The sequence below is a fragment of the Cynocephalus volans genome, chromosome 4 (assembly GCF_027409185.1).
Source record: "Cynocephalus volans isolate mCynVol1 chromosome 4, mCynVol1.pri, whole genome shotgun sequence".
Lineage (NCBI taxonomy): Eukaryota > Metazoa > Chordata > Mammalia > Dermoptera > Cynocephalidae > Cynocephalus > Cynocephalus volans.
In genome coordinates this window covers 146,905,550-147,020,233 of record NC_084463.1, presented here as the reverse complement: position 1 = coordinate 147,020,233, position 114,684 = coordinate 146,905,550, and the positions used below count along the sequence as shown (strand labels likewise).

At 36.3% G+C, this 114,684-nt stretch overlaps 4 protein-coding genes and 5 pseudogenes across 4 annotated transcripts; 4 read left to right on the top strand and 5 right to left on the bottom strand.

Moving 5' to 3' along the window:
• Positions 1-3,938: 3,938 nt before the first annotated feature.
• Positions 3,939-7,530, bottom strand: LOC134376456 (olfactory receptor 4A5-like; annotated as a pseudogene).
• Positions 7,531-16,057: 8,527 nt separating this feature from the next.
• On the top strand, positions 16,058-17,540 carry LOC134376455 (E3 ubiquitin-protein ligase ZNRF3-like; annotated as a pseudogene).
• Positions 17,541-18,578: 1,038 nt separating this feature from the next.
• Positions 18,579-19,506, bottom strand: LOC134375051 (olfactory receptor 4A47-like). The gene is given in 2 exon segments (XM_063093188.1): positions 18,579-19,106; positions 19,108-19,506. Coding segments are annotated over 2 exon segments (927 nt in total).
• Positions 19,507-32,704: 13,198 nt separating this feature from the next.
• Positions 32,705-33,634, bottom strand: LOC134376938 (olfactory receptor 4C16-like). Its single transcript, XM_063095520.1, has one exon. It carries the CDS (start codon positions 33,632-33,634, stop codon positions 32,705-32,707), a length of 930 nt encoding a protein of 309 aa, XP_062951590.1.
• An 18,885-nt stretch (positions 33,635-52,519) lies between these two features.
• Positions 52,520-53,449, top strand: LOC134376970 (olfactory receptor 4C6-like). The gene has a single exon (XM_063095578.1). The coding sequence runs from the start codon at positions 52,520-52,522 to the stop codon at positions 53,447-53,449; it is 930 nt and encodes a 309-aa protein (XP_062951648.1).
• A 10,171-nt stretch (positions 53,450-63,620) lies between these two features.
• LOC134376454 (olfactory receptor 4P4-like) lies at positions 63,621-65,668 on the top strand (annotated as a pseudogene).
• An 11,548-nt stretch (positions 65,669-77,216) lies between these two features.
• LOC134375677 (olfactory receptor 4S2-like) lies at positions 77,217-78,149 on the top strand. The gene has a single exon (XM_063094338.1). It carries the CDS (start codon positions 77,232-77,234, stop codon positions 78,147-78,149), a length of 918 nt encoding a protein of 305 aa, XP_062950408.1. The 5' UTR covers positions 77,217-77,231.
• Positions 78,150-92,139: 13,990 nt separating this feature from the next.
• On the bottom strand, positions 92,140-93,051 carry LOC134376453 (olfactory receptor 4P4-like; annotated as a pseudogene).
• Positions 93,052-95,928: 2,877 nt separating this feature from the next.
• LOC134377385 (U4 spliceosomal RNA) lies at positions 95,929-96,081 on the bottom strand (annotated as a pseudogene).
• Between the last annotated feature and the right edge of the window lie 18,603 nt (positions 96,082-114,684).

Sequence of the window (114,684 nt, the reverse complement as noted above, 5' to 3'; positions counted from 1 at the left end):
TCTACTTCTCCTCAGCGAATCTGTGGCCCTACAGGTTAAAGGTTCTATCTATAATTCTTAGCAGATATGCTAAAGTGAGGAGTACTCAAAGGGCCAACAGTAATTCACACAATGAATAACTTCTTACTTAATATGTGTCTTCTTGAAACAGAAGTCAGCAATGACAGAGAAAGGGTTTCCGCTCTCAAAAAATCCTTACTCAGTGGAGGTGATGATAAACTCTAAAAAAATAAATGGCAGAGTCAGTCCTTTGAGTTTATAGTATTGGACTGAGCATCTACAACATGATTTGTGTAGAACTAGAAACAATAGTTCTTCTGAAATTTCTCACTCAATATTATGGCATTCCACTATTAGACATTCAGTTTTTCATGTCTCAAAGGGTGTTCAGTCTTCATGAATCTCTCATTAAATTTCAACAGACTGCACTTTGAACTGTATAAAATAACTACAAAATTATTTAGCACATTTTCCCCTGTAGTAATTACTTGATCTGATTCTCAGATGGTCGGCTTTTTAATGACATTCAATTCTCTCCATTCTATCTTTGCCTATATAACAATTCTTAAACACTTACATACACTGTCCTGATTTTCAGCCAAAACTTTTGAACTGAACTGAAGTAACTCATCACTATCACCTACTATGGCCTTATTTTCTAGTATTTTTTTTCAAAACTCTTTGGGTGACTTAAGTAATAAGGGAGAAAAAAAAATAGACACTGAAAAGAAGAGGCAGAAGATATAGGGACACGGTTTTTATTTATAATGTTGTTCAGGTGACAACAGTGCTCAAAAATAGAACTTCAGTCCCCAGATTCCAAAAAGCAGCATACTCAAGGAAAAATTCCAAGCTCCGTGTAAAAAGGCATGGGTTTGAGTCATTTTATAAACATAATTACAAGTCTGTCTCAGTTTGACCATTGGAAAATAAAGTGATTGAAGATGATCTCAGAATCCTTTCCTGTCAAATTATCTATGATACTATTACTGCAACCCCACCTTATTCTATTGTGCTGACATTTTGTTTCATTTTTCATACTTTTATATTAAATATAGTTTCCAGCCATCACAGTTATTGAAAACTGCTGACCTGTGGCAAATAAAATTTGATCATTACAATGAGCAATAAAGACATTAAGTTTCTCATTCTGTGTATACCTATTGACAATCCAAGACATCCTTGGAGAAAGAGCACAGCACGCTGGCGAACACTGTGGCCTCTGGAGCCACACCGCCTCTGCTGCAATCCCAGCTTCACCACTTGCAATGCAACTTTAGGCTACTTCATAAACCTCCCTGTGCCTCAGTTTCATCATTTTTAGAGTGGGAATACCAGTAGTGCTTACCTCCTAGGGTCGTTCTGATTATTCACTGCAGAGAAAAATTACATAATTACAAAATCTCAAATGTAGAAAAGATGATTTCATGCACTTAGATTTGGCAGCAGGGGAATCTGTGTATGGAAGAGTTGGAGCTTGTTTTAGAGCCAGCTGTGATTAACTTTCTGCATGTCTCATTCACAATACTGCTTCTAGCTGATTGAGGAAGTCTGTCATTATAGAAGCTATAGACTGAAGAACTTGTTGAAGAACATAAGGGTATACAGTAGTTTATATCTAATTTTCTTTTTTTCACACCTTACTTTCTGCAACATTTAGTACTCCCTTTAATCATCAATGATGGATTTCACCAGGATAAATCTTCCATTGAGCAGTTTTAATATATACTTCTAAAAAATAGAGTATGTAAGCTATCTTCTATACCTATGTTATCAAAGTTTTTATATCCATAAAAACTAAAAATAGTATTACTAGGTATTTAAATTAAATCACTAAGTTAACACTTCTCTATGGAAAAAAAATTCTCTTAAGAATGGAGCTGTTATAAAAGGTAAAATCTCATAGTAACAAAAATAACCTCTAGAGTATTTTATAATTACAGTTTTAAAAATCTCTCTAAATGACAGTAGACAAGGTACTTCCCTGCACGTGGATTTTTTTATGCATATATACTATCAGTTTTAGAATATACCAGGCATTTGTTCCTTTACACTATAACATGCTTGGCATGATTTGCAATTTTAAATTTTCTAATCCAAATATATCTAAAAGTAGTTACACATCTTTATTAACATATCATGTAAAACATAATATCCTATAAACTGTGATTATAAATCCATTGGTTTATTTGTTATAGATGTAAAATGTCTCATTTCTCCTCTTATTTGGCAAAATGGAAAATAAACAACTGTCAGGCTGTACACTAAAACTAAACATACTTTGTATATTCTTATTATTTTCTGTGTTCTTCAAGCTTAGTTTTCCCAATACGGATTTCTCCAGTAAAGACAGCTATAATTAAGACAGCTATGTTTCAATATTTTAAAGGAATTTTCAATGAGTACTTCTTGTCAGGTGTCTCAGGAACTCACATCTTGGGTCTTGTGTTGGTCCAGAAAATCAATGCTTCTTTCACTGAGGATAACTGTAGCTACTTCATGTATCTATGTGCAATTCTAGAACACATGATAATGTGTGACTGATCACTGGATCTAGAAATAGTTCCAAGTGGCTACAGTGTCCATATTACCACACAGGCTTCACATCATCTCAGAAGAGGGACAAGTCTCCAAAGCAAATGCCTAAAATATAAAACGCTGAAATATAAAAAAAGGTTATATTAAATATTCTCACCTGATGAGAAAATTTCTTCACAGAAAAACAGAAACGACATGTTAGCAAGATCATGTAAAAAGGGACCTAACTAGTAAAAATTAACCAGGCCAAGCCCATTATTTGGTGGCACATAAACGGAAAATTTAAGAACACTGAAATTATTTCCTTGAATTTTTCTCTTCTCAGTAAATTATGGTGAAGCAACCATAAAGCACTTTACTTTGATGGAGGATGTATAATAACATTCATGCACCTTGCTATTATCTCTGTACCTAACAAGGCAAATGCAAGAATTTAACTTCATAGAAAAGTCAGTGACAGAGCATTCTCAGAGGCAGAAGCAGATCTCCTCAGTCTTTAAGTCATTCAAATAGCATGTCCCTAAGACCACTTCTTTCCTCATTAAAAGCATGTTCCTATTTTATCCCAACCTCAACTCAGTAAATTGAGATCTTCCACAAATTTGTACAAGCAATGACGGACATAACAAGAAAACATAGCACGTAGAGGACTAGATCCCAACTAAAGACATAACACCAGCTTGGACAGAAATTTGAGTTTTCAGAAATCTCTGGGGTCATTCTATCTAGACAGTAATTCTTCCATTTATAGCTGCAGACACAGTCTATGACTTTTTACATCATCACTATTTTAAATGAAAGAGACTATAAGGTCATTATAGATGTTTATTAGAATATTTGGAACAAATTCAAATGAAGTAAACTCTCCTGAACAATTTTCTGCCCTAGGACAATCCCTAGAGGAAAAGACTTAGGTCTTGCCAAGAAAGAGGAAATAAATGCCAAATAATGTGAAAACCCTGTAATGTGAAAAGAACAACTCTAAAGTAAACTGAGTAACAAATTATGTTTCACATTATAATTCTATTTACCTAAAGCAAATAATATTTAAGCTAGAATGAAGGGCAAAGCAGCCCCAGGTTCCATTACTTAATGGCACCCCTGGCAAAGGAGGGTCTTATTGTGGCTGCAAGAGAGTTTCTGCACAAGCAGCCCAAAGGCTCAGAATCAGAGAGCCTTGGAACTGGAGAGATTAGGTAATCATAGTTCTGCGGTTTTAGGTTAGATTGGAGCCTTTCGACCAATGTCTGAATATGGTCAGATGTAAACATCATAATCTTTAGTTTGTTAATTCAATCCCTTAATTTTAGTCAGATAACAATTCAATAACAATTTCTTCAAGAAAGAAATTGTTATTTTCTACCAAGGGAACAGTGTCTAAGGTTTCCAATCTTATTTCCTTAGCTTGGTTTACCATCAGCTCCATTGACCATCATGATCTCGTCGGCATATGTTTTGTCAAACACTGAATCTTCTAGTTCATAAGGGCCTTAGAAAAAGATTCACAAAAATACTTATCTGAACCAGCTAAAGAACTTTATTGTGTAACGAGCTCCACTAAAATTTGGCAGTTTTCATGAGATAGAGATAGAGAGAGAGAGAGAGAGAGAGAGAGAGAGAGAGAGTGTGTGTGTGTGTGTGTGTGTGTGTGTGTGTGTGTGTGCATGGCATGGCTCATACAGGAATCTGAACCCTTGACTTTGCTTGTGGTTATAACACTACATTCTAACTAACTGAGCTACCTGGCCAGCCTAGAAGTTTTCAGTTTATCTAATAACTGGATTAAATCCAGCAACTCCAAAAGCATGTGGAAAATGAGGTGATGCCTACAGAGCTGAGAATATGAATTTATCTGCTCTCATTAGAAAAATACATCGAAAATATTAACTGATGTAGATGTTGCCTCAAAATATGCCATAGTCATGGTAATTTTCTATAACCCATACATATTGCCACACTGGAAAGTTGGATAGAGATATAATATGCATTTATCTTCTAAAAAAGCAAAAACGGCTTCTTTTGCACCAAATCTCCAAATAAGAACAGCAAAAAGAGCTAGAAAATGTAAAATGCATGTGCTTGAAAGCATTAAAATTTTGACAAGAAATGAAGGATTTGTGGGACCAATATTTTGAAGGAAAGCCTGAGAGCTCAAACCTGCATTCAGGGTCTCTTTTCTCTAATGGTATGGAATAATTTTAATAGTCACAAATGAAACTTGAAAGCCTCGGTAAAACTTTCTATTGACACTTCACCCTAGGGGACAACAAATGAAATTGAAGGTCTACCAAAGAGAAGAGTCCTTTGTAAACAACCAGGCTTTTATTTGAAACCACAAAGGGTTTTACATAAACGAAAATAATGCAGTTTTAAGATATAATCATTTAACTGAAGAACAGAGTTTAGAAATACATACATAAATGTCTAAACATTAAGCCTAAAAAACATGATCCTTCAGATTAGGGAAGAAGTTTGGATTTTTTGAAAATGTGTGAAAAATTGTCTTTAGGACAACAGGAAACAATTTTTAAATTAGACTTAATTCATTACACATAGGTACACACAGAAATAAACATATCCACACCAAAACACATTATCTTTTTCTCTAAATCATCCCACACATGTACATTCATAAGATTACAATTCAAAGCTTTAAATATAATAAACGTTAGTTGACTAGAAGAAAAATATTCATCAATTCTTATATAAACTTGAAGTAGGAAAGCCAGAAACTCTGATGGGATAGGAGTGACAAACATCATTAAAATAAAAAGTATAGCCCTTTGACACCACAAAAACAACATCTAGGGAAAAAATTAAGTTTTACAATATAATTTATTAAACTTCTTTTAGGTCATAAAAAGATTTTGAATATGCCAATGAATTTAGGTAAAGTGTACGAAAGATCAATTCATAAAGAAATTGTAAATGGAAAAATTCCTCACCATTTACAAAATGAATGCGAACTGTTGATTTATAGAGAGATATCATTTTACTTATGTAATGCAAAGATTACCAATATTGATAAAAATCTGTGTTCAGTAAGGCTATGGGAAAGAGCAACAAAAATATGTACAAGAAATCTATGGAGAGATATAAAAAATTTTTGGAATTTTTCAAAAATTTAAGACCATTAATGAAGACCTAAATTAATGGAAACATTATATTCATGAATAGGAAGGTTCAAAATCAGTTTTCAGTCAAAGTCTTTAAGTTGAATACAACTTTTATGGAACACAACGATGATGTAAAATTACACATTTCTTTATCCATATGTGTAGCATCATGAAGACAAAATAAGAGGCTTTATCTGTTCTTTGAAAAATGGTGAAAATGGACACAATAACTGTGCAATAGAGAGGAAAATCATAAAAATATGCTTAAAACTTGGATTACTGTTGTTTCCAAAGCCAAATTAAAGTATCTTTCCTGCAGTCAAGAACTAGAATCTGTTTGTATTATCAACCACGTCCCACATAAAAAATTTAACTGATAGTGTCCTTAAATAAACACATTATCATGTGCCCTCCAAATAGCCTGAACTGAAAATGCATAGACATTAACCTAAAAAACGGAAGTGATCTTAAGATGAGTAATGCAGAGGTAGGAAGCTGCTCTGCTGATGAAATAATGAACACTACAATTTAAAAACCACTCTTTTGGTTCCAGTAATTTGTTGTGTTAGCCAAATTGCTTTCCCATGAAGTTGAGTGATAGAAAATTTTCAAAAACAGCTTGGTTTTTTCTCTTTTAAGAAGAATAAACCCTTTTCTTCTAAGTCCCATTTAAATATAAACCAAGAAAAATAAAGTCATAAGGTGAGCTTATTTCTATTTTTATTTGTAATAGGAAAAATATCTGTGCCTCTTATTCATCCTTCAGAATTTCTCCATTAGATTGATTTTAATCTCAAGTGATAACTTATTCTACTTTTTTGATTGTTTTGTATAAATAAAAGAAGCATCCTTAGAGAACCCATTGAATAGACTGAATCATCTATTGTTAGAATTTACTATTTGTTGCTTTAGAACTAGTGACAAACATGTTCAGTGTGGGAAACATTCTTCCTCTATCTCTAGTAAACTTTTCACACCAGCATTTTTCCATAGCGTTTTTCATCTCTGAATTTCTCATGGTGTATATTAAAGGATTCAGCATGGGAGTGATTACTGTATAAACCACAGTCATGGATTTATCGATGGGAATGTTGGAAACGGGTCTGACATACATGAAAATACAAGGAACAAAAAAGAGGACCAGCACTGTGAGGTGAGAGCTGCAGGTGGACAGGGCTTTGTGCCTCCCTTCCTGACTATAAATTTGAAGGGAGCTTAGGGTGACCCCATAGGAGATAAGCAGAAAGATAAAGACGACCACACAGATTGCTCCACCATTGGCCACCACAGTGAGGGCAATAACGGAGGTGTCAGTGCACGCAAGTTCCAATAATGGGTACATGTCACAGGCAAAGTGGTCCATGACATTGGGGCCACAGAAAGGGAGATTGTACACAAAGACAAGTTGAACCATAGGTTGAACAAAACCTCCAGCCCAGGCCACCACCAACAGGAGGATGTACACCTGTCAACTCATGATGGTCAAGTAGTGTAGTGGCTTACAGATGGCCATGTAGTGATCATAGGCCATCACCACCAGAAGGAAGACCTCTGCACCCCCAAATAAGTGCCCTATGAAGAGCTGTCCCATGCAAGCTGGGAAGGAAATAGTCTTTTTATCATGGAGGAAGTCTATAATCAATTTACGTGAAATAACAGTGGAATAAACAGAATCTATGAGTGACAGACAGGCAAGGAAGAAGTATATTGGGGAGCCCAGGGAGGGACTGGCAATAGCAGTCACCACAATGAGCAGGTTTCCCAGCATCATCACAACGTATATGAATAAAAACAGGACAAATAATGCTTTTTGTATCTCAAGGTCCTGAGAGAGGCCCAGGAGGACAAATTCTGTGATATTGTTACTCTGTCCCATTTGTTCTTTTGGATGGCTTGTAACAGAAAATAGAGCTCCAGAGAACAGGACTTGTAATGAAATTGACAATAGACGTACAGATATGTCCATTATATGATGGAGCCCATCTTCACTGTTATGTCATGCACAGTGCTTCACACACAATTAACATTTAGTAAATATTTATTGGGTTCCTCTTCCAAAAAGCCCAGTATACCTTCCCTTGACAACTCTATTTCTCCTCAGATAATTTAGTTGGGCCTGCAGTTAAAAGGTTCTATCTCCAAATCTTAGGGGGTGTTCTAAAGAGAAGAGTAGTCAAAGGCCCCACAGTCGTTCACACATTGAATAACTCCTTATTTAAAATGTGATTTACGGCACAGAAGTCAGCAATGACAAACAAGGAAGGGGCTCCTGTTTTCAAAATACCTTACTCTCTGGAGGTGGTGATAAACTTGAAATAAACAAAAAAAGAAACAAGTAAAGGAAAGACAACAATAAAACGTTGAACTTCCAGAAGGAGAATACAGACCCCATACTAGAGGTGGGAAAGAGGGACAGGGAGGGAAGTTGAGAAGATATTGGGTAAGGGACAGAAAGAGTAATTATGATTTGTAATGAACATTCTAATGATATTGATTTGATCATCACACATTGCACACAGGTGCTGATGGTCAACTGTGAACCCCATATATGGGTTTAATCAATTATGTTCTAATTAAAAAATAAATTTAAAAAAGAGACAAGTCAACAACAAAAAAACCCCAGTTAATAGACAGGCAAAACATGAAAAATAATTGAATACTGCCATTCACAGCAACATGGATGAACTAAGAAAAAGTTATGTTAAGTGAAATAAGCCAGACACTTAAAAGTGGGAGATAAAAATAAATAAATAAATAAATAAACAATCACAATTGTACGTTGAACTTCCAAGAGAAGAGAACTAGGCTGAAATTACCAGAGGTGGAAAAGGGAGAGGGAGGAAAGGGAGAAATCGGTAAAGGGCCACAACAACCAATTACATTGCATAATGAAGAATATGCTAATTATCCTGATTTGAACATCACATATTGCACACGGGTATTGATATTCAATGCTGTAGCCCATAGATATGTACAATCAATTATGTTTCAATAAAAACTAAATTATTTTTTAAAATAAAAATAGAACAGATTGGCAAAGAAAAAAAATACTCAAAATAAATAAATTGGCAGAGAGTTAGTCCTTTGAGCTTGTAATATTTCTACTGAGTAACTACAATATGATCTGTGTAGAACTGGACATAACAACTCTTCTAAATTTTCTCACTCAGTGTCATGGCATATTAGATATTCAGTCCTTCGTGTCTCAAAGGATGTTAAATCTACATGAATCTCATTAAATTTCAAGAGACTGGACTTGGAACTGTATCAAATAACTACGAAATTGTTTAGCACATTTTTCCCTGTATTAATTACTTGGTCTAATTTTCAGATTGTCAGCTTTTGAACAACCTGCAATTCTACCCACTTTATCCTTGTATATAGCACAATTCTTAACACACTTACATACACTGTAATGATTTCCAGCAAATAATTTTGAACTGAACTGAACTTACCCATGACTATCACCAACTGCTCCATTATCATCTAGTCTTTTTTCCAAAACTCTTGGTGTGAGGTAGATAATATGGGATGAGAAAATAGACACTGAAAATGGAGGTAGAGGATAGTGGGACATGTTTGGTTTCTTTATATATATATATATATGTATATATACATATATATATATATAACATATATAATGCTATTTAGATAATGAGAGTATTCAAAAATAAAACTGTGGTGCTCAGATTTCAAAAAGAATCATACTCAAGGAAAACTTCCAAGCTCAGTATAAAAAGGCATGGGTTTGAGTCATTTTCTAAATGTGATTACAAGTCTGTCTCAGTTTTATCATTGGAAAATAAAGAGACTGAAGTAGACGGTCTCAGAATCCTTCTATGTCAAAGTACTTTTGATGCTGTTAGTGCAGCCCTACCTCATTTTATTGTGCCGAAATTTTTTCATTTTTCATAATTTTATAATTAAAAAATAAGTTCCTCCATTAATTGGAAAATGGTAGGCAGTGATAAATGATATTTAATAATCACACCAAACAAATAATGAGTATTAGTTTCTCATTCAGTGTGTACCTATTTAAAATCCAAGACATCCTTGAAGAAAGAGCACAGAACTGTGGTGAATAACGTGGCCCCTGCAATCACAGTGTCTGTGTTGCGATACCAGCTTTACCACTTGACATGTATCTTTTGGCTTGGTAATATACTCACTTTTAAAAATTCTGTAATTCAAATATACCTCAAAGTAGTTACACATCTTTATTAACATATCATATAAAATGTAATATCCCAGAAACTGAGATTATAAATCCATTCTTTTATTTTTATACATGTAACATGCCATATGTTCCCCCTCTTATTTGGCAACATGGAAATAAGCATCCATCACGCTGTACATTAAAACCAAATATACTTTGCATATTCTGATTATTTTCTGTGTCATTTGAGCTTAGTTTTCCCTGTACATATGTTTCCAATAAAAATACATGATATTTAAGACAGCTATATATCAATATATTAAAGGAATTTTTAATAAATATTTCTTGTCAGTTGTTTCAAGAACTCACATCTTGGGTCTTCTCTTTGGTCCAGAAAATCAATACTTCTTTTACCGCGAGTAACTCGAGTAACCGCGAGTAGATACCTCATGTGTCCATATACGATCACAGAACACGTGATAACATATGACCAATCAGTGGATCTAGAAATAGTTCCAAGCGGCTACAGTGTCCGTATTTCCACACAGGCTTCCCATCATCTCAGTCTTTCAGAGGAGTATAGAAGTATCCAAAGGAAATGCCTAAAATATAAAAAATAATTAAAAAATAAAACTTCAATATAATGTAAGGTAGTTGAATATTCTCTCCCACTGAGAAAATTTCTTCACAGAAAAACGAAGATGTTATGTTTGCATGACTACGTAAAAAGTGACCTAACTAGTAAAAATTAACCTGGCCAAACTCATTATTTGGGGGCACAAATAAACAAACTAAAAATTTAATGACCCTAAAATTATTTACTGGAATTTTTCTCTTCTCAGTCATTATGGTGAGAAAAAGAAAGCACATTACTTTGAAGATTTATTATCACATTCATGCACCTATAAGCTCAGTACCTAACAAGGCAAATGCAAGAATTTAACTTCATGGAAAAGTCAATGACAGAGCTTTCTCACAGGTAGAAGCAGATCTCTTCATTTCTAATGAAGATAATTTTTAATGCAAATCATTCAAATAGCATGTCCCTAAGACCGCTTCTTTCTTCATTAAAAGCATGTTCCTTTGATACGACAAGCAAACAGAAGGGACATTGTTGGTGGGGGAGGGGGGAGGGAGAAGGGAGGGAGGTTTTGGTGATGGGGAGCAATAATCAGCCACAATGTATATCTACAAAATAAAATAAAAAATAAAATAAAATAATATAAAATAAAATAAAAATAAAAAAATTCAGACGCAAAAAAAATAAATAATAAAAATAAAAAATAAAAAAAATAAAATTTTGAATCTATAATCTCAAAAAAATAAATAAATAAATAAGATTGGAGCCACATGTATAAAATTGTACTTTTTCTTTTACAGGTGGACTAAAGAAAATGGTAATGGTTAAATATTGTAATATTTAATTTACTTAATAATTAAATACTATAATATTTTTAATAAAAAAAAAAGCATGTTCCTATTTCATACCAATATCAACTCAGTAAATTGAGATCTTCCACAAATTTGTACAAGCATTGATGGGTATAACAAGAGAATATAACACATAGAGGACTAGATCCCAACTAAAGATATACACTGGCTTGGGCAGAAATCTGAGTTTTCAGAAATCTTTTGGGTCATGGTATCTGGACAGTAATACTTCCATTTGTAGTTGCAGACACAGTCTGTGGCTTTTTACATCATCACTATTTTAAATGAAAGAGACTGCAAGATCATTATAGATAAGTATATTAGAATATCTGGAACAAATTCAAATGAAGTAAACTCTCTTGAACAATTTTCTGCCCTAGAATAATCCCTAGAGGAAAAAGACTTAGTTCTTGCCAAGAAAGAGGAAATAAATGCCTAGTAATGTGAAAAGAACATTACTAAAGTAAATTGAGAGGTGAATTATGAGTTTCACATTATAATTATGTTTACTTAAGGCAAATAATATTTAAACTAGAATGAAGAGGCAGCAGCCCCTGGTTTCCTTAACCAACCACATCCCTAGCAAAAAAAGGCCTTACTCGGGCTGCTAGAGAGTCTCTGCCCAAAAAACCCCAAGGTTCAGAAATGTAGAGCCTTGGAACTTGGGAGAATATTGAAGTTACCATTCTAATTCTTGAAAAGATGGGTAATTATAGTTCTGCAGTTTTGGTTGGAGTGGAGGGTTTTTATCAAGGCGTGAATCTGCGTCAGATTAACCATAATGATCTTTAGTCCATTAATTCAATCCCTTAATTTTAGTTCAATAACAACTTGAAAAACAGTTTCTACAAGGAAAATTTGTTATTTTCCAACATGGGAACAGTGTTTAAAGGCTTCCACTGTTATTTCTTTAACTTGGTTTTCCATCAGCTCCATTGAGCATCTTTATCTCGTTGGCATATATTCAGTTAATACTGAATCTTCCATGTCAGAAGGGCTTTAGATGAAGAGTCACATAAATACTTACCTGAACCAGCTGTAGATCTTTAAGGTGTAATGAGCTCCACTAAAATTTGGCACTTTCAATTTAGCTAATAAATGGTTTAAATCCAGGAAACCCAAATGTGATGTATATTACTTCTAAAATGTAAAGAATATGCCTAAGCCTGGTGCCTTTCTTACTGATTAGTGGTAAAAGATGCACAATCATCTTCCGAGTGCGCCACAGGGTCGGCCCGGTGCACAATCATCTTTAATTCAGAAGTACTAGCTGATATGATCAAAGCTACTATGGATTAAGTTATTACTCCAAGATGCAGCACTAAAATATGCATAAGGCATAATTCTCTATGTCCCTTCCTGCTGAGTTCAAAGAACTACTAATGCTTCCTGCTTATCCAAATACAGAAAAAGTATTTGCTAGATCAGATGATACCTACAGCAGCCAAGAATCTAAATTTATTTGCTCCAATAAGAAAAATACATTGAAAATATTAACTGTTGTAGAGGTTGCCTCAAAATATTCCACAGTCTACAGTAATTCCCTATAATCCATATACATTGCCAAACTAGAAATTAAGAGCTATAATATGTATTTATCCTCTAAAAAAGCAAAAATGGCTTGTTTTGCAACAAATCTCCAAATAATAACAACAAAAAGAACTAGAAAATGTAAAATGCACGTGCTTGAATGCTTTAAAAAACTGACAAGGAATGAAGAACCATTTTATGCCACGGCCGCTTTAAGGCTGGAGCTGCTGAGTGCATGGAACAGGAGCTGGCAAAAACTGCAGCTGTGCCCTTCGAGGCAGCAGCAGAGAAGAGAGCTTGGTGGTCCCCAGGCCAGCAAGAACCACTAATATGGCTCCTGTGGACCCACATAGGAGCAAGGAGCCACAACAACTAAAAAAAAGGAGCCATTCAGAAGCTGATGAGTCATCATAAGGGACCAGTGCACATCCCATCCCATGGGAAGTGTTTGCAGCACGGGCAGTGGGGAAGACAGGCCCACTGGGGGAACACTGTGCACAGCAAGTACAGCTGACCAGCATCCCAATCAGTGAAGGACCACTCAGAGGAGACTGGTCAGGAATATAGAACTACATGGGGTGAAGTTTGATGAAAAGACTCAGGCCCAGATCAAAGTTTCTACACAGTACAGATGCATCTGGTCTCTGGAGAGCCAGAAGTACCTACAAGGTCAACCACTAAAACCTGAGCTGCACAAAAAGCCTTCCCTAGGGAATCAGCAGCAAAGCAGCAATTTAGCTCAACCACACAGTTCAAGTACTGGACCCCATAGGAAGTTCCCCCATTTTAGAAGCAAGCAAGCAAAGGACAAAAAATTAGTTCTGATGCAGACACACAGCCAATGCCTTGGGCCCGTCAGTGTGCAGTATTTTGAGCAAAACATCTGCTTTTCCACTTCAGGTGGAAGGAGAAATGGCCTGAGTTATGTATCTATACAGATTCATGGACAGTGGCTGACAGATTTGATAGGCTATTGAGGGAATTAAAAATAAAAAGATGGAAAAATGATGACTAAGCATGCAGAGTAGTATGTAGATGAATCTTTCAGAATGGACACCAAATACAAAAATGTTAGCTGCCCACATAAATGCCTATCAGGCAGAATCTACTGCAGAGGAAGCTTTCAAAAATCTGAACAAGATGCACTGTATTTTGGGTATCAGTCAGCCTCATTCCCCCGTCACCCCTGTAGTCACTAACAGAGATGAAAGCTCTATATGGCCTCAATGAACAACATGATCTACCCTTCGCCAAACCTGATCAGGCTACTGTCACTGCTCACTGTCTGTCCAAAATGCCATTTGCCAAGCGCATTGTTGACTCCCTAATATGGTACAGTTCACTAGAGATACCAGCCCTCTCCCAGTTGCTATAGGTAGCAGTACTTCTAGTGATAGGAGAACCAGATTTAAGAGAAATCCAACACTGTAACAAACGGGACACAGTGAACAAAAAAAAAGGGTCCTTTATAAGATAATTGGTCCATTTTATCAACTACTCCTGAAACTTGTCATAACATTCAAGTTTACACTTATGTTAACCAATCAATAAATATTCTTATATTTCAAATTACTTTGAATTGAGTTTTCTGTCATTTGCACCAAAAACATCCTAACTGAAACACCCTCATTTTAAATATATGAAATTACATTAATTTATAAGTATTTTTCTTCATTTCCATATATGTGCAAGAGGGTATTTCAAATAGTTCATGGACAGATTTGTATTATCTTTCAATTCTATTTTTCCATGAACTTTTTGAAGTAACCCTCGTGTATATATGTGTGTATGTGTGTATGTGTGTGTGCACGTGTGTGTATTTGAACACATAGCACATTATTTTAGTCATTGTGACATTATAATCTATCTTATCCAAAATGGCTCATTATTCTTTTAAATTTTAATTGCAATTTCCATATCTGTATCTTCCAGATTAACAATCAAAGTAATATCAGGAATAGTTTACATTTATGTGGAAAGGAATACAACATATGTTTACCATTTTTCCCAAGAATATATGTTTAGTATACTGCCATAATTTGGTGAAATGAAATGTAGACATGACCACACTCAAAGGAAGTTAACTCATTACATTGATAACATTGTAATAGTTTTTTCCTGAGAAAAAGAAGCTTGAAAGAATATGGGAGCTACAGGAAATATTATTGGTCAAGGATGGCTGATCAATCTAGCCAAAGTACAGAGCCTGGACCAATCAGGCAAGTTTCTGGAAATAACATGGCTCATGACTATTAGAGACTCTCCACAAACTTTACCAAATATACCACTATTTCTTTCACATCCTAGTTACAAGACAGAAATGACACTGGCTATAGGAGACTTATATTAGGAACATACCATGCAATGCTATCAGAACCCAATAAGTCGAGGTGTTTTCAGAAGCAACCGCAATATGAAGATATGCACAATGGAGAATGGCAGAAATCTAATACTGCCACCCTGTGATGAACTCTATGATTTGGGATTCAATAACTCCCTGACTCATTGACCAGATAAAGCACATTTGAAAGAAAACTACTGAGAAATTATTGGACTTTCACAGAGACACTACTTAATGCCATCAGGAGTGCCGTCTTTGTTGTGGGTGATGTCAGAGGGCCATTCACAAAAAAACGGAGCAGCACAAGAAAGTCTTTTAACAAAATGGAAATACTATATACAGAAACATGTTATGGGAGGCAGCCTGGACTTCAAACTGATGTCATAATGAGATAAGATCTTAACTGGCCTGCAAGCTTCTAAATTTTGCCTCCCCACTCTGGGATCCCTGAATTGTCATTTAAAAGTCTGGCAAACTCACTAGAAAGACTTTGTGTGCATACCTCTGTTTCCACATAGAGAGGAAAAGGGATTCAGCAGAGCCCAGCTTTCTATCCATCCCTGCCAAAGCATCATTTATGTGAAATTATCTTGGACCCTCCATAAAAGCCCAGCTATCAGCTGAATACCAGAGAGTGACCTCAGTCCATGCCATTCAGAGCAGAATGGTTCAATTTCTGCCAAAATGTCTAACACAAAAAACTATAAGATGTAATAAAATACTGGTTATTTTAAGGTACTTAGATTTGAGATCATTTGTTATGCACCAATACATAACAGGAACAAGAGAAATGGCAAACTGATTCTAAAATCATTTTAAAATGAAAAGATCCAACAACCCACGTAAGAAATGGCAAAAGATCTTAATAGATGTTTCTCAAAAGATGATATACAAATGTGCAACAGGCATATGGAAAAATCCTCAACATCATTAATCATTAAGAAAATGCAAATATGCCTCATCCTCCTTGTTAAAATCAAGCTGAAGCAACGACGCAGTCAGAATCCCATGAACAGGCTGGCCGTGCAGGCTCTAGGGAAGATGGAAACCAGAAAGTTCAACTCCAAGAACAAGGGGCATCGGGAGGGAAGCTGTGGGGCCCTGGACACACTCAGCAGTAGCTCCACGTCTGACTGTGCCATCTGCCTGGAGAAGTATATGGACGGAGAGGAGCTGCGGGTTATCCCCTGTACTCACCGGTTTCACAGGAAGTGCGTGGACCCATGGCTGCTGCAGCACCATACCTGCCCCCACTGTCGGCACAACATCATAGAACAAAAGGGAAACCCAAGTGCCGTCTGTGTGGAGACGGCCGAACAACCTCTCGCGTGGGCGGCAGCAGAGGGTGACCTTGCCAGTGCATTACCCCGGCCGCGTGCACAGGACCAATGCCATCCCAGCCTACCCTACAAGGACAAGCATGGACGCCCACGGGAACCCCATCACACTTCTGACCATGGACCAGCCCGGGGAGCAGAGCCTCTACTCTCCGCAGACCCCCACCTACATCCGTGGCTACCCACCCCTCCACCTGGACCACGTCCTGGCTGCTCGCAGCTGCGGCCTGGAGCACCGGGCCTACTCACCAGCCCACCCCTTCCGCAGGCCCAAGTTTAGTGGCCGTAGCTTCTCCAAGGCAGCTTGCTTTTCCCAGTACGAGACCATGTACCAACACTACTACTTCCAGGGCCTCAGCTACCCAGAGCAGGAGGGGCAGCCTCCGCCCAGCCTGGCTCCCAGGGGCCCATCCCGTGCCTTTGCGCCAAGTGGCGGTGGCAGCAGCCTGCTCTTCCCCACCGTGGTGCACGTGGCCCCGCCCTCCCACCTGGAGAGTGGCAGCACATCCAGCTTTAGCTGCTACCACGGCCACCGCTCAGTGTGCAGTGGCTACCTGGCCGACTGCCCCGGCAGTGACAGCAGCAGCAGCAGCTCTGGGCAATGCCACTGTTCCTCTAGCGACTCTGTGGTGGACTGCACTGAGGTCAGCAACCAGGGCGTGTATGGGAGCTGCTCCACCTTCCGCAGCTCCCTCAGCAGCGACTATGACCCCTTCATCTACCGTAGCCGGAGCCCCTGTCGCACCAGCGATGTAGGGGGCTCAGGCCGGGGGCCTGCCGGGCACCTCGAGGGCTCCCCACCACCTGAGGAGCTCCCGGCAGCACATAGTCATGGTGCTGGGCGGGGAGAGCCTTGGCCGGGCCCTGCCTCTCCCTCGGGGGACCAGCTGTCCACGTGCAGCCTGGAGATGAACTACAGCAGCAACTCCTCCCTGGAGCACAGGGGGCCCAACAGCTCTACCTCAGAAGTGGGGCTCGAGGCTTCTCCTGGGGGCGCCCCGGACCTCAGGAGGACCTGCAAGGGGGACCCTGAGGGGCCATCGTGTGCCTGCTGCGGAGAGTGGCCCCAGCCCGCGAGAAGCGGCCCGTGAGGCCGGTGGTGTAGGTGCTGTAGTCGCCGCCTGGGCCGCCTCCAACCGCAGGCGCGCCCGCCCCGCCTTCCCGCTCCCCAAGGCTGCGCGGCGGCGGCCGAGCGCTGAGAGGGAGGGGAGAGCGGGTCCCGACGCTGCCGGGGCGGGGATAACCCCTCACGTGGAGCAGATGAAAGGGCCGCGGCGCGACGGCCGGGGGAGCCGAGCGGAGCTTGCGACCCACAAAGCAGCCGCTGCTGCCGCCGCGATGGGGCTGTGAGGCGTCCTCCCGCGCTCGGTCCTCCGCCTGCCCGCGACTATGCCCGGCCGCGCCCGCCCTCCGCGCCCTCCTGCCAAGGGGTGGCGGCAGGCGGCGGCCGCGGCGGCGGCGGCCCGGGGCCCCTGGACGCCCACCCGAGCGCGGCCTCATCTCAATTGGAAAAATAAGTAAGATTTCGTCATTTTTCTGCATATCTCCCTCGATCATTCAGAGTTTTTGTATGCTTAGCCTCCTTTTGATTAGTATTAAAATTCTGAACATTATTCCTCTTCAGCCTTCATATGCTAAGCAATATGAAAAAATTGTGTATCTAAAGTCTCTTACAAATACAAAAATAAAATACTTCAAATATTAGTATGATCTATATTTGCGTAGGGAGAAGTGAACCAAGCTTTTACATCCCATTTCTTATTTTATTCTTCTGAAATCTGTAATGAGCACTATTAATTCTAAAAAAAAGATTTAACATTATTTAGGAGAGAAGCATGAGAAAATCTCCCATTAACCAGAATAAATTTACAATATTAACTACAGCACATAAATCAATAGTCTCGACAGAGCCATTTTACACCCAAAAAATGAACATATATTTTCCTAAGAAATCATGAAAATCTTAAAAAAAATTTTGATCCCTTTAAGTATTTACATAATAAATGTTATTCATTGTGTCCAAGTTTATTAAATCTGAGGAAAAATGTACTACAATTATATAATCGCACATGGCTTTCCTGGAAGAAGAAACTCTTCGTTGAAAATGGGTGACACATTTATCTGCCACTTCATTTTCTGTTTCTGGTCCAGAGCTTCTTCATGGCATTTTTCATCTCCGCGTTTCTCAGAGTATAGATTAGGGGGTTCAGCATGGGGGTGATAACAGTGTAAAACACAGTCAAGGATTTATCAATTGGTAAGGAAGAAGAAGGAGGTCTCACATACATAAAAATACAAGGGACAAAGAAGAGAACCACCACAGTGATGTGGGAGCCACAGGTGGATATGGCTTTGTGCCTCCCTTCCTGACTAAGGTTCTTCAGAGAGTGCAGAATGACCCCATAGGCGATGAGTAAGAGCACAAAGATGACCACACAGATTGCCCCATCATTGGCAACCACAGTGAGGCCAATAACAGAGGTGTCAGTGCAGGCAAGTTTTAATAAGGGATACATGTCACAGATGAAGTGGTCAATGACATTGGGGCCACAGAAGGGAAGGTTGTAAACAAAGAGAAGTTGAATGACAGCATGCACAAAACCTCCAACCCAGGCCAACAGCAACAGCAGAACACACAGCCGTTGGTTCATGGTTCATGATCATCAAGTAATGCAGAGGTTTGCAGATGGCCACGTAGCAGTCATAGGCCATGACAACCAGGAGTAAAATCTCAGCACCACCAAATAAGTGCCCTATAAAAAGCTGAGTCACACAGGCTTGGAAGGAAATGGTTTTCCTCTCATGGAGTAAGTCAATAATCATATTTGGGGTAACTGCAGTAGAGTAAACAGCATCCATAAATGATAAGTAGCCAAGAAAGAAGTACATAGGGGCATCCAAGGCTGGGCTGACCACCACAGTCATCACAATGAGGAGGTTGCCTACCAGTGTCAGGACGTAGATGAGGAGGAACACAACAAATAGTATTTTCTGACCCTGGAGGCTCTGGGTGAGCCCCAAGAGGACAAACTCAGTCACTTTGTTCCTTTGTTCCATATGTCCTTCATTATGTCCTTATTTCAGTGGTCAGAACAAAATTATCTGCAAATATAATTATTACTATTGGCTTCATGAAATTTTAGGACAATTTGATTATTCACTTAACAAAAGGCATTATGATAGAATATGTTCCAGAATCATCACAGATTATAAGAACACAAGGCTGATTAAAGCATGCTCCCTAACCTTAGAAATCTTACAGACTAAGAGAAAGAGAAATAATTAATTAGAGGCATATGTGGAAAAAAGGACAAATTATTAAATAAACTAGCCACAACTAGTTTTTCATCTGAAAGCCAATAAAATTGTACACATAGCTAATAAGGTAAACAAAAAATAAATAAAAATGGATTAAAGATTTAATGTAAAACAAAAGCAAGTCTTAAGGGACCACTGCTTTCACATTAATAAAGCAGATGAATTTCTACATTCCAGAAGTGGAAAAATCTTAGCTAATAATTAAAATCCCAGATAAACATATTTGACAATTGCAAAATTTGTTAAGAACTTAGGAAAGGATACCATAAAGTGAATAGACAAAAGTAGTTTGGAGAAGAGATTTAAATTTTAGGGGACATACACAGAGTAAATATCTAACATAGACAAAAATCTCTAAGCAAATAATAAATAAACAAACCAATAGAAAGGTGGGCAAATGATATAAACAAGAAATCTTGATGGCTTAGCCTACTACACACCTATGCTACGTGGTAAAGAAACAGCCTAGGCTACAAACCTCTGCAGCATGTTACTGTACTGAATACTATGTAGGCAATTGTGCCACAATGGTAAGTATTTGAGTATCTAAATACAGAACAGGCACAGTAAAAATACAGTATAAAGGATAAGAAATGGTACACCTATCTAAGGCACTTACCCTGAATGGTGCTTGCGGGACTAGAAGTTGCTCTGGGTGAGTCAGAGAGTGGTGAGTGAATGTGAAGGCCTTGGATATTACTGTACACTACTGTAGACTATATAAACACTGTACACTTTAGCTACACAAAATTTGTTTTAAAAATTAAATAATGTGCTATGATGCTATGATGGTTACAATGTCACTAGGTGATAGGAATTTTTTTGGTTCCATTATAATCTTATGGGATCACTGTCATACATGCAGTCTGTCTTTGGCCAAAACATCATCATGCAGCACATGGCTGTATATAAGCATGGGAAAATATAAATAAATATATACATATATAAATATATATAAATATATATATATATTGCTGTTGTAAACATGGTTTACAATTTTAATGGTAATGCAGGAGGAGGCAAGCAGTGTGTGAAAGGATGAAAATGATGGGAGGGAAGAATGAAGCAAAAAAAATGAGAGAGAGAGAAAAAGAAGACTTCACACACACACAAAAAACTATAAGTAGTATTAATATTCATTAGCCCAGTTATCTCTTAAAATAATCCTAGCAGTGACAGCCAGTTGCTCTCTAAATCTCTGTTGACATTCATTTCAGTCTGACCTCATATATTCTGCCCTACGTGCTCCTCACATTACATGAATTGTCTGTGTTCCTACGGCCAACCTCTGCTTATGCACAAGTTCCCATCCTCTTTATCACTCTTAACAACAGTGCTCTTGCAATTTTCTCCTCCATTTTTATATCATCAATTGTCCAGAATATATTGCATTATTCTGTCAGCATATTTATATGGTGTATTTCCATGCTTAAAACCATGTATGCTTTGACCCCACATCCTTTTAAAGCTAGCACCCCGCCCCTAATTTTCTGTTCCTCACTTTACTACATCCAGTGGTCAATTTCAGTCCTCTTCTTACTTGACCTATCATTCCTGTGAATGGAAGTAACGGAGTGCTTGAAAGTCACTCACTCAGCTTCTACAGATGGTATATCATTCTCTAACTTTTTTTAATTTTATTTTATTTTATCAATATACAATGTAGTTGATTTTCGTGTCCCTTTACCAAATCTTCCCTTCCCCCTTCCTCTCCCACCTCCATCAACATCATATCTGTTCACTTGTCTTAACGAGTTCAAGGAATTGTGATTGTTGTATCTTCTTCCCCACACCCCCGCATTTGTTTGTGTATTCATTTATTTATTTTTAGCTTTTACCATGCTAAACAATGCTTACAGAACACACCAGTTGATCCTAATATGAGATTTACAAATACTTGCCCATCAAAATATTCCCCCACATAGTTACACTTGAAATCAATTTCTAAGAACACTAATGTTAGAGAATGCAAATTTATTCTAGATTTCTATAATATCAAAATATACAAAAGAGTATTACAGAATTGAGTCAATCCACGTATATTTTAGCAATCGCAAAGGCCCTGTAATGTGGCTGATTACCAAAATCAAATAGAACTTATAAAAGACAGTGAATTTCCATACCACCGAAGTACTGTTGCATAATGTAAAGCTGCCTAGTTCAGAATCCTAGGGTTACCTGCATGAGGAGACAAATCATTCAGTCCCAGTTCCGGATCATAGTGCCTTCTCCCTTGTCCTAAAGGATAACAGTTTGGTGCATTGAAACTGTCTCCATGAACATAGAGAGCAAAGTAACACATATGCCATCACCAGACCTTGAAATGTTTCCACATGACCAACTCTTTTCATGCTTGCTGAAAGTCTGATTCATATTAGTCTTTCAGGGAAAAAAAAAGTTACCTTTTAAATTGCTGGAGTTTTTAAAATGAATATCAAGAATGTCTTGTAACCTAAAGGAGTCTGGATCTTGATTGTGAACAGAGACCCCAGATCTTGAGTGTTGGCAAAATTTGTTCTAATCACAAACAAATAAGCATTATGAGGTTAAAAAATCAAGTTTCTAGGAGAGAGAATTATGAATTGTTAAAACTAATATTGTAACTTGTGTTTTATATCAATAAAAGCAAAATAATGAAATAGACTTTACAATATTTTGATTCTCAGTCAGTTGTACTGGCCTATATTCGTATAGTATAGTGGAATTTTGGGTTGCTTGAAGGATGGAGAATAATTTTAATCCCTAATTTTAGTAATAATTTTAATCCCAGATTTTCAGTCCTTTATTTCAATTCCTGAAAAAACTAGTCATGTGAATACTGATACAGACAAATACTCTCTGAGGTAAGGGTAAAAGTCTGTGACATTTTATCAACATTTGAACTAGAGCCCATATTGGTGAGTCATTTAACTGGTGCATCTCCAGATTCTTCTCTAATTAAATTCACTGGGACCTTTATCATAATTCTGACGGTAGACTCTGAATCTCCAGAGATGCCACAGGATAATAACTATGCAGAACAAGATTTACAGAACCATGCCCTCTGGGGGCAAAAATCACAAAAGAACAACTTGAGGTCAAATCACCACAGGAAAAAGTCTAGCCTGGACAAAAATAAAATATGTAAAACTCTCTTACCTAAATCATGACCTACAAAATAAGCAAACCAGTTGAGTGTGTAAATTTAAGCTCTGCCTTTTCAGATGACATCTGAACTCATTTCCATAAGATGAGGAAAGTTATTTCAGAACAAGTCATTGAAAACTTGATTCAAATGCAGGAAAAGCAAGGTTCTCCCCTATGAGTAAAAGTCTTGAGTTTGTCACATAGTTTCAAACAGACAAGTGGGTATGCGAGTGGAGAAAAGGACACGTGGAATTGTTATATACATCTCAAAATGATAGTGGAATATTCACCAAAATAGATAATACAGGGAGCCATACTACATGGTGCAATGCATTTCAAAGGACTTGAATCACACTGAATACATATTTGATAATATTGGATTCCAACTAGAAATTGATAATAAAAATATAACTAAATATTCCCACAATTACTTACAGATTAAGAAACACATTTCTAAATTACCCATGGATTAAAGAAGAAATATCAATGAAAACTTCTAAATATAAAATTTTCAGCAGAAAGATAATAAAAACAAAAAATTAAAATTTACTATGTTACACTTTCCTCTGTGTAACTGAGATGGAAAAAAGAGAAAGAAAGAATTCACTCAAAGTACCATCAATGAGGCTTAGAGGGACTGCCACCCATCAGGGGAGCAGCCCCAATCCAAAATCAGCCTTTCTTTTTATTGATAGGACAAGAAAGTTTCACAAGAAAAATCGGTTGATTCAATCATCAAAGGAGGACATATGAACAGGCAGTGTAAAACTTGTAACAGCAGTAGATTAACAATGTGACATTCCAGAATATAATTTGTAAAAAGCTAGGTTAGTTCACCAACAAACAGCTTGTCCTTAATAAACATTTTCTTTTCAATATACTTGCCACAGCAATTTCCTTAGCATATTTAAATAGCATTCAAGCAGTTTTCTTAATATATCTTAAGAACAATCAGTAGGTTACATAGTCAATAAAGCCGAATCATAGTCATTCAAGCCAGAATCAAAACAGCAGCCTGAAACAGTCAAAGCACACAATCCCATCCCTAAACAGTGATTAGAATTGATTAGATGACTTTTGCCAAACTTATCTGTGGACTCTTGTCCCCTTACTCAAGAGCCTCTTGGCTCTTCATGCATTACCTAAAAATCTTATTCTAAGATCAAAGGGGAATCAAGATTTCTAACCCACTACATTACTGGATTCAGCTAAAAGAGTACTTAGAGAGAAAATTATAGGTTTAAATGCAAATTTTACAAAACAAGAAAAAAATAAAAGAAATTAACTAAATTTTCAGCTCAAGAAGCTGGAAAAAGAAGGGAAAAATAAATGCAGAAAACATAGTGGAGTGGAAGTAGTTAAGTAGAAGACAGAAATCATTTAAATAGATATTAATTGAAAAAAATAGAGGACACATATAAAGCCAGAAGTTGATTCTTTGTAAGGCATTAATAAAATTGATGTCTCTAGCAAAATGGACAAGGAAACTAAAAATATTATCCAAAAAGAAATTTTAAAATGGGTTATCAAAAACATGGGTCATCATCGCTGATTCTAAAGACTTATAAAGATAATAAAAGTGTAGTATAAATAGATTCATGACAATATATGTGCCAACTAAGAGGAAATGCACCACTCTTTTGAAAAAAAAAACTTTCTAAACAAAGAAAAAATGTAAAACCTGAGTAATCTAATGCTGGTTAAGTAAATTAATTCTTTAAAACCCTCTGCCCACCCAACATCCCACAAAAAAATTTACTCCATATAGCTGTATTAATGAATTCTACATAACATTTAAGCAAGAAATAGTACCAATCTTACATAAACACCTTAAGGGAAGAAAGAATATTAGAATACTTTCTAACTCATTTTATGTATTCAGTATATTCTTATATCAGAATGAAAAAAGTGTATTACAAGAAAAAAAATTAAGATTAATATCTCTCATTAACGTTGACACAAAAATTCTGAACACAATGTTTAGAATATCCAAGACAGTCATATACATAAAAAGATAATGTACTATAGAATAAGTAGATTTTACCAAAGGAATAAAAGGTTGGTTTAACATTCAAAATTAATAGACATTCAGACCAGTGGAGTAGAATTGAGAACCCAGAAGTCACTCCTCAGGCTTACAGCCATCTGACATTGGACAAAGGCAACAAAAATCTAGATTGTGGAAAAGTTTGCCTCTTCAACAACTGGTGCTGGGAAAACTGGATATCTATATGCAAAAGAATGAAACTAGATATTCACCTCTCACCATACACTAAAATCAACTCAAAATGGATTAAAGACTTAAGTATAAGACCTAAAACGGTAAAATTACTAAAGGAAAATATAGGTGAAACACCTCAGCAATTAGGTCTGGGCGCAGGCTTAATGAACATGAGCCTGAAAGCACAAGCAGCAAAAGAAAGCACAAGCATAAACACATGGGACTATATCAAACTAAAAAGTTTCTGCACAGCAAAGGAAACAACCAACAGAGTGAAAAGACAACCTACAGAGTGGGAGAAAATTTTGGCTAACTATGCATTCAACAAGGGATTAATATCCAGAATATAATAGAATTCAAGCAATTATACACTTAAAAAAATGACCCAATTAAAAAATGGGCAAAGGACCTGAATAGACATTTTTCAAAGGAAGACATACAAATGGCCAAAAGATACATGGAAAAATGCTCAACATCACTAGTCATCAGGGAAATGCAAATTAAAACCACATTGAGATACCACCTCACTCCAGTTAGACTGGCTATAATCAAGAAGATGGTGAACAACAAATGCTGGTGAGGGTGTGGAGAGAGGGAACACTACTGCACTGTAGGTGGGACTGTAAATTAGTGCAACCACTATGGAAAACAGTATGGAGGTTCCTCAATCAACTACAGATAGATCTTCCATATGGTCCAGCAATCCCACTTCTGGGTATATACCCAGAGGAACAGCAATCATCATGTCAAAGAGATACATGCACTCTCCTGTTCATCACAGCTCTATTTACAATAGCCAAGATATGGAATCAAACTAAATGTCCATCGATGTAGGATTGGATAAGGAAACTGTACTAGATATACACTATGTAATACTACTCTGCCATAAAAAGGAATGAAATACTCCCATTTGCAACAACATGGATGAGCCTGGAGAAACAAAGCACAGAGGGATAAATACCACATGTGCTCACTCATGTGGGAGCTAAAAGATATAGCAAAAAAGGAAAGACCACAGTAGTGCAGTGGTCTTACAGAGGGAGGAAGCATTCCTAGGGCTACAAAGCAGAGTTGGGAGTAGAAGGGGAGGGGGAGGGAAGTTGGGGGATAATTGGGTGGGGACAGAGGATACAAAGTTATTTCTGGGAATGGGTATGCCCCCAGTATGAATCTGGCCCTTGCAAGGGGGTGACAATTAGCTTTGCACCTCATGAATATTCTTAATAAACAAAAGGAAAAAAGTAGAAAGAAAATTAAATAAATAAATAAATAAATAAAACAATAGCAGAAAAATTCAAAATTTAAAAAGATGAACCAAAAAAATTAATTAATACAATTTACCACATTAATAAAATTAAGTAGAAAAAAATTATGATCTTTTCAGTACAAAAAAACTTGATAAAATTTAATACCCACTCATGATAAAAAAACTTTCTGAAAACTAGGAATATAACTTCCTCAGTATAATAGAGGCTATCTATAAATATTCTATAGCCAACACTGTACTTAATGGAGGAATATTTAAAACATTCTCCCTGTAACCAGGAATAAAGCAAAGAAATTTATTGTAACTGCATCTATGCAGCATTGTATTGGAGAATCTAACCAGTGCAATAAGGCATGAAAAAGAAATAGGTGGCATAAAAAATTTTTTTTAAAAGAGATTAAGACCATCATTAATTGCAGACAATAATAATGGGTATGCAGCAAATCAAAAGTCATTTACATACAACTAGAACTAATAAGCAAATTCCACAGGCTTATGTAATTCAAGATAATACAAAATATTTTAATTAAAAAATTTACAACTACTGAACATGGCTAAGAGAAATTAAAGAAGATCTAAATAAATAAAGAGGTATTCCACATTCATGGATTGGAAAACAAAATATTGCTAATATTTAATTCTTCCCAGAGTTCAGTTAAAGTTTTTGAAAAGTGAGAAAGCAAAACAAAAAATTATAAAATAGACCTGACTGAACTTATTTGTTTAATAAATAAAGGCAAATGGTATAAAATTCACCTATTAAAAGAAGAAGATTTCCATACTAGGAAGTCAAACTCAACATATATTACATAAAGGAAACCCAAATAAAAATAAGTAGTAGAGAATGAGTCAAAGGATGAATCTCCAGAGAGAAATTATAAAAAGAAAATTATATTAATGAGAAATATTAATCATGATATTAATAACAGAATTATGGAATTCAAGGGGAAAATTTTAAAAGGAAAGAAGAACACTTTATAATTATTAAAAGATTTTCCAAAAATTTATGAACAAAGTGTATAGTATCAACATTTAAACACAAACACAAAGGAGAAATAGAAAAAAAATAGTATTAGGACAGTTTTATTTGCCACTCTGAGGCCATGAAATATCAAATATACAAAACAATATGAATATAAAAGAAGATGGTAACAATTTAGATTGAGCTGGTAGACAAACACACACTTTTCATGCTCTATCTTAAAAAAAAAAAAAAAAAACACCAAGTTTCTCAAATAAAAATGGAGTATCTAGCACAGCTGACAATACTTACCACTAAGAAAATCTCAGTACAATCCATAAAGGCATAATAATATGACAGATGGCATTCTATGGTCATAATTAAATAAATATACAAATTAATGAGAAAGCAAACTTTTCTTAACTGCTACCACCTTGAATCCTATGTTACAGACACTTTGTTTCTTTAATTAAAGTAGGGTGACTATGGTTAACAGTTAAGTTTTGTATATTACATTAGCTAGAGGAGAGGTTTTTGAATGTTTTTGCCACAAAGAAATGATCAATTCATGATGTGATTGATACTTTAACTACCCTGACCTGATTATTTTGTTATTATAAAACATCAGATTGTACCCCACAAATATGTACAATACAATGTATCAATTCCAATTTTTAAAACTTTTTAAAAAACTCACAACAAAGAAAAGCTCAGGAACAGATGGTAACATTGCTGAATTTTATGAAACTTAAATAATTTTAAACAATATTCCTTAAATTCTCCCCCAAAAATTGAAGAGTAGGAAATACTTTATAACTTATTCTATAAAGCCACCATTACCCTGATATCAAAGCCAAAAATACTACAAAAAGGAAACTGAAAACCAATATCCCTTATAAACATTAACACAAAAATCCTCAACAAAATACAAGCAAATTGAATTCAATAGCATATTAAAAGGATTATATTCTATAAGCAAGTGGGATTTATTCCTGGAATGTAAACATGGTTCAACATACAAAAATTAGCAAATGTGATACTTTGCTGCAAGAGAATGAAGGAAAAAAACAGCACAATCCTCTCAACCAATGCAGAAAAAGCATTTTGAAAAACTCAACACCCCTTTATGACAAAAATATTAAACAAAGTAGGAATAGAAAAAAACTACCTCACATTTTACTGATTTTTAAAACTTACCACATAGCCATGTGAGAGTTTGAATGTGTTTTCCCCCCAAAGCTCATGTCAAAATCTCATCCCCAAGTTGGCAATGTCAGGAGTTGTTTGGGTTATGGGGGTAGATCCCTCATGAACAGATTAATGCCCTGGGGAGGGGGATAGTGAGTGAGTTCTCACTCAGTTAGTTCCCACAAGAGCTGGGTGTTTAAAGGACCCTGGCACCTCCCCCTTATCTCTCTCTTGCTTCCTTTTGCCATGTGATCTGCTTTTGCCTGTGGGTTGGCCTGCCATTTTCACCATGAGTAGAAGGAGTCTGAGGCTTGCCCAGACTGTCCCAGAAGCATAAGCCAAATAAACCTCTGTTCTTTATAAATTACCCAGTCTCAGGTATTTCTGTTATAGCAACACCAAAATGGAGTATTACAGAAAATTGGTACCAAGGAGTTGGGTGTTGCTATACAGATACCTGAAAATGTGGAAGCAGCTTTGGAATAGGATAATGGGCAAACGTTGAAGGAGTTTGGAGGAATCAGAAGATAAAAAGATGAGGGAAAGTTTGGAACACTGCAGAGATTGGTTAAATGGTTGTGACCAGAATGCTGATAAAAATGTGGATAGTAAAGACCATGCTGATGATGAGGTCTCAGACAGAAATGAGGAATTTATTGGGAATTGGCAAAAGATCACCTTTGCTACACCATAGCAAGCAATTTGGTTGCATTGTGTCTATGCCCTAGGACTTTTTGGAAGATGGGACTTAAGAATGGTGAACCAGAATGTTTGACAGAAGAAATTTCCAAGCAGAAAATCATTCAGACAGCTACATGGCTACTTGTAACAGCCTATGCTCAGTTATGGCGGCAAAAGCATGATATAAAACCAAAATTTATAACTAAAAGGGAAGCAGAATATAAAGATTTGAAAAATCTGCAGCCTGGCCAGGTGGTAGAGAATGAGAGAGCACTTGCAGGAGAAAAATCCAATGGTGCAGCAGAGGAACTGGTTGCTTCACTATGAGGCCACCAGATGCTAACAGCCAAGACAATGGAGGAAAGGTCCCAAAGGCATTTCAAAAGTCTGGAAAGGTGCCCCACACATCACAGGCTCAGAGACCTAGGAGGACCAAGCTATTCTGGAGGACAGACCCAGGGCACAGCTGCCTCAGGAAACTGTTCCCTCATCCCAGCTGCTCTGGCTGGAGCAGCCCTCAATCAAGTGGCCCCAAGTGCGGTTTGTGCAGAAGATATGGAGAGCACGAACCAGAAAACTTGGTGGTGTCCATGCAGTGTTAAATTTGCAGGCTGGCAGAACATGAGAGCAGGGGAAGCGTGGCAGCCTCCACCCTGATTCCTCCCTATTGGAATGGGAATGTGTACCCAATATCTGTTCCACCACTGTATCTTGGAAGTAGAAGAATTTGGTTTTGATTTTTACAGGTTCACAGCTGGAAGGAGTTTTGCCTTTGGTCTCAGATGGGACATTTGGGTTTTTAAGTTGGTGCTGGAACAAGCTAAGAATTTTGGGACTGTTGGGATAGGATGACTGTATTTTGCACATGAGAGAAACATGAGTTTTGGGGGTCAGGGGTGGAATGATAGTTTGGATGTGTTGTCCCTCCAAAGCTCATGTCAAAATCTGATCCCCAACTTGGCAATGTTGAGAGTGGTTTGAGTTATAGGGGCAGATCCCTCATGAGTAGATTAATGCTGGGGGAATGGAGGGGCAATTAATGAGTGAGTTCTCACTCTATTAGTTCACCCAAGAGCTGGTCGTTTAAAAGAACCTGGCACCTCCTCTCTCTCTCTCTCTCTCTCTCTCTCTCTCTCTCTCTCTCTCTCTCTCTCTCTCTCTTTCTCTCTCTCTCTCTCTCTCTTTCTCTCTCTCTCTCTCTCTCTCTCTCTCTCTCCCTCTCTCCATGTGATTTGCTTGTACCTGTGCATTGAACTGCAGTTTTCTGCCATGAGTAGAAGCAGCCTGAGGCCCACACCAGATGCAGCTGTCCCAGAATCATAAGCCAAGTAAAACTCTTTTCTTTGTAAATTAACCAGTCTCAGGTATTCTGTCATAGCAAAACAAAAATGGACTAATACACAATGGTAATCAAAACAGTAAGGTATCAGCATAAACACAGATATACAGACCATTAGAATGAAAGAGAGTTCAGAAATAAACCCTTGCATATAAGGTCAAAGGATTTTCAATAACAGTGACAGAACTATTCAATAGGGAAAGAACACTCTGTTCTAAGTTGGTGTTGCAGATATGTAGGATAGAGAAGACTAGAGATCAAATGTGCATCATGAGAACTATAGTTAATAAAAGAAAGAAAGAAAGAAAGAAAGAAAGAAAAAAAGTTGAATACCCAGATATAGAGAATACAATATACCAGGGATGAGAAGTGTGGGAAGAGGAAATGAGGAGACTTAGGTCAAAGGATACGAAATTACAGACATGTAGGATGAACAAGTCTAGAGATACAATGTACAGTGCAGAACTATAATTCATAATATTGTACTATATTCAGGATTTTAGCTAAGAAAATAGATTTAGGGAGCCCTTGCTTCCCACCCTAAAATTGGGGTTTAACTTTGTGAGGTGATAGATATGTTAATATGCTGGGCTATGGTAGCCATTTCATTATATATAAGTATATCAGAACATCCTGTTGTACAGTGAGATGTTGAAGAAATAAGAAGCAGGACACTAGGTCAAGTTAAAAATGGACAGTCACTGGAGAAATGGAAAATAACCTCTCCATTCATGGGGAGGATGGAATTTTTTACATGGAAGAAATGCAAATAAGAAACCAAATTGAAATCAGAAAAATGTTAAATATTCATGTGATTAGAGACTGTGGTGTTGATGTATTGTGACAAAAGACGATATCCATCTGCACTGCAGAAATATAGTATTCATTTAAACATCCCCATCTTCTCTAATCAAGTTGCTCTCTTCTGGACTGTCTTGAAAACTCCTTAGTGCAACCGATAACTGTGATGTAACTATTTCTCTCTCAAAGACTTAACATGCCCCTCTAAGTTATCACATGCTTTGTTGAATCTGTTAATATTTTCAAATGTTCCACCATCAAGTAACAGCATTCTTGCTTCTACACCACACAAATATCTCTACCTTAATTTGAGCTATCTATGCTACAATCATAATACCCCTATGTTATAAACAATACTAGAATTGTTATAATTCAAGAGAAACTTTAATGCATACAAAAATTTAGCTGGGATCAAATTAGGAGCAAAAAGTAAATTTTAAATAAAGAATATTATATGACAGCAACCCCAACAGTGAGAGCCTTCCTAAAATCAAGCACTCTTTCAGAGGAGTGAATTTTTTCTCCATGTTTTGTCATTTTTCTAGAAGGATCTGGGTAAGTCCATGATAAAATTTCAGAGTATAATCCAAAGAATTGAGTTATACAAGGGTACTTCAAAACATAGTTTATACAAGGTACTTCAAAAATTTCATGAAAAAAATTCTTATATTTTAATTTTATTTGCCCACAAAATTTTGAAGTACCTTTGTGTATTCTGTCCTTTACAACATGAAGCTTCCACAATTATTTGAATCTGGTACTTTCTGCTGAGTCAGGAAGAACAACTAAGTTAATGACAAGCATGATGAGACCAAACAGTTCAATAAAGGAAAACGTTTGGGAGAGGGAACACTGTCAGGCTGTAGATATAAGCTATGGGTTTACATATGGGTAAGTAAGAGAGAACTCCAGAAGTCAACATGGAGAAGGACAGAAAAAACAACAGACCCAAACCATAGTGACACTAAGCAGGCAAGAGAGGCAGAGGCATGGCAGTGAACAGCATGTAGGCAAAGGGCCTTATAAACCTGTTTGCACATTGTGCTGTCTCTTCCTCTATATAACAATGACTCAGCATTAACTACTGTATGTGTACACATTGTCTCTTTTCCTGAAAAAACTCACTGTCATGACCCAAGATGTAATTACATTTAATTATCAAAAAAAATAATTTTTTTTTAAATTTAATTTTATTTTATCAATACACAATGTGGTTGATTATTGTGGCCCATTACCAAAACCTCCCTTCCCCTCCCTCTCCCCCCTCCCTCCCAACAACCTCAAAAAAAAGATAATTTTTTGTATTTTCTTCTAGGTCAATCCAAAGTATGAAGAAGGATTTTAAACCCCCATTCATCTTTTATCATCATATATCAACTTCTTGCTCCATAACTTCCTCATGGCATTTTTCACTTCTTCATTCCTCAGCATATAAATTAGAGGGTTGAGCAAAGGTGTTCCAAATGCATAAAACACAGCTATCATCTTATCCATGGGAAAGGTGGTTGCAGGGCATGTGTATATAAATATGCATGGACCAAAGAACAAGATGACCACGATGATGTGGGAGATGCAGGTGGACAGGACTTTCCTCCTCCCATCAGCACTGTGGTTCCTCAGGGAATGCAAGATGACAACATATGAGAACATCAGCATGACAAAACTCACTGTGCAAATGGCAACACTATTGGAAACCAGGAGTAGGTTGATCACATAAGTGTCTGAACAGGCAAGTTTCAACAAGGGCTGCAAGTCACAGAAATAGTGATCAATCTTGTTGGGACCACAAAAAGGCAAACTCAAGACAAGAAAAATCTGAGCTGAAGAATGCACACAGGATCCCATCCAAGCCACAGACACCAACATGCTACAGACTCGGCGGCTCATCATGGTCATGTAGTGCAGGGGTTTACAAATGGCCACATAGCGGTCAACAGCCATGAGGATAAGGATGAAGATCTCCTGGCAGCCAAAGAAATGGGATGAAAAGAGTTGGATCATGCACTCAGTGAAAGAGATTGTATTCTTTGAAAGGGCATCAACAATCATTCTAGGGGCTATGGAAGTAGACATACAGGTATCAGATAAGGATAAGTGGAAAAGGAAGAAGTACATGGGGCTCCCAAGTGCCCGACTGGTCTTGATGGTAACAGTAATCAGCAAGTTACCAAACAACATCCCCAAGTAGAAAAGAAAGAAAGTGGCAAACACTATTTTCCTTTTAACAGGATCCTGTGTCAACCCAAGCAGAATAAACTCAGTCACATTATTATTCAGGTGCATGATTTCATGAATGAGCAGAAGGGGCAAGTGTAAAAGGTTTATCTGCAAAAATAAAAGAATTCTTTTTTATGGCAGTGTAGTGTTCCATAGTGTATATACCAGTTTCCTTATCCAATCATCCATTGATGGACATTTAAGTTGGTTCCATATCTTGGCTATTATAAACAGAGCTGTGATAAACATGGGAGTGCCATAAAAAATAATGAAATACTCCCATTTGCAACAACATGGATGAACCTGGAGAAACTTATGTTGAGTGAGATAAGCAAAGCACAGAGGGACAAATACCACATGTGCTCACTCATATGTGGGAACTAAGAGAGAAAGGAAGGAAGGAAAGAAAGACCACAGTAGTGTGTTGGTCTTACAGAGGGAGGGAACATTCCTAGGACTACAAAGTGGAGTTGGGGGAGAAGGGGAGGAGGAGGGAGGTTGTGGGATAATTGGGTGGGGACACGAGGCACTAAAGTAATTTCTTTTTTTTTTTTTTTTTTTTTTGTCTTTTTCATGACCGGCACTCAGGCAGTGAGTGCACCTGCCATTCCTATATAGGATCCGAACCCGCGGCGGGAGTGTCGCCGCGCTCCCAGCGCTGCACTCTCCCAAGTGCCCCACGGGCTCGGCCCTAAAGTAATTTCTACTAATGCGTATGCCCCCAGTATCAATCTGGCCTTCACATCATGGGCACAAGGGGTAACAATTAGCTTTGTGTCTCATGAGTATTCTTAATAAATAAAATTAAATAAAGAAAGAAAAGAAAAGAATTAATTTATGGTGTGCTATGCTTTGTTATGAAATATTTTAAACAAAAATAAATATTCCTCATCAGGGACATTTGGTGTGTGGTTTCTTAATAAGCCACTTAAATACTTGTTCAATTTTAATGACCACTTCATAGGTTTATTATGAGTATCAAATAAGCTTATGAATGTGATACTTTCTTACAGCACTCATCAAATGCAAGCCCTTGTTAGTTTTGGCATGATTCTGATTAATTGTGCCAGTTCAATGATTGTCAAGTTAAGAGGTGTAGGTCCTTTTTAATATTCACTTCATTTGTTTATATTTAATAACTACAAAGAGCCAATATTTTACATGGTGTATCATTCAGCATTTAGGATGTATTTGACTGCCCTTGCAGTTTTGTGATATAAATGTAAAGTCACACAGCTCTGCCACCCCATAGAGAATGTCTTATGTAGACATATTTTATATATTAAATATCCACTACACATATTTATACCAATAGGTATTGTTTACAAATACACAATGTGCTCCACTTCTCTCCACAATTCCTCCCAGATATTCCAGCTTGGAAAGAGTAAAAGGAAAAGGAGACATTTAAGCCTCTAATACTCTGCTAATACCAATGAAGTGCCTTAGGAACAGAAGTACTTGATATACACTAATGAACAAAAATGAATGTTCTTTTATAGTTGGTGATATCTCAAATAGTCCCATAACTAATTTTCTTCTTGTAAGTTATTAAAAGCACCTCTTACAGCATTCAGAGTCCCTGAGGTTACATTTAAATGAAATAGGTTGTATCTTACCCAGTTGTTTATGTTTTTTCATGATTCAAATTTTTAGCTTAAGCATTTTGTAACTGGGCAGTTTGAAGGGATATCATCAGGCAGCTGGAACAGGAGCATATTATGGTTGTAATCCCAAGTGGAGTTTTTATTATCCAGGTATCTGAAAACTCCACATACCCAGAACAGAACAGAGATTTAGAAGATGGAGGAAGATGTGCTTTTTGAGAACAGGAATAGCAGATAGTAACCAATTTCTTGATTCAATTTGTTTTGTGTCATAGAAAAGTCAACAATTATTCAACTCTGAGTTGTCACTTCTGCCAAGAAAGATTTTTGGTTTTAATGTAGAAATAAAGAGTATCAATGGGCTTCACTTTCAAGAACAAATCCTTTTCTCTAGATCTTTCTTGACAAGATGACATTGGAAGGGATATATATGCAAATAAATATATATGTATAAACTAAAATGTAATTAAAAATATATATAATCTGATAGACATACTTAGACTATTGTTTTCCTCCCAATCCCACCCATACTTTCAAAACATTGTGCTGAAAGTTATGAGTTGGCCAAAGCACAGAATATAATAGACAAAAGTGACACAAAATTCCCCTTACATATTTCTTGCTCTCTCCTGGTAAATTTTCTTCTCTTCGACAGACTTGAAGTATGTCTTATCTTATTCCAAATAAAAAATACCCTTGGGAAATGTCAGAAGAAATTACATACTTTGGGTTTCCAAGAATTTTAAAAAATTATCTTTGGACTCTGTCCTTGGAAATGATCTTAAACAATAAAAGAATGGAGTTGATTTCTTAATCATCACAGTAAGCTCATTCTTTCCTTTATTCACTTACAAGAGTGATCCACGATGAAATATCTGTATTTGAAATGTGGTTTTGGAGGATTTGGGTGCATCATCACGAGAAGGTCCTTTTCACCAGCAATAGTCCATGATTTTGGACACTCCTTTGAGTGTATAGCTTTTGGTTTGCATATTGTCAATTCCATTAGACTGTTCATATCTAAAACAACTTTATTTATTTTATACATTTGGACATAGATTTTTAAGATGAACTAAGAATCAGAAATACTTAAGATTTAATTAACTTGGTAATAATTGTAGTTCTTCATCAAATATTTAATCAATAGTTTAATCGAGAGTGATTAATTTCCTTCCTGGAAATCCTTTCCATTTCTAGCTACTTCAACCTTCTTGACACATCAAAACCCAACTGTGGAGAAACTGCCTGTAATGTGCCTTCAACGATTGTTCTGTAATAAAAGGAAACTACCTCTGCTTCTTTCTAAGGGCTTTCCTTACATCGTTTCTTATACTATTACATATAATAGGTAAATGCAATTGTGTGTGTGCTTCTTGAAGCTTCCTTCCTGTAATAAGAATATTGGAAATCTATGTGTTCTCAGGATATTATTCTCCACTCTACCAGTCCCAATGTCCTGTATAATATAGGTTTATTGTTTTTAAATTGAACATTCTCTCCTACTTCGTAAAATGTAATAATATATACTTGATTGTTTTAGTGACATTCTGATTGCAAAACATATTGATCTCATTAATTTACTTGTGGATTTCTATTATGTATACTAGACTGAAAAATATGCTACTCATTTAAAATTAAAAAACTAAAAAAAAAAAAATCAGTGAGAAGCATTTTCAATAACTTAATGCATCAGCTCCACAACCAGGAGTAGATGTTGTACCCTGCACAGCACCACACTGCCATGAAAGGCACCAGAACTCTGGCTCCCATAAAATGATTATCTTAAGAATTTGCTCTTGTCGTTACAAGAATCCTTTACTTTTAAGGGATGCAAGGAGAGCCTTGACATTTTTCATATCCTCCTGATACTAATGCATGGTATTGTAGACACCTATGTGTATAACTCACTGTCCATTTTTTGTTGTTGTTGGGAGTGTTAACACCATTCATCAGGTTCTCAAAGGAATCAGACACAAAAATGAGTTACAATGGTGTGGAGACCAAATAGCACCAGTTCATACAGCACATCTTCTAATAACAATTGCACTTTCCTCAACTCTTCAGACAAGATTGGCCAACTTTGGAATGGCTGCATTGGGCAAAACAATAGCAAACAGACAGTATGTCAGTGTTGGGGTAAAGGCAAAGAGCTGAAAGGAAAGCAATCAGGAAAAGATCGAGGACAGATGAGGGTAGAACCCAGAGCATTAGGTGGTTCCTCCTGTGCTTCTGTGTTGGATTGCAGAAGCCACAGAAAGAATCACTGCTTCCCTCAGAGACTCTCTCTTAAACTACCCTACCCTCTCTAAGTCAGTTACACTAGACTTCTGTCTTTGGGAGAATCCCTTTACTCACTTTATTTCAGTGAAGAATTTACCAGTTTCTGTGGAAAGGAAAACAGATCGTCTTAAGCTGTTTTATTCTAGAAAAGCCCAAATTAAAGAGTGATGTCATCTACCCACCTTCAGTTCCTCACCTGGTGTAACTGGTCTCATGATTCTTGCTATGTGGTCAGGAGATGCTCTGGAAAACAACCTGGCCTGAGGACCAAAAGGTCATCATAAAACTCAACATCCGTTTTCTATTCTTCCTAAATCTGGTTGCCCCAAATGTGCATAAAATTAATATTAAATTATTCCTCTTTCTCAGTCTTACTAGAAGGAGAGCGGGAGCATTGCGGAGGGACAGGGGTTGATAAGATGACACATGGAAGGTCAGGGAGGGACAAATGCTGAGGAAAATGGAAGATTTTTACCCAAAATATTTTCAGCAGTGTTCCTACCACATATATGATATACTATCTATCGATATTTAGTTTTTATCTTCCCCATTTTCATATTTTCTCCAAACATTCTCTGAGGAGTCACCTTTCAACTTTTCAAACTAAATCTCATTTGTGCATGAATTGAAAATTACATTCTAATGACAGCATTTGAGAAACATGCATGTAGTAATAATTCTATGTTGTGATATACAATATTGTATTCAAATCTGTGACTGGGAAATGGAACAGTTGGTATTCTACAAGAGCCTTTTCAAGGTCACTATTCTCTAATTGTTTATTTTCTCTTATTATTTATCAGGCATAACCTTTTCTGTAATTGTTTATCAGGCATAACCTTTTCTGAGTTTCTGGTACACATAGCTCTTGGTGAGGATTTATCTTGCTCATCTACTTTACATAAAGAATAAAAATAATATTTGTGAACTCCTATTTACTCTGCCATATCAAGAACCTGTAATGAACTTAAGATGTGGAACGCATTCTTCTCTCCCTACACAAAAATGATGGCTTTTCACATGCCTGGTGCTCATAAAATATTTGCTGAGTTAAACAGATTGTTTTATTCCAAACCTTAAATTTCATTCCATTTATTTTCTGAATTAACAGTAAATCTTTAAAATCTTACAGTTATTTATTTTTTTCTATTCCTTTCTCAGTGATGTGAGAACAGTATAGTCAGGAGATATCAGGGATGTTTTTAAAAGTATATTAGGTCAATCTGTAATGATGACTTTCTGAGTTTGGAGAATAGAAATAATCTGTTACTTACCAGTCACAAGACTCTCTGATTTAGGGCCAAGACTTTTCATCCCTTTTTGAAAACAGCCTTCCCAGAAAAAAAAAAAAAAAAGTGCCTCTCTCTGCATTGCAGGGGGAATATGTTAACATGTAACGATGTAAGACATTTGCATCCTAGAGAGTATTATTCCTTAAAGTTTCCTTTCTTTTGCTAGTCAGAAACACCTCACATGTGGTAGTAAATTTAACTTTTGGTGTGTCTATTCAGTCTCTAAGAATACCTAGTTAACCCTGCTCATAATCAGTATCCAGATACAATCAAGGGTATGAAAGTGTTAGGAGCCTCAGACACACGAAAGGTGTCAGAGAAAAAGAGGGAAAATATAAATGAATGGTGGAGAGAGTGACAGAAAACAGAAAGAAGAAAAAATATTGTCATTGGTAAAAGAGTAAGTGGATCACCAAGAAACAACTCCTGTTTCCACACAGTGCCATAAATTGTCACTCTCGTCATTAGGAAACAAACTTTTCTAGCACCTGTAATACACTTCTAATATATTTACAAGTACAGTTCAGGTAAGGCTGTGTGGTGTCCTGAAACCAGAGGTTTGATTCTGTGAGCTACAAACAACCTCCACCAAAGAACCACAGATTTACAGCAATTGGTCTAAAGATTAACATGTATAATGAGTACTGAATCTCAGGTTTCAAATTTATTTCCATTTGTGTCACTAACCCATGTTAGTAAAAAGACATTTATTAAGCAATACGTTTTATTGAAAAATTTTACATCGCCTAATATTTATTGATTTTTTTATAAATCAGTAATCATTTTTTTTATATAATAGCCTCAGTGTTTATCACTTTCTAATAAGTTACATCTTTTAATTTGCATAACTATTCCACGTGGTAGGTATTAACACTATCTTTTCATAGAAGAGAAAACTAAAACTCACAGAAGGTAAGCAGCTTGCCCAGGTTCCATGCTTATTAATTTCAGTACTGAGTACTGAAGTCTGTACTAATGATTGTCTTATTCTGTGTTTTTTCCTCCATATGCACATTTTCTTAGCCTAGATTGGAAACCAGGGAGTACTAAAAAGTGATAAAGGTGAAAGACACTCCTAATGGCTAAGTAATGGTATCTCATGTTGAGGATTTTGAAATTAATAGTGAGGCAACTTGGACCAGTTGAAATTTAGGTAGCCATGGAATATAAAAAGGAATGTCTAGTACAGAGTTGAATTCTTTTAACTACAAATTTAAAGTCATTACTGCATAACTCAATATTAAAAATCATTATTTGTAAATGATAATTCAGTTGATGAGATTACATGAGGTCAGCCAAAGAAAACATACAGATTAGAGAAGTAAGCCAATAACAAAGTGAAGGGTTGTACCAACATTTAAAAGAAAACCTGAAGGATCTCAAGAAGTACTTTCAAAGAATCATGATAAAATCATGAAAGGGTAACGGTATGGACCCCAATGGAATAGACTTTCAGGAAGGAGTGCGTTAGTTTTCTGCATAAGATCACATGAGCCTTAGTGTCTGAAACTCACAAACATGCAAGTCCTGCTTAAAGGATCAATGACAAGAGAACTTTAAAAAGGAAAATTTTGCATAATGGTTAGAAACTGGAAAAGAATTCTTACTTTGTTCCTCAAACTCTTAGCAGTTCTGTAAATCATAAGCACTTACTGAGGGTAGAAATCATGACTATCTTGTTCTTCACTGTATCTACGATAGTAAGAATTTATAAACTACAATTTATAGTATGCAACTGATAATTAATCATTGACTAAGTGAATGAATGAAGAAAAATGAAACCTAATTGAAAAAGAAGTTAGTACCAGTTTGTAATTACCTTTTCTGGAAAACTGCAATGGCAAATGAGATAAGAACCTCTTCTAATTCTTCCTGAGCACAATTTGAAGGCAGCGAAGAGAAGAGAGGACAGGTCTCAGGACACAACAAATTCTTTTCAAGTAATTTCTTTCATACATGAAACTTACTAGCACAATCAACAGCACAGGGAGACATCAAATGAGACACTGAAAATGTTAGATTGTCCCCATAATAGAGTGTGCTATTTTTCATAATGTAGTACAGAATTTCGTATCAAAAAAGAGGATGCATTTGCCTTTGGTGGACATTTGCTGCACAACGTGGTGCTTCAAAAAGTTGGTGGAAATATAGAGTTGAAATATTATAGGAATGTTTTCACCAACTTTTCGAAGCATCCTCATATCTAAACACTTTTGCAAATACATCCTGCTCGCTTCATAAGGATGTTAATGATGAGATGTAAAAACTGTCTGATTAGACAGTGGGCTTGGTTGTTTGTGCCTGACAGAAGTCCATTTTCCTATTTGAATAAGTGAACTCTGAGTTTCCTTTGAGAAACCACAACTTGTCCATACTTAGTATATGAGGTCTAGGTCGTGTTGTCTCCTAGGGATGGAAATATGACTCCTGCTTGGTCCATCAGAAAACATTTTCCCAAAGCTAAATGATGTGGTCAGGGATCTAGTACAAATGAGATTCAAAGTCAATACATTTGTTTGGAAAATTGAGAAAAATATTTTTTTCTCCTAATATAGCTTTTGAGAGGACAGGCACAAAACTCCTTCCTATTATCCTACCATGAGTGGAGAGAGCCTGATCAAAAATGGAGACAACACAAAAGTGAGCAGAGTCAACACAGAAGCAGAAGAAACCAGTTCTATTTTAAAAATGCCCAATGTAGAATTCTCCCAATTCTAAACTACTTTACCAGAGCAGGAGCCAAGGTGAGTGGCATCCTGTGTGCCACTGGGGACCCAGACTCAAGCCCCAGAAAGCCCCGCCCTTCTCTCAAGCAGGAGCCAAGATTAGCAGTATCCTGCACACCTTCAGGAGCCCAGACTGAAGCCCTGGGAAGTCCCTCCCACCAGCCAAGCAGGAAGCAAAGTGTTCTACCACAGCCACTGCCACACTTACTGCCACCGCATCTACATCTCTAAACCACAAAAGCAGCCAGGGCCACCCTACAGGCAGCCTGCCGTACACCTGACTGCATTGATACAAGAAGAGTCACCAGTGGAACATGCAAATAGAAGGGAAGGCTTTATCCTCATAGCCAACTCCAGAGTAATAGAAAAGATGAGTACTTTACCACATGACCAAACATCAATGAAAAAATAATAGCACTACAAGTAAACAAGAAGATATGACACCTTCAAAGGAATACAGTAATTCTCAAGTACCAGACCCCATAGAGCAGGAAACCCTTCAAATGTCTGAAAAGGAATTCCAAGCAATGATGTTAAGAAAACTCAAAGAGATAAGAGAATAATCAATTAGAGAACACAATGAAACAAGAAAAAATATCCAGGATATGAAGGAGAAAGTTTACAAAGAGATTAATATCTTTAAAAAGAATGTATCAGATCTCCTACAATGGAAGGGTGCACTCAATGAAATTAAAAACACAACAGAGAGCTTGAGAAACATGCTAAAGCAAGCAAAAGGAAGAATTTCAGATCTTGAAGATGGTCTATTTGAAATACCCAGGCAGACAGAAAAAAGGAAAAAGTAATTTAAAAAATGAAGAAAATCTAAGAGAGCTAGCAGATAACCTCAATTGCACAAACATATATGAATCATGGGTATTCCAGAGGGGAAGAAAAAGGAAAAGGCATGGAAAACCTATTTAAGAAAATAATAACAGAAAACTTCCCAGTTATCAGGATAGATGCAGAGCTTCGGATCCAGGAAGCCAAAGATTCCAAAACAGATTCACTCCAAAGAATCCTCTCTGTATTAGTCCTTTTTGTGTTGCTATAACAGAATACCTGAGACTGGGTGATTTATAAAGAAAAAAATTTATTGCTTACAGTTTCTGAGGCTGAGAAGTCAAAAATCCATCTGGTGTTGGTGAGAGTGATTCAGAGGTTTCACTTTGCCTGATGGTGGAAGCAGAAAGAACAGAGAGAGAGAGAGACAGACAGACTCTCCTCTTCTTTTAAAGCCCTCAGAACCATGCCCCTGACCACCATTTTTAATCAATGCACTACTGCATGGTCCTACAATCTAATCACCTCTTCAAGGCTCAAGCTCCACCTGTTAATTACCATAAGAAGATTTCCCACCCTCTTATAATCACAGTGGGGGCTAAGTTTCGAATACATAAAACTTGGGGACACAATTCAAACTTAAGTGAGTTTAGTGGGGACATAATTCAATCCACTACATTCTCCGAGACACATTATAGACAAACTAGCAAAGTTCAAACACAAAGAGAGAATTCTAAAAGCAGCAAGAGAAAAGCATTAAGTCACCTATAAGGGAACTCCCATCAGACTAGCAGCAGACTTCTCAACTGAAAACCATGCAGGCCAGAAGAAAATGGGATAATGTATTTAAAATACTAAAAGAAAAAAAAAATTGCCAGCCTATAATTCTATACCCAGCAAGGCTATCTTTCAGAAATGAGGCGAAAACAGTGTATTTCTCAGACAAACAAAAATTGTGGAAGTTCACCACTACATGACCAGGCTTTCAAGAAATTCTCAAGGGAGGCCTGCATCTGGAATCCAAAAAATGATAATCACTATCAAGGATACACAAGAAGGAGCAAAACCTGCTGTTAAAACAAAAAAATGCAAATGAGTATGAGAAAGAAGCTAAATCATGCCACCTCAAATATACAACTAACATTGAAGACAAAAAATAAAAGGGGAAGAAAGGAACAAAAGATATTTAAAACATCTAAACAAAAAGCAATAAAATGACAGGAGTAAAGCAACACCTGTCAATAACAACCCTATATGTGAGTGGATTAACTACCCATTCAAAAGACAAAGACTGACTGATTGGATTAAAGAGCTAGACCCAATGATAAGCTGTCTTCAAGAAATTCATTTCACCTATAAAGAAACAGACTAAAAGTGAAGGGGTGGAAAAAGACATATGCATATGGAAACCTAAAATGACCAGGAGTAGCTATTCTTACGTTGGATAAAATAGATTTTAAACCAAAAACCAAAAAAAGAGACAAAGAAGGCCACTATATAAAAATAAAAGGACCTATACAGCTAGAAGACATGACAATCATAAATACATATGCACCCCAAACTGGAGAACACAGATATATGAAGCAAACACTCTTAGACCTAAAGAAAGAGATAGACCCTAATACAATACTAGTGGATGACCAGAACACTCCTTAGCATTGGACAGATCTTCCAGGTAACAAAGGAACAGGATTTGAACTACACCTTAGACCAACTGGACCTGCAGGATACCTACAGAACATTTCATCCAACGACTGCAGAACATACATTCTTCTCATAAGCACATGGAACATTCTACAGCATAAACCACATGTTAGGTCATATATCAGTCTCAGCAAATTTTAAAAACTTGACATTGTTTCAAGTATCTTTTCAGACCACAGTGGATTAAAAATGGAAATCAATAACAAATTAAACTCTGGAAACTATAAAAATTCATGGCAACTAAACAACAGGCTCCTGAATGACCTATGGGTCCAAGAAGAAATTAAACAGTACATCAAAAAATTTCTTGAAACTAACAAAAATAAAGATACATCATACCAAAACCTGTGGGATATTGCAAAAGCATGTCTAAGAAGGAAGTTTATTGTAATATATGCTTACATCAAAAGAATAGAAAGTCTTCAAATAAACGACCTAATGCTATACCTCAAAGAACTAGAAAAACAACAATCCAATCCTAAAAGTAGCAGATGGAAAGAAATAATTAACATCAGAGCAGAACTAAATGAAATATAGATCCAAAAAATGATATTAAAGATCAATGAAACAAAAAGTTGGTTTTGTGAAAAGATAAATAAAATAGATGAACCATTAGCTAGGTTAACCAAAAAAAGAGAAGAGAGGAGACTCAAATAACAAAAATCAGAAATAAAAAGGGAGACATTACAACCAGTACCACAGTGTATTATGACGTTTGTGTAGCTTATAACAGAATACACAGAACTGGGTGATTTATAAAGAAAATGAAATTTATTGCTTACAGTTTCTGAGGCTGGGAAGTCCAAAGTCCATCTGGTGATGGTCACAGTGACCCAGGGGTCTCACATTGCAAGAAGGTGGAAGCAAAGAGAGCAGAGAGAGAGAGAAACAGACTCTCCTCTTCTTTTAAAGCCCTCAGAACCACACCTCTGACCTCCATTTTTAATCCATTCCCTACATCATGGTTCTACAATCCAATCACTTCCTCAAGGCTCCATCTTTCAGTTACCATAATAAGATTTCCCACCCTCTTAACAGTCATAGTGGGGGCTAAGTTTCTAATACATAAAATTTGGGGGACACAATTCAAGATTCAGTGAGTTTTGGGGGGACATAATTCAATCCACTATACACAGGAATATGAAGAATCATTAAAGACTATTATAAATGACTGTATGCCAACAAATATGAAAACATGGAGGAAATGGATTAATTTCTGGACACATAAAAGCAACCCAATCAGAACAAAGAAGAAATAGCAAAACTGAACAGACCAGTAACAACCAATGACATTGAAGCAGTAATGAGCAATCTTCCAACAAAGAAAAGCCCAGAACTGGATGGCTTTAAGGCTCAATTCTATCAAACCTTTAAAGAAAATAGGAATTAATACCAATTCTCTTTAAACTATTCCAAAAAACTGAAACACAAGCCATTCTCCCAAACTCATTCTATGAGGCCAGCATCACCCTGATACCAAAACCATATAAAGGTACAACAAAAAAAGAAAAATACAGGCCAAAATCCTTGATGAAAATAGACACAAAAATTCTCAAAAAAGAATATCAGCAATATTAGCAATCAGAATACAGGAACACATCAAAAAAATTATACACCAGGATCAAGAGGGACTCATCCCAGAGATGCAAGGATGGTTCACCATATGCAAGCCAATCAATGTGTTACACTATATCAACAAAATCAATAACAAAAACCATAGAATTATCTCAATACATGCAGAAAAAGCTTTCAACAAAATTCAACATTTCTTCATGATAAAGATATTTAGCTAATCAGGTAAAGAAGGAAATTATCTCAATGCAATAAAAGCCATATACAACAAACCAATCACCAATACCTTCCTGAATGGGGAAAAGCTGAAAGCTTTTTTTCCCCCTTGAGAACAAGAACAATACAAGGATGCCCACTCTCACCACTCTCATGTAACATAGTATTGGAAGTACTAGCCAGAGCAATCAGGCAAGAGAAAGAAATAAAAGGCATCTAAATTGGAAAGGACAAAGTCTGTCTCTACTTGCAGATGACATGATTTTACATACAGAAAAACCTACCAAAAAACCATTAGAGCTGATTAACAATTTCAGTAGTGTTGTAGGATGCAAAATCAATACTTCCAAATCAGTAGCATTTTTATGCTTCAATAACAAACTAGCAGAAAAATAAACAAAGAAAGCAAGCCCATTTACAGTAGTCGCAAAAATACCTAGAAATCAATTTAACCAAGGAAGTGTAAGATCTCTACAAGAAGAACAACAAAACATTACTGAAAGTAATTAAGGTGGACAAAAAAAGTTGGAATGACAAACCGTGTTCTTAAAGTGGAAGAATTAACATCATGAAAATATCTATACTACCCGAAGCACTCTACAGATTCAATGCAATCCCCACTAAAATACCAATGACATTTCTTACAGAAATAGAAAACACAATCCTAACATTCATATGAAACAATAAAAGACACAGAATAGCCAAAGCAATCCTGAATTAAATAAATAAATAAATAAATAAAGCCAGAGGCATAACACTACCTGACTCCAAATTATATTACAAAGCTATTTTAACCAAAGCAGCACTGTAATGGCATAAAAACAGATATTTGGACCAGTGGAACAGGGTAGAAAACCCAGGAATCAACCCATGTACTTACAGCCAACTGATCTTTGACAAAGGCAACAAGAACATACATTGGGAAAAAGAAAGCCCCTTCAATAAATGGTGCTGGGAAAATTGGATATCTATACGCAGAAGAATGAAACTGGACCTCTACCTCTTGCCATATGCCAAAATCAACTCAAAATGGATTAAAGACTTAAATATAAGACCCAAAATCATAAAATTACTGAAAGAAAACATAGAAGAAACAGTCTGGAAAATAAGACTAGGCAAAGACTTTAGGAATACAACCCCAAAAGCACAAGCAACAAAAGAAAAAATAAACAAATGGGATATATCAAACCAAAAATCTTCTGCACAGCAAAACAAACAATCAACAGGGCAGAAAGACATCCTACAGAATGGGAGAAAATATTTGCAAACTATACATCCAATAAGGGATTCATATCCACAATATATAAGGAACTTAAAAAACTACACAGTAAAAAAACAAATAATAAAATTAAAAAATGGGCAAAGGAGATGAATAGACATTTTTCAAAGGAAGGCATACAAATGGCCAACAGGTTCATGAAAAAATGCTCAACATCCCTAATCACCAGGGATATGCAAGTTAAAATCAGACTAAGACATTATCTTACCCCAGTTAGATTGACCATTATTAAAAAGACTGAGAATAACAAATGCTGTCAAGGATGTGGTGAAAGGGGAACTCTTCTGCACTGTTGGTGGGACTGTAAATTAGTACAGCCATTACAGAAAACACTATGGAAGTTTCTCAAACAACTACAGATGGAACTACCATATGATCCAGCAATCCTACTACTGAGTATATATCCAAAGGAATGGAAATCAACATGTCAAAGTGATGCTTGCACTCCCATGTTGATTGCAGCTCTATTTACAATAGCTAAAATATGGAACAAACATAAATGTCCATCAATGAATGACTAGATTAAGAAAATTTGGTATATATTCACAATGGAATACTACTCAGCCATAAAAAAAGAATGAAATTCTGCCATTTGTAGCAACATGGATGAGTCTGGAGAAAATTATGTTAAGTGAAATAAACCAGACAAAGAAACCGAAATACCACATGTTCTCACTCATAACTGGCTGCTAGGAAGGAAGGGATGAAGGGAAGGAAGGAAGAAGGAAGGAATAAAGGAAAGAAAGAAGGCCACAGCAATACGTTGAACTTTCAGAGGGAGAGAACAAATGTAAGGATACTAGTGATGGGGGCAGAGGGAGAGAGGGGGTTCAGGAAACAATAGGTTGGGCAAAAGGCATAAAGAAATATCATGATTTCTGAGAATGAATACGCTAATAATAAATCTAAAAATTATTAAAAAATAAAGAAAACTGGTGAGTAAAGGAAAACTTATTTTCATGACTCTGGCATTCATCATTAGTTTTTATTATTGTCACCAGCTGTGGGGTGTGTTGGGCTGTGGGTCAGTAAGATGAGGAACAAACCAACTGTATCCTATGCAAACAGCTCAAAGGTGACAGGTAATGACTGAGTTTAAAAAATTGGGTCAGGCCTAAAATGAATGTCAAGGCAACTTCAGTAAACAAATTAATGACAAGAAGAAATCAACGCTATTATCCATTATCTCAAAAATGGTAGCGTATTACCTGAAAATGCCATTTCTTAATTGGAAATAATTTAAATAAACTTTTATGCCTAGGTGAACATTTTCTGATCAAAAAGGCAGCTTTCTGGGCTCACATATGACTCCTATATTAAAAATATTTTAGATCTTCAGGTTCATGAGAAGATTCATGTTAGCTTTCTTTCTTTTTTTTTTTTTTTATTTTGTCTGGGCAGTACAGGAATCTGAACACTTGACCCTGGTATTCTAACACCATGCTCTAACCAACTGAGCTTACTGTCCAGCCCTCATATTATCTTCAATTCCATTTTTCCACTAACTTTTTGAAGTACCCTTGTGGAATCTAATGATGGGATTTGACTCAGGTGCCTTCCCATCTGTAGGTTCTTGTTACTGTAAGACTGTGGCCATTCTGTAATTGAGGGACAGATCAAAGTAACAATGAGTAAATGGTTAATAGGTGACTTAGATTTCCGCTTGTGGAGCAGCATGGTGGTCTGGCCCCAGGGATGTTCTTGCCCCTGAGAACACCCTATTATTCAAGTAGGTGGATGAGAATTCACTGGATTAGGGATTAGCACCTCCATCACTGGAGAACCAGCCTCCAGGGATGCAACCGTAATGATGCAAGTCTGTGCTGGGTCACGGCTCCTCAAATGGGCACTCCAGGCTCTTGTGGTACAAGATGCTGAACAAATCCTTCACTTTCATCTAAAACTAGTGACCTGGAATTCAGAAAGAACCATAAAATGATTTGGTAAGGGCTCTTCTTGACTACCTCTTTAACAATTGTTTTTAATTAGAGAGAATGTAAATCCCTTGGTGATGCAGAAGGGTTTTCTCATTAGGTTCACAAACTCTTACGGCTTCTGCTTTAAACCTCTCTTTGAAAACAATAGAAATCCTAGTTCTGCAAATTTGACCAAAATTTAATAATTGGATGACTTTCCCCATGTATATCCTGGCCTTCTTGTCTTCACACAAACATCAAGTTGAAATAATTTCACCTTATTCTTGCACTCCTTGAAGAAGTTGCTTCATGTGAATGAATCTTTGGTGTGATAAGGCAATCTTAAGTTTTATCACAGACAACATTAGAATCTTTATACAGCTCTCCACTTTTGAGTAGAGTTCCTTTTTTTATATATATCTCTATGTGTCAAAACATAACTGCTAACTTAACTTGTAAGTGGATCTATTCACTGGAATGGATGCAGTGATGTTAACAGTGCTGTTGATGGTGGCAGTGGGGTGATCGTGGTGGGGATGCTGGTGGCTTAGTCATGTTGATAGCAATGGTAATTAATAATTGCCATTATTCTGAGTTTACTAGTTCTGCTTCTTATTTAAGAAAATGGGCCATCTCTGACAAGTTTTTGAAATACTGTTGTCGATGTAAATAATTTGGTAAAATGAGGGAAATGGACTTGCAAAATAGAGAGAAGCATTAATTATATTTGTCCCTGTCCTCACTAGAACAGCCGTCTAAAAATGATTCATCACTGATGCAGTGTAAGAAGAGTATCGGGATGGCAGCTGATGGTGTGCTTAAACTGGACTAGAGTTTCAAGGTACTGTTTACATCTTGGTTTCAGCTGAAGCGTGTCTGGGAATACAAAGGGTAAAAGATGACAGCCTGAAAATGGTATCATTGAGTCTGGTTGGCAGAGAAACAGCAACCAGACACTGGTAACAGATTTGCCTTCAAACCTGGAGGATGAGCAGGACCAGCATTACCCATGCCCACAGCTGATCGCAGTTTCCCTGTACACATCTTAGATTGTATTGGTGCCCACTGTGTCCTTACCAATCTTATAGGAACTTTGAGAATTGTGAGAGAAATAAAAACACATAAATATCTCCCTGAGGAAATAAGAGAAAGCTGCAATAAATATAAAACAGTGGCATACAGAAAAATGTTTTATGAGTAAGTGGAATGAATATTCCAGCTGGTGAAGGTGAAGGCAGACATGGGAGGAGGAGATTGGTTGACAAAGGGCATGGACAGTGTAGGAGACAAGCCTAGAGCTCAGAGACATGATGACGTGATCAGGACAAAAACCAAAGCAATGTGTGAACACAGCCTTCCCAAGCTTTATGAGCATTATTCCTTCAGCCTCACAGCAGTTCTGTGAGCTGCGAGGTGAAAGTATTGTGGGGCTGTAAGCACAGCAGTTAGTAACCTGTGCTTTGGAGTTATTCATAAGCCTGCAAAGAAACTGCGAGGAAGTTACATGATTTCTCTAAGACTCAGTTGCTGCTTTGGAAAATCCAGGTACTTACTTCATATCGCTGTTTGTGATGATTAAGTGAGGAAAAGCCCTTTGCCTATTGGGACTGAAGTGAAATAAATACAATGAAGAGCACAGAGAAATGAAGTCCAATGAGGGAGGGAGAGGGGATGTGACATGAGTTCAATGTCAGGTGGAAACTTAATTCTGTCCCGTATCAACAGAGAGTTGCTTTACATTCCAAGCCTTAAGGACAGACAGGGTATTAGAGTCTCAGATATTACCTAGACCAGTGGCTTTCGATGTTTTTTTTTTTTTTTTTTACATGAGATGAACCATCCCTTTAAGGAAATCAACTGGAGGCGTAAACAATGCAAACACAAACTGAGTGTTTGTGTTTTAAGAGGACAGAGTTAGTTCTGTTGCTACTTATCTAGTGAACCATTCTCATACTGCAAGATGAGGAAACTGAGGCTCAGAAATGCCAGCAACGTGCCCAAAGAACAGACTAAGTTGGTGGTTGAACCTGGAATAGAACCTACTTCTACTTTCCTAAGTACCTTGAGTGCTCATTATATTTCAGAGAGGCCATTGTAAGGAAGCTAAATTCTTAGGCTAAGAGGCAGACGACGAGATCAAGTCATGTACGGCACTTCCACCGTCTCCTGTGGCTGCTCTGCACTGGGGTGGGTGTGAGGTGGGTAACTGAATAGCAAGAAGGTGGGTGTGGGGTGGGTTACTGAATAGCAAGAAGGTGGGTGTGGGCTGGGTTACTGAATAGCAAGAAGGACCTCTTAGCATTCACAGAGTGGTATAACCTAAATTCAGTGTGAAGCTATGCTCTTTGCAAAATTCCTAAGATGTCACAGCACGCCTTTGCTTAAAAGTTTCCAGTAATTTAATGCACGTTTTCATTGCAGCTTTTCCTTTTGATGACAGTAGTATCTCCCCTGGAACACCACATAATCTGTTCCCTTCTATGGTGGTGGAACACACAAGGTAACAATTTGAGCTGTGTAATCAAAATGCCACCTCCACAACACACTAATTATACAATCTTCTGCAAGAGCTTTAACTTTCCAGGCTTCAGTTTCTCTTTATAACCTAAATAGTAAGGTATCTATCTCGTGTGGTATTGTGAGCTTTAATTGATCTTACTTGGCACAGTGCCCAGCAGCACAGTTAGTCAACCTAAAAGCTAATTGTTTATTTGTGATTCATGCTCAGGGATCCTTTGTTACATGTAGGGGACAGATGAAACTGAAATGAATAATTTCAGCTGATTCAGAGTGAAGTCAGTTATATTGTAGATATGAATTTTTGCTCTACCATCAAGGTTTGTAATTTTCATCACTGAAAAAAATACTACTCAGGAATTATGTAATCACTAGTTTTAGGCATATGTTGATCATTTAAAATTTGGAAGCAAAGCACAAAATTACAAAAGAATTATCACATTTCCTGAGAAGGGGCAAAGGAAAAATAACCCATTTCATCAGATGGTTTCTGAGATACAAAAGGATAATATTTGTGATGTACTTAGCACAGCTATTGTCGATGATAAGCCCAAGCACAATTTCTAGAGAAGCAATGTTGATGTTTGAGGGCACTGATTCTGAAGTCAGAAAATGTGGTTCACATTCCGGCTGCTCTACTCACTAGCTATACAGCGTTAGTCACGTTTTCCAAACTCTGTGAAAGGCAGTTTGAACTGTAACATAAAGCTAATCCATATTATTCCGGTGCCCGGAATGAGGCAGGTGCTTACAAAAAGTTAGTTATTAATAATAACAATCATAAAGGTAGGAGAAATAGGAAGAGGAATCTATTGTGCATGGAAGAACAACTTAGAGAGGAGAAAAGGCTTAAGGAAATGTTGCATTCATGAAGTTATCTGTCTTTTAAATTCTGTATTTAGCACATTCTTAAAAGTCAAAAGCTCAAATGGCAAAAAAATAAGTAAAAACCTACAAGTTCTCCGAGGTCCTGGAACCAACTAATCACTAATTATCAAGCATATGTTGCTATTTTAGGTTTACTAACTCTCACCTAGAACTCATATCAGCACCTGATAAATGGAAAATCAAAACAATGTGACAGAATTCATTCTTTTGGGTCTTACAGAGAGCCCCAAGCTGGGAAAAATATATTCTGCTGTGTTTCTAATTATGTACATGGTCACAGTGTTGGGAAATCTGCTCATCGTGGTAACCATGTTCACAAGTCAGAGTCTCAGATCCCCCATGTATTTTTTTCTCACCTTCCTGTCCATTTCGGATGCCATCTTCTCTTCGGTCATTGCCCCCAAGATGATTGCGGACTCCCTGTCTGAGAGCACTACCATCTCCCTTGAAGGCTGCATGACCCAGCTCTTTGTGGCACATTTCTTTGGTGGTGTGGGGATCCTACTTCTCATTGTGATGGCCTGTGACCGCTACGTGGCCATCTGTAAGCCCCTGCACTACAGGAGCATCATGAGTCCTCGGGTGTGCTGCCTGATGGTGGGAGGGTCTTGGCTGGGGGGCTCCGTGCACGCCACGATACAGCTTCTCTTCATGTACCAGATACCCTTCTGTGGCCCCAATGTCATTGATCACTTTATGTGTGACTTGTTTCCATTGTTGAAACTTGCCTGCATGGACACCCACATCCTGGGCCTCTTAGTCACCCTCAACAGTGGGGTGATGTGTATGGCCATCTTCCTCGTCCTCATCGCCTCCTACACGGTCATTCTCTGCTCTCTGAAGTCCTGCAGCTCTGAAGGGCGGCACAAAGCCCTCTCCACCTGTGGCTCCCACCTCACAGTGGTCGTGTTGTTCTTTGTACCGTGTATTTTCTTGTACATGAGGCCTGTGGTCACTTACCCCATAGACAAGGCAATGACTGTGTCTGAGTCAATCATCGCACCCATGTTAAATCCCTTGATCTACACACTGAGGAATGCAGAGGTGAAAAAAGCCATGAAGAAACTTTGGATGAAACAACAGACTTTGGTTGGCAAGTAACTGTCCTGCTGAGAAAATCAAGTGCCTCCCACAAGAGGAAGTCATTCTTTCAGAAATGTGTGAGAACCTAAAATATCCATTCCACACCAGCAGCCAGAGGGATCTTCTGAAATTATAAATCTGTTTTATGATTCAGATTATTTACAGTTTAGAGATTTATGGTACTCTCCTGCTTTAAACACTTCCAAAGTTTTCTGTTGCCTTGGAAACACCTTGCTTTGTCCTCACCTTACCTGATTGGTCTTGCTCCTGCCTCCACCTCTCCAAATGCATCTAGAGCCCCTGACCTTCTCCCTCACTCTGCATCACCATGCTGGGTTTTTCACCTGCCCTTAGAGCTATGCAAGCCTTTTATCTCCACAGTGCCTTGGCTTCTATCTGAACACAAGCCCTCATCCTCCACAGGTGGCTGTTTCTGTCCACCTTCTGGTCCTAGGTAAAGAGATTAAGTGTCGTTTCCTCAGAGATGCCTTCACCAATGACTCTATTTAAAATTTCTTCCACTCCTTTCATTTTTCTCTATCTCAACATCTTCTTTATTTTCTTAGTGACAATATTCAAAAGTATAACTTTTTGTGTAATTACCAGTTTACTTTCTTTACTTTTCATCCCCCTGTCTAGACTGGATGCTTTATTTAATTTTGGTACCTCTCTGGATTAAAATAATAGATATGTGGTAAATGATATAGAATATTTTCCAAATAACTAAATACAGATGGTTAGGAAAGAAAAGGAGACAACTAGTAATTAAAAAATAAAACACAAAAAAAAAGCCAGGTTGATCATTAGATCATAATTCATGAAAATGAAGGACTATGCTTATTTCTTGATTTCATTTTGGATAGTCAGAGAAGGATTCTATTAGCAGAAAATATTTCAGCTGATTTTTAATTCTGCTGAGGTTTCCTTAGGAAAAGTGATGAAATAGATTAATCAATAAGTTCAATAATAATGACAAGCACCAATAATTTATGAAAATAGTGAGAAGGAAACAGCCCTATGAGGGTTGGTGGATTGGCGATTCCAGAGAGAAAGAACTCCCATGAGGGAACTACCAGCATATGTTCAAGGAAATGGATGAAACATAATGATCCAAGTAGAGACTAGGAAAGATCAGAAATGTAGGCAAGGGTCACATCTTACAGTGCCAATACATCTAATTTCTAGCCTTTTTTGAAGCCCCAGTAAAAGTGACTGTCATTGTTACTCTTCAAAATTCTGCAAAGTTAAAAATTATTTCAGAAGACAGATTGACTCCAACTTTTGTTCTGCAGTGGAGTTGAGTACCATGGTGTGAAAAATTTTGTAGCTAGATTCTATTATTCTTTAATTTTCAACTATAGAGCAAAAATCACAATGTCTTCTTAAAATATTTCGAATTAAAGTACCCATCTTAACCTGACACTTCTTAATTTTTTTCCACTTACCATTGATACTGAAGAAAAATTCCATAATGGTGTGATTATTCGGATCTTTCTAAGAACCTCAGGATGATGTTTTCTTTTTAGAATCATATAATGTAAATGTTATGAAGGGCCTTAGATTGAGGTCTTCAAATTTATATTTGTGTATTATGTGAACATTAATAACCTGATAAAAGTCAATCAGAAACACAGTAATATTAACTTTAGTATTACGTTTCTTATTGCACAGTTGAGAGTTTTCCTGACTCTCAGTTTGGTGTCAAAAGATATTTTCAAAAGAAAAACGTATTTGTCTTACTCAATATGCTAAACATCTTTATGCATCAGTAAAAGCGGACTCGTTACCACTGAGCACTCTTAGGTTATATATCTCTGAACCCAAATCTGTCATTTATAAATGCCAGAGATGATGAGCTGAGGATTTATCAGTAAAATGACAATTCCGCTAGTGGGGTTGAGATCTAGCAGCGGCATATGTATATTAATAATATTCCAAGCTGAAGGCCTGGTGGCTATGTCATGTACAATAAGCAATTCTGAGGTGATGGTAAATTTTAACCATCATCTCTGTATGAAATTTATACATAGAGGCTAGACAGCTTTTGATTTAGGATCACCTGCTAGTTTGTTGACTTCTTTTCTGTACAGTGCTCTTTTTAACCAACCAATATACTGTTTCCTCCATCACTCATTTTCTGTGGAAATCTGCTGTATCCTCTGTGTGACTCCCAAACTGATTGATGACTTACCAGTGGGAAGAAAAAACATTTCTTACTGTAATTGCATATAACAGGTCTTTTTCTCACACTTCTTTGAAAGTTTTGAGGTCCCCAACCTTACAGTCAATGACTTTGATTGCTATGTTGCCACCTGCAAACCTCTACCCTACACGATCATCATGAACAGGACAAGATGCGATCTCCTAATCTTGGCTGCTTGGGCAGGTGGAGCTTTCCATTTCTTTTCCCAGTTTTCTATAATAATCTAGTTGCCCTTCTGTGGCTCCAACATCACTACTATTGTGATATTTTTCCTTTGCTGAAAGTTGCCTTTATTATTACCTGCATCATGGATGTCCTTGTGATTGCCAGCACTGGAATTGTTGCCTTAGGAATCTTTGTCCTCTTGTTTGAGTCTATGTCTTTATATAATTCACTCTAAGAAATCACTCAGCAGAGGGAGTGTGTAAAGCCCTCTCTACCTGTGGGTCTCATATTGTGATTGTCTTATTTTTTGGACCTTTACACTTTGCCTACCTTATAGCTCCTAGCACTTTCCTTGAGGACAAAATATTTGCTCTGTTTCACATCATTATTACTCCTATGTCCAATCTCCTAATCTCCCTGATTAAACTAAATCTTACATGTTGGCACTCTGAAATATATTATGTAATGAAAAAGTCTACAAAGAGTTTTGTTTAAAATGTGAAAAGAAAAGAAAAAGTGGTCATACCTGTCCTCTGGGAGCTGCAGAACCCACATCTCCCCCGTCCTTTAAAGTGTCATAGGCAGGGACAAAGGTTTAAAGGTATAGTGCAATTTATGTTTTCTTTTTGTGTTTATTACATCTTCTGTATTCAGAATGTGGAATGACAGAATGAGCAAATTAGTAGATCTTTTCCATTTCCTGTAAAACTTCATTAGGTGAGTGGCTCCCAGACTCTGAATTGGGAAGGTACTTAAATATAAGTTTATCTTCATATATAGACAAGAGAAACAAATTGAATTACTGTCCTAGTGGACAGGAAATAGGGCCAAATGATTTAAAAAATAAATTGCCTTTTAGCATAATTCTTTCTCTGTGTGCGTATATATATGTGTGTATGTGTGCATTTTCTATAAGTGAGAGAACAACAATGAAAACACGGGTATATAATATTAAAAAACATGTCTTGTCTTTTTTTCGTGACCGGCACTCAGCCAGTGAGTGCACCGGCCATTCCCAGATAGGATCCGAACCCGCGGCAGGAGCGTCGCTGCGCTCCCAGCGCCGCAAATTCACACACACACACACACACACACACACACACACACACACACAAAATGATGCGACAAGCAGACAGAAGGGACATTGTTGTGGGAGGAGGGAGAAGGGAGGGAGGTTTTGGTGATGGGGAGCAATAATCAGCCACAATGTATATTGACAAAATAAAATTTTTAAAAAAAACATGTCTTGTAAATGGAGAAAACATATTACTAGTTGATATTGTGAAGAGTAGATTTCTGAGACATAGTTCCCAAGGGAATCAGGGGAAATGTGGGAAAAAAAGACTTTATGTCATCAACAGGATGCAAATAAACAGTATCTCTATGAAAAAAATAAAAACCCCAAAGTCATAAAAAAGTATATAATAGTATAATATTAACATATTATCAAGGGAATTATTTGAAAAACACAAAGATTATTGACAACTCAAGCTGCAATAAAATTTTAAAAAATAATTTCAGCAGTAATACAGCATGAAGGGGAAGGAAAGTAAGAGAAATGATATGGAAGGCAAATTATAGTAGATTTATGTTGGAAAGGATTATATAAATTATGACTTGGACAAGTTACTAATAAAGATATGGATACCTTGCTGGGTTAGACCACTTCTCTAATACCGAGAATTAGAAGACAAGGTAGCAATGTCTACAGGTTTCCAGAGAAAAGATTGAGAATGATAAACATTATTCCCAGTCCTATTGTTTTTCCTGAGTGTAGAAAAGAAAACACCACCTTCATATTTGTTTGATTTCATAATATATACCACCCACATGTTCCTTTAGACCTACAATTCTAAAAAACTTTCTTAACAAAAGAAATTTCATAACACCATAAATGATGAATCAATATAAAATCTTACGGGAGAGTCAGAACATAAATGATTGGCATGTTTTGAATCCATCATCAAAGGCCACATCTAAAAACACTGAGTAAAAGGAAAATGAGCAACAAACGACTAGTCATTAAACCTTAACTTGAATGCCAGTCTACTTTAATTTAATGCATGACTCTAGTGAAATCAATACACTTCTCTGCATTTCATATTTTTCATTTGCAATAAAAAACTGAGAAGAAACTTACCAATATCATTTAAATGGAAAATGATAAGTGAAGATTGCATGTCAAAGAAAATTGATCAGTGGTTAAGAAAAATGGAATTATTACTCCTTAACACTTAAAAAAATTAATACCCAGAGTTACACTACTATTTCCATATATTTTTTCTGGATACTGCTTTTTACTAATGATGCTGTCTTCTTCAACATTTTCTTGAAAAAGGAATCCACAGAGAGGATGACATGTTATTTAGGGAAAAGAATTTTGAACAGATTCTCCTAAACTATTAAAATTCAGTTTCGACTATGTAAGAGGCAGCTGAGCAGAAGCGTGTTTAGTTGTCCTTCAGAGTTGCTCAGATTCTATCACACTTTACTAATCTGAAACATTTTTCATGAGTAAACCCAGCTAGGCCTTTTTACTAATCCATCACAGTGCACTGTGCACAGAGCAGCTCTTCTCCCTTCAGTATCTTTTCTCCTTGATGTGCTGGATGAGTTAATGTTCGCTCATTCCTCTTTTTTGAGTCATAGCCTCAAATTCTACTCTAGCTATTAAAACTTTTCTAATAAAGCCAGCCCCAAAGAAGCCTTTAAGTCCTACTTTGACTGATGGCATCAGTAAGAAAAATGAATTTATTTTATAATTATATTTCTCATTGATGCCAATGTACTGTACAGAAATCTTATTGCAATTGTGCATCATATCAAAAGATAGTGATTTTCTTGGATAATATATTTTCCACTAAGAATTTATTCCACAAGTTAAAATACTGTAGCATTAATTAAAAATTCAGGAATACAAATTATTTTATGTTATGAGATTGTAAAGTGCGTAAAATATCTAGGTATGTAAAAATACAAACATCAAAGGTCATTAAAATATTCTAAAATGTGTAATGTAATTATCATTAGAAAGAAAAGAACAATTTATTTCCCTTTTTTGCATTTTTCAAGAAAAGTGATGCCATGATGACTGAAAAAGTATATACAGTAAAATACATACATAGTGTTAACCAATTTATAATACACAGTAAAATGCATAAACAGTTTGAACCAACTTTGTTTTATAAATGCACAAATTTTCCTCTTCTAGATCTGCATCCAAAGTTAGAGCTGACTTCCAACGTGAAAAGAAAGACATAAGGAAATGATAATAAAGACTTGGAGAAAAACTAAAACATGTTCGACTGCAACTATTTTTCCATATCCTTTTGATAGAAGCTTTCTAAATCCATTCTTTTTTCTGTAATTGTACGTAACCAATACTTGGAAGCAAACTAAAGTCCATTCTAATTATTTCCAAAAGTATAATAAATGCAGTTTTTGAGGAATTATCTATCCTCTCCTCAGTCATTTTTAGAGATTATGGGAAGGATACATCCTTCAAACAAACAAAAAAAGCCCCTCAAATCTGTTTTTATTGCAAAACTCTTTGTGTAATGTACAGCAAATTCAGTCATTGGGGCCCAGGAGGATGTGTAATGATTGAGATACCTAAATCACAGGCAAAGTTAATTGTGGCTGTGTGCTATTTATAATCCACATTTTCTCCTAAGCTGCATGTCTGCTAACCTGGATATAAAGGAAATATACCTGGGGAGCTTATCAATTCGGGAAGGTAAATCAAACAACATAGAAGGAAATGTCGATGATTTACTTTAAGTACTTATTTAATTATTGTGAGTCTGGACATCTCTAGAAATAATTTTAGTGATGCAAATAAAGATTGCAATTTGACTCATTTGGATATTCAAATTATTCCACTTGCCTCAAACTGTTGCATATGACCCCCCATTGCATAAACACTGGATGAGTGACAGGTGTCATTTAAAATGATATAACGTTTTTTTCTATGATTTGCTAATGCTGAGGAAAATGTGAACTCAAGAAACAGAAAGAAAATAATCTGAACAGTATTCGAATGATCAGAATTTCAATGAGGAGAGGGAGAAAACACTGGAGAGGAAAAAACAGGAATGAATTCACAGTTGAAGCAGAAAAACATATGGTGAATTATTCCTCCCTTCCCATTGCCTTGCCTGAATGTGTGACATCTGTTGAATACATTTTTGCTTCCACCACATAGGAAGCAGATTGACTGTCAGTAAAGTTAAATACAGGTATCCTCTCTGAATCTGATAGACTAATTTGTTTTGAGGTTAGGATGGCAATAAATTCAAGGAGTTTCCCATTGAAGTTGTGATGTGAAGTTCTAAAGGGACAGTAGAAAGTAAGAGGAAAATGAGGCTTAGCTGGGTAGCAAATTTCAGATAAGAAGAAAACATTATAAGTACTTTTGCTAGGATGTCAACAAAGTATTGAATAAGAATATAGTGATTCACAGGTTACCGAGAAAATGAGGAATCCAAAATCAACAGGGCAAATAAGATCCCAGCATTTACCACTACCATGATCATTGTTTTCTACCCAACCAAAAAAAAAAAAAAAAAGATGGCCCAAGAATTAACTTAACCAGAGACCCTGTGCAGGTCACTAAAAAAATCAAACATAAGCATCTCAAAGCTTGAGCCTGTGTTTACATCTCTGTTTACCTTGTTTCTTGCCCTTGTTGATTAATGATTGTTATCGTAATGATTTTAATTATTGAATAATATATTTATATACTGTTTTAAATCAGTGAAGTTATTTCTTTTAGTCATTTGAAAAATATTTACTGATTGTTGTTTAAATGAATGGTAGCCTGTATTTGACAAGAGATACACAAAAATAAAAGGTTTGTAATTAATGAGTTATTGAGCCCCTAAGATGCACTGGGTGACTCTTTCATGAACTTCATCTGGTTAATTCTCTCAAGTTAGCTGGAAATAGATGTAGTCCTTTGCAATGTACTCATCAGCAATACAGTGATCTAAAATAAAGCATTATGTGCCCCAAATTACACAGATCAGGGAGGGGTGGCTAGAATTCAAAATTAAATTTGTGTAAGCACTTAATATTTCAAGGCAGAGCATAAGACAGTCCTGTCTTTAAGAGATTTAGGATCATGCTAATTAAGTATGTACAGAGTTTACTTTGACATAGATTAAAAACTTAAATGTTTGAGTCTTTGAGATCCACTGTTTTAAGAAATTATAGTATCAAATATCTATTCCTTGCATGTTGAACTGTCAGCAGATAAAATTTTGTTAAGTGTGTTGCTAAGTGAGGCATATGTTGTTTTAGATCATGACTCTACTACTTAATAGGTCTATGGCCTTGAGCTAATTATTTAATTTCTCTATGACTAAGTTTCCACTGTCATAAAATGCATTTACTAATATTTAGTTCTTAGAGTTATTATGAGAATTTTAAAAGCTAATGCCTTAAGGCTTTTAGAAGAATGTTAGGCACATGGAATGCAAGAATTGTAAGGTAATATGAGAATTATTCAGCCTACTGATGGTCAGTGTAGTTAAATAGCACACTGAGACCATATGTTGACTCAAGCAAACCCAGAATATAAACCCGTGTGGTTTCATTTTTTTATGTTTATAAATTGTACAAAAATGTACTTTTTGTAATGGTAGAGAGTCAAAGTTTAGGCAAAATCTTAACTTACAAGTGTCTGTATCTTACAAACCATCAAGATCAGATGCATCATTTTACATATGAGGAACCTAGGACAGTGCATACAAGTTCTTAAATTGAGTGAACAGTGACACAGGAGAACAAATCATGATCGCTTCTTTTCTGGCCTATTCCTTCTTCTTACAGAGGGGTTTTGTGGTTGTAATAGCATCACTCTGAGAGCATGAGGAGACGCAGTGCTTTTCACTCAGGTACAGGAGCTATACCTTTCTCTCTCTTCATAAATGGGCTGTATTTGTGGGAGAGAGGAAAAGGTCAAGTATGCAGTTTTTGTTTTAACCTACATTTTGTAGACTTGGAGAATTTGGCTTACTTTCTTATCCCTTTGTATCACCTACAAATCAGAATTAGAATGGCTTAAATGTCTTAAGGTCAGTAACTTTGGAGGTTACCTGATTTGTAGAAAAAAAACATGTAATTATTATTAAAAGTACGAGTTTCCACATTAAATTTATTTTGTTTGGTTCTACATCTTTTATGTATGATCTCCAGGCTCTGGACTCAAAAAAAATCTAGTCTTAAGTTCTACATACAAGTTTGGAGGTCTGTGTATGGAAACTTCAGTTAATTTTTACGTTTCTAAAATATTATTAGTCTTGGTTATGCATAAACTGAACTTAGGACCGTATCCATTTGCATACATCTTGTTCTTTTCAAAGTTCCCCTCATCTATCGTCATTTTGAAACTTAGAACTTTCTGATTTATATGGTGAGAAATTATTTCTTAAATTTTAGAGCATTGAAGGAAATGAAATGATGAATTTACACTTAACATTAATGACTGATTCAAGAATAGAAACCAGACATCTTCCTGAACTCTAAAATTAGTTAGCTGGAAGTACAGGTGTCAGTTTATACATGGTGAATCCCAAGTGCATGAGGAAACTGAAATGAAAAGAGAGGATTGCCAGGCAGTGAAATAAAGCCTTATCTGTGACCATGAGAACAGAGACAACTGGAGGTTCAAACACACATTTAGGAACATTGTTTGGTTTTCAGTTTGGACCATATTTTATTAGTAGAAAAATTCATTTTATATCAATAAATGAAGACAGAATGTTTTACCCTGCCTGACTATTTTAGCCACATTTGTTTTTGGAGATGCTACATTTCATGTATAAACCATAAAATTTTTGTTTAGTTTTGGGGGAAAAACAATTAAGATGGATTTTTAGTTCCATTACGTGATTAAAATAATCATCTCGGTTACAACTATTCATATGAAGAAATTAAGAGTTGTTCAAACCTGTATTTCAAATATTGTCTTGCAATGAAAATAGACTTTTTATTTATAGGTGAGGAAATATTTACATTGTATGATTGGAGGCATGCTAAGAACAATTACTTTTGATGGCTTGTCTGTAAGTTAATTCTAAATCTCAAAATTGCAGCATAGAAAAAAATTCATTTGTTCTGAGGCTTCACATTCGTTAAAGTTTTGGGATTTTTTTAATATGGAGGGTGACATAGTTAACTGAATCTGCAAAAGGGGAAAATAAACAGGTAATTTACAAATGAGTTGATGAGAAAAGTGTGATGTGCTTAACATGTGTGATGTGTCTCCTGCAAGGAGGCAGTGGAAGACACATCACACATTTTAAGCAAAGGTAATAATATTAATAATATTAATGGTATTTAGAGTCAAATTTATAAACAAATAAATTTATATGTAAAGACAATTGGATACTTTGGTTCAAAATTCTGTTATTTTAGTAAAAGCTTTGAGAATCAAACTAAATTACCAGAAGTTCTGGTCATCCCCAAGTACATTGCCTTGATTTTCACGTATCAAATCCTGTTGGTTTAATATGTGCTAATGATGAAGATATTCTAACCACTTTATTCTATATTTGGTTTTTAATTAAAATACCTCCAGTGTAGAATTAGAGATTTGACTAGTAGATCTCAACATTTTCTTCTTGCTTAAATGATACTATGATTCTAAAATATCATCTTCATGGAAGCCAAATTTACTGGATTGTAATACTGACAACTTTTAGAGAATCAATTTGGTAGCATTAGCATTTAAATAACAAATTTGGACATTAATAATCTCTAGTTAATAAACATTGTCCATTTATGGATTTATTTGTGTTACACAACAATTTTGAGACAATGTCCAAGCTAGTTTCACCATTTCACAAGTGAGAAAACTGTAATTCAAGATATGAAGCAATTGGTACCGAAATTCACATACCATAACATAATTAACTAATAGAACTCAGGTGCCAGCTATCTGTCTTCATATAAACCTTTTCTCATAAACTTCCCAATAACCTTTTATCTGAATTATACAGTGTCAGGATTATTAATGGGTTTTGGCAAGAGGCATACGTGGAACAAAATAAAAAATAGAAATGCAGACTTCGATTCAGAAAACAGAAAAAATTGACTTGCAAAATATATACTGAATCAAAAGCAAAACCATCTGGGTAAAACTGCTTCTGCTCCTCTTTTTAAGTTTTAACTACTGCTTTATTCTATGAATCATTTAAGTACACAATTATAATTGAAGTGTCTACAGGGACAGATATGCTTGTTTTAAAGTATCAGCATTTTAAATCACAAATAAGGAAAAGGCAAACAAGCAATGAAAAATGACTCAAACCAATTACATGGATCTTTTGCTGACAGTTATCTCACACTTTGCATTCCAGGTATGTACACATGAGGGTACTTCAAAAAGTTCATGGAAAAATGGGATTCAAACATAGTATGTATCTTTCCATGAAATTTTGAAGACCCCACGTTTGTATATATGTATATTGATTTTTAATTTTGTTTTTTACTTCTAAAAGAATTTTGAGGTAGATTATATTCCACTAGTAATCACTGTTACATTTTACATTTGTAGAAAAAGTATGACCTATGGTTTCACCTTTAAAAATTTTGAGTTTCTGAGAATCTAGAGCCATTTCATTTGTAAGCTGTAGATTAGAAATGTTTGGCAACTAAAAATAATTTTTAAAACTTTAAAAAATTGATTGAGTGCATTCATTTTTATGAATGTCAAGATTGAACATAAAGCATTGAAATAATGATTTATGGAAATCATCATGAGACTAATAAAAACAAAACACTTTCATTAAAAAACAGATTTTCACTTTCTGAAACTCTGGTATCATATCCATTGAACATAGTTTCTTGATATTACTGTTATCTTTCATATTCTCCATGGCATTTCTGACACTGACTTATGAATTATATCTGTTCAGTTGGCTGTTCTATATTTTTACTGCCCTGGACTGTGGAAAATAGAAATATTGTCACTGTGTTTATTATCCCAGAAAACCAGAACATCGAAGTCTTTGCTTGGTCTCATTTTTATTTTGCTACATTGCTATTTGGATGGAAAATGTGCTCATAATGATTTCTATCACATGTGCTCAACTACTTGACCAACCCATGTATTTCATCCTCCATTACCTCTCACTCTCTGATCTTTGCTACACATCCATAGTGACCCCCAAACTAATGACTGATTTACTGGCAGAAAGGAACACCATTTCCTATAATAACTGCATGATAAAGCCCTTTTCCACTCATTTCTTTGGAGACATCGAGATCTTCATTCTCACAGGGATGGCCTATGACCACTACATGGCCATCTGTAAGCCCCTGCACTACACCGTCTTAATGAGCAGGCAGAGGTGTAACACAATCATCATGGCTTGCTGCACTAGGGGATTTATACACTCTGCCAGTCAGTTTCTTTTCACCATCTTCTTACCATTCTGTGGCCCCAATGAGATAGACCACTACTTCTGTGACGTTTCCTTTGCTGAAATTAGCCTGTTCTAATACAGATATAATAGGTCTCTTAGTCATTGCTAATTCAGGCCTAATTGCTTTGGTGACTTTTGTGGTCTTGATGTTGTCTTACTTTTTTATATTGTATACTATCAGAGCATACTCCGCAGAGAGCCACAGCAAAGCTCTTTCCACTTGCAGTTCTCATGTAGCAGTGGTGGTCCTGTTCTTTGCACCTGCATTTTTCATTTACATTAGACCAGCCGCACGTTCCCAGAAGATAAAGTGTTTGCTCTTTTCTACACCATCATTGTCCCCATGTTCAACCCCTGATCTACACGCTGAGAAACTTGGACATGAGGAATGCCCTCAGGAAAGGTTGGTGCCGTCAAATACTCCTGAAAGGAAAGTAATTTTTCTGAATTATTTCTGCTTTCATGCCATGGTCCCATGAGAGCACACCGTGAGTAAGATCCATTCTCAACATCTTCCTGTCCTTAGTGTGTGGAGAGATAAGTGGGCAAACAGGATGCCTGTCCCTTTTGTTTTATTTATCTACCCTGACACCAGATCAACAAATTGAGCTTTATTCTTATTTATACTCTCCTCCATCTTACTTAATCATTAAGATTGTGCTCATATGACGTGAAATAAGCAATTCCTTAAAAATGAAGAATTATATGGCATTATAATGAAAAAATAAAATAGGTTATGTATTTTCCATGCCTTAAAATGCTAAGAAACTGAATAAAATATTACCTTCAAATTTTAAAACTTTTACTGAAGTATAAATATGTAAAATTGCACGTATCACCAGAGTGCAGCTCTTGAGTTTTTGCAAACTGAGCACTATTGTATAATCAGCAACAAGATTAAGAAGCAGAAGTTACCCATACACCAGAAGTCCTTCTGATTCCTCTTTTTAATTAATATTTCACAAAGGTAACTGCAATCTCCATCTCTAAAATCAAATAGTTTTTTCCTGTTCTTGTACTTTGTAGAATAAGAATGATACAGATTGTACTCTTTACTGTCTGTCCCTTCATTATTTTATTTGTGGAGGTCATTCCTCGGGCTTGTGAATTTTCTGACTGTTTTCATTGCTACATGGTATCACATTGTACAAATGTATAATGATGAACTTATCCATTCTCTCGTTTCTACCCAAGACATTTGGGTAGTTTCCCATTCAGTACAGCACTGCTTTGTGTACTTTAGAATTTAAGTCTTCTGGTGAATATATGTCTTCTATTGTTTCTTCATTATACTTTATATTACAATTAAGACAAAATGCTAAGACAGTCATTGTACATTTGTGTTAATAATCTTTCCTAATATATATATGTATATATACATATGTTACTGACATAAAAGTATATTAAATAAAAAAACTTATTTATAGAAAAACGCTAGGGTGAATGGTATAAAAAGCTTAGAAATATTTGAAATTTCTGGCACTTCTAAGATCCATCCAGTGGGGTATGGGATATGCTGATTAATAAGAACCTGCTTGTCAACCACAGGTAAAAAGAAGACAGTTCTTATGTCAGTAGTTTACACGATATAGCTCTGAAAATCTCCCAGCAATGCAACATTAGGTTAATTTAGCAAGATTAACACATATGCAATCACCACTGGGAAATTTTACCAATTAGAATCTTCACTGTACCATATGGAGTTGTTTGGAATATTAAGTCCTGCATTTAGCATCTAAGAAGAAAAGCATGTATTCCAGTAGGCTCCTAGTAAGAGCAGTGATGCCAAATTAGGAAGACATTCTATGAGTTCATGCTAACACTGGATTGCCACACACATACTCAAACACAAGCAAATACAGACCCATAGTATAGAAGATAAGATCTTTCCAGAGGATTCTATTTCTGGCACAACTGAAATAAATTGCATATATAAAAACAAAACATGAAGGAGGAAATCTTCAATTTCTGTCCAAAAGCATATAATGACCCAATAAAAAAATAATGAGTATAGGAGAAAATTAGGTTGAAAACATGTATTTCACAGTTAGCATATTAATAGTTATAATAATAGTTATTATTAATAATAGTTATTACTATAATAATATATAATGGTTATTTTTATGATAGTTAGCATAATATCATTTATTATAGTTCTCATACAAAAAATATAAATGAATACATTTATAATAATAGAAAATAATTTCAAAAGCATGATGTGGTAACTTGAGTCTTAAAGTTTTCCAGGCTGTTAGAAAACAAACAAAAGAATTTTAAGAAATGAAAAAAAAGAGCATTTTCTTAGAAAATTAATGGATAAAACATAGTAGCTACATCGTAAGTAATAATCAGTGAACTAAATTTTAGATATTAACAATTACTCAAAACAAAGAATAGAGAGACAAAGAAATGGGGGGGAAATTAGAGACATTAAGAGACATTGGAAATGGAGAAAAAGGGAGCAACACATGTCTATCAGACTCCTGGGTTTGGGAAATAGTGAGAAAATATATTTAAAAAGATAATAACTGAGCATTTCCTGAACTGATTGGAAAATACTTAGAAAAAAATTACAACAAAGAAAAAGAGTAACTGTTAGAAAGTGCCATAGAGAATATTACCTCTATTTAATAATAATTTAAAACACAAAAAAGTGGAAGCCAGAAGAAAATGGAATTACATCTTGAAAGTACTAAATAAAAAATATCATCCTTAATTCTTATTTTTTTTAGGGGAAGAGTGAAGCAGGAAGTTTTCCATATGATAAAACAAAATCAACAATGATAAAAATGGCAAGAATCTACTCCACACACACCCTCAGTAAAATAAGTTGTAAAGAATATTTTTTATAAAAAGGGAAGATGTTCCAACAAGGAAGATATAAAATTCAAGAAAGAACGGAGAATGGAGAAAATAGACTTACGTGTAAACCTAGATGTTGTGTTAAAATAACAAACATATCTAATATATAAGATAAACACAGAAGAGAGAACAAAGATCTAGACCAAAATATCAGATAAGTTGGAAAAGAAATATTGCTCAGAAGGACAGTAAATATATTAATCAAATTCAGGCTCGTTAAGATTAATTAACAGACATGATATCTTGAGTAATTACTAGAATAATAGAAAAGATGCATAGAGGATAAATAAAAATGTGATTAAAGAAAAAACTAAAGCCAATTCAACTGAAAGGCAAGAAAAGAGGGAGGGAATGGACACATTGTGGGAAAAAAAGCAAAAACAAAACAAAACAAATCATGGAAGTCAGTTTAAGTGCATGAATAAAGCAAAATCATCACAACTGGCTAAATTCTTTAGTGGAAAACCAAAGACTATCATAATGGTTTAAGATATAGTAAGGTACTTTTTACAAAAATGCACCTAAACCATAGAACACAAAAACATTGAAACTGAAAGCATAGAAAGATAGAGAAGGCAAATACATTAGCATCTGAAGGGGTGTTGCATGCATACATGGAACAAAATGAGCATTAAGGCAAAAGAGATTATCAACTTTTAAGGTCATAAAATATTGATAGAGTTTGCAGTATAGAAACATTTACAAATTCTAAATATGTATGGATGTAGAAGGGTATAGAAGATTATATCCAAAACAATAAATAGCACTAATGAACATATATAGAACACTACACTTGACATATGGGTTATAAAGCAATTTATCATATTTTATGACACAAATGAATTCTCAACCAGTGTCAAGAATCCACAGTATACAGAGCATCTTACCTAATGACAATTCAATAAAGGAGCAATCAATAAGAAAAATATAACTTTTAATATAAAATATATGGTAATTTAAAAATAAATTCCTGTAAAATTAATCAGTCAAGAAATAAGCAATAATCAAAAACAGAATATTTAGAAATAAAAGTTAATGAAAGTATTATTAATCAAAAAGGTAGGCAATGCCTAAGGGAAATTTATAGCTTGAAGTTCTCGATGTTCTAATGGAGAAAAACACATTATCATCTCAATAGATGCTTTATTACAATTTAATTGCAAGCTTAATCTAAAAAATATTAACTATAAAATTTTACAGCAAACACCGTATGGAAGACTAAAATACTAAAACTTGGTCCATTAAAATCAGGAATAAGATGTGAAGTTTATTATCACCAGCTCAAATTAATATTATTTAATATTATACTGAAAGTCCTAGATAACACATAAGACAAAGAAAGAACAAAAAGACAATTATAGGCATTGAATCAGTAATGAGTGAGATATTATTTCTATAGACCCTACAGAAACAGAAAAGGTTATATGGCAATTTATTTTCAACTAAAATTGAAAAGACTCACAATGTCAAGTTTTGGTGAAGTTGCAGAGAAACTGGAAAACTCAAGTATTGCTGGTGGAAGTGTCAAATGACACAACCACTTTTGAAAACAATTTGCCAGTTTCTTAAAAAGTTAATAAACACTTACCATATGACCCAAAGATTCCACTCCTAGGTATCTATCCAAGAGACATGAAAATATATGTCCACATGAATGTGTACATGAAAGTCCACAGCACCAGCATTTATTAAACCATAACCTGAAAACAGTACAAATGTCCAGCAACTGCTGAATGACTATACAAATGTGGTATCTCCATAAAATGGAATACAGAATACAGCACTACTCAGTAATAATGAGGAATAAATCAGTGAAAATGTGACAATGTAATGCACCTCCAAAACAATGTACTAAGGGAAGAAGGTATATACGTAAAATAACAAATTGAATTATTTCAAAAATAAAAAGTCTATTTCTCTCCTGGTTACCCAATGTGGCCTCAATATTTTGCAAATGTATGGAGGAATAAACTGATGTGTTCTTTAGCCCCCCTTGAGATCTCTGACCACAGCTGTACTGATTCTTTTACCTTCTAGCAGTAGCTTTCAATCTCTATAAAGCTTGGACCCTTAGCTGCTCATCTTTATCCAGAACTAATAAATTATCACAGTAAATGTGGTTGCCGCAACTCAGCTCAGCTCTGAGTTTACCTTCTGTCCTCAACCCTATTTCTTCTAGTTCTCATTTTCTTCGTAGCTCTCCAATACATTTAAGAAATAATTTCTCTATGTGTTTTCTAGCTTTTCAATGTGGGAGTGCTGGTCTCCTGTCACTATGTCCCACCCAGAAGTCTGTCTTTCGAATTTTAATCTGCATTCTAAAGGGTCCAACTAGTCCAAAGTGTGAATTCTTAGACTTTACTTATAATTATCATAAATGCTTTAAAGACATGGAAATTGGCATTAGGTTTAAGAAGACTTCTAGGTCCCAATGACATTGGTCCTAATGTCAAAAGAATTTTTCATGGTGAGTGACACATTTATTTACTATTTTATACAACTTTTCTTCTGCAGAATTTTTTCATAACATTTGTCATTTCTTAATTTCTTTGAGTGTAGATTAAAGAGCTCATCATGGGGGTTCTGACTTTATAAAACACACTCAGTGATTTGTCAGTGGGGAAGGTTTTATCAAGTCTTGCACACATGAAAATTCAGAGAACAAAGAAAACAACCACAAAGATGTGGGATCCACAGGTTGAGAGGGAGGTCTGCCTCCCATTCTGGCTAAGGTTCTTGAGAGAGTGAAAGACGACACTGTGAAAGATGAGTCTGAGCAGAAACACAATAGGGCAGATCAATCCTGCACTGTCTGCAACCATGAGACACCTGTGTCACTGGCCTCTTAGTGGTGGTCAATGGAGGACATAGGTATCAACAGTGATGAGTTTCAATAAAGGGTACATGTCACAGATAATATGATCAATAACATTAGGGCCACAGAATGGGAGCCCCTAAATAGTGCTAAGTTGAAGGACTTATTGCAGGAAACCTACAATACCGGACACTACCAGCAACGTAATAATCAAGTAATTCAAGGGCTTACAGAAGGCCACATAGAGGTCATAGGTCATCACGAACAGAAGAAAGACCTCTGAATAGTGCTAAGTTGAAGTACTTATTGCAGGAAACCTACAACACCAGACACTACCAGCAACGTGATAATCAAATAATTCAAGGGCTTACAGAGGCCACATAGAGGTCATAGGTCATCACAAACAGAAGAAAGACCTTTGACCCACCAAAAAAGTGCTCTGCAAGCCAGATTGGAAAGGCATGATATTTTGCTTAGAAAGCATGTCCATAGTCAATTTGGAGGAAATGCTGCTGAGGAATACATCGGGAAATGTTAAACTAGCAAGAGAAAAGTACATCAGTGATCACAGGGTCTCACTGACAGTTACAGTCATGACATTAGCAGGGGGCACACCATGGTCCAAATGGAGAAGAGGAAGAATTTAACAAAAAGTACTTTCTGTTCCTTTGGATTTTATCAGAGGCCCAAGAGGACAAAGTAAGTTACATTGTTCCTTGGTTTCATCTGTTCCTTATAGGTGTTAATTTCAAATATTAGAAAGTTTAACCATAAAAAATAGGGAAAAACCCTTTAAATATTACAATCTGAACATTTATTTACTCATTTAGTCAAAAAATGTGTATGGAGCATATACCTGTGTCAAACTATTTGCCGTAAATATTGGGATTGAGTAAGACATGGTGCCCTGCCCTGAGTAATTTGACAGATATTGATGAGACCAGGCAATTACAATCCAGTTTAATAAGTGTCATTATGAATATATTCACATCGTGCTAAGGATCGCAGCACCAGGACATCTAAATCAAACTGTGATCAGAGAAGACCTCAGAGGAAGTAGCCCCAGCTGAGCTTCAAAGTGAATAAAGTGAGAATTGACTGGAACAAGAGAAGACAGGAAGGGAATTCCAAGAAAAGGTGCTACATGTGTAAACGCACAGAAATGCAGTACTTGAGAAGCCATGTAAGGTAAGTGACATAGTCAAAATCAGTAGAACCAATTATTAGTGGATCTTGTGTATATAATGACCTAACTTACATCTCTAATTCAATATTGATTTCCTGCTTATAAAACTAAATGTTTTGTTTTCCACAATAAACCATTCCTTCCTAGGTTTTTCCCATGTTGGTAAATGGTGCTGCCTAAACACGTTGCTGTTCAGACTAAAATTCTTACATATCTTTCACTATTCTATTTCAGAATTTCTGTTCACTCTGCCATCAAAATATCCCTAATATGATCATTCTCCCAACTCTGTATTACCCTCTTAGCATGCTGCCATAGTCATCTGCAAATACTCTGTGCTTTCATTTTGGCCTCCAGCAATCTATTCTCATGAAACAGTCCAAATGGTCTCCTCAAAAATCTTCTTCAGATCATATCACTCTCCTGCTCAACCCTCCTACACAGGATTCCTATCCTGCAGTGAATAAAATTCAGTTATCCCATCTTGGCCTACAAGATCCTAGATGACATGGGTTCAAACTCATCTCTTAAACCTCTCCAAATTAATCCTGCTCTAAAATTTTTGCTGTTTTTTTTTTTTTTTTTTTTTTTTTTTTTGTCTTTTTCGTGACCGGCACTCAGCCAGTGAGTGCACCGGCCAGTCCTATATAGGATCCGAACCCGCGGCGGGAGCGTCGCCGCGCTCCCAGCGCCGCACTCTCCCGAGTGCGCCACGGGCTCGGCCCAAAATTTTTGCTGTTTTTAAAAGATCATAAGTATCATATAAATCCTGACCAGGAATTTTCTAGATGTTCTGTTTATTTTTCAAAGATGCTGAATTTCCCTTGTGGAAATCTCTCAAGTTTTTACGTACATTCAGTATTTACTTACACCATAGTTTATATACCTGCACAAACATGATGGATGTTTATATGGATGAACACAACAGTAGTGACTAGGAAGGGTCACCAAGGTAGGCATCTGGGGTGCTGAAAAGTTGTATTCCTAGAATTGGTGTTTACAGGGTGTTCACTTTTGATGATCATTACAGTGGGTTCTCTTATGTTTGTGCAACTTTCTATATACTCATATGTACTATACTTGACAATATTCTTTGTTAATTTACTGACACTGCCCTATTACATGATATCTAGCTGTCTTTTTCTATCCAAGACATTATTCTTATCTGATACCCTTCCCTTCTCATATTTCTGTGTATAAGATCTGAAAATAATAATTCATTATTTACATATAATATTCAGTATTTTATCCAAAACATATTTCCAAACATTTCTTACCTCTTAAGGAACATTTTCCAATATAGGAAAAGAAGAAAGTAGGCTGACTTTCCCAGCCACTCAACTAATTAACTGACTGTGGTAAGCAAAATAGTGGTCCCCAATGATGTCCACAACCTAATGCCCAGAACCTGTGAATGTGTTTTGTTATATGATAAGTAGGGATTAAGATTCAGATGGAATTGTTTGCTAATCAGTTGACCTTAAAGCAATGATGTTACCCTGCATTATCCAGGTGGGTCCAACTTATTCACAAACGTTCTTTAAAGTGGAAGAAGGAGGCAGAGGAGGAGGCCAGAGTCAGAAAGAGATCTGAACATGCTACAGTGCTGACTTTGAAGATGGAGGCAAGGGGCCACAAGGAAGAAGGCAGCCTCTAGAAGCTGGAAGAATCCAGAAAATGGGTTTTCTCCCGAGCCTCAGAGGAATGCAGCCCTTTCAGCACTTTTATATTAGCCCAGTGAGGCTCAGTTTGGACTTTGACTTCAAGAACTATATGACACAGCATTTGTATTGATTTAAGGCACTAAGTATGTGGTTGTTTATTACAGTAGAAATATACTAATAACTAATATGATAACTTAATCATGTTGAGTGTTTCCAAAAACCTGAACACAATTGCTCCTTTACCTCCTGCTCTTCATTTATTAATTATTTCCTCTTCTAAACCCAGATAGTGAGAGTAAGAACAAGATTTCCTTGACATTTCTACATATTGTATGAAAAAGGAAAAAGCTGTTGAGAAAATGGTAGAAATGGAAAGAACAAAGGGCAAGCATGAGGGAAAAAGATGTAATAGGAATAGGAAAGGAAATAGCATAACTATTACGGTCAAGAGTCTCCCTTAGTAGTTTACATTTTTAAAGTATATGAATTAAAACCAATACCTCAATTCATCCCATGTATAGACCAGAAATGAACCTCATCTTGCCTCTTCCTCCAGAAATCATTATAGACCCAATCAAGAAGAAGAGCAGTGAACCTGAATAGCACAATTACATCTGCTCTTTCTCATTCAAATGCAACTTTCAGAAGAGTAGAACAATAAAAATTCAATGAAAAGCATTATATTCTTTTGCTTTTGTACCCCAGAAGTATGTCCAATTAGGTATGCCAATTACAAGAAACAAGAAAAAAACATTTTTTTAAAGAGAATATGTTATTTTAAATAAATACTATTTAATATATATATTGAAGCACATTAAGGAATGAGGTATACAGCAATAAAATTATTAGTTCTGTTCTCTGAATTTCTTTGTATTAATGTTATGGTCCTAAAAGTGAGAATGGATTGGGTTCAAATTTAGCAATGATTTTTATTTATTTACCTATGTATGTATTTATTTATTTTTCATTGTGCAACACTGTAAATTAAAATTCATTTTTAGGTCTACAATTTGGTTTTGACTAGGAAGGAAGACTTTGGGGAAACACTTTCCCCAAGGTCATTGTCATTTTGCCTCATTCTCTTTAAATAGACCTTACAAGAAGTAGAGAAAAGAGCATTTATTGCAGAAGGCACTGTGAAATGGCTGGTTTCAGCAGGGGAGACAACCAGGAACAGTAAAAACTAATTTCTACCAACTTTTGAGCTTTGGGGGTCCAGGGATTCACTGGTACTAATTATTTACAAAGCAATTTCTCAGTCATCATACTTACTTTACTTTGGACAGCTGTACTCAAATCATCTCAAAAAGAAATAGAGAAATACTGGAAAACACTGGTGAGTTGTTTTTTTCTTCTAAAACTAATAAAGAATGTTTGTGGGAAAAGATAATTGACTAAAATTTCTACATTTTGAACACGCGTAACCTAATTTCAAGACTGTTCTGTGGAGTGAATGAAATTACTAAGATGATGATAATAAGACAGAAATGTGTTATCTATACATCACTGTGATATAGGGTAGCATGATTGTGAGTAAGAAAATGCCAATCATGTCAGAGGAAAGTGGGGCATTATAAAATTTGAAATACTCAGAAAGGAGAGGAGGGAATCCCTGAGATGGATCTTGGTTTAAGGAGAGATAAGGTTTCTGCTAGGACCGTGTGCTATAGGCAGCAGAGGAACAGTTCCCAGTCTCATGTGTAAACATCCAGTTTCTTTTAGATGAAAGCTGAACAAAATAAATACCAGTTTCCAAAATCTCCTCTGATTTGAGCTCCCTTAAAGTGAAGGGTTCTTTTAAAAATTTGTTGGAAGACCAAAGCGGGATGAGCATGTAAATGCCGAGGATGTGCTTCAGTTTGTATCTGGATTATATTACTACTATTATTATTATTACCACTATTATTATCATTATTTTGTAATGCATGAGAGAAAGCACACCTGTAGTAACTGCTCTACCGACACTAACATACAGACATGTGGAAACACAGCCCTGTAGATTCCCAAAAGCTGGAAGTGCCAGACACAATGTTGCTACAAAGGGACAGCTGAAAGCAGAGTTCAGAAGGAACTGTAAACACTAAGCTGGATAGATCTTGAGGGAATGTGGTCTCAGGTGGACAATCTATAGAGGGATTATTTATATCTATGGCTTTGATTTGAGAAAGAACCCAGAGGTCCTTTTAATCAAAAGTATTCTACATACCCTTTTCCACCCAAACATGCCAGTGACCCCAATGGAGTGCCTGAAATTCCACCACTAAAGATTCATCCATTTAAAAAAATATTGTTCTTTTCCCAATCCTATTCAAATTATTGTTCAGTGACAATGTCTTCCAGAAATATTTAATTCGTCCAGGCTGGGAGAACTAGTATAACTAGCATGAAATTTGAAGTATTAGAAGGATGCATGAGATTAAAGGATGAAGTCCTGCTTTTCTTCTTCTTCTTCTTCTTTTCTTTTCTGTTTTTCAGTTAACAGACAAATGTTTAAAATAAAACTGAGGGAATTCCTGGGGAATCCAGTCCTCTGAGTATGAAGATGGAGAAATTACCTGAGGCTTCACTTTCCCTCCTTCCAAAACCAGCAGGGCTTCTTGCCTCATCTCCACGTTTCTTTTGGTGCTTTATCTTCTCTTATCTCTCTCTCTCAGTAACAGAAGTGATTTAATTTCATGGTAGAAATAACTACTAATGTGATAGGAGATAGTGAAATGGAAACTGTCATTTCACACATGGGATAAAGGAAGCTCCCTGAAGTTAAATGATTTTCCTGGGTTACAAGCACTGCTATTGCAGATTCAGGTTTGCATAATTTCGTTCCTATTTCTACTACACCACACCACATCTTGACTACAAGAGATGGAGACCAAATAAGGTTGGGGGGTAATAAATCACATACACAAAGATATGAGTTTCATAAGGAGGAGACTGTCACCAGTCTCCATGACCCAAGTCCTCATGACTGGATGTGCTGATGAGTCTCGGCACTAATGGGAAGGGAAATGTGAGCATATGCGTTAACTTCTGGTTCAAAATACAGCAGACATTTCCAAACCAATAAACATTACAATATCTCCAAACACAGAAGTTCTATTAAAATTAAGTCGAGCACCCCAGGCAAAATAAGAACTAAGTAAATTTTGGCAGCAGTTGAAAAAAAATAAATAGAAGTTGCCAGAGAAGATATGCTCAGTAACTTACGATTTAGGGAATTTGCTGTGTCTCTCTGAACTTTGATCCGCATCTGAAATGAATGAATGTTATATTATATTGAGGTAAGATGATCAGAATAAATGCACTTGATTTTATTTAAGTGTGCGTGCCAATCAGCAATCAGTACCCAGTTTTGCATTTGTAACTACTGTGATTATCCGTTGGTTCAGAGCTAGAAATACATGCTGTTAGTCCTTTCCTTGTTTCTTTCAGGTAGTTTAGTTGCTTCTGCGGAACTTAACCTCCTGGATTTATTCAATGGGACAAATAAACAATGTAACTGAATTCATTTTCTGCGGTCTTTCTCAGAACCCAGAGGTTGAAGAAGTTTGTTTCATGGTGTTTTCTGTCTTCTACACACTCATCCTTCTGGGGAATCTCCTCATTATGCTGACAGTTTGCCTGAGCAACCTGTTCGAGTCTCCTATGTATTTTTTTCTTAACTTCTTGTCTTTCACTGACATTTGTTACTCTTCGGTCATAGCCCCCAAGATGATTGTTGACCTGTTAGCACAGAACAAAAGGATCTCCTCTGTGGGGTGCATGTTGCAACTCTTTGCGGGACATTTCTTCGGCTGCACTGAGATCTTCATCCTTACTGTAATGGCCTATGACCGTTATGTGGCTATCTGTAAACCCCTACATTATATGGCCATCATGGACCGGGGCAGGTGCTGTAAAATGTTACTGGGGACATGGGTGGGTGGGTTCTTGCACTCCATTATCCAAGTGGCTCTCGTAGTCCAACTTCCCTTTTGTGGACCCAATGAGATTGATCACTACTTTTGTGATATTCACCCTGTACTGAAACTTGCCTGCACAGACACCTATGTTGTTGGTGTTGTTGTGACAGCCAACAGTGGTACCATTACTCTGGTAAGCTTTGTTGTCTTGCTAATCTCCTATTCCATCATCCTGGTGTCCCTGAGAAAGCAGTCAGCAGAAGGCAGGCACAAAGCTCTCTCCACCTGTGGCTCCCATATAGCTGTGGTCATTATCTTTTTTGCTCCCTGTACTTTTATGTATATGCGCCCTGACACTACCTTTTCAGAGGATAAGATGGTGGCTGTATTTTACACCATTATCACCCCCATGTTAAATCCTCTGATTTATACACTGAGAAATGCAGAAGTAAAGAATGTAATGAAAAAGCTGTGGGGCAGGAAGGTTTTCTAGAATGCTAATGGGAAGTAGTTGGAAGAAGTAATTTAAGCCACATGATCTTAAATTGTCTTAGCCTCAGTTCATTTACCTGTACAATGAAGATGATAATAACAACCTCACAGGATTTGAGGGAGAAAAAATGAGATAATAACGTATCTAAAGAAATAAAGTATATCTTATTATTACTATCATATTTATTCTAATATTTCATAGCTGAAACTTCCTGTAGTATCCATGTCAGAGAAATCTCATTACACTCAGAATCTCAGCATTATTATTCTTAGCATTATATGTTTCTCCTCCCTATTTTGGCTTTTTGCCATTTTCTTTAAATAATGGAATTCTGCTGTGAAGTATTTAACACTCTTTTTAGGGTTTAGAACTATGATTGATAAACATTAAACACTGAATATGTATACATTAGATGAATGAAAGAATACATGAAAAACAGCAGATCTGAGCTAATGCATTCTGACAGAAGTCCTAAGAAACGCAGTGAAAATTAAATCTAGTAAGCTTGAAATGGGAACAGAAGTGTGTGCTGTATGTGAAAGAGATAAACCCAAGCGTTAAGGAAAAAAGATTTGTTTTCATCTTTGATCTTGAGAAAAAGATTTTCCACTCTCTTAAGACTAATTTTCTTTACCCAATGAATAAGGAGATTGGACTGATTTACCTCTAAGATCCCCCTATCAATTGCAACATCTCGTGAATATTCTGCTAACTCTAATCTTTACTTGTTGTCTATAGCCAGCAGTCCCTATTAATGTAAAGTGACTAACAAAAACTAAAGACACTGAATGAAAACAAAGCCAACTGTGATAAGTGGATGACTGACTCAATCAGTAGGGAAAATATATTTTGCTGAAAGCATGGTTGGGAGACCATACAATGTTTGAACCCAACAGTTTTACTGAGTACGGTGAGCCACGTATCACTGACTGGACTTACTTAACTCCATTTCCACCTGTAGATTCCAGAGATACTCATTTGTACAAAGAAATATTCTTCAAATATGATAACTGATATTTGCCCTGATGATATATTTCTCCTTCACTGTGAGCCATGACCTGAGCTTTATTTTTCTATTATAAATAAACATATCATGATCATTTCTCTGTCGTTGTTTCATTATCTTTTCCACAAATCTAATTATCCAGGTTACTGCCTATACCTGGATTTGTGTTTATGGTTGGGGTGTGTGTGTGTAAACATCACTCATGGTAAGGACTGTATGTAGTGTTTAAAAAAATACTATCTGATATTGATGCACCCACATAATTAAAGACAAAAAGATTAAAACACTTCAAGATATCTGGATTAGAAGTTATAATCAAGATATGAGTCCTGCCCTGGAATTACACAAATCCATGTTTATTGTTCCAGCTTAGAAATACACTCATTGGGGTCTCTATGTGCCTCAATTGCTCATTAAAGTGAAGACTGGATCAATGCTTCTCAAATTTGGCTGACCATAAGAATCACAATGAGAGTTTTTCTGGACAGATAACAATGTATTCTAAGAGATTCTGATGAATTAAGACAGGGTTAAGTGGTATACAAAAATCTATATTTTTCACAAGCTCCTCTGGTAGTTTTCATACTATCAGTTTCACATTTGGGAATTTATATTTGGGAAATGTAGACTAGGTGATTGATGATGTCTTAGAACATAAGAGCTTTATGAGCCAACAGAACCCCAACAGCCCTTTGGACATACAAGGGTGCTTCAAAATGTTCATGGAGAAATAGAATTAAAAGATAATGTGAATCTTGCCATGAATTTTTTGAAGTACTTATCTGTTTTGCTATTTAACACACAGGGAACTAAAATTGAACTGAATTTAGAAAACTGTGTAATAAATAAATGTAGTCCTTTTGATAATTTTCCTCCACGATATCCTCGAGGGATACTAGGGATTCTCAAGGACCAGGAAGTAAAGCACGTGAAACAGTATTCAAGTGTCCACCAGCGAGTTTATAAACTTAACGCCTGTTCATAAAACTTCCTCTGAGTCAACTCCCCTTACAGCAATCAGAGTCTCCTCTTGGTTCCTTGGAAGGAGATGACCAAGAATCATGAGAACTCAGACTCTCTTCCCAGTTCCAGTGAGCACACATCCGATCAAAACAGCATTTTATTCTGTAGACATATGATCACAGCATTGGCTGCCAGCCTTGCAGTTTTATAGCCTTGTTGTGACAAGACTGCAGATGTGACTTGCTTGGAATCTTCACTGACAAAAAAAGAATGGCAACACTTCTCAATTTCCAGAGGAAAAAATTAGTTGATTTAATAGCGAAAAAGTGGAAAAAATAAAAATATTTTTCCCTCTACCTTTTTTAATGAAAAAAAAAAAAACTACCATTTAAGTTGTATGTATTTACCATGTACAAAGTGATGTTTTTTTTTTGTTTTTGTTTTGTTTTGTTTTTGTTTTTTTTTAATTTTATTTTGTCGATATACATTGTGGCTGATTATTGCTCCCCATCACCAAAACCTCCCTCCCTTCTCCCTCCCCCCTCCCCCACAACAATGTCCTTTCTGTTTGCTTGTTGTATCAACTTCAAATAATTGTGGTTGTTATACCTTCTTCCCCCCCCCAGTTTGTGTGTATGTGTGTGTGTGTGTGTGTGTATGTGTGTGTGTGAATTTATATATTAATTTTTAGCTCCCTCCAATAAGTGAGAACATGTGGTATTTCTCTTTCTGTGCCTGACTTGTTTCACTTAATATAATTCTCTCAAGGTCCATCCATGTTGTTGCAAATGGCAGTATTTCATTCGTTTTTATAGCTGAGTAGTATTCCATTGTGTAGATGTACCACATTTTCCGTATCCACTCATCTGATGATGGGCATTTGGGCTGGTTCCAACTCTTGGCTATTGTAAAGAGTGCTGCGATAAACATTGGGGAACAGGTATACCTTCGACTTGATGATTTCCATTCCTCTGGGTATATTCCCAACAGTGGGATGGCTGGGTCGTATGGTAAATCTATTTGCAATTGTTTAAGGAACCTCCATACCATTTTCCATAGAGGCTGCACCATTTTGCAGTCCCACCAACAATGTATGAGAGTTCCTTTTTCTCCGCAGCCTCGCCAGCATTTATCGTTCATAGTCTTTTGGATTTTAGCCATCCTAACTGGGGTTAGATGGTATCTCAATGTGGTTTTGATTTGCATTTCCCGGATGCTGAGTGATGTTGAGCATTTTTTCATATGTCTGTTGGCCATTTGGATATCTTCCTTAGAGAAATGCCTACTTAGCTCTTTTGCCCATTTTTTAATTGGGTTGCTTGTTTTCTTCTTGTAAAGTTGTTTGAGTTCCTTATATATTCTGGATATTAATCCTTTGTCAGATGTATACTACAAAGCTATAATAACCAAAACAGTATGGTACTGGCATAAAAACAGACACACTGACCAATGGAATAGAATAGAGAATCCAGAAATCAACCCACACACTTACTGCCATCTGATCTTTGACAAAGGCACCAAGCCTATTCACTGGGGAAGGGACTGCCTCCTCAGCAAGTGGTGCTGGGATAACTGGATATCGATATGCAGGAGAATGAAACTAGATCCATACCTCTCACCATATACTAAAATCAACTCAAAATGGATTAAGGATTTAAATATACACCCTGAGACAATAAAACTTCTTAAAGAAAACATAGGAGAAACACTTCAGGAAATAGGACTGGGCACAGACTTCATGAATACGACCCCAAAAGCACGGGCAACCAAAGGAAAAATAAACAAATGGGATTATATCAAACTAAAAAGCTTCTGCACAGCAAAAGAAACAATTAAAAGAGTTAAAAGACAACCAACAGAGTGGGAGAAAATATTTACAAAGTGATGTTTTGAAATGACTTTAAGAACTGAGAGTTCTTCCTGGCTGGTAACAGGAGAGTGAGTCAGAGAGACTCAAAGTACAACAAGCATTCAATGCACCATCACTCTCTTTGAAGATGAAGGGGGCACATTCAGGAATCTCTAGGAGCTGAGAATGACTCCCAGCTGACAGCCAGCGAGGAAACCTGGGTCTCAGTCCTGTGATCCAAGGAACTGAATTCTGCCAACAACCTGAATGAGCTTAGAAGCAATTATTCCCCAAAACGTCCATACAAGAGCCCAACTTACAAGGGAGAGAAACCAGCCATACCCACTCAGCCTCCTGAAAAAGCAGCACCATGAGATAGTAAATATGATAGTCTATCTTTATCCATGGGTGATATATTCTAGCATTCCCAGTGGATGCCTGAAACCTAGGATAGTACCAAACCCAAGCACTATGATATCACCACAGTTGATCTGATAACCAAGGTGACTACTAAGTGACTAAGGGGCAGGTAGCTTATACATACAGTGTGAGTGCACTGGACAAAAGAATGATTCACAGCCTGTGAGGGACAGATGGGATAGTGGGATGTTTCATCACAGAAAGATGTGCAATTTAAAACTAATGAATTGTTTACTTCTGGAATTTTCCATTTCATATTTTCAGACTATTGTTGAGTGCAGGTAGCTAAAATAATGGAATGCAGAACTGCAGGTCTTGTTTTGAGCATCTAATTTTGTGGTAATTTGTTATGCATCAATAGAAATCCAAAACAGCCACAACACCCACAAGCTTAAGCCTGGCTTCTACATGTATTATCAACATACCTAACTGCAGCAAAGAATACTACATTAAAGGTAATAAAAATTCTGTGACAGTTTTTTTTTTAAAACAGTTCAGTGTTTTTCAAAGAAAAGAGATTCATTTTTCCTATGCAGTCTAAGTACACACACAAAAATGTTATTGGTATTAAATACAATGTGCTGGTAATATATAATATGCCAACTTTGGACCAACATTGGTCCTCACATCAGCACATTTGTAGGTAAAAGACACAGGTGAATGGTGCCAAAGGCAGAAGAACACTTAAAACAGCAGGTCAAGTACTTTAAACAACAATATATATACATCTCTTACATTCTGCAATGTTAAAACACCATGTGACAAGAAATTGTCAGAACAAGTGAATGAAAGAAGATTTGAAGATATATAAAGGGCAGATCAGTGTGGAAAGGTTACATACCAAGATCTTGTTGTTTTATGTGTGTTTTCCTCCCTCTCTTTTCTGTCATTGGGAACATAGTTTTGTTTTGTTTTTTTTCCTTTTCTAACTCATGCAAAAAAAAAAAAACAATACTATATCTATGGGGAAAGTAGATGGAAAGATGAAAGGATTCATGGAATACAAGAAACTGAAAGGTGGGATAGAATACTTGAAGTGGGAGCTATATAGAGGAATACTGGACACTAGGACCAAGAAATGTTGAAGGAGAAAACTTAGGAAACAAGTGGTCACTTTTTGTGCAACCTGGACCTCCTCCAATAACCCATCATATTAGAACTACCCAAATATAACAGACCTATAAGTGTGAGGTTCTAAAAAGGACATGTGGGCTTTGGTTATCTGCTGTGCAGGCAGGAACTGATCAGAACCACTTAGGAATTAATGTATGAGCAAAACAGAAGAAATTGGGCATACCACCATTATTAAACTAGTAACTAAGTCTTGCAGCAGACATCCTCTGCTCATTCAGAGAAGAATTTGGTTTAGAAGTGAAGGAATCATTTAACTTGGAATAATAATTACATTGAAGCTTTAGATTTATCTATGAAGGCTATCAAAGAATATTGGTCACAGTAAACAGCATCCATTTTGGGGAAAAATAAATACATTTAAGGTAGAGGGAAATTTTAAAAATAATTTTCTCAAACTCAAGGATGATTTTTTAAAATTTAATCCTGAATCTGGAATGTTTAATTTCTGATGTATTTCTTTTTTTTTCTTTTTTCTTTTTTTTTTTTTTTTTTGTGACTGGTAAGGGGATTGTAACCCTTGGCTTGGTGTTGCCCACACCGCGCTCAGCCAGTGAGTGAACCAGCAATCCCTATATATGATCCTAACCCGCGGCCTCAGCGCTCCCAGCGCCGCATTCTCCTGAGTGAGCCACGGGCTCGGCCCTCTGATGTATTTCAATTCAGTAAAAAATAAATGTTTAAGAATTTGGTCACAAGGATATTAGGAATTCAATGGGGAATAAATTGAGCTTATAAAAAAGTCCACTCTAATATCTAGGTAAATTTTTGATTAACTAATCTTTTCATAATTTTTTTTTCTCTCTTTCCTTGTTCTATTTATTTATTTATTTATTTATTTATTTATTTATATTTATTTTTTTTTAATTTTATTTTGACGATATACATTGTGGCTGATTATTGCTCCCCATCACCAAAACCTCCCTGCCTTCTCCCTCCCCCCCCCCAACAATGTCCTTTCTGTTTGCTTGTCGTATCAACTTCAAATAATTGTGGTTGTTATATCTTCTTCCCCCCCCCCCCGGGTTTGTGTGTGTGTGTGTGTGTGTGTGTGTGTGTGTGTGTGTGTGTGTGTGTGTGAATTTATATATTAATTTTTAGCTCCCACCAATAAGTGAGAACATGTGGTATTTCTCTTTCTGTGCCTGACTTGTTTCACTTAATATAATTCTCTCAAGGTCCATCCATGTTGTTGCAAATGGCAGTATTTCATTCGTTTTTATAGCTGAGTAGTATTCCATTGTGTAGATGTACCACATTTTCCGTATCCACTCATCTGATGATGGGCATTTGGGCTGGTTCCAACTCTTGTCTATTGTAAAGAGTGCTGCGATGAACATTGGGGAACAGGTATACCTTCGACTTGATGATTTCCATTCCTCTGGGTATATTCCCAACAGTGGGATAGCTGGGTCGTATGGTAGATCTATCTGCAATTGTTTGAGGAACCTCCATACCATTTTCCATAGAGGCTGCACCATTTTGCAGTCCCACCAACAATGTATGAGAGTTCCTTTTTCTCCGCAACCTCGCCAGCATTTATCGTTCATAGTCTTTTGGATTTTAGCCATCCTAACTGGGGTTAGATGGTATCTCAATGTGGTTTTGATTTGCATTTCCCGGATGCTGAGTGATGTTGAGCATTTTTTCATATGTCTGTTGGCCATTTGGATATCTTCCTTAGAGAAATGCCTATTTAGCTCTTTTGCCCATTTTTTAATTGGGTTGCTTGTTTTCTTCTTGTACAGTTGTTTGAGTATGCTTGGTGGTTAACAGTCCATTCTGAGCAAACGTCATAGGTTGCCATATTATGGATCTCATAATCCTTTTCCATCTGCCTTCCAAATCACAGCAGATTGTACAAAGATGACACTTGACCTAGGGGAGTTATTCCATAGATTGTCCAATTATCTAATATAGTCTATTCAATTCAATAGCAGATCTACTCAGCTTTCCTCTCTGGAATTCTGAACAGGTGAACTGACAGGTTAAAGGAAAAAGGGAGAAACTTATAAAGTATGTGGAGAGAAAATCTGTGTCTTCACAACCCAGGCATGCCAGAATGGTTCAACATATGCAAATCTACAAATGTCATACATCACATTGATGTAATGAAGACTGAAAAAAAATGATCGGGCCGAGCCCCGTGGCGTACTCAGGAGAGTGCGGCGCTGGGAGCGCAGCGACGCTCCCGCTGCGGGTTCAGATCCTATATAGGAATGGCCGGTGCACTCACTGGCTGAGTGCCGGTCATGAAAAAGACAAAAAAAAAAAAAAAAATGATCATCTCTATATCTCTATAGATGCAGAGAAAGCATTTTACAAAATTAAATTCAACATCCTTTCATGAGAGAAACTCTCCACTTTGACCCATACCTCTCATCATATACCAAAACCAACTCAAAATGTATTAAAGAATTAAATATACATCCTGAAACAATAAAACTCCTTAAAGAAAACATAGGGGGAACACTCCGGGAAGTAGGACTGGGTACAGAATTCATGAATATGACCCCAAAACCACAGGCAACTAAAGGAAAATAAACAAATATGATTATATCAAACTAAAAAGCTTCTGCACAGCAAAAGAAACAATCAACAGAATGAAAAGACAACCAACAGAATGGGAGAAAATATTGGCAAAATATACATCTGACAAAGGATTTCTATCCAGAAAATACAAGGAACTCAAACAAATTTACAGCAAATAAACAAATAACCCAATTAAAAAGTGGGCAAAGGAGCTAAATAGGCATTTCTCAAAGGAAGATATATGAATGGCCAACAGACACCTGAGAAAATGCTCAACATCACTCAGGATCTAGGAAACACAAAGCAAAACCACTTTGAGATACCATCTCACTCCTATCACGATGGCTAAAATCCAAAATACTGAGAATGATAAATGCTGGTGAGGTTGCAGAGAAAAAGGAACTCTCATACACGGTTGATGGGACTGCAAAATTGTGCAGTCTTTATGGAAAATGGTATGAAGGGTCCTCAAACAATTACAGATAGATCTACCATGTGACACAAGTATTCCACTGCTGGGAATATACCCAGAGGAATGGAATTCATCATGCTGAAGGGATACCTGTACTCCAATGTTCATCGCAGCACTCTTTACAATAGCAAAGAGTTGGAACCAGCTCAAATGTCCATCATCAGATGAGTGGATAAGGAAACTGTGGTTTATCTACACAATGGAATACTATTCCGTTATAAAAAAAAAAAAAAAAGAAAAGAAATACTACCATTTTCAACAACATGGATTGACTTAGGGAAAATTATATTAAGTGAAACAACACAGGCACAGAAAGAGAAGTACCTCATATTCTCACTTATTCATGGGAGCTAAAAATAAATAAACACTCAAACAAATAAATGGTGGGACAGAAGAAGACACAACAATCACAACAATTCCTTGAACTTGTTAAGACAAGAAAACAAATATGATGTAGGTGGGAAGGGGAGAGAGGAAGGGAAGAAGAGGAACAGGGAAAGGGTCACGAAAATCTACTACAACATATATGGAGAAGTTAAAATTTTAAAAAAAACTTTTCACAAAAAAAAGTATACCTCAACACAATAAAGTCCATATATTATAAACCCACAGCTAAGATCATGGTCAATGGTGATAAGTTGAAAGTTTTTCCTCTGAGATCAAGAATAAGGCAAAAATGCCCACTCTAGCCACTTCTATTCAACATAATATGGGAAGCTCTAGCCAGGGTGATTAGACAAGATAAATAAATAAAAAGTATCCAAGTTGGAAAAGAGAAATTAAATTGTCCCTATTTTCATATGATGTAATCTTATCTATAGAAAAGCCTATCCACCAAAAACTATTGGAACTAATAAGTGAATTCAGTAGCATTGCAGGATATGAAATCAACATACAAAAATTGGTAATGTTTCTATATAGTAAAAAAAAAAACTATCTGAAAAGGAAATCAAGAAAACAATCCCATTTATAATAGCTACCAAAAACATAAAACAATTAGGAATAAATTTAACCAAGGAGGTGAAAGACCTGTACACTGAAACTATAAAACATTGAAGGAAGAGATTGAAGAAGACACAAATAAATGGAAAGACATTCCATGTTCATGTATTGAAAGGATTAATATTGTTAAAATGTCTATACTATCCAAAATGAGCTACAAGTTCAATGCAATTCCTGTCAAAATCCCAATATCATTTCTCACAGAAATACAAAAAACAATCATAAATTGCTATGAAACCACAAAAGACCACACAGAGCGAAAGCAATCTTCAGCAAAAAGAACAAAGCTGAAGTTTTTATACTATCTGATTTTAAAATGTGTTAAAAGCTACTGTAATCAAAACAGCATGCTAAAAACAGATTGGAGTAAAAACAGACACAGAGATCAATGGAACAGGATAGGGAGCCCAGAAATATCAGTGCATTTATGATCAATTAATTTTCAGCAGAGATGCCAGGAACACAATGGAAAAGGAAAATCTTTTCAATAAATGGTGCTGGGAAAACTGTATGTCCCCTTGGAGAAAAATGAAATTAGACACTTACTTAAAACCCTATACGAAAATTAATTCAAAATGGATTAAAGACTTAAGCGTAAGATCTGTAACTGTAAAACTACTGAAAGAAAACATAGTGGAAAAACTCCACAACACTCATCTGGGTGATGATTTTTTGGATACAACCACAAAGCACTAGCAACAAATGTTAAAACAAAGGGGATTACATCAAAATAAAAAGCAAAAGAAACAATCAACAGAGTGAAGAGACCAGCTACAGAATGTGATAAAATATTTGCACAGCAAAAGGAACAATCGACAGAGTGAAGAGACAACCTACAGAATGTGATAAAATATTTGCAAATCATACAACTGATAAAGGGTTAATATCCAAAATATGTGAGAAACACAAACAACTCAATTTAAAAATGGGAAAAAGCCTGAATAAATATCTCAAAAAGAAAACATACAAATTGTCAACAAGTATATTAAAAAAAGGCAAAATCCCTAATCATCAGGGAAATGCAAATTAAAAACACAATGAGCTATCACCTCACATCTGTCAGATAAAATGTCTCTTACCAAAATAGACAAAAGAAAACAAGTGTTGGCAAGGATGTAGAGAACATGCTGAATACTGTTGGTGGAAATGTAAATTAGTGGATCCATTATGGAAAACACTATAGGGATTTTCAAAAAATTGAGAATAGAAGTACCATATGATCCAGTGATCCCACTACTGAGTATATATTCAAAGGAAGGGAAATCAGTATGTTGAGATACCTGCACTCCCATGTTTCTTTCAGCACTATTAACAGTAGCCAAGATACGGAATCAACTTGTGTCCATCAACAGCAGAATGAGTAAAGAAAATATGGTATACATACGCAATGAAATATTATTCAGCCTTTAAAAAGAAGGAAATCCTATCATTTGTAAGAACATGGATGAATATGGAAGACATTATGCTAAATGGAATAAGGCTGGCACAGAAAGAAAATACGGCCTTGCTGCTGGAGACCTCAGGCAGGATGGCCTGGTGCCTGTTTCTGCAGGGATGGGCCTGAACCTGGGTCCATGAGGGCTGGCCTGGTACTGGGGCATTCCTGGAGCCTGAATCTGGGTCCTGGGTCTGCAGGGCTGGTCTTGGGACTTCATTCCATGGGGTCTGGGGTCTACTAGGGTGATCCTGAACATTGGGTCTCCTGGAGCAAGTATAGACACCATGTCCTTTGTAAACTGAGTCTACAGGGACCAGCCTAGATAGAGCCTAGAGCTATGTCAGTGCAGGGGCCTGAGTACTCTGGGTCTGGTCTAGAGCCTAGGATCTCAAACACTGGTCTGGTCACTGAAGCCAGTGGGGCTGGCTTGGGTCCTGGGACCACCAGACTGGTCTGGAGGCTGTGTCTGCTGGTGCTGGGCTGGAGACTGGGTTCACAGGGGCTGGCATGGCTCCTGGAGTTTTCTGGACTGGCGTGGGCACTACATACACAAGGATGGTCCTGGAGTCTAGGTCTTTGGAGCATGGGGCTACTGGGGCCAGCCTGGAGCCTGTGTCTACAAGTGCCTGCCTGGTGTTTGAAATCAGGGGTGCCAACCTATTGCTACAATGGGCCTGAAGTCCAGGGCCACAGGGATTGGCCTGGTGCCAGGAGGGCCTAGATTCTGTATTTACAGGAGCTGGCTGAGGCTGGTCCACAGTTGCTGGCCTGTTGACTAGGAATGCAGGGCCAGTATGGTGCTGGAACACGCCTGGAGCCTAATTCTGTGGGGGCTGGATGGATGCTGGGGTAATCTGGAGCCTGGGGACCCTGGGGTTAGCCTGGCACTGGGGCGGACCTGGAATCTGAGGTTGGGGATTCTCCCTGATTCTGGCTTTTACTGGGGAAGGCCCAATGTTGGGGTCTGAGGAAAAATCCAGTGCTCACTTTCCTCTCCTTCCCATTAGGGAGCATCTCTCTGCAGCTTGGGGTTGGGGGACAGTAGATGTGGGTGTTGTAAACCTGTCCTTTCTATGCTCTTCAGTGCATCTTTTCTTATTTTAACGGATCCATGGCTAAAGGAAAATAAAAGTTAATAGATGCGTGAAAGGGTCCAGGAGGTGAAACATCAGAAAAGGAGTTTCCTGCACCAAAGGCAAACACTGCTGCCTCTGTGGTTTTCCCTGTATCTGTCCCTGGTTATGGGGCCAGACTAACTCAGTCAGGGGACTGTGTGAAAGCAACTGAAACATGCTGCTGAGAAAAAACAAGGCCTGGGCAGGGAGAGATGGCTGGGAAGTGGGAACCAAGACACAGAGCAGAGATCAGGACTTATAAGATGTGGAGGTAAATGATAATTACTTAATGAAGAAAATAAACAAGTGAATAAAATGTTATGGGAGCTAAGGGCCAGCTGGGTCATTACCTCCATGATAGGTAATGGGAATACAAGTTAAATAGTTGGTCTTTTGGACATCACTTGTTTCATAACCAATGCGTGATTGTTACTGGCATAAGGGGATGTTCTATATGTGTGACAACAGTATATGCAGCCAAATAAAGAAAGATGTTGTGTTTGACCTGTTGTCTTTTTTCCCCAAGAAAAACATGTACTGTTTATGCCATGAGCCCATGTAAATAGGAAGAATTTATTTTTCTCTTTCATAAACAGGGATGTACAAATTGTAATAAATTTGGTCATTTTCAACACATTCACTTCCAACTTTTAAGCTGATGTAAGTTTTTTGATGGTTTTTCAAAAGAGAAATTTAAATCTGGCAATATTTGTGTTTCTTTACAAGTAACTGCTGAGATAGTAATTTGTCCAGCTGCCCTCTGCTATAAGAGCTCTACTTAATTTTATCTTCTTCATGATTTTTCTGTCTTTTACACTTCCTTGAACAGTGCCTTCAGAATGACTCTCGATGAAAGGGTTACATGTCTTAAAAGTTAAATGCATTTCCAAAAGAAAGATATACAAATGGCCAACAGACACATGAAAAAATATTCAACGTCACTAAGCATAAGGGAAATGCAAATCAAAACCATAGTAAGATATCATCTAACCCCAGTTAGACTGGACATTATCAAAAAAGACAGAAAAACAAATGTTGGCAAGGATGCAGAGAAAGGGGAACTTTCCTACACTGTTGGTGAGACTGTAAATTGGTGTGGCCATTATCAGAAACAGTATGGAGTTTCCTGAAACAACTACAGACAGAACTGCCATATGATCCAGCAATTCCACTGCCAGGTATATACCCACAGGAATGGAAATCATCATGTTGAAGGGATACCTGCACACCTATGTTTATTGCAGTTCTATTTACAATAGCTAAGAGTTGGAACCAACCTAAATGTTCATCTAGGGACAACTGGATAAGGAAAATATGGTATATATGCACCATGGACTACCACTCTGCCATAAAAAAGAATGGAATTCTACCATTTATAGCCTGGAGAAAATTATGTTAGGTGAAATAAACCAGGCACAGAGGGAAAAATACCATATGTCCTCACTCTTAAGTGGAAAGTAAGAGAAATAAGGAAGGGGGAAAAAAGACCAAAAAAGACCACAGTGGTACATTGGACTTGCAGAGAGAGAAAACATACATAGGGTTGCGGAGTGAGGAAGAGGAGGAAGGGAGGTCAGGGATTAATTGGGTGGGGGACATGATAAATAATTGCAATTTTTGGTAAGAGGCATCCAGATAATATTGATCTGACCATCGCATCTGGGGCACAGGTGGTAAAGGTCAGCTTTGTACACCATGAATATGCATAATCAATATAAATAAATAAATAAATAATAAATTTACACATGCTTCATTTATAAAATCCTAATAGCATCAGTATTTAAAATATTTCCACAAAACAATGTATGCAAAATCTATAACTCTAAGGTCTTATTTTCAGAAAAAAATTAAGTTTAATGATTGTCAAGAGATTAATAAAGTAGAATTAGTATTTGAGTAGTTATTAATTTAAACCTCTAAGTCCTATATTTTTCATTCTTTCCACTCAAGTTAACAAAGTAGCATAAAATCTATGAGACTGTTTTTAGCTTTTTCATTCACATTTAGCTCTTTTCTTTATACAGTTACTAAATCAATAAACTTCTATAAATTAATTGTGTGCTTATTTCAAAAATATTTGACACCAAACTTTTCTCATGGCGTTCATCTCTGTATTTCTTAGAGTATAGATTAAGGGATTGAACATGGGAGCAATGATTGTGCAAAAAAGTGCCAGTACTTTATCCTCAGGGAAAGTGGTAGGAGGTCTAAGGTAGGCAAATACAGAAGGCCCCCAAAATAAGATGACCACAGTGAAATGAGACCCCCAGGTAGAGAGGGCTTTGTGTCTTCCCTCGACTGACTGATTTCTTAAACCGAATAACATACCGACATAAGAAACAAACATGACCACAAAGAACTAAGGAAACCATAGCTGAATTGGCAACCACAAGGACACCAGTGATGTAGGTGTCAGTACAGGCAACTTTTAGCAATGGGAAAATATCACAAAAACAGTGATCAATCTCACTGGGACCACAGAAGGACAACTGGAGTGTAATAGGTAACTGAGGAAAGGAATGGACAGTTCCACCAGCCCAAACAGCCAAGATGAAGAGAGTGCATTTTGTCCTGTTCATGATAATCATGTGGTGGAGAGGGCTGCAGATGGCAAGGTAGCGATCAAAGGCCATGGAGGTACCAATGACGACTTCAATACTTCCAAAGAAGTGCATGGTAAAGATCTGTAACACCCAATTGCCATAGAAAATGGTTTTTGACACCCCTCCCCCCCAGCAGTTCACCAACTAATTTTGGAGTAACACTGGAAGTATAGCAGATGTCCGTAGAGGACAAATGGCTGAGGAATTAGTACACGGTTGGTAAGACAGGGTGGCATAGAATGGAGACAAGGATCAGATTTCCTACCAGCAACATAACAGAAAAAGAAGAGCACAAAGTAAAATATTCGTATGTTCTGATGATAAGAAAGTCCCAAAAGAATGAATTCTGAGATGTTTCCCTGTCTTTCCATGTCTTTGAGCTGGTGTATGTTATGCACAAATAAGTTAATTATCTGAAAGAAACAAAACTTAAATTGGGACGAAAAAGTAACAGTACGAATCCAATAATATAAAATTACTAAAAATAGACGTGCATAGAATATTAATTATTATTTATTCAAGGCATTAAGCTGTATTTTCTTTTTTATTATATCATTTTACAAATCTGTTTGGAATAATAATATAATGGGAATAAAAGGAATAATTATGTTTTCTACTCAATATTACCTGTAATGATTAGAAAATATTTAAATGTTATTTGAAAATTAAAAATCAGCTTATTACTAATAAAAATATTGTTTAGGTAAGAATAAAGCCTTAATCTTAGACCAAAAAAAAGCTCTTTTGCATATATTTTTAAAGTGTGTGCCTTACTTATCTATGCTGTCAACTTTCCTTCTTCTAATATAATCTGGCCAAATTTTCAAATTATCTGGTAGTAAATCATCAGGAAATGGAAATGCAAATATGTTTAAACACGACAGCTGGATTTCAGAATTTTATTTTGTGTAGAGCACACTCTTCTTTGCCATGTGAGCACAATTGTCAATGGGTCACGCTAAACCAATGTAACTGCTCTTATATTAAAAAGAAAAGAATGTTTGAAAACTACACAGCAAAAGGAAGAATGTCATTCAATGACTGAGGTTGTGAAAAATAATCACCAAATTTATTTGTTTATAAATTCATTCATTTACATTTCATATGTTGACTCTGTTAAAAAACAGAAAGTATACTGTCATTCAAGTTCCAGACTGCAATCAATAAAGAAAAGATGTGATTACTAAATTCCCCACATATGTTTGAATTATGCATATGTCATGGATTTTTCTAGAAATATGATGCATTTTATATACAATCAAGGAAATAAATGTCAATAAAAGGAGATGGTACAACAGGTAACTTTGTGATCAGTTAGCACTTTGTGGTGTTTGCTGCGTGAATAAATGAATGAAAAACGCATGGATTTACATCTTTTTTATATCATGTATAATCTTAAGACATTATTTAGTCAGTGGAAAAAATGTATAGTATATAAAGAATTGGAGAATGCACTCCAGAAGCTGTGGTGAGGAATTATCTGACTCCAGTGAGGATGCAAAAGCTCTAGCATTCATTCTACCTTAGTCTGGATCTGATGTAACAGTCATAGCTGGGTGACTGGATGTCTACTGTAAAAACATAAAATGTTTTTGAAGCAAGATTATCGAGAAAGCACCAAATATTGTGATTCACAAAATCAAAATCTTTGTTATTTATGGTCTCTGAAATAATTTTAGGTAGCAAATAGGTAATAGGTACAGCATTTAGAAACTGGTCTATACTGTGTGACACCAACTCTATTTTAAATTATTATTCAAAACTCAAATTTCATCAAAGAGAATTTTCAGTTTGCTCCTACGTTGTCATCAGTATGACCATAAGACTTCCTAGCCTGCTTTAGCAAAATGAAATCATTAAAAACAGAGCACTAAGAAGTTACCAGTAATTAAGAGTATTGAAAAATTTGGGTGAGGAGGTGTTTGTTGACCTCTCTTCTGCTTATTACACCTGATGCTGATTCTTACTGGGGTGGAATAATGTTACTTTTCAAATACTTCATTTACCTAAAACAACTTGATTTAAAGAAATGCATTAATAAATAAAATGAATAATTTAAAAATGGAAATTATTTGATTAATCCAAACCTATGATTTTTAAATAAAAGAGATGTAGATCAAGGGATCTAGTAATTTCTCAGGATCTGAAGTAATATGCTGTGGATGTTAGAAGATGGAAATGCTGATTCTCACTCAGGCTGGAGCTGCATCCCACGTCTGAGACAATGAGATAGAAGAGAGGGTCTCGCAGGATATGACAATGAAGAGAACTATTTTGAAACCTCATTCCTGCAGAGAAGAGTCAAGGTGACAGGTTACCAGAACACCCAGTTTGTCTCCCTGAGTATTTACATAAAATGTCATTGTATATTTAGAATAATTATGTGTTCTAGAGTTATCTGATTCTAAATCATTTTGAAAGAAAACTATGTTAAGTGAAATAAGGCAGGTACAGAAAGAGAAACACCTTATGTCCTCACTCATAAGTCAGACCTAAAAAATGAATAAAAAAGAAAGAAGCAACAATCACAACAATACATTGAATTTTCAAATGGAGAGAATGGAACTGTGGTTATTAGAGGTGGAAAAAGCAAGGGGCTCATAAGAAATTGCTTAATGGACACAAAGAATGATTATGTTTTGTAATGATGAATATACTAATTATCCTGATTTTATCATCACATTCTGTACACAGATATTGATATTCAATTCTGCACCCCACAAACATGTATAATCAATCCTTTCAAGAAAAAAAAATAATAATGTCACTTCTTTTTTACCAAAATGTAAATTTTTTAAGTTAGGATTCTGGCTTGTTTCCTAGATCATTATTGAACTTTCATCTGCAGTACCTCCAAATATATTATCCTGTATCTAAGGCAACATTAATCGTCACTGCTGATAACAAAGGGAAGAGGGAAAAGTCAGGTGAGGATAATTTTGGTCATCGAAACAATATCATTTTGACCACAGAGGTAGTAAGAAAACTCCTATAAAAAATTCATCCCACAAATGATGAAATAAAGATTAGGCCATGACCGAATAAGTGAATAGAACAACAGCAACACAGAAAGAGGTAGAAACGTTGAGTGTAATACAGTGATCAGTTGTGATCTGTGACCTAATTGTTTAAACTCTTTAAGCCTCATTTTCCTTGTCTACACAATTAAGATCTAATAGCATAATTCAGAAATACAATGAGAAATACATAATACATTATGAACTACTCTAGTGTCATACATGGTTCATAATATGCAATTATTTCCTCCTATATTCTTTCTTTTTTTTTTTAGTCCTGCAACACAATTTTAATTCAAACGTGTATTGGGAAAAGTTTTCAATTAGCAATAATCGCGCCTCTGATAAACCCCATTGGCTACGATACTGCCACTGCACAAAGCTTATTCTTTCATCTTTGAGCCAATAGTTTAGCAACTAATGAAATTGTCGTGCATGCATGTACAACCAAGTCCAACAAAGAAATTTGTTAAATCTCAACATGAATTTAACGAGTGTGATCCAGTAAACTTCAATTTAGACAATCTGTTAGTGAAAAAAAAAAGTCAGTTTGATGATAAATTGGTTATTTTAGGGCATATCTTAACACTAATCACTAGCCTATTTTTTCCCCACTATAACAACGTAATTAAATAATTATTTCTTTGGTAGTACTGAATTAAAATTTTTCATGCCCTCTGGGGCATTATATCAGCACAACAAAAATAGATGTTTTACTAATTAAAGTACAGTTTCAACTGTACATCCAAATTTTCTTAGTGTACCAAAATGTAGCAAACTATAAACTTACCATAGTCAGTACAGACAAAACTAGTTTATTTTAGAAAGGCCATTTCTTGAAAAGCAGGAAATTCCTACTTATATTAGATACTCAACCATTAACTGGTCTCTTAATAGGAATATGGAGGAATACATACAAGAACGGGAAACAATGAAATTTGCTGCCAACTTGAAAATGTTTTTAACTTTAACTTTATTTTTCTTAACTGGAATTCTACTTATAAGTAATGCACACTTAAAACTTACATATGCTAAAACATTTTACAGTAACAAAACTATCATAAGCTGCAAGAGAAGTCATAACCTTTAGAATGAGATTATATAAAATAGAGGTAAATAACACGTAATCAGCCTAGCATGTGGTGGGTGGAACTCTCCACAAACCAAGGGAGGAGGATAATTCACTTACCATCAGGTCGGAATGGCTGTTAGGTTAGCTTTAGTTACATCAGAAAGAATTTCACCCTCAGATACTCACTCTGCCAAATCACCTCCATTATCAAAATTGAAGTAAAATGTAGAATATTTCAAACGGGTAATTCAAACATACACAGATTAACTCTGTGAAAGATCTGGAAAATCTCAACATGTTAGAAAACTTCTACAGGTTTGCAAGGGAAGTGGACTTCAAATATTCCCTAAATTTATCAGAGATGCAAAGGAAAGTGGATCTTTACCCCTCGGGAAAGCAGGCTGGGGATTTTGAATGTCAATTTAGCAATTTAACGCTAACTCAGACTAAGAAAAAAAATCCACAATATATTGTGAAATTCTGCAAAAGCTAACACACATTAAGTCATAGGAGTCATTTATGTTATGCCTGCGCTTGCAGGGAATTAGTTTAGAAAAAGCAGAATATAAACTTAAATGTCAATGCAAGACTTAATAGGTCTTTGAAAGTTCTAAAAAGTTATATCCTCAAAGACATTACTGAACATGTCATGGCCAAATGCTACTAAGCCACTGTCCACGGTAATGTTACTGGTGCCTCTGGGTATTTACTTTCTACCTTTGAGTTTGCCTTGGTTAGGGACTATTTCTCTAGAAACTCTGCCTGCTCTGTGCCCTTCCAGCTTTCTCAAGAATAGGAGGGAAAATCATGTAGTCTGCAGGAGCATTAGTTTAGCCTTCAGAAAAATCTGAAATGAAGAAGTAAAAGAGAATCAAAAACAGGCATTTGCAGTTCAGATGTGGACTATGATCAAGATCCTCAGTATTTAGAGTAGAAATAGATTCAATGGCCTGCAGGATCATAACTAATGCCAGGTTACATGATGCCAGGGACAAACATTGCTGGAATAGATTGTAGGGAAATGGGAGACAAAGAAAGAGTCAACGATAAACATTTTCCCCCATTTACTGGGCAGGGAGGAAAAGAATGCATCACCAAGTAAAAAAAGTTGGAAAAACCAAAGGGAGGCTGCACCCAGAGCACAGCAAAGTTTTTCATCCCATTTGCCATTTTATTATTTCTCCTGTGTCACTGAATATTCATCTGCAAACACTGAAGCTCATTAGTCTGTTCCTCTGTATCGTAAACAAAATCTATATACATGAAGTTTTTTCTCAAACTTTTAAACTTTGAGGAAATCAAATTATTATTTTGTATCTCATCTAGTTCAGTTCAAACTACTTCCCACAATAATAATGAGAATTTATTGGGAGATTATTGTGTGGTTTATTATATTATTTAATATTCATAAAAGTGTACATTTTGACTTAGGCAGTATAGTATTATGCATACAGAAACACAGAAGCTTCTAGAGATTAAGTAACTGGTTCAAACAGCTAATAAGCAACAGAAGCAAGAAAATGGGTATTTCTAAGTTTAGTGTTTGCATCTAGACTTTGAAAGTTAAGTGACCCTGAAAAAAGGAATGGTTCCAGCACTTCAGTATAAAGGATATGGAAACCCAGTATCTTACTGCTTGTCCACCTGAACACTGCCCAGTGTTGACCAAACTTCACTCAAACTAGCCTGTGTCAATTCACAGAAGGAGATATTCGGTCATATCTCCACTCTCCTACAAACGCAAACATACACAGTAGGATATTTTTAGAGATATATAATATGTTAAGTGTTACATTTACCTTCTCAATTAAAAATGTATGTGTATTGATTTATTTATTTGACAAATAAAAATCATAAATATTTATCGTATACAACCTGATGTTCTGAAATATGTATATGTTGTGGAATGGGTAAATCGAGCTAATTAACACAGGCATTACCTCACATACTTATCATTTTTGTGTTTGAATTCATTCTTTGTCATTTAACTTGTTCTGCTGCAAAAGTTTTAATTTGATGAAGTGCGAGTAATCATTTTATTACATATCATGCTTTTGATATTGTATTTAAAATTTGTTTGTCTAATCCAAAGTCACAAGTATCTTTTCCTGTATTTTATTCTAAGCATTTTACACTTTTACATTTTATATACAGGCCTACAATCCATTTTTGAATTACATTTGTACAAGATGTGATGCACAGATGGAAGTTGTATGTGTGTGCTCATGGGAGCACTATAAAGGAATGTTGAAAAGATGATCTTTTACAAGGGTGCATCAAAAAGTTTGTGGAAAAAATAGAATTGAAAGATAATACAAATCTTTCCTTGAACTTTTTGAAGTATTCTCATATTAAACTGAATTGCCTACAGACTTTTATTGAAAACTGGTTGATCAGGTTACTTCTGGGCTCTACAATCTCGTACATTGACAGTTCCGAGCACAGACACATTATAATATACCTTGAAATAAGGCAGTGGAAGTTCTCCAACCCTTTCTTTTTTTTTTTTTTTTTTTTTTTTTTACATGTAATGAATTTTATTATGTCGATATACATTGTAGCTGATTATTGCTCCCCATCACCAAAACCTCCCTCCCTTCTCCCTCCCCCCTCCCCCCCAACAATGTCCTTTCTGTTTGCTTGTTGTATCAACTTCAAATAATTGTGGTTGTTATATCTTCTTCCCCCCCCCCCCGGTTTGTGTGTGTGTGTGTGTGTATGTGTGTGTGTGAATTGCAGGAGATACTCTAGGTCGCTTGCATTTCTATATTGATGCTAGAATTAGTCTGAAAAATTCTAAAAGCTAATGCATGTTTAGATTTTGTTTGGGAGTGCTTGAATCTAGAGATTAACTTGGGAAAAATTCACATTTTATTTAAGTCTTCTCTTTTTTTTTCTCCATTAGTCTAGCTAAAGATTTATCGATTTTTTTTTTTAAATAACCTTTTGTTTCATTGATCTTCTGTGTTGATTTTCTAACCTCTAATTCATTCACTTCTGCTCTGATCTTTGTTATTTCTCTCCTACTGAGTTTTGTGTTTGTCCCCCCCCCCCCCCCCGCTTCCTGAGGTATAACATCAGGTTGTTTATACAGAGTCTCTTCTAATTCGATGTAGACACTAATTGCTATAAACTCCCCTCTCAGAACTGCTTTTTTTGTATCCCATAGGTTTAGTATGTTGTGTTTTCATTTCCATTTGTCTCCAGGAATTTTTTATATCTCCTTTTTTGTTTCTTCTTTGACCCATTTGTTGCTAAGGAGCATGTTGTTTAATTTCCACGTATTTGTACAGTTTCTATTGTCCCTTTTGTTGTTGATTTCCGATTTTATTACATTGTAGTTGGACAAGGTAGGTGATATGATTTTTTAAAATTTGTTGATACTTGTTTTGTGACCTAACATATAGTCTACTTCAGACCATATGCTGCTGAGAAAAAATAATGTGTATTCTTCAGCTGTTGGATGAAATGTTCTATTAATATCTGTTAGGTCAAGTCGGCCTGTAGTAGAGGTTAATTCTGATGTTTTCTGGATTATTTTCTGTCTGGATGATCTGTCCTTTGCTGAAAGTGGAGGATTAAAGTTCCCAGCTATTACTGTGTTGGATTTTCTCTCTCCTGTTAGGGCCAACAGTCACTGCTCTATATGGCTGGGTGCTCCAAAGTTGGGTGTGTATATACTTTGAATTATTACGTACTCTTGTTGAATTGATTCCTTTATCATTATATAATAACCTTCCTTCTCTTTTCTTTTACTTTCATTGTTTTGAAGTCTATTTTATCTGATGTAAATATACCTACTCCTGCTGGGTTTTGGCTTTCATTTGCATGAAATATCTTTATTATTTCCTCATTTTCAGCTGGTGTATGTCTGTTGGTTGACTTTCTTGTAGGTAGCATATTGTTGGTTCTTGTTTTATAATCCATTCAGCCATTCTCTGTCTTTTAATTGGGGCATTTAATTTATTTACATTTAGGGACTCATTACTGACATTTTGCTATTTTTTTCTGGTTGTGTTGTAGATCCATTTTTTTCTTTTTTCCAGTCTTACTGTATTCCTTTGTGTTTGTTTTTTTCCTAGTTTGGCATTTTGATATCTCACTATTTATTTTTAGTATGTCTTTTCTTAACTTGATGTTAACCAAGATAAAATCTAAGAAATGGAAAAAAAAAAAAACCCGCCCTATGCTTTGGTGTCATTCCCATGATTTCTTTACATTTTTTTATTGTTCCAAGTTACATCTTTTAATATTGTCTGTCTCTTATATGGTATTTGTATATGTTAATGTCTCATTAGGTTTATCCTTTAGTCTTTACACTAAGTATATAAGTGGTTTATTCACCACCTTTACAACATTGGATTATTCTGAGGATGTCTGTGTATTTACTAATAAGTCATGTATCTTCAGATGTTTTCTTGCTATTCTTTAGCATCATTTTATTTCAGATTGAAGAGCTCCCTTTAGCATTTCTTGTAGGGCAAGTCCAGTGTTGATGAATTTCCTTAGCTTTCGTTTGTCTGGGAAAGAAGTTATTTTTCCTTCATATTTGAGGGTTAATTTTGCTGTGTAGAGAATTCTTGACTGACAGTCTTTTTCCTTCAACACTTTTATCATCCCATTCTCTTCTTGTCTATAGGGTTTCTACTGAGAGATACACTGGGACTCTGTTGAATGTTATTTGTCTGTTTTCTCTTGCTGCTTTCAGTATTCTTTGTCTTTGGTTTTTAATAATTTGATTATGATGTGTCTTGCGATGCTCCTGTTTGGATTGAGTTTCATTAGCAGCTTCTGAGCTTTTTGTATCTGGATGCTGTCAACTTTCTCCATACTTGGGAAATTTTCAGTCATTATTTCCTTGAATATGCTTTCTAAGTCTCCTCCTTTTACTTCCCCTTTGGGTATTCCAGTTATACAGAGTTATTTCGCCTGAGGAAGTACCATACTTGCTGTATTTGTTTCATTTTTATTCTTTTTTCTTTTTGCTCATCTGATTGGATAATTTCATGTGTTTTATCTTCAAGCTCACTAATTCTTTCCCTTGTTTGATTAAGTCTGCTGTTGAAGCTTTATATTGAGTTTTTTTAATTCAGATCATGTGTTCTTTATTTCTAGAATTTCTATTTGGTTTTGTTTTAATTGATTCTACTCCTTCATCAAGTTTCTCATTCTGCTCCTGAATTTTTCCAAGATATCGTTTAATTTTCTGTTTGTATTTTCTTGTGACAGCCTAAATACCCTTAAGAGAGGGTTATTTTGAATTCTCTGTCAGACATTTCATAGATCTGCTGTTCCTCTGCATCCATTGCTGGTGCTTTGTTTATTTCATTTGGTGGAGAGGTATTTCTCTGTTCTTTCTCAATCTTTCTGTCTTTATGTTGATGCTTAGGCATTTGAGGAGACTGCTACTGCTTCTACATTTTATAGGTGTTTATCAGAGCTTTGTCTCTGGTCTGGGGTTGGGGGGGTGTTTCTTTTGTTTTGTTTCATTTCGTTTTCTGTTCTATGGTGGCTTAATAACTACCACCACCTCTTAGACTCTACATAGGAACTCATGGGCCATTCTGTGGTTAGTTCCCAAGTTGGGGGAACTTCCTCTAGGGACTGGACCTTCAGCTCAGTGCTTGAGCTAAATTGCTGCTTTGCTGCTCATTCTCTGGGGAAGGCTTTTTGTGCAGATCATTAATCACTTCCGGGTGTGAGATGTATGGAAATTCCAGCCCAGGATTGAGTCTTTCCTGCAGATTTCACCTCATGCAGATCTATCACCCTGAGCAATTTCCACTAAGACCAGCTGCCTTCCCTGAGCCCAGTGTTCCCCAGTGGGCCATTCTTTTGCCTTCACTCCAACCACTTCCCACTGGGCAGGCCACGTAAGTGTCCCTCATGATAACTGTGAAGAGCAAACTCTGGTTGGCTCCTTTCTCCACTAGGCAGCAGACACTTGCTCCTACACAGGCTCAGGGTAATCCTGCCAGTGGTCTTTATGGTTTGTGGGATGTTATGGTACTCTCGGAAGCCCTCCTCTCCCCTTCAGGCTCCAAGCACATTTATGCAAAGAGTGCCACTACAGCATTTTCTGGTTTTGATCCTTATGCAACAGCCACTCCCTGCTCCCTATCAGGGTGGCTCAGAATCTTCCAGGCTCAGAATGAGAGGCACTGTCCCTACACCTCCTCACCATGGCCTTCTGCACCTTCACAAACTCCATGTTTCTCCCCTCCTCTTCCCCAGCTCCAGCAGTCCCAGGTTGGCAGTCTTTGCTTTTTAATAGTTTTAGAGTGGTTACTTATGGGGAGGAGCAACACTGGGAAATGTCTATTCCACCATCGTAATGAACATCACTCTCCAAAATCTACTTTGAGTTGTCTGGTCCATAAAAACAGTATTTCTTTTTATTTATTAAGGTCTTTGTATTCTCTCAGCAAAATTTTTAGTTTCAGTGTAAATGTCTTGACCTTATCTTGTCACATTGATCCTTAAGTATTTTATATTTGTAATGTTATTTTAAATGAAATTTCAAAAATACAATTCTGGTTGTTATTTATTAGTGCAAACTGTACAACTGATTTCTGTGTATTGATTGTCTATCCACAACCATGCTAAACTGTCATTCCTAAAAGTCACCCATATTGAGTAGGAAGTAGTAAAGCTGTATTCACAGTGAAACAATTGTCTATGTAGAAAATTCTAAGGAATGTGTAGGGAAAATGGTATAATTTACAATTATTAGAGAAATACAGAACCAAAAGAGTGATTTCAATGTATGCTCTTCTGTTCTATTTTTGGAAGAGTTTTTGAAGAATAAGTTGTGGGTTTTGGGGTTTTTATTTAATTTAATGTTTGATAGAATTCACCATTAAAACTATACATACAGGGAATAGAAAGTCATGAAACAAAAACATTCAATTATTTTAAGAGGTAAAGGACTACTGAGAGTATATAGTTTATTTTAAAATGAGTTTTGGTAATTTATATCATTTTAAAAATTGCCCATTATATATAGGTTCTTGAATTTATTGGCCACAATATATTCATAACATTCCCTTTTGATCCTTTTTACACCTGTAGAATGTGTAGTAATGTGAAAATTGCCATTAAAAACAAGTAAATTTGGTAATCAATTATATGAAGATCCTAGATATCAAGTCTAATGGGAAAAAAGCCAATGAAATCAAAACAATATAAAGATAAAAGTATAATAAATACAAGCAAAGAAATCTTTTACATAACTAACTTTCCAAAATAGGAAAAAGGAAAAAAAAAAAAGCCAAAAGTTGGTTCTTTGAAAGAATTAATAAAATTCAGGAAACTTTATAATGATGAATCAAGGTAAAAGAGACAGAAAGAAAAAAATACAAATTATCAATATGAGGAATAAAACATATATGACTGGTAATAATATAAATTTATTCAAAAACTTTGAGGTACAGTTAGACAATATCTATTCAAGCTACTATAAGCTATATTTTTTCTATTCTACTTCCTGGTATTGATTTACAATACCATAAATTTGAATGACTAGCACCAAAGTATTGCCAATTGGATGTACACAGAGCATTATTAGATATAAAACCATCTCTGCTATTAGCAGGAACAATACAGTGCTTGAGTATATGGCTTGAACTTCTAGAATGACAGAACCTTGTTTATGATAAATTTCCAAGAACATATGAGCAATTCAAGGTCAAGGAGGGAGAAAATAATTTTAACTATCCTTAGACTAAAAGTGAGACCATATACACATCTCAGTATCAGAAGCCAAGTGCTCGAAAGCCAGTCTTCTTCCAAACATGTCCCCACTTAGATGAGACAAGAATCTCAGAAAACTGTACAAGGTGGCATTCTGGAGAGTCTGCCATGCCAGAAGCCTATCTTAAATGGGCCTAAAGAGTCTCATGTTAATCCTCTCAAGTTGGATTCAGAGATAGCTTTAATTCCAGTATTTGGATGAATTGAAGGGAGACCCTAAGGAAATCATATTTGCATGGGGGCCTGAGGAGCAGTTTGGAAATAACTAATTCTAAGAAAGAAAGAAGCCCTCAAGAAAGTCTTAATACAGTTATGAAGCTTCTACAGTTGGGAGGGAAAAAAGTATGCTTAAGTCAAACATACGGTGTCCTGCTCATCCTTATGTTTTAGGCGTAATCGTGGTGTGGGGAAATCATTTTACATATACTGTCTCATCAATTTATCATAGAGTTCATAGTTTGTGGGCTTGGAACTCCATAAGATCAGTGAAAGCAAAACTTTAAAGAAAGTAAAAGAATTTAGGTAGTACGTAATGCTAACAGAGCTTGAGAATCCAATCAGAAAGAACTTGCTTACCCAAAGGTGTGGTACAACTGACAGAGTTCAAGGATATTCAAGAATGGAGCCAGGCCACTAGGCAGAGCAAAACAGACCCTTCTAAGCTTCTTCCTTCCCACTGAGGAAAAATGGAAGTCAGGGCACAGACTGGTTCCTCAGGAAAGAAGTTACATTCAAGCCTGTAGTTACCTTCAGAGAGAAAATCACCAATATCTTCATCTCACGCTCTTCATCAACATGTGGGGAAGGAATAAAACACCTGTGCTTCTTTTACTGTTACTATTAAGAATAGAACTGCTGCTGCTGCTAATGGACAGGTATTTAAGCAGTGTTTAAAAATTTGCAAGTCAAAGTCAGAGAGCCCAGAAACTCCCTCTTACTGGCTGATCTCCTTACTTCTCTGGACAAGGTTCCTAAATTCTCTAAAATCTTAATGAAAATAGCAACTACTACAGCCACATATAAGATATATAATACTTACTACAAATTAAACTTGGAACTTCATGTGGGTTATGTTCAAATTCACACAGCAAGGCTACCATACATAGGTCTTTCTAACTCGAGAGCGTAATTCCCAACCACCACAACACACCTGGCACATCACAGTCCCACATCCCTGCAGGACCACCTGCATATAAGAACATATTCTAATCACTGCAGCTCTAATGTGTGAGCTTGACTGAAAGGTGAAGGCCCAAAGTCTAAGAAAGACCCTGCATCCTCCTGTGATATATTTATATATATATATGCTAGTCTAGTTTTCATTGTGGTGGACTCAACTCAGATTATGTCTCATTTTGCAGTAAAAATATCAGAACATTAAGTAAAATAAGGCTATTTTGTGTCATTCTACTACACTTCTTGCTGCGTAATGAATATGCAAAAAAGGATTACTCAAAGCAGCATTAACGCAATGAGAAGCCCAAAGGGACTGCGCCTCAGCCACTCCTCTGTTAGTAGGAGAAACTGGGCACAGCCCTGATTCAATGTTAGCTTCTGTTTTTTATTGTAAAGACAAGGAAGTTTCACAAGAAAAATCAGTTGATTCAATCATTTCAAGATGACACAAAGACATGGGCAATGTGACAAAAGTTATCTATGGCTAGGTATAGCTTAAACAATGGAAACACATAACATCATTAAAATTAACAACATGACATTCCAAAGTACAATTTGTGAAAAGCTAAGTGGATCAAACTGTGATCATTATCTAAAATATAACCTCTCCTTAAATGATTTAAATAACAGTTACATTCTTATGATTAAATCTAAGTATAATTATCTCTAAAGTTTCCACCAAAAAAACCCAGCTTCCCCGTAGCAAACATTTTTCACATTTTCCCCACAGCAATTCTTTAAAATCTCTTAACAGGATCAGGGCACTCTGACCCAGCACTGCACAGGTGAGCCCACCAGCACCAGCCAGCCAGAGGAACCACTTCACTCCACATGGCCCCCTTACCCTCACACCTTGGACCTGGGCAGGGGGGGAGCTCCAGACCCTGCACCAGCACCCAAAACCAGCACCGTGCAGGTGAGCTTGCCAGTGCCAGCCAACCAGTGGAACCATGCAGCTCCACATAGCCACCTCACCCCACAACCTTGGACCCAGGCAGGGGAGGAGCTCCAGACCCCACCCCAGCACCCTGAACCAGCACCGCCCAGGTGAGCCTGCCAGTGCCAGCCAGCCAGTAGAACTGCATGGATCCATGTGGCCCCTCATCCCATCACAGATTCAGTGGGGAGCACCAGCCTACAGATCTGACCCACCAAGCTTGTCCCAGCAGAACTCTACATGCTAGGGACTCATTCTATGACCACAGAGTATTGAGCAGGTGCCAAGTTGGTATAACATAACCACCACCACATCTACTGTCAAGTAAAGACAGTTCACCCCCAAGGCCACTCCACAGCCAACCTCAGTGTAATAGAAGAAGCAAACCCCCTAACAAATGACCAAGCATCAGTGAAAAAATACTAGAAGTACAAACAATCAAGAAGAAATGACAACACCAAAAGGATACAGCAATGCCCTAAAATCAGACTCCATGGAACAGGGAAACCTTGAAATTTCTGAAAAAGAATGTTGAGCAATGATCTCAAGAAAACTTAAAGAAATAAAGGAAGACTCAATTAGAAAACACAATGAAACAAGAAAATATCCAGAATATGAAGGAGGAAATTTACAAAGAGATTAATACCATGAAAAAGAGTGTAGCAGAACTTCAGAACTTCTAGAAATGAAAGACTCACTCAACTAAATAAAAACATGAATGAGAGCTTGAGCAGCAGGGTAGAGGAAACAGAAGAAAGAATTTCAGAGCTTGAAGATGGTAATTTGAAATAACTCAGGCAGACCAAAAAAAGAAAAATAATTAAAAATAATGAGGAAAACATAAGAGAGATAGCAGATAACCTCAAGCACTCTAACATCCAAGTTGTGGGTATTCCTGAAGGGCAGGAGAAGGGAAAAGGTATTGAAAACCTACTCAAGGAAATAGTAACAGAAAATTTTCCAGGTGTAGGGCGAGATACAGACCTTCAGATCCAGGAAGCTCAAAGGTCCCCAAACAGATTCAACCCAAAAAGATCCTCCCCAAGACATATTATAGTTAAATATGCAAAGCTCAAAGACAAAGAGAATTCTACAGGCAGCAACAGAAAAGCATCAGGTCACCTATAGGGGAACCCGCATCAAACTAACAGCAGACTTCTCAACTGAAACCCTACAGGGCAGAAGAAAGGGGAATGATATATTCAAAATACTAAAAGAAAAAAACTGCCAGCCAAGAATTCTTTACGCAGCAAGGCACTCCTTCAGAAACAAGGGAGAAATAGTGTATTTCACAAACAAACAAAAGTTGTGGGATTTCACCACCACACAACCAGCCCTGCAAGAAATTCTCAAGGGAGTCATTCATCTGGAATCTGAATAATGGTGACCCTATCACAAATACACAAGAAAGAACAAAACCCACAGTTAAAACAAAAATGCCAGCAAGAAAGAGAAAGAAGCTAAACCATTCCACCTCAAATTCCCAACTCACATTAAAGAAGAGAAATAAAAGGGGAAATAATGATCAAAAGATATTTAAACCACCTAAACAAGTAGGAAATAAATGACAGGAAATAAACAACACTTCTCAATAACTACTCTAAATGTGAATGGACTAAACTCCTCATTCAAAAGACACAGACTAACTGAGTGGATTAAAAAGATAGACCCAAGAATATGCTGTCTTCAAGAGACCCACCTAACCTGTAAAGACACTCATAGACTAAAAGTGAAGGGATGGAAAAATATATATCATGCAAATGGAAACCAAAAACAAGCAGGAGTAGCTATTTCTTATATCAGACAATATAGACTTTAAACCAAAATAAAAAACATTTAAAAAGACAAAGAAGGCCATTATGTAATAATAAAGGAAACTCTCCAGACTGAAGACATAACAATCATAATCACATATGCACCCAGTACTGGAGCACCCAGATATACCAGGCAAACACTCTTAGACCTAAAGATGGAGATAGGACCTAATACATCAATAGTGGGTGATCTGAACACCCCTCTCTCAGTATGGGACAAGACTTCTGGGCAATAAGTCAACAAAGAGACTCAGGATTTAATCTACACCCTAGACCAACTGGACTTGGCAGATATATACAGAACATTTCACCCAACACCTAAAGAATGCACTTCATTCTTGTCAGCTCATAGTACATTCTCCAGGATAGACCACATATTAGGTCACAAATCTAGTCCCAGCAAATTCTAAAAAATTGAAATCATTCCAACAATCTTTTCAGACCACATGGACTAAAACTAGAGGTAAACAATAAGCAAATTGGTGGAAGCTATACAAGTACATGGAAAATAAATAATAGGCTCCAGAATGACCTAGGGGTCCAAGAGGAAATTAAACAGGAAGTCAAAAAATTTCTAGAAGCTAATGAAAATAGAGATACATCATACCAAAATTGTGGGATACTGCAAAAGCAGTACTCAGAGGCAAATTTATTACAGTAAATGCTTATATCAAAAAAAGGAAAGACTCCAAATAAATGACCTAACACTATGCCTCAAAGAACTTGAAAAACAACAATCCAAACCTAAAGTTAGTAGACAGAATGAAATAATTAAGATCAGAGTAGAGCTAAATGAAATAGAAAAAACAAACCCCAAAAACAATAGAAAAGATCAACAGAACTAAAAGTTGGTTTTTTGAGAAGATAAACAAAATAGACACACAAGTAGGTAGGTTAACAAAAAAAAAAAAAAATGAGAGAGAAGACCCAAACAACAAAAATCAGAAATGAAAACGGAGATATTACAACTAACATCACAGAAATACAAAGAATCATTACAGACTATTACAAACAACTGTATGACAAAAAATTTGAAAATCTGGAAGATATGGATAAGTTTCTAGGCACATATAAATTACCAAGGCTGAACCAAGAAGAGGTAGAAAACTTGAACAGACCAATAATGAGCAAGGAGATTGAAGCAGTAATTAGCAATCTTCCAACAAATAAAAAGTCCAGGTCCAGATGGTTTTACAGCTGAATTCTATCAAACCTTTAAAGAGGAGTTAATACCAATTCTAATGAAACTGTTCCAAACAATTGAAACAGACACTACTCTCCCAAACTCATTCTATGAGGCCAACATAACTCTGATACCAAAACCAGATAAAGACACAGCAAAAAAAGAAAACTACAGGCCAATATCCTTGATGAGCCTAGATGCTAAAATCCTCAACAAAATATTAGCAATTAGAATACAGCAACATATTAAAAAAATTATACACTATGATCAAGTGGGATTCATCCCAGAGATGCAAGGATGGTTCAACATATGAAAGTCAGTAAATGAGATATATCACATCAACAAGCTCAAGGACAAAGACCATATGAATATCTCAATAGATGCTGAAAAAGCATTTGACAAAATTCAACAACTCCTTCATGATAGACTCTTAACACATTAGGTATAGAAGGAAAATATCTTCACACAATAATAGCCATTTATGACAAGCCCATTGCCAGTATTACTCTGAATAGGGAAAAATTGAAGGCCTTCCTCTTAGGGACAAGAAAAAGACAAGGATGTGCACTCTCACTATATCTATTCAACATACTACTGGATGTACTAGATAGAGTAATTGGGCAAGAGAAAGAAATAAAGGAAATCCAGATTGGAGAAGATAAAGTCAAACTTTCTGTATTTGCAGATGACATATTGTTTCCAATTCATTTCCATTTGTTTCATTCACCCATGTTAGTAAAAAGACATTTATTAAGCAATACATGTTACTGAAATAATTTTACTTCACCAAATATTTTTTTTTATAAATCAGTATCAAAATGTTTATATAATAGCTTCAGTGTTTACCACTTTCTAATAAGTTACGTCTTTTAATTTGCATAACTATCCCATGTGGTAGGTACTAATACTAACTTTTCATATAAGAGAAAACTAAATATCACAGAAGTTAAGCACCTTGCCCAGGTTCCATGCTCAGTAAGTTCAGTACTGAGAACTGTGCTAATGACTGTCTTATTCTGTGTTTTCCTCTTTACATGCATTTTCCTTACACGAGCCCAAATTGAAAACCAGAGAGTACTAGAAAGTGATGAGGATGAACGACACTTCTAATGGGTAAGTATTGATATCTCAGGTAGAGTATCTTGAAATGGCGAGTAAGCAATGAGGACTGGTTGAAATTTAGGTAGCCATGAAATTTAGGTAGATATACAAATAAAAATGTTCAGTACAGAGTTGAATTTTTTTAAGTATAAGTTTCAAGTCAGTAGGGCAGAACACAATATAAAAATCATTATCTGTAAATGATAGTTCAGATCATAACATTGCATGAGGTCACCCAAAGAAAACAGGTGAGCCAACAACAAAATGTAGGGCTATGCCAACATTTAAAAGAATCCCTGAAGGATCTCAAGAAGTACATCCAAAGATTCACGATAAAATCATGAAAGAGTAATGATTGGAGCACAAGAGAATAGACTTTCAAGAAGGAACTCGCTAGTTTTCTGCATAAGAAGATCACATAGTACTAGTATATGAAACTCACACACATGCAAGTCCTAACTGAAAGATCAATGACCAGAGAACTTTAAAACAGGAAAATTTTGCACAATGGCTAGAAACCAGAAAAGAGTTTTTATTCTGTACCTCAAACTCCTGGCAGGTTCTGTAACTTGTAAGCACTTATTGAGGGCAGCAAACATGACTATCCTGTTCTTCAGTATATCTACTGTAGTATTTATAAACAGAAATTTATAGTGTGCAACTAATAATCAATCATTTAGTAAGCTAACAAATGAAGAAAACTGAAAGCAAAAGTAACAATTTGTAATTACCTTTTCTGGAAAACTACCTCTACAATGGTAAATGAAATAAGATACTTCAGATTCTCCCTGAACAACACTAAGACCACTAATTTAGAAGGCAGCAGATAGAAGAGTGGTCCTGACTCAGGACACAACAAATACTTTTCTATCAATTTCTTTCATGGATGAAACTTACTAGCACAATCAACAGCACTGGTAGACATAAATGAGACATTGAAAATGTTAGATTGTCCCACAATAGAGTGTGATATTTTTCATGATGTAGGTGGATCGTGGTGTCAATAAGGAGGATGAATTCATCCTTTGGTGGACATTTGCCACACAATGTGGTATTTCAAAAGTTCATAGAAATACAGAATTAAAATATAATAGGAGTATCTTCATGAACTTTTTGAAGTATCCTCATATCTAAACACTTTGGCATCCAGAAATTTATCAATTTCCTACAGGTTTTCAAATTTGTTGGCATATAGTTGTTTATAATAGTCATTCATGATTCTTTGCATTTCTGTGGTATCAGTTGTAATGTCTTCTCTTTCATTGCTGATTTTTTATATTTGGGTCTTCTGTCTTCTGCTTTTTAGTTAGCCTTGCTAATGGTTTGCCTATTTTGTTTATCTTCTCAAAAAAAACCTTTTTGTTTTATTGATACTTTGTATCATTTTTGGCTCTTTATTTCATTTAGTTCTGCTCTGATCTTAATTATTTCTTTCCATCTACTAATTTTGGGATTGGATTGCTCTTGTTTTTCTAATTCTTTGATGTTCTCTTAGTTCTACTATTTCTCTTAACACTGCTTTTATAGTGTCCCACAGGTTTTGGTTGATGTGTCTTTATTTTCAAAAACTTCAAGAAATTTTTTGATTTCCTGTTTAATTTATTCTTGGTTCCATGGGTCATTCAGGAGCATGTTGTTTGATGTCTATGTGTGCATAGTTTTTCCATTATTAAAAAGACAGAGAATAACAAATGCTGGTGACGATGCAGAGAAAGGGGAACCTTCCTGCTCTGTTGGTGTGACTGGAAATTAGTGCAGCCACTATGGAAAACAGTGTGGTGGTTCTTCAGACAACTACAGGCAGAACTGCCATATGATCCAGCAATTCCACTGCTGGGTATATATACAAAGGAATGGAAATCATCATGTTGAAAGGATACCTGCACTCCTGTGTTTATCGCAGCTCTGTTTACAACAGCCAAGAGCTGGAACCAACCTAAATGTCCATCAACAGATGACTGGATAAGGAAAATGTGTTATATATATACTCAATGGAATACTACTCTGCCACAAAAAAAGAATGAAATTTTGCCATTTGTAGCAACATGGATGAACTTAGAGGAAATTATGTTAAATGAAATAAGCCAGACACAGAAAGAGAAATTCCACATGTCCTTACTCTTAAGTGGGAAAAGAAAGAAAGAAAGAAAGAAAGAAAAAAAGAAAGAAAGAAAGGAAGGAAGGAAGGAAGGAAGGAAGGAAGGAAGGAAGGAAGGAAGGAAGGAAGGAAGGAAGGAAGGAAGGAAGGAAGAAAGAAAAAGGAAGGAAGGAAGGAAGGAAGGAAGGAAGGAAGGAAGGAAGGAAGGAAGGAAGGAAGGAAGGAAGAAAGAAAAAGGAAGGAAGGAAGGAAGGAAGGAAGGAAGGAAGGAAGGAAGGAAGGAAGGAAGGAAGGAAGAAAGGAAGGAAGGAAGGGAAACAAACAAAATAACACATTGATCTTTCTAAAAAAACAAAAGAACAGAACTGTAGTTACTAGATGTGGGAAAAGGAGAGGGGGAGGAGCAGAATTAGCAAGAAATTAGTTAGGGGTGACAGAGATCAATTACGTGTATTAAATATCAGTATACTAATAATCCTGATTTGACCACCATGTTTTGTACACATGCATTCCTATTCCACTGTGTACCTTACAAATATATATAATCAATATGTTTCAATTAAAGAAAATGGTTAGGAACATAAATAAATAAATAAATAAACACTTTTGCAAATACATCCTTCCTACCTCATAAGGATGCTAATAGTGAGTTGTAAAAATTGTCTGATTAGACAGTGGGCCTGGTTGCTTATATCTAAAAGAAATCCATTTTCCTTCTTGAGTAACTGGACCCTGAGTTTCCTCTGAGAAACCAGGACTTGTCCATATTTAGAAAACATGGCTTGAGGAGAGAAGTGTCCAAGGATGGGAATATGACTCCTGCTCAGTCCATCAGAAAACATTTGCCCAAGGCTGTAATGATGTGGTCAGGGATCTAGTACAAATGAGATGCAAAGCCAATATATTTGTTTGGAATATTGAGAAAAATCTTCTGTTTTTTCCTCATGGAGTTTCCTGAGAGGACAGACCCAAAACTCCTTTCTATAATCCTACCATGAGTGCAGAGAGCCTGCTCAAAAATGAAACCAGCACAAAAGAAAGCAGAGTCAACACACAGGCAGAAAAATCCACTTCCAATAATGAAATCTCAGATGTAGAATTCTCCATTTTTAAACTATTTTACCATCTTTTATTTTATTTATTTTATATTATTGTTTTTCTAGATTTTTTAAGTAGTATAATGAATACTTACAAACTTATATCTATCCCAAGAGCTAAAATATTACCAATAATTGAATTTATTTTTAATTCCTTTCCTATACTGCCTTCTGCTTCACACTAAACATTAACAATATTCTATCTTTAATGTATAATCATCTTGTTCCTTATAAATAAAATATCTTTATGGCAGATGTATTTTTTAGATTTACCTGGTTTTGATTTATTTAAAATTTAGCATACTTTATGCAGACTAGTAGGAATACCTTTATTTTTCACTTAGTATTAATTTATTAAGTTTTATATCAGTTGTTGAACATAGTTGCAGATTCATTTTCAACATTATGCCATATTCCATTGTGTGATCATTTCAAACCATGTTAGGTCACTATCCTGTCAATTAATATTTGTCTACAATGAACATTTTCACATGTCTCCTAAAAAGGCACTTGATAGGTTGCAGAATGTACCAATAGTTAGCTTTATAGGGTAATATAATACATTTCCTCAAGAGATCCAAGAAATTAAATCTAATTATGTAAAAAAAAGGAGAGGGCTAGAACAGACTTAATAACCTCCACACTATGAGGAAAAGATTAATTTGAAGAATTTTTTTATTGCTTTTTAATTGGATATGTGTGTAAATTGATACAAATAATCCAAAAAACAATCTGGGCTTATATTTTTAATGTCACT

Excerpts from the sequence above, each read along its gene's own strand:
- LOC134376938 (XM_063095520.1), bottom strand. The coding sequence starts at position 33,634 with ATGCACCTGAATAATAATGTGACTGAGTTTATTCTGCTTGGGTTGACA.
- LOC134375677 (XM_063094338.1), top strand. The coding sequence starts at position 77,232 with ATGGGACAAATAAACAATGTAACTGAATTCATTTTCTGCGGTCTTTCT.
- LOC134376970 (XM_063095578.1), top strand. The coding sequence starts at position 52,520 with ATGGAAAATCAAAACAATGTGACAGAATTCATTCTTTTGGGTCTTACA.